Here is a 143,019-nt window from a genome sequence, read left to right on the forward strand (position 1 = left end):
CCTGAGCCTGTTCTAAAAACTTGCTTTCAGCAAGGAAAGCCTGGGGTTAGCTAAGAGATAAGCATGGGCATGTTTGACCTTCCGTGTCCTTCATTTGATATTAATATAGCTAGACAAGGAGGGAGGAGGGGACCTCAAGGAGATGAAGACTGTTTTCCATTGCGCTAGAGGACCCAAGATCTCTCTTTTTATTTTTCTGATTGGAAGACAAGTAGAGCTTGTGCCAGTCCTATAAAAAGTCACCAGATACCTCATTCCTTATAGTATCTGTTGCTGTGAACTTGCTTCAGAGGTTGACATTCTGCTTAATACTGGCCAAAGACACCTGGGTTAGTTATTGCGTGTTTTGTTTCGAGAGAGTGAGTATGACCAGCAGTTTAGGGTGGTTTCCTTGGTGCCAACAACAAATCCTAGCACCTCCTGCTTCCTCCTCAATTGTCCCCAGGCCCCGGGAGTAATCCAGTTGGAACCCAGAGAACAGAGAGGCCTGACTTCCCCCTTCCTGTGGGTGGCTTCCTAGATCAGCCAGCAAGAGCCCAGCATCTGGGACCCTGCCATGGCTCCCCACTCCCGCCCCCGACTCCAATGACTTCACGAAGCAGCAACAATTAGCCTGGGGCGAATGGTGCCCTACAATCTGCGCAGCAGAAACAGTTCATCACAAACTGGTGTGTAATTTTAAATATACCTGGGCCCCACCCAGATTTCAACACCTCAGTAATTATCCTACTCCTCAAACCTGGTGCCTGGGAGGAAGGAGGGAGTAGGGGTGGGGATTCAAAAGAGCAGCTGCAGGGCCTAGCTGGGCTATCAGATGCCTACTAATAATAGCTCCCATTTATCTGGCGCTCACTCTGCCAGGTATGTGCTAAGCTCTGCTCCTTTATCTTGAGTAATCCTCAACAGCGCTGGAGAGGGCAGGTGATTCCCAACTGATGACGAGAAACCAAGGCTCTGAGAGATGGAGTCATTTACCTAAATTCACACAGCCAGTAAGTACCTGTTTGAACTCTCAGCTGATTCTGTGTTTTTAAGCATCACTCCACACTGCCGTTTCTTCAAGCCAATGAATTTAATGAGAGTGGGTGCCAGAAAATGCCAGTTGAGCCAGGAAGGGAGTCGTTGCCAAATGCCAAACCAAAAGGGGTTTGAAACCTGAGAATTGGCAGTTCACCTCCTGGAAACCCCAGTGTTGGGTGTGCGTGGGGGTAGAAGTGTTCCTGGGACACGGAGTGAGGACACAAACGGCAGACTCCGTGTGCCTGTTTAGAATCAAGGGAAGAGTGAAGCTAAGGACTGTGCAGAATGGAGTCGCTTTAACCAAGCTCTAAAATCATTAGCGCTATAAAGGTTGGGCTGAGGAAAGACTATTTTTGTCCTAACTAGACTGGAAACTTAGACTTTTTAACTTTCCAGTCCGGAGTCAATTCCTGGATATATATCTGAACATATACCACACCTCCAGACAATCCCTTGACCCCCCCCCCAGAAGTCACTCAGCTGGACCACCTAACATCCACCTGATACCCATTATCCAGACCTCCTGATCTCTGGCTGTTTACCATCCTGGTCCAATCCTAGGGCTAAGAATGCAGGAATGAGAATTCTCAAGAATGTACTTTTTAGTGTAAGAACTCTTAATTTTTTTCTTTCTTCTTTGGATCAAGCCTAGTTTTTCTGCCTAGTTGTGTTCCCAGTCTGCAAAGGCTAAGACCCATGAATAAATCTTTATCACTTATTTCTAGCTAAAGCCTCCAGACCCTTCCTGAGTTCATTTGGCAGAAGGCATAAAAAGGCAGAACCCTCAGCCAGCCACTGCCTGACGCTAACCCAGTTTAGAAGTTGCAGAGATGTGGAGAACCATGGAAAGGTTTTATAATTTATTCCAGTGTAACCTCCAAGCTGATAGCTGGTGCAACATATTAATAATAATACTAATAATGAAGCTGATGTTGCTTAAGTCGTGAGCAAACATCAACTGGTCTTCTACTAAGATGTTTTGAATGGGACGAGTGCCCCTCCCCAGCGACGGTTCTTTATCTTTCCTCACCTCAGCTTCCTGCCCCCACCCTGCTGCTTGCAGGTGCCTCTGCGTGATAGTGAAGGAACTACCCCAGTTAAGTACCAACACCGAGGCATGGCACCAAGCTAGCTTCTTCCGTGCACAGCTGAGCACGTTGCTTGATGTATCTGGGGTCACTCTCTCCATCTGTTTCTCCTTGATAGTTACATTTCTCTTCTACTGCGGTGTCTTTCGTGGTTGATGAATCCAGAATATTACATATATTAAAAAAACAATTTTATTTTATTTCAGAGAGAGGAAGGGAAAGGGAGAGAGAAACATCTGTGATGAGAGTCATTGATCCCCTACTGGGGACTGAGTCTGCAACCCGGGCATGTGCCCTCACCGGGAATCGAACTGTGACCTCCTGGTTCATGGATCGATGCTCAACCACTGAGCCACACTGGCTGGGCTGTAACTTGTTTCCTGAGGCCATTTTTTCTCAGCTCACTTCTACCTCTGTGGCTTTCTAAATAAACTTTTTCTTATAGTTTGAGTCTTGGCTCTGAATTCTTTCTTAGCCAGAATCAAGTACCGAGGTTGCTGAACTGAGGTCCAGTCTGACCTCACCAGTCTAATACCTGGCGATGTCATCACCTCCAACAACCGGACCTTGGCTGCAACACTGAAATTGTGTCACGTTCCCAGGTGAATGTGATGTTATTTTAGGCAGTCAAGGAAAACATCACGTAGTGTTGTCGATGTTCTCCACAGGGTGGCTCTGAGTGACCTGCCTTCCTCTGGGACACTCTCTTCTCTTGCTTTGTATCTGGGCACCATGACTCAGTTTCTAACGTTATCTGGACACCTTTGGTGGCATCACTGCCTATTCATAGAGCATGCAGTCAGCAACCTGGAAAAGGCACAGAGCAGAAAGTCATAGGAGCATGTCTGGGGCCCCTCACAGGAACCTGCAATTCCAGAACTTCAGAGGAACATGGGAGCAAGTGGCGACCATAATAGCTTAGTGAGCCCTTATAATGCTCTATCCCTGGTCTAAGCACATTCTAGGAACCATCTCATCGAGTCCTTCCCACAGCTCCCTGATTATTTCCCAAGGGCAAATGAAAAAAAATGAGGCTCAGAGAAGTGGTTTCCCAAGATCACAGGGCTCATCAAGACAGGATCCAGGATTCAAACGCAGCTTCGAAGACTGAGCTCAAATATGGCACTGCAGCTGAGGCCTGAGCCCGTGCTCTTGACCACAGCTCTGTTTTGGAGAGACGTGGACCTTCAGCATCTGATTGCCAGCTCCATTGCCAGCCTCAGATGAAGGAGGCCCTAGAAACAAAGTAAAAGGAATGCCTGGCCTGAAATAACTGCTCGACTCCCAGTTGGGGAACAGGATCCGGAGGAGAGGAGTCCGGGCAAGATCTCCCAAGGTGGTGCATTCAGAGAGTGATGTTTTCGAGGTGGGGGAGCCTGGGAGGCGGAATCAGAAGATTCTTTCCCAGTCGGTACCCATGGCTGTGGGGGCCCGAGGAGGGAGAAGCCAGGGTCTTCCCCTTGACCCTCCAAGTTTCTGAAACAAGTCTCCAGCTCTGGTTGTTCTGCCCTCCTGCCCTGACCCTGCTGAGCTCTCATTCTTGCCACCTGTTGCTGTTGGTTACTTGCCCCCATTTCTGAGGTGCTGACAGGAAGGAAGCTTGTCTCCCAGCTGACAACACCTGTTTCATTTTAGCATCCAGAAGGCTGGATATTAGTAAGGATAACATTACTGCTTTCTTTTGGATGAAGTTTAAAAATTATGCAAAAATATATTTGCAAGTCATATATCTGATAAGGAATTAAAATCCAGAATATAAAAAGAGCTCCTACAACTCAACAAGAAAGACATTCGAAAAGAAGAAAAATAAAATAAAAAAGAAATCTGATTAAAAAGCAAACAAAGGATTTGAATAGACATTTCTCCAAAGAAGATATGCAATGGCCAGTAAACACATGAAAAGGTGCTCAATATCACCAGGGAAATGCAAATCAAAACTACCAAAGCCGTTAGGATGGTTATTACCACAAGCTAAACAAAGCAACAACAAGCAAGTGTTAGCAAAGACATAGAGAAAGTGGAACCCTCGTGCGTTGTTGGTGGGCACGTGACCCGGTGCAGATGCTGTGGGAAACAGTTTGGCAAGTCCTCAAAAAGTTAAGCAGAGTTACTGTATGACACAGCAACTCTACTTCTAAGTATATATCCAAAAGAATTAAAAGCCAGGTCTCAGGTTCTTGTAATCATTGTTCATAACAGTATTATTCATGGTAGCCAAAAGGTGGAACAACCCAAGTGTCTATCAAAAAGTGGATGGATGGCCCGGCTGGCGTGGCTCAGCGGTTGAGCATGACCTAGGATCCAGGAGATCGCGGTTCGATTCCCGGTCAGGGCTCAAGCCCAGGTTTCGGTCTTCATCCCCCGTAGGGGCCTGCAGGAGGCAGCTGATCAATGACTCTCTCATCATGGGTGTTTCTCTCTCTCTCTCTCCCCCTCTCCCTTCCTCTCTGAAATCAATAAAGATACATTAAAAAAAAAAAAAAAAGTAGATGGATGAACAAATTGTGTTATATCTATACAATGGAATATTATCAACCATAAAAAGAAATGAAGTCCTGATCCATGCCCTGACGTGGATGAACCTTGAAAACATTATGCTAAGTGAAATGAGCCAAACACAACAGGACAAGCATCATATGATTCCATTTGTATGATGTACCTAGATTACATAAATTCATAGGGACAGAAAGTAGAATGGAGGTTATTAGGAGCTGGAGCGGGGAGGGAAATGCGAAGTTTTAATAGGTACATCATTTCTATTTGGAATGTTGAGCAAGTTGTGGAAATGGATACTGGTTATGCAACATTGTAAATGCACTTAATGCCTTTGAATTACATACTTTAAAAACTCAAAATGGTAAATTTTGTGATGTATATTTTACTACAATAAAAGAAATGCAAAAAAAATTATGCAAGAAGTTTTATGGGCTTTAGTCTTTCGGTGGTTTCTAATTTCATTAGCATTCATCACAACCACCCTACAGAGAGGAGTAGCATGCAAAAGCCACACTTGGCTCTCCAAGCTGGAACTGAGAACACCACTGCTCCACTCCTTGGAGTTACCCTAAGGTGACTGTCCACCCATGGTTGCTATTGGACCCTACCTGTTGCCACAGTATCACTGTGCTATGCCTAAGGAATGTGACATGTCCTAACTTTCAAAGCATTCACATAGCACATAAAGCCACCCCGGGTTCTCTGGTATAAGGCCACATCTCCTCAAGTACTTAAGCACTAAAAAAAAAAAAAAAAAAGTGAGCTAAACATTTAGCTGGCTGGAGTTTAAACTCCAATCATTGTTTAGTCAGGGAGAGAGCCAATTGTAGTGTTTAAACTTCATCATTATTTAGACAGGGACAGAGCCAAGTTTACAGAATTCTGGAAGGCGAGCTTAACCTCAGGGTACCTTAGCTGTTCTTCTGTGTGGCCAAGCCCGAGGGTTTAATTCAGAGCAAACTGCTCTTCCAAGTTTCTTCTGTATGCTGGAGATATAAAGACAAGTAAGTCGTAACTCCTGTTCTAACAAGGCCGAGAGTCCAATAAAAATGTAGAGATGATGTTAATATAGGGTAAAGTGTAATAGGCATGTGTTCAAAGTGTTGTGGGGTGACTGGGGTCAGGGTTGGGGGAGTGCAAAAAGAGGGGTTATCGTGGGTCACAGGGACAAGATGACATTTGAGCCAAATCCTGATGGAAGAATGGAGTTTTCCAGGTGACAGAACAGGAAGGGGGACTTCTGGGGGAAGGGTCAGCATATACAAAGCCACAAAGCATGACAGGCCGGGCTGTTCAGAAAACCACACGCAGCCGTGGGCGGGCAGAGCCAAGGAAAGTGGGGAAAGGCAAGATCCTAGAAGGATGGAGTCGGGACATAGGTGTTATGTTATCTTGTGTCCAATGGGCAACTGCAGGATTTTAAGCCTGGAGGGAGCCTGGAGGGGCGTGACCAGGTTTTCATTTCTGAAAAGAAATTTAAAGTTCAGAGGTTGGATTTGAGGAGTTGGAAGCTTGGCACAAGGAGGCAGGTAGGAAGGTTGTCAGAGTGATCGAGATGAGAGAGAGAGAAAGCCCAGATTCAAGAGGATTTCGGAGACAGCAGAGACAAAATAATAAGTGTAACTATGGTACTAGATTGAGGTCCAAAATGAGGTCACATTCTTTCCGTCTTGGACTTACAGTGAGGTGGAGCGGGCCTGCAGGGCTGAAGGGAGGCTGGTCCCCCCAAGCCCCCTTGTCTTGACAAAGCTGTGGGAGCAGCAGCCTCGAGATGGGAACAGGGCCCGAGGCTTCCTCTCCCTCCTCCCTCTTTTCCAGTGCACCCTTGCTTAGCCTGCCTAAATTATCTGAAAATATGTTTTTTATTTTACTAGTATTTTAATTTATTCTATTTTACTTTTTGGCTCAAATGCTTCAAAAATCTAGAAAGTATTAGAATATAGTGAATGCCCTGGTCGATGTGGCTCGGTTGGGGCATCGTCCGGGTGCACTGAGGGTAGGGGGTGGGGGTGGCAAGCTCGGTTCCAGTTGGGGCGCATGCCCAGGTTGCAGGTTTGGTCCCCAGTCAGGAGGCAATCAACGTTTCTCTCCCCGCCCCCCTTCCTCTCTCTAGATCAGTAAAAAAGGGGGCAAAGAAAAAGGGTTATGAAGACTGTTTCTCTCACCATCCCCCATCCACTGAATTCCCACCCTGACTGGCAAAATGTGACAACTGTTTCTAGTTTCTTATGTATCCTTCCAGAATTTTTTTCTTTTAGTTTTTAAAAAATATATATCTTTATTGATTTCAGAGAGAGGAAGGGAGAGGGGGAGAGAGACAGAAACATCAATGATGAGAGAGTCACTGATCATCTGCCTCCTACATGTACCCCACTGGGGACTGAACCGGCAACCCGGGCATGTGCCCTGACCGGGAATCGAACCGCGATCTCCTGGATCCTAGGTAGATGCTCCACCGCTGAGCCACGCTGGCCAGGCTCCTGGATTTTCTTAAGTAGTGAAAGTCATATTCTGGAACCTGTACAGGATAGCTGTTTAAAAAAACACAGAATGCAATGCTCAGGGGACACAACTTATACCCATCAAAAATAATTATAATAGTTTTTCATAGATGTCCATTGATGGGGAACTACGCAGTGTTTCCTATCATCATTTCTTATAGACTTTCAATTTTTACTTTTCTTTTTTATTTCATTTTATTTCCTCCCCCCCTTCCTTCCTTCCTTCCTTCCTTCCTTCCTTCCTTCCTTCCTTCCTTCCTTCCTCTTTCCTTTGTAAGTTGCCAAATATCTCACACTTTATGATCTTCACGTATCATGCCATCATCAGTTTTAACAATTTTCTCTGCCACCGGACTGTGTGGGCCTGGCAATCGCTCCTCACAAATGACATTGCCCGATCTCTCGTTAGCAAGTGGGGCAGCTAGGGCAATCTTTAAGAGTACTTAGAAAGTATGAGAACTTCCAAGTCAGTACCAAACGAAATGAATTTGCCTCAATATGATCATTTTGATTAAAAGATTAATTTTATCTCACTCATTCCCAAGTGCTCTGTTTTGGCTCCGTAGGCCGCTATCAAAATCAAGAAGCTTCATAATGGCCCACGTAGGTACAACTGCACCCCCGATGCCTCTCTTCATCCGCTACAAAAGCAGTTTTGTCCGAACCTCTGAAGACGCTTGCGATATGTTTTACAAACCTGATTTTAAGTACGTATTAATTCAATTGCGCATTCCTGGTGTGGCTCTCTCAGCTGTGCAGAATGCCACAGCAGTGAGGACATTGTTTGTTTCAGAGCAGGAGATGCCAATGCGATGACAGACTTTTTTTTAAGGCATGTAGCTGGTGGCTGCTAAATCTGCATTTCCTGACATTCACAATGGGCTGTTAGACACTGGATGTGAGCAGCGAGTGAGCGAATAACTCTTACTTTTCATAGTGTGTTTAACAATGGAAAGTGCTTTTAAATAATTACTTCATCGAATCTTAACAATAGCTCTGTAAGATCCGTTGGGACAGACTGGCCACATAAGAACATCCTAAACGTCATCCTCAGAAGACAAAGTCCTAGTCCCCATCCATTAGAGCCTGGGTACTCTCTAGTAAGTAGGGAGCTCACAGTAAGTATACTTAGAGTAAATATAATTTGAGCGTATTTAATTATATTATTTTCAACAAATGTTCATTGGGCCCCTCCTATGGGCCAGGGCCAGGGCCAGGGCACTGCAAGATACTGGGGAGCCACAGATAAACAAGGCCCAGTCCCTTCCCTCAAGGAACTCTGCCTGGGAAAGTGCCACCATCAATGTCTTCTGGCAAAGTGTGAGGGGAAAGCAGGTTTCAGAGAATTGTAGGGGACGTTTGTGCTGAGCCCTGCAGTGTGAGTAGGACTCTGCCTGGCAGGCACACACGTGTAGGGAGGACATTACAGAGAGTGGTCACAGCATATGTGAAGGACGGAGACAGGAACCACACAGTTTCTTCAGAGGATTGAGAGAAGTGTGTGGCTAGAGCATGGGCGGGGGAGGAGGGGTGCCTCCAGCGAGGTGGATGACGGAGGGCCTCGTTTTCGGTGAATCCTTTAATCAACACAGGAGGTGGTAAAGACTAGATCTAGTTGGATGTGAGTCCAGACTCCAAGGGCTTGTTGACTTGGGGAAGTTGCTTCACCACCATCTATAAAATGGGGGTAACGCTCATGCTTAGGAGCTAGTTTTGAATGCTCATGAGCTAGTGTATGTAAAGTGCTTAGCACAGTGCCTGGAACACAGTAGGTATTCAATAGCTGTAACTACAATTTGCTACTATTTCTTTACCTTTTCTGAATCAGACTCCTTTGACAATGGATGAAGCTTCTTCCTGCACATAATATTTTGTGTTATGATTCAATGGGGTTCACAGGCCACCCCAACACTGGATTCCAAGTTAAGGATCCTGCTGTAAGATATAGGGAGTCACCTGAAGTTTTAAAGCAGAAGAGTGTTAAGATTAGATTTGATTTTTTGGAGAAAAATACTGGATGCCAGAGAAGGAAACCATCTGTGGTTCTCAAATGTGACTACGCTTTATGATGATCTGCTCCAGCTTCACTCCCAAGATATTCTGATTTAATTAGCCTGGGGTAGGGCCAGCCATCAGGATTTTTAAAAAAATATGTTTTTATTGATTTTAGAGAGAAAGAGAGAGAGAGAGAAACATCAATGCGAGAGAGAAACATCGATTGGTTGCCTCCCACACATCCCCTGACTGGGATCGAACCCACAACCTGGGTATGTGCCCCGACTGGAAACTGAACCAGTGACCTTTCAGTGCATGAAATAACGCTCAACCAACCGAGTCACACCGGCCAGGGCCAGGCATCAGGATGGTGCAAAAGCAATACACATAATAAATCATATGAGATATTCCACACTTTATTATAAAGTTGGCTTTGTGTTAGATAATGTTGCCCAACCCAATGCTAATGAAAATGCTCTGGGCATGTTTAAGGTAAGCTAAGCTAAGCTATGGTGTTTGGCTGGTTAGGTATAGTAAATGCATTTTCAAGCTTGCAATGTGTTTATTGGTACATAACCCAATCTTAAGTCAAGGAGCATCTGTATACATGTATTATGTGCAAACTGTGGGCCTAAGTTTTGTTTGGGACACTTCGTTTGGGACATTTTTGACATGCCTGCAGAACGTGGGAACGCCACACAGGCAGCTGCAAATACCAGAGCAAGTCGTGGTCAGTCATCAGTTCATAGCCAGGTGGCCGTGGGGGGTATGGACGAGATCACCCAGGAGGCCAGGGAAGGAGGCAAGACCGCCAGATATGGAGCTCAGCACATCACGGGCTCCTGAGGCAAGAGAGGGAGGGGAAAGCATTTGTGAGGGATGGTGAGGGCCATGAGAGAAAGGCAAGAGTTTCCAGAAGGAGTGGGTGGCCATTGTGTAAAATACAACAGAGAGACGGTCTGAGGTGAGGACCTGGAGAAGCAGGCCCCGTGCTTGACAATCAGGAGGTGGCCATGGCTTTGGAGACAGTGGCAGGGACAGAAGCCAAATTCCAGTGGGTGCAGACAAGAAGAAAGTGAGGAAGCCTGAGCATCGGTGTAGGAAGTTTGGGGTAAAAGCAATGAAAGCGGTAGCTGCAGGGGAGGAAGGGTGGAGGACCAGAGCTTTCTTTTGGGTTGGAGTGGCGTTATTGTAGTCTGAGGGGAAGGAGCCAGGCTGGAGGAAGCCATCAAAAATACAGACGAGGGAGGAGACGGCCGGTGGAGCCAGGGCTCGCAGGCACTGGGAAAAGAATTGCTCTTGGATAACAGTGGGATGTTGTTTCTTTGAGGTAAAAGAAAAGAAGTTTCGAGAATGGCTTCTTCTGTCTGAGAAGCCATCCAGGGTCATTCTGTAGCCCAAGACAGCATCCTACCTGTCATCCCCTTCCCAGTCCCAATTGCCAGGACTCAGTCTGTTTCTTTCCCTCCCCAAACGCTGCCACCACTCCCGGTGAGGCCGAGCTGTGGCATCCGAGGTCTCCGCCGTCGTCACAGTTCCAAAGGGAAAGCAGGGCCTTTCTGAGAGTCCACGGCGACGCGCCATGTGGGCAGAACCCAGCTGGGGTTGCCAGAGCCTTGGATTCTCGCGGATCTGCAGTCACTTCCATGGGTGGTTTTTTTCTTTTTCAGGAGACCCTCCTCTGCTCTCTGGGTCTCTCCTGCTTCCAGATGCTTTGCCGGCCATTCCCTCCTTCCCTGAAAGGCTTTCTCCACCTGGCCTTTGTGACATGAAGTCTCCTGGTCGCCCTCCTGCCCATATTCCCTGCTGTTCCTGACCTCTGGATATTGGGGGCCCAGGGCTCTCTCCCAAGCTCTTCTCTTCCACAAATACCTTCTCTCCCTGGGTCATTTCCTCCAGTCCCATCACTTTAACTCCCGTCCCTGCTGACATAAGAAATGTCTAATGTCTAATAGAGAGTTTTCATAAGAGTCTATTTGAGCCAAACTGATGACAACTGCCAGGAAGCAAGATCTCAAATGCTCTAGAGAATGACAATTTTGCAGGGTTTTTTATGCATTTGAGATTAAGGAGGGAGCGTAAGGAATATTACATGAAGTTGGGAGAGAGCAAGACGGGGATTGGGTCACAGCAGGCATTTTCAACCAGTGTGCCGCAAGAATTTTTAAAACATGCAACACCTGACTGTTTAGTCAGGGGCACTGACCTCTTTTCCCTCAGATTGTCAAATTAAAAAATTACAACAGCTACCACAAGGATAGCCATTGGGTGTGAATGAATAGAAATGTTACCTATTTTTTTTTTTTTTTTGGTTAGATTGGCAACAGATATATATTTTTTGGTGTGCCACAGAATTTTAGTAATTGGTTTATGTGTGCCATGAGATGAAAAGGGTTCAAAATGGCTGGATTACAAGGTAGTTAAGATTCTGTGCTCTCTTGAGGGTGGTTATGCCTTTAAGGGGTTATTTCTCCTGGCATTTCAAAGGCCTGTTGACCTCGATGCACAAGAACAATTGGTTGGACTCCCTTAAAGCCTTTCACTAAAGGAGCCATAGGCCTGGGCATGACTACGCACCATGACCTGCCCAGTTAGGAATTTCTGATCAGACCACCCTGTGGGGTTACTTTCTGTAGAACTTCATTTTTTATCTACATCTCTATGCTGAGGTCTCCCCAGTTCTGACCTCTCGCTCCAAACACCAGGACTCCCCGCCTTATAACTGAGATTTTCATGTGGATGTCTCATAGACGTCTCAGTCTTAATGTGCCCAAATTCCCTTCCCCTCCATCTGCCCTCCCTCTATTTCAGCTCAGTATATGCTGGTAACTGTTGCTTGGTTGCTTAACCAAAACCCAAGTCATCCTCGAGTCTTCTCTTTCACGTGTCTCCCAAATGCAATCCATCAGTAAATCCTTTGACTCTACTTTCAAAATACATTGAAATCTGTCCATGTCCTCCATCTCCAGTCTAGACCAGTGCTTCTCAAAAAGTGGTTTGCAGACCAGCAGCAGCACCTGGGAGCTTGGTAGAAATGCCAGAACCTTGGCCCGGCTGGTGTGGCTCAGTTGGTTGGAGCGTAGTCCCGTACACCAAAGGTGGCAGGCTCCGTTCCCCGTCAGGGCACATACACACCCAGGTTGCGGATTCGATCACCAGTCAGGGCACGTGTGGGAGGCAACCGATCAATGTTTCTCACACTGATGTTTCTCTTTCTCTCTCTCCCCCCCTCCCTTCCTCTCCCTAAAATCAATTTTTAAAAAATTAAAATTACTTTAAAAAAGAAAAGAAATGCAAAAATCTTTTGAGAATCAGAAGCTCTGGGGGTGGGGACCCTCAGAGGACGCTGATACGCTCTCTAGAGTGTGAGAAGCGCTGCTCCCTTACAGGCCTTATGACCTCCGTCCAAGCTGCCTCAAGAGCCTCCAGGGGGTCTCCAGACTCACTGCTTTGCCTCACTATAATCCATTCTCCTCCTAGCAGCCAGAGTGGTGGTTTTTTAAAAAAAACGAAAACAATTAAATCAGATTATGCCACATACATACACACCCTCCCCTCCCCTCCCCTCCCCTCCCCTCCCCTCCCCTCCCCTCCCCTCCCCTCCCCTCCCCTCCCCTCCCCTCCCCTCCCCCCACCACGTTGAAAACCTCCCATAGCTTCCCACTGGACATAGTACAATCCAGGTTCTTTTCTGGTCCACGGAGCCCACGGTGAGATCTGCCCCCCCTCCCACCCCAGCTTCTGCCAGCAGCTCCCTTCCCACTTCCTGCAGCCTCCAGGTAAACGGGCCTCTCCCTTCTACAGGTGCACCCAGCTTGTTCCCAACTTGGGACTTTTGTACAGGTTGTTCCTCTGCCTGAAATGTTCTTCCCTTGAACTTTAATAGCTGGTTTCCTCAAGTCATTTACTTCTCACTGTAAGTGGCACCTCCTTCAGAGAGAGGCCTCATCAACTAACCAATCCAAAGTAGCCCCTCTTCCCAAATTACATGGTTTTAACCCTCTGCATAGTATTTCCTACTATCAATTAAAAAAATTTTCTTGTTTGCCTGGCTGGTGTTGGTTAGAACATCAGCCTGTGCACTGAAGGGCCTTGGGTTTGATTCCGGTCAAGGGCATATACCTGGGATGCTGGTTCAAACCCCCACCCTGGTCGGGGTGCGTGCAGGAGGCAACCAATCTCTCTCTCTCCACCCCCCTCTGAAAAGCAATGGGAAAAAAATATGCTCAGGTGAGGAATAAAAAAATAAAGATGGGTGAGAAAAGCAAGGCGCAAGATCAGATGTAGAGCAGGATACAGCAAGAAGCAGGCGTAGGGGAAAGGTAAACGTGTATGCATCCTCTTGCATAACCAGAAGACCTCTGAGAGAGCAGAGTAGGAGAAATATTTTTTATTGTACACTCCTTTGTATCTCTTGAATTTTGAACTGTGTGAATGCATTATCTATTTTTTAAAAAGATGAAGGTCCTGATTTTTAAAAACTTAATTGTTAGTACTGACGCGCTATGCCTCTTGTCTAGGAATGTTATCTCTTTTAATAATAACTAACTTGAGAGTCAAAGGCAATAACAAGGAGCCCTGGCTGGTGTGGCTCAGTTGGTCAGGTGTCATCCCATGCACAAAAAAGGGTGCCAGTTCGATTTCTGGTCAGGGCACGTGCCCAGGTCGTGGGTTCGATCCCAGTCAAGGTGCATACAGGAGCCAATCGATGTTTCTCTCTCTCTCTCTCTCTCTCTCCCTTCCTCTCACTCTAAAAATCAATTTTAAAATCTTTTTTAAAAAGGCAATAACAAAGATACTAAAAATCCAGAAATTCTTGGATGCTGTTCTTGATGGTGTAATAGTTGGCTTACAAAGGAGATGCCCACAAGCAGATAATAAACTGTGCCTGCGGTTATTTCTTCTAAGTTTTTGAAAACAGGTTTTTTTTCTTTCTCATTTTTGGAACATAAAAACAAATAGCATGTAGCTGGAAGTTTTCAAGCAACGTGGTTGTAACTGGGCTCTTTTAGAAAGAAGGAGGAAGCAAAGTGGATAGACTTTTCTTTACATTTCTCCTGCGTCCTTTTAGCTAGTGATTTTGTGAGAGAACCTAAGAAAGAAGAGCTTAGAGGAAGGTGAAGTCGGCCTTCCCAAGGGCACTGGCGGTCCATTTTAAGAGCTTCTTTTCATGACGGCCCCTCTCAGTCCTGCCAAACAAACTCTGCCTACCCCCTCCAACTTCCTCACCACACAGGGTCAACCCTTATGCAATGCTTCCCCTTGCTTCTGATTGCTTTCTAACTCCCTGACTCCCTGGGAGTTTATTTGCCCTGTACCCTGCTACTTAAGACTCAGGGGACAGAGACAGGTGTTGATAATAGTCCATTGGGTATTTAACTTTATAAACATTTATCGAGTTCCCACTGTGTATCTGGCACCACATCAAGGGAGACAGAACAAGAATACGGTGTGAGAAGACGTGAGTGTTACGTAAGCACCAGGAAGGCCGCTTGACCGGGCTTAGGTGGGAGAAGGGTCTTAAGGGGGGATTCCTGGGGAAGTGGGGCCTGAGCAGCGGGATGGCTCACCTGGGGGAGGGGAGGACCTGGAGGGTGACAAGTCTGGGTTGGGCATCGGAGGTGGGAACTCCAGTGAGGAGGGGCCTTCTGGTGACCGTGGTGGTGCAATTTCAGCAAGAGCAAAGGCCTGAAGGTAAGAAACAGCCCCTAGCTGTGTGTGTGAGTGTGTGTGTGTGTGTGTGTGTGGGTGGGTGGGTGTGTGTGCGTGCGTGCATTCATTCATTCATTTTAAGTAGGGCGGGAGGATGGGTGCAGCAGGAAGTGGCAGCAGGTGAGCGAGAGGAGAGTTTCAGGAAGGAGGAAGGAGCCAAGAACGTCAAGCGCAACAGGGGGCCATCGACCAACAAGCAATAGGTCATTGGTGACCTTTACAAAGCAGTATCTCAGGATTCGGTAGGACCTGAGCCAGTGACATGAGTACAAGGTTATTACATTTTTATTTTTTTTCAGGCTACCGGAGATTGGAGCATATTTACAGACGGAAAGAAAGGCACCTGGAGACATGGCGAGAGTAATGATTAATAGAGCAAGGTACAGGAGGATAAAGCTGGACCTGGCTGTGGCAACAAGAGTGTCACGGGTAACCTCCAAGACAGCGGGCTCAGCAGCATGGGGGGCGGGGAGGGGGGAAGCAGAGGGAGGTGGAGCGAGGAGGGCAAGGGCTTAAGAGCTGCCATGAGAGCACCGGAGATGGCCCTGGGTAGGCGGGGAACAGCCAGACCCCAGCGACACAAGAAAGGGACCCAAGGGTATGACTATACGTGAATCTGTGTTTTGGAAAACAGACAGCTCAGGAGCTGGGAGGTCGGGGCTGGGGGCGACTGCCAGTCCCAGGTAACACAGACATTGAACTAGAAACAATCGGCGCTGTGAACCAACCTCAGCTGGACCCTCGGGGCAGCCCCGCCCTTGCCACTCCCAGATGTCTTCAGGAGAATGGATGCTTACTCAGGAGAATGTCATGCTTTTCTAATTAGTAAGTCATTTACGGTCTTTATTATTGGCCAAAAAGGTGCTGGTGTTGGCATTGACTAATTCTGCGTTATAGTCTGGGGATGACAGCCGCTTGCTAACCATAGTCGTTACCTTATAGCCCCCACCTGTGCACGTGTTTTCAGCCCTGGGGAACCCATCTGCCCCTTGACCTTCACACCGGTGAGGGAGCGAGGCAGGGTCGTTCAGTGACCGGGCTGACATTTGCGTCTCAGCCACGAAGCTTCAAGGCCAAGATTTAAACTCACCTCCGTTAGACTGTCAAACCAATAGCCGGGCCCCCTGCAAACACACCTGCAATCCAATGCTTCCCTCAGATTCCTCCTCAAAGGGCCTTAGAGGTGGAATTTCAAATGAAGGACTTAAAAGACTCTGAGAAAACAGAGAGGATAGCATTGTTTTATGTTGTTTTTGCATCAAAATACATAAAGTACCTAATTTTGAAAACTTGAGAATTTTTTTATTAGACAAAATCCGAATGTCTGTTTCACATAAATATAAATAGAGGTTGATGTTACTACACGGAATTAACTGTCATGTTTTGCGGTGTTTCCTCCCAGACTTTCTCTAGGCATCACTGTGTGTGTGTGTGTGTGTGTGTGTGTGTGTGTGTGTGTATTTGTGGGTAGGGATGTAGTTCTTTATAGAAAGAGCACCATGGTGAACATCCACACACATAAAAATATAGTTTCAACACTATTTGTCATGGCTGCCTTGAAATCTTGAAATACTTTTGTAACAGACTTATCTGTGCCACAGTGTGCTCGGGAAGATAAATGATCATGAGTAATATTATCTTGCATTTTACTTAATAGATGCTTCGAGGAAGTCTGTTCACATGTTTATTGTTTATCTTTTGATTGATTTGAGAGAGAGAGAAACATCGACTTGTTGCACTTATTTATGCACTCATTGGTTGATTTTTTTTTTTTTTAGTTCATTAGCACTTTATTTACTTACATGGTAGAAATATCATGCTTTTGAAATTGGAAGAATCACACTGGATAGAGAAAAATTACCTTCTTATTTTAAAAGGGGGAAAGAATTAAAACCTCAAAGAAGCACAAAATATGCTATATAAATGTCAGGATGTCGATTTCCCCAGTTGGTTGATTCTTATATGTGCCCTGACCAGGGTTCAAACCCTCAACCTTGGTGTATCGGGATGACGCTCTAACCAAATGAACTACCCAGCCAGGGTTGTTCACATTTTTAAACAATTTGTTTTGAAGTTCCTAGTTGTTTAATATAGATTGGAGCATGACAGGGGATAGAGATTAGTCTCTCAGAAGCCAGACTGCCTGGGCTTGAATCCCAGCTCCCAATTCTCCCATGTATTAGCTGTGTGACCTTGAATAAGTTGCTTAGCCTCTCTGTGCCTCAGTTTCCTGATCTGTATAAAGGGGAATACTACTACCTAGATGAGTGAGACCATGTAAAGTGCTTAGAGCAGCACCCGACTCCTAGTAACATTCAATCCATGTTTGTGTTTCAAAATGCATTCCTCTGTATTAGGTAGAAATTCAACTTGCTGAGTCATTTAGTCCAGAAAACCCAGAATTAGTTTGACACAGCTGAGGCAGATATAGTTTTTTTGGGTTGATTCCTGGGCTGGGGACTGAGAGTTTGTAGCTTTACGGAACTCTCTAGGTGAGTGAGTCTTAGGATCGGTCAGGTTCATGAGCCACTGGTCTAGAACGCGGGACAGACGTTGGATGGTGGGTGAGACCAGAAAGATTCAGAACAGTGAGTTGGAGAGGCGGACAATGGCCCTTTGTTAGCAGCACAGCGCCGTGATGTGATATTTAAAACTGGAACATTGTCGGAGCAGGCTTCTCTCTGAAGTTATCAGCGTATCTTTGCAGAGATATTTTTTCTTCTTTCTGTTCCACTTGGTTTTGCCTGGCTTATTTCTGAACGTATTCGGAGGTACATTTTTTTTTCTTATGCTGGCAGTGATGTTTGTTTGGTGTGTTGGGCACCATGCTAGCAGTGTTCAGTCTTTCCTTCGCGGACCCTCCCAGGCAGCTTATGCGGTGTGCACTATTGCTCCCATTTTACAAATGTAAAAACTAAAATTTGAACTTAAATAGCTTGCACAAGGAGCAATATCCGTTTTCCCTGTCGTCTTTAGGAACACAATGCCAATTTCATTTTTGCTGGTAGCACACCCAGTGAAAAAACTACATTTCCCAGTACCCCTTGCAGCTAGTTGTGGCCCTGTGTCTCCCTGCTGGTCCATGAGATGCAAATAAAAGTACTACGTGGGCCGTCTGGGTATGTCTTTAAGGGGTATTGATTCTGCCATGAGGTCCTTCTTCATTCCTTCTTTCTGGAGTCTGAAATGCAGGCGTGCTGACCGGAGCTTGAGTAGCCATCTGGGACTTTGAGGATATAAAACCATGTATCAGACAGTGAGGGACAAAGAAGGAATTTTGATCCCAATTATAGGAACAGGTTATGCTTACATTACATTTTATCAAAGCTAACTAAGTGGCATCTGTTTGTTGACTCACTTTGTCCTCACAACAACTCTGATGCAGGCGCTTGAAAATGTGGAAATTAAAGCAAAGAGAGGTTCAGTGACTTGCCCAAGGTCACACAGCGAGAAGTGACAGAGCTAGTAAGAAGCAGAGTGGAGCTCGGGTCTGTCTGACACCCAGATCCATGCTTCTAACAGTTCCGCTCTGCGGCGTCTTTCACACTCAGTATGAGCGTGCTGTGCTTTGTGGCTTTCCTTACCTACCCGTTACCTTCTGCTTTAATTCACAAAGTGGAGGGCTATTGGCTGGTGGTCATTAGGAGGAAGCCCATGGTTTCTCCGGAGGGACGCAGCGGCCTTCTTAGGGCCCACCTTGGAGCCCTAAGTAAAACCTACTTAATAAAGCCTCCAAAAGAAACGTCGTAGGTGGATTCCAGAAAGTTAATGGTTTAAACAGCACTCATGGAGTCCCACTTAGATTATTTATAGGTGACAGTATGCCTTCCTGCCTCTGTGATTTTGTCCTGGAGCCTGGGATGTGCTTGGGACCAACTCCCACACCTCACGGGCCACCCTCAGACTCCCGCTGAGCCTTGAAGGCTTAGCTTGGTGGCCCTCCTCTCGGACTTCTTCCCCTGCAGCACCCTTCCTCATCCTAAAGGACTACTCCTCGCATTGTTTCGGGGTCATTTGTAGCCTGTATGACCCCTTTGGCCAGATTAAAGTACCAACACAACCGAATCTCTTCTGAGTGTTAAATGCATTGCTCATGGGTTCCTTTCAACGCTTAGTGGGGAGGCCAGGAGCCCACATTCGAGAACGAGAACTGGAAAACCTCGCCAGGCCCCTAGCAGGCTCCTGTTTTCTGCTGTGGCTGATTCCTGTTACTGCCCTCGGGGGTTGATATGGAAAGTTGGTTTTGTGTAACAGTATACAGTCATTCTCTACTGAGATGATAGTCTTGCAAATTAATATTCCTCACCAGTCAAGTGATCCTCTGAGGAAAGATGACAATTTCTTCAGAATAATCCTTAGAAATGTTTCTCTTTGGCTCTGTAATTTATAATCTTTCTCTCAAAGCCCATCTCCGTACCAGGCTGGCTGGACTTGAGGGGCTTCCCAGGGACTTCCCCTTTGCTCCTGGTAATTTCCTCTCTGGAGCCTTTCTCCTCGCTCACCAGGAGACCTCAGTTGGAACCATCCCATTTATCAGAGGTTATAATAACACTGACCCTCATAAGAGGGAGGGTCCAAGTCTCTATCCTCCCTTCCCAGGAAGCTCCTGGTCTCCTATGCAAAATATCCCCTTTCTCCCAGAAGATCAGCTCTGCACACTGGGGCAACTGGGAGAGCCAGGCTTCCTCATGCTACAAAGAATATTCTATTACTCTCTTCCTTCAGGGCAAAGGCTACCTTCTTTCCTAGTTTACACTACTCGAAGGGACTTCCAGGTGACTCTCCTCCAAGCCAGGACATGCTCCAAGGTGCCGAGTGTTTTCTTTTTTTCAGAGAGAGTGGAAGGGAGAGAGAGAAAGAGAGAGAGAGAGAGGGAGGGAGGGAGGGAGAGAGGGAGGGAGAGAGAGACACATCAATTCGTTGCCTCTGGCACCCGGGATGGAGCCTGCAACCGAGGTATGTGCCGTTGGCCAGAATCAAACCCAGGACCCTTCAGTCTGCAGGCCGATGCTCCTAACCACTGAGCCAAACCGGCTAGGGCGTGACCAGTGTTTTCTATCTGGAAAGCAGGTTCTGGTAACTTGTGAATATGACAGCTTTTCCTGATAAGAATTTTCTAAATTGCACTTTGTCTTAGGTGGAGTACTCCATAAAATAGACTCTGAAATGGAGATTTGCATGCAGATTTTTTTGGAGAATATTCTCAGGAAGGACACCTGTAGAGGAGTGAGAGAAGCAAGCCTGGGCAAAGGAAGGAGGTGAACTGTGCTGTAATTACAGCAGAGGCCTTAGCTCTGGGGCTGAGATGACCCTTCAGTGTTGTCTCCAGTGGAGGCAAGGAGGCTGGCCTTGTACCCTTTCAACAACCAGTCATTGGCCTGTCTGGGATGCTGACAGCTGAGCCCTAGAGGGAGGCAGCTCCCATCAGCCAAGGGCAATTCCTGAGGATGAACTTATCTTGGAGGTTTAACAATAATACACTCCCTATAGGTGGAGGCAAGGGTCTCAGCCTTGAAAGGGGAACCTGGCAGTGCACCACAGTGTCTACTATATACCTATCCAGGCATAATTTATTTATAGCTGTCTCCCCTCTTTTAGTCCTAACAGAATACCTGAATTATAGTATCTACTCAATATTAGTAACTAACAGATGAATGAATAAATACATGAATGAAAGAGTAAACATCAGCCCAATGACTCTGTAATACATTATTATTGGTTGCATTTATGCAGAATTTTATATATGCAAATTATTCTGCTAAAAATATGTTATAAATATGTAAGTGCTGCAAGCAATAATTTCTAATAAAACCTGTCACCAAAATGAATTAATATTTAGTAGGCACAAACTAGGGGCATGACCCTGCCTTAGTCAACTCTCCCAGAATGCATCTACCTTAATAATAGAACTGTTTAAAGGTTTCGGATCTGGAATCCTAATTCATCTCTTAAATTGCTCTTTAGATCCTCTGCTTTGTTAGATAAATCTCCTCTCATCATGCCCAAATCTTGTTCTCATTATATAGTGTTTCCAAAGTTTATTAAGCATTTCATCCCTGCTATCAAACTGTTTGATCTTGGCTATTTTTGCATCTCTTCTGATGTTTTGTAATTTTCTTGCCAGTAGTCCAAATTCTCATGAACATTTATTGTTTTTACTCTCTAGAACAGCAGCCCTCTTCTTCTGGGACAAGGTCTGTCAAAGCTCCAGGGACCATAGTGGGTGGGGGCTGACAATTCTAGAACCCTGCCCCCAGGGCCATGGTGATTGGCCCTTGGTTGAGCACATGACCCAAGCTGGACCAATCATAGTTCTTCCCTGGGAACTTTTCTTTTACCTTAGGAAAAAAGAGGGAAAGAAGAAGGCTTTTTTCCTCTCTGCTTGTGGAGTTGCTTACTAGACTGGGAACACAGGTCTACCAGAGGCCATTCCCTACCCCATGCAGCAATTGTCCTGCAACAGGAGAAAATGAATTCAGCCCAAGAAGAGAAACAGGGTGAGAGGTGAGAGAGACCTGAGAGATTTAAAATCCCTGATTCTAGGAGCTGAATTCTCAGAAATTCTGTCTCCTGAACTCCCAAGACTTAACTGTCAAATTCATCTTTCATTCTGGTAGCCACCTTAGTTTGTTGCCAAAAACCTTTTTAGCTTAAGCTAGTTTGCTGTTTCTATCACTTCCTATACAAAGTCCTCTCCCCCACATACACATTTGCTAGAATCACTATGTAGAATTCAGTGGATTTAAACATTAGTCTGAATACTACCTTATATACCTTGAGTTGCCAAGGCCAACCATCTGCTTCAGGTGACAGCATAGGGTTTAAGAGCATCAGTTCAAGAGTCTTGGACTCACATCCTACCTTCATCACCAACCAGCTAAGTGACCTCAGGTAAGGGACTTACATTGTCCATGTCTTAGCTTCACATCTATATAGTTTGCAAAATAATAAGAGGGTCATTGTGTCTGTTAAAGCCCTAGGGCAGCACCTGGCACATAGCAAGAACTCAATAAATACAGCTATTGTGAGCTTTCCCTCTCTTGTCATCGATGTCTCCCACGGCATAACCACCATGTGGGATTTGGTACACATTGATTTAACCCAGAACCTCAAATGTCTTTCATTTTTACTTTCGGATTGTTAAATAAATGCTTATCTTTGACATTTCGCGGCCTTTCTCTTGGACCACATTCTATGGTTGTTGTTTTTCCCCCTCAATGGTTCCAGCCCAATTTTTGCTCTTTGGTATTGCTTCTCCATTTTCACAGTACCTCCTATTCCTATCCCTCAACATCAATCTGCTCTTTCCTTGTAAAATGCATTCTATTATACCCGCACCTGGAACATTCCTACCTCAAGGAGCAATTTGCTGTATGTTTATTTTCTCTGGAACCATCTCTCCTTTATGGAAGTAGTGCTATTTACCAGCCTGTGATGGAATGCTCCCTAATTTGCTGAGGGCACCCTGCAAACTGCCCCTGTGCTCGCAAGTCCCTATAATAATGCTTGTGTTGGCCAGGACACAAGCCACAGTCAAAAAGGTCTTCCTGAGTTCTGAAGGTCAAGCAATTAAATGTTCTCAGGCTTTGAGAGGAGAGGAAACAAGGCCTTTCCTTGGGGAGCATCTGTTGATGGTTCTTTAGGTATGTACTGTCCTTACCAGTGGGGGCACCTGGCTTCTAGTGCTGGCTGCTGTTTCCTGTCAGGGCACTTGACCTCTTGGAGCCTCAATTTCTTCATCTATAACATGGATTTACACAGACTCACCCTGATTTTGTGTGAACATTAAAATGAAACAATATGGTAGTTTATGAATTGTAAAGCACCCCATAAGTGGGAGATGCTGTGAATGCAAACTCTAGTAGGAACCCAGCGATAGCTATAAAACAGGGCTAGTTCTCTCTAACTGGCTTTGCACAGTGCCATGTGCTGACAGGATGAGCCCAGGGCCATTCATGAAGAGCCACACTTGGGTTCTTCTTGGGGGAGGCAGACAAACCGAGTCGGGACCTCATGGCCACAGCCCTTCTCAGAAGTTCCAGAGAAAAGACATCAAGGAATACTTTCAACTTGTGAACCTCAGGACGAAAAGGCTTAAGAAGGAAAATTAAATAGCCCATGTCACTGCCTCTCAAATGGGCCTTCCCTACCTTCACTGCCATCGTTCCTGGGTCCCTGTCCTCACCCAGCCAGGCTTGGCAGGCTCATCTGGAAACTCTCTTGCCCCACCTGGCTCACTTGACACAGAATTTTCTAGTGCTTCCTACCAGCCCCATGCCTTTTCCTGCTCAGTGGCTGTGCAGGTTCAGGTTTTCCCCACCTGCCAGTGGGGATGGGTAAGTCCACAGCACACGCCTCAACAGGACACAGGGGTGACTAACACAGCCCGGGGAAGCGGAGGCGACTGCCCAGGGAGGCTAATTTTAGAGCTCAGTCCTGAAGGCGAAGGAGGTGTTGTAACAAGGCAAAGGGTTTGGGAGGAACCTCTCTCCCTGTGTCCCCCCCCCCGGGAACAGCCTGTGTCTCTACAAAGGCGTGAGAGAGCTTGCTGCGTTCGCCAAAGAGCAGGTAGTTGGTCCTGGCTGGACAGAGGGCTGCAGGGGTGGGGAGGAGAGCCGGAGCCCTGGCCACGCCACCCTGCAAACCCCAGCTACCCCATCGTTCCCCACGAAGCTGTAAAGAGGCATCACTTTTCTGTCCCCAGTGGAAGGTGATTTTGTTAGGTGCTCTTCCAGCCAAAGTTTGATAGGAGTTAAAATAATTTTCAAGGTAAGCTCCCTGATGGGTCTCCTGAGGGGTTAGGGCATCTTCACCTCCCCCGTCCCGTTTAACCTCAACGTCTGGTACAAACTCTTCTTCAGTCTCTCTGGGGACAGAGGGCCTTCTATGCAAATAAGACGGGTGGCCTGCTGTGACCACCCAGAGTTGCCAGGGTCAGTATTCTGATCAGGGTTTCAGTTCTGCTCTACTCTGTACTAGCCGTAAGCTGGAGTCAGCTACTTTTCGCCAGTTTCCTCATTGGCTAAAGGGCTTTTGTGAGAATACAATTAGATTATAGGTGGGTGTCTCTATCCCCAAATCCTGATTCTTTCCCAGTGATCCCTCTCTTGGTAAAAGACACCAACATTCACCCGGTTGCTGAAACTAGAAACCTGAGCATCATTCTTAACTAAGCCCTCTTGCTAGTTCCCACAGCAGGTTCTGTCCATTTTACCTCCACAACATACACTTTTGCTCTCCACTTCCATGTCCTTAGTCCCAGCTGACGCCACTCATTGACTACCAGGCTATGCTACAGCCTCCCAACTGCTTTTCTTCCACTTATAATCTCCACAGGGTGGCCAGAGCAAGCGTGTAAAAGTGCTAGTCAGATGCCCTAGTGGGTTTGGCTCAGCGTTTAGAGTGTTGGCCCCCTGATTGAAGGGTCCCGGGTTCGATTCTGGCTGAGAGCACATACCTTGGTTGCAGGCTCCACCCCTGGCATGTGCAGGAGGCAACCAAGTCATGTGTCTCTCTCACATCGATGTTTCTCTCCCTTCCACTCTCTCTGAAAAGCACTGGGAAAAATATCCTCAGGTGAGGGTTTAAAAAAAAAAAAAAATTAAACTGTTAATCAGATGATAATATGCCTCAGCTGAAAATGCTCCAGTGGTACTCCTTATCATTCATAGTGAACTTCAAAGTCCTTATCGTGGCCTACAGGGTGCCATATGACTTGGCCTCTGCCTTCCTGTGTCCCTGTCCCCATCACTACTTGCCATCTGTCCCCACCAGTGTTTGGACAACTCCTAGGACATGCCGAGTGCCAAGCTCTCTCATGCCTTGAGAACTTTGTTCTTCCCATTTCCTTTGCCTGAAATACTCCTCCCCTGGCTTATCACATATGGTTCCTTCTTGGCTGAAATGTTCCCTCTTTGGGTGGCCTTTCCTGTCCTCCTTGTCTAAAGTAGATCTTACCATTGTCCTCTATCACAATACTTGCCTTGTAGACTGACCACAGATTATCATTTCTTATTTACTTACTTGCTGTCTTAGGTCAGGCTCACTAGGAATAGGCCTCAGATAAGAATTCAAGTGCAAGTGATTTATTAAGGAAATGCTCCCAGGGGAGACAGGTAAGGATGCGGGGCAAGCAGGACAGCGGTGGGTAAGGCGGCAGATAAGGGTGAGATTTCAGGTAGAGCTCCAGCCTCAGGTGATCCCCAAGGGGAGCTCTGCAGTGTAAATTCTGCCTCTCAGTTATCCCAACCCAAAGCAAATGAGCTGTGTCCATATTTCTGTACCAGTCAGCCATTGGCTAAGGGCCACTGGGACTGGGGTCAACTTCCAGACACTTCCAACTCCAGGAGCTCAAGGGCAGGCTGCTGGAAAGTGGCAGGTGTGGGCATCACAGCTAACACAGAAATAGTGGGGGACAGACTCTGAGACTGAGATCAGCTCGAAGCACCTGTATCAGGAATGGTCTTGGGATCACCACCTAAGGAAGGGACAAGAAGAGACAGAAGCAGGAGTGGGCAGAGGAAAAAGATGGGCTAAAATGCAGTCTCACTGTAGGCCTCAGCTAACCCCACAGAATGCTCTAGGGTTGGGGTGGCCCTCTGGAGTTACCGTAATTTTAGTGTTGCCAGATTTGGCAAATAAAAATACAGGATGAGCAATTAAACTTGAATTTCAGATAAGCAATGAATAATTTTTAACATAAATATGTCTTATATAACACAACATACTTCTACTCAAAAACTTTTTCATTTCTTGTCTGAAGTTATCTGAACGTTGTGTGTTTTATCTGGCAACCAGGTGGGGTAAGATCTTTCTACCGTCTGCTGACCAGTCTCTGGATTCAGATCTCCCCAGTCAAGGGGGTGTGATCCTGGGTAATGAGACTCTTCAGCTGAGGCGATTCGGAGGAGGGCTGACAGCTGAGGGCTGTCTGCCAGCAGCCCACTCAACAGCTGAGAAAATAAATCCTTCAGACTTGAAATGGAATTTGGAGAGCTCATCACAGCATCTACTACAGAAACAGACTCTCAATAACTTATTTATTGGAATGTACTGGAAGGATATTGTGTTCACAGAATCAGCGGGAAGGCTGGGGAGTCAGGCTCAGAAAAAAGACACAAGAGCAGAGCAGCCGGACAAACATGTCCAGGTCACACCCCCAGAACAATCTGAATTGCTGCAGATACAACCTTTTCAGCGTCCAACGGACTCGCAGGCCTGCTGCTGCCATATTGAATAATGTCCCTGCATACTGTGTCAGTCCGTTGAGATGCCAAGTCACCCTCCGGCCTCCCGTCTAGTCTTTCACAAGTGGGGATCCTTCTAAAAAATAAAAAGGGTATATCAGGACCAACATTAGGAGCTGGTGATGTCTCTAAGAGCGCCTCATGGTTTAAATTAACCCCCTTCTGTGTGCAGGAGGCAGCTGACCGATGTTTCTCTCTTTCCCTTCCTCTCTCTAAATATCAATAATAAATAAATAAAATTTTTTAAAATGGGCAAGGGTACTTCATAGGACAATAATGACCCAGAGTTGCAGCAAAATCAGAGTGATCCATCAGGACCAGCTGCATTGACTAATGACCGCCTGGCACCGACCAAACAGTGGAGACCAGGAGGGGGCACACTCGGGGAACTCTCCCCTGAGGCCTCCAGACAAAAGCCCCTGGTACAGGGACCCAGTGCAGCTCTCCCTGTGGAGCATGCCCGTGTGTTTCCCCACCCCCTTCTTTTCTCAGGGTGCTTCCCCTCATCCTTCCCCTCCCCCAGCACCAAATCTTTCCCCCTCTTCTTCCCTCCAGGTGCATTTCCTTTGTTCATTGACTCTCCTGAGCTCCAAGGGCCCTTTTTTTTGCCTCTGTAACTCCTTTCCTGAGCCCATTCCTTTCTTCTACAGCTCACTTCTGTACCCCTGGGACTTTCTAAATAAACATTCTCTTATAATTTGAGCCTTGGCTCTGAATTCTTTCTTAGCCAGAGCTCAAGTACCGAGGTTGTTGAACCGTTTAACACCTGGTACTGTTTTTCCACCGGTAAACACAAGGACCACACTTTGAGTCACAAGAATTTATTCTAGCCTCTCCCGGGAAAAATGGGGGAAAACCTTTCCATGTGTCTTTTATCTTCTCTTAAAGGCAGGTTAAAAGATGCCACAGAACAAAAATGCAGTTTATATCACAGACTTCTTAAGCAACTTCAGTGGACTGGAAATCCACCCTGTGTGCTGAAAAGGATTTTGATTCTTTCCCAGAAAACAAATGGCTTTGAATATCTGCCGTCGCATCAATTCATTAAGGGCTTTCCATTTTCACCGGAGCAACGAAAGAATTATTACAGTTTCCTCCTTTCACCCTCCCATTCCTCGGAGAAAGTTTTTGAGGCATGTGTATAAAGAAATCCTCTGTTGGTTAACGGCCTTGAAATTGTGTGTAGATTAACAATTAGTCCAGAGTCCAGTGACTGGGGGAACGACTCCCCTGATTGGTTGAACTTCAGGAATTAAGTAGGAGGAATAGAATGTCCTTTGGGGACATGGAATGCTCTGGTATCTAAATCCGCCTGAATCATTTGAAACCAGCCCTTTTGGGTAAAATCGAAAAGGAGACACTACCAAATCCCAGGAAGACATTTTTGTCACCCTTTGTTATGAAGATTAACAACGTGAGATTTCAGAATCTCTTTCCCTTATTGTTAAATTTGTGGACATACCCTTTTAAACAATTTGGCCTGTCGGTGACTTACAGATTGTTGTTGATCACACTCAACCTACTTATTATTGGGGTGCACTTAATCTTCTGAAATACAAATATGCATAAACCTTAAATATGTTAAAATGATAGTGATGAATTATATGGAAAAAAAATCTTATTTCCTATTTCCTTGCTGCTGAAGTGGAAAGCCATCTGAAGGAAATGATCTAATTGTACCCCCAGTTTGCATAGGAGAAATGTCTTCTTTCCCTAAACGTAGGGGTCTGCCTTTGAGATGCTTGTGACCTGACAGTGACCCGAAATGTCACTTGCAGGTGAAAGCCCAACAGAATGGAGCCCCAGGATGCCATAGAACTGGTAGTTAATGGGGTGTGGGGAGGAGGGTGGCTTTTAAGGGGTAAGAAAGCTCAGCTGAAAACACCCCTGGATTAGCCAACATCCAACCAGGTGTCAGTCTCTTTATACACACCCTGTACCCCCCTCCCTTCTTTACCCCATCCACTGCTTTTAGAATTTTTTTAATCAGATGAAGCAAAATGATAGCAAAGTTTAAATATTTTTCTATAGTTTTATTGAGCTATAACTTACATACCATAAAATTTACCCATTTAGAACGTACACCCAGCGGCATTTAGTACGTTTAGAGTGTGCAACTATCACCACTGTCTAATTTTAGAACAATTTCATCACCTCAAAAAGAAACCCTGTGTCCACTAGGGGTCATTCCCCCTTTCCCTCCTCTCTCCAGCCCCTGGCAACCACTGATCTACTTTCTGTGTCTATGTAATCAAGGAGGAAGGCTGTTGTAGCTGGTTTTGAAATGTGGGACCGTCAGCTGGCCCTTTTACTCTTCCACCTCTCTGGGCCTCAGTTTCCTTAGCTGCCAGATGGGTGGTTCTCAGTCTTGGCTGCCCATTAGCTTCAGTCGGGGAACTTTGAGAAAATGTTGATGTTCAGGCCCCACCTCAGGTCTAGTGAAGTAGAATCAGATACTGGAAATTTTTAAAAGTTCCGTAAGGCAGACTTACTCCAAGGCCTTGCTATCAAAATGTGGTCCCGGAACCAGTTGGAAGCTTGTTAGAAACGTGAATTTCCAGGCTCCTCTGCAGTCCCACTGAATCAGCATCTGGGCATTAACAAGACCCCAGGTGATTCGTGTGAGCTTTAAAGTTTGGAAAGCTCTGCTCCAACGTCCCCTCCAGCTCTCACAGTCTGTAGTTTTGTGATTCCTGTTCCTGCCTTTGGGGCCATCAGGTGATTTTAGTAATCAGCTCCCATAAGCCAGAGTTTACCCCACACTGGAAAATTGGCTTTCCGTTTGCTGGCTAAACAGGATATAGGAATATGCCACAGGCAAAGTGTTACATGAAGTTTATTCAATGATAGTTAATTACACAGTAATTTGGAAGAACATCAAGTCATTTTAGACTTGCTTTATCTACTGTCCAGAAGCAGGAAAAAAAAAAAAAGGTATTTAGCTCTCAACCTGTGAAACAGCACACAAATCCCACTGACCAGCTTGAAACTGGTTCTGCTCCCAAAAGCAGATGGGCAGTGAACACAATCCTCGAGTTATTTTCCAGAGCCAGCGCCGTGCATGTGCCACCCTGTACCCCAGCTGCACTGGGAAACAAAGTCTCACCTCTCCCCACAAAGGATCAGGACATGACTGGGGCTGGAACACTGGAACCCTTTCAGAAGAGACGGGGAGGTTGTCCAGGTAGATCTAGTGCTCCAGCCCCTTACCACACACGCATCCCTGTTCCCCCCAATTCCTTAAAACCCCCCCATTGTGAGCTATCAGGGACTCGGGCTCCTGAGCAACAGCTTTCCTGTTTTCCTTACGTGGTGCTAGCGATACGGCAATTCTAATTTTTCCACTGCAGCTCTCGGTGTTCAGGGTTTGGCTCTGCTATGTGCTGAGGGGAAAACGCTCTTTCTGTTTGGTTACACCTGAAGCCAGTTTAAAAGAATTCCGTGCTTTGAAAAAGCACAGGTCAGGCAGGAATTTCCATTTAAAGCAGCGTAAGCAGCGTTCCCCAGCCACAGCTGACCAATAGAATCGCCCGGGGAGCCTTGACTCCTAGAAGACAGGCAGTAAAATCTCTGACATTTCTCTTAGCAATATTTTTTCTAATATATGTCCTTGGGCAAGGGAAACAAAAGAAAAAATAAACAAAGGGGACCACATCAAAGGAAAATGTTTGTGCGCAGCAAAGCAAACCACCAACAAAAAGAAAGGGCAACCTCCTGAATGGGAGACACACTCAACAAGGGGTTAGTGTTCAAAATTTATAAGGAACTCATACTACCCAACAGCAAAAACAACAAGCCAGTTAAAAGCCGGACAGGGTACCTGAATAGATGCTTCTCCAAAGAGGACACACAGATGGCCAAGGGACAGATGAAAAGAAGTGAGGAGGGGGTTCTTATGACTATTTAGGACAGAATACTGTTTGCCACATTCACTTTGAGCCAGGCATCGTGCTAAATGACTTCCATATGTTGTCTTATTTACTCTTCTCAACAACGTAAGGGTAGGCCTGTAACTATCCCGTTTTGTAGATGATGGGACTGAGGCACAGAGAAGTTAAATAACTTGCCAAGGCCACCTTGAACCTGGTCTAACTCACTCCCAGGTCCACGTATTTCACCACGCTCTACTGAATATCCACGTGGCACTTATCAGTGTGTGCCAGCAGACAGGTTCCTAACATTTTCCGTATACTATCTCATTTAATCCTCAAGACGACCCTTTCGGGTAGAGAGCCCCATTATCCTCAAGATCTGGGTAAGGAAACAGACACAGAAATTAAGGAACCTGCCAGATAAAATACAGGACACCCAGTTAAATTTGATAAATAACAAGGAATAGGTTAGTATAAATATTGCATGGGCAAATACTTATACTAGCAATTACTTATCAGTTATCTGATCATTGAAATAGGGGTCCTGTTTGCATTTGTTAGTTTCTGCTAAACCTGGTGATCCTACGGAGGTCCCCGTGCTGGCGGGTGATAAAGCGAGGCCCACACTCTGCACCGCGGCATTCCAGAGTAGCTCGGGACGTGGGCTGGCATCAGTGCCAGCGTGCTTGGGAAGTGAGCAGGCTTGCCTTCTTGGCTCCGAGGTTAGACTGAGGGGGAGCGGGACGGTGCAGTGGACTTTTCCACCCTCACTCAGCTCACCTCCCTGCTCTGCCGCTGCTGCTGCTGCTATCCCCACCTGCTGTTGGGAAAGACAAAAGAGCTGGCAATGCCATCCCAGCGTTTGGGAGCAAACGCTTGGTTCTCATGCCAGATACAGAAGGAAAAGAAAACTGGGGGGAAATAAAGGCGTGCGAGAGAAAGTTGGTGTGGGATTCTGCAGACGTCGTCACACTCGCCCCTCCCTTTATAAAGTGAGGGCCCACCTCCGAGGGTAAATGCGTGCACCTAGAGAGCACCCACAGACCTGTGGCAAAGCCACAGAGGCTGCAGGGAGCTGACCACCTTAGGGACCGCTGTTGACCAGGGTTCTAGAACTGTCTAAGCAGTCAGCTGACTTAGGCCCACAGCCGCCGTTCTCGGGCAGGTGGCCAGAGTGCTGCTCAAGGCAGGCGGCCTGAGAAAGCGTGATGTCTCCAGGGTGGATGTGGAGCTCAGGTCCAGTGCTCAGGGCCAAGGAAACCTGGCTCGGCTGCCTGAGCAGCAGGGGCGCTGCAGCTGCAGAAACAAACTTTCTGGGCGTGAAAGGGGGTGAGCACTTGCATAACTGAGCAGCAAGCAAATATAGAACCAATCTGAGAGCTTAATGGGACCCGTGTGAGACTCGGGAAGAGGCAATAAAAATGAGCAATAAGAAGATTAGCAGAAACAGATAAGCTATTCCCAGCTGTGGAGGAGCAGGGATTCATAAAAGAATTCACTGTATTAAAAATATGCACATTTATGTTCGATAGAGCCAAGCGCTATGCTGTATAGTTTATATTTAGCAGTGCTTTAAAAATTATTTTTATTATTTCCTTTTGTTGTTTTCCAGAGACCTGAGTTAAAGAACCCACTGAGGTAGAAAATATATGAGTAGTATTAAAATGGTGGAGCTGGGGCCCAAAGATGTTAAGCATCGGCAGTTTCGATCTCTTTTCAAGACTATTTTGAAAATTTATTAACCAGTCACCCTACTCCCAGTCTCCCTGCCCTCCAGTTATTCCTCTAAACCTGGATGGTTCAGATCACTATCAGTTGCATAAAAGAGAAAATGGCACGAATTCGATGCCTTTTGCAATCTCTTCCCAAACTGTTTGCCAAATTCTTCTTTCATGATCGGCTTCTCCCAGCACAGGGGACACCTGTCCTCCGTTTGAGGACTAGCTGGTTCAGACCAAGCTTCTCCATTTCCTTCCCTTTTCCAGCCCCAGTCGCACTCTCTGCTGGACAGTGGCCCACCAATCCCCAGACGTTTTCGGACCTCCATGCCTTGGCCTGTGCTGTTCCCTCCATCTGGTCCCTCCACCGGTCGCTGGAGCTGGCTCTTTCCAGCCCATGCACATCTAGTCCTGACTCTGTTCAGTGACATCACGGTGATACCTTGAGAGTTTAGGCCACGGGAATGAACAAATGCTGCACGTCAGGGCTTTTCCCCCTCCTAGGCTGCGGGCTGTTAAACGCTCACCAGCACCTCGCTGTGGCCTCCCACTCCCTGCCTGGAAGATTCCGACGCCCTCCAAGACACAGAGCTTCTCTGTGAAGCTTTCTCTGACTCCCACTGAGGACAGGCAGAAGAAAGCAGCTCCTCTGTGCTGAGCATCTGGGCTGGGTACTTCACATACGTAATTCTCATGCCTGAGTAAAGCAGTTGTATCATATTAAAGTGTTTGCTTGTGATGGGCTCCCTGATAAGTGCTAAGAGCAAAGATTGCAATCTATGGTCATCTTTAGAACTCCAGGGACCTCGAAAATATCTTTTATAAATGATGGGTTCTGAGTGAATGTCAAATATTTCATTAAGTAAACACCAGGAGGAGACCAGGGCATCGCCTTGTTTCATCGCTGTTCTTCCAGAGAGGACCCCCTCTCCCCACAGCAAAGCTGGGTATTTTACCAAGGTCTTCTGTTGGGTACTTTAAAAATCCATAGTAAACAAATTTATACAAAGGTATCACCAGTGTAATACTGGTGGCATGTTTATAGATGTAGGAGGGACTCTAGGAAATGGTCTATAAGGATGGACATTTTAGGTCTATGGGGAGGTAGGTGGGGAAGGCAGTGCTGGTCAGAGGGGCTTTATAGTGGCCCCTCTTGTTAGACCTGTGAGGGCAGAGGAAGTGCTTGGCTTAGTACCTGGCCTGAAGCATGGACTTCTAAGGTGGCTACCACCACCGCCACCTCTATATTCTTCTTTCTCCATCATCATCATCATCATCATCGTCATCATCATCACCATCACCTTTTCCATCCTAGAACACTAGTGATGAACAGGGCTGGGCAAAGCTAAGAAATCAGCTGACTTGAGGCTGTGTTTGGGAGCCTGTTGGCTTCCTTGTCGCACCCCTTCTCTTCCTTAAACTTATGGAAGCACCAAAACCTTGCAAAGAGAGCTGTTCCCTGTGGCTGTTGGGATGCTTTATAAAATACGATCCATCTCCTCTCGCCTCCCAGTCAGAGGGGCAGACAGTAAATATTACTTTAACCTCAATCGCTTAGACGCTGTGAAATGATTGGCTGAAAGGACCTTCCATGTAATTTATTCAAGTCAACTTCACCAAAAGCTAGGATGTAGGTTTAAAATCATGCCACATTCATCCTCAAGGAAACAGCCTACGCAGAAGCAACAGTCAAGTCGGCCTGCTGTGTTCTGATCTTACCGCTGCAGTAAGAAGTATTTTGCAGCAACAGAAAAGTATTTTGATCTTACGGCTCGTTGGCCTTTGGAGAAAGGCCAGAAAGTCACGTTCAATAAAATAAGAATAAAGATGACCGCGGGTTGCAGAGGGGGCTTCATGGGAAGACAGGAGACTTGGAGCACAGGCAGGGATGGATTTTGAAGGATGTCCTGAGGAAGAAGGTAACTGGGGTAAATGTTTAGGGCAGCATCGCCTGTTCTGCGTTTTGCAAAACAGCATTTGGCATAGAGCATTCGAAGAGCAAAGAAATTTGGGAAAGACCGCACATCCCTATCTTGGCTCGGGTCTAAGGTTAAAATAGGATATGCTCTGAGACCACCTGAAGCAAATAAACCTGATTAGCTTTATTTAATTTAAGTTTCCCAAACGTGCTTGATCACAGAGTCTGCTTTTGGGGAACACACATCTTTCGGATGATGTTTCTGAACTATTATTTACATGTGCCTTTTCTGAGGCCTCCAAGGGGTTCATCTTACGCCTCAGTTCTTACGACCATTTGGGCTCACATTTTCAGCAGGCCTTCTCTTGTTCGATATGATTTTTTTTCTCTTTCCTTCCTAACCCCCACTCCTCAACTTAAGTACCCACTTTCATGTGTTTCTCGTACCTCTTTAAATATGCCCTCACCTTATGAGATAAAGCATATTGTTTTGTGAGCATGTGCTATAAATTTTATTTTTTCTTACTATTTTCTCCTTGCCCTGCACTATGTTTCAAAGAGCTAAGAGCGCTGTTGTCCATTCATCTCGCTTGTTTTCACCTGCTGCACAGACTCCGTGGTATTTCCTCCCACTTTCCTCCGCCCTTCCTCCACTAATGGGCACCAAGTTTGGTGGCATCAGGGATCTGGAGATAAGAACATGACATCTACTAGATAAATAGTTTGAACTGTTTTCTTCTATTAAGTAAGTAAATCGCCTGGTTGATTTTGGCAAGCAGACCTGATCAAGTCCTAGTAATGATGAAGAGTGAATTTCAGAAGAAGCCGCCTTCAGACTGTTTGCTAGAATGGATTGAAAGTCAGTTGACTCAGATTGTCCAAATCTGCCATCCAAAATGGGCAGCTTTATGCAATTTTCAAGATTGTGCTCTTGACCTTAAATATGACTGTTGAAAAGAAAACATTCTCTTTTTCTTTTTAAAGATTTTATTATTATTATTGATTTTTAGAAAGAGAGGAAGGGAGAGAGAGAAACATCGATCGGCTGCCTCCTGCAGGCCCCCTACCGGGGATCAAGCCCACCACCTGGGCATGTGCCCTGACAGCAACCGAACCGGCAACCTTTCAATGCCCAGGATGACACCCAACCAACTGAGCCACACCGACCAGGGAAAAAAGTTCTCTTAGAAATACAGAAAGGAAAAGAAATGGTCATTATAGACCTATGGCAAGTGGGCTCGAGCTGGGGTTTGAACAGTCTGCCCAACTGAGCAGGCCAGGGGAGCAGGGGGATCAGCTTCAGGTCCTGAAGAGGTTCATGGGAAGCTCACGATGAGACACACTGACCTTCTCCCAATTATCCACCCCCAGGACCATCCACTTCCTGTTCTGTGCACCAGACAGATTATTTTATATTAGCAATCCCTTAATTCAAGTGGTAGCTACGGAAGAGATCATGGCCATTGGGGGAGTTAAGAGGAAACTTCCAGTGGTGTTGAGCAGGAAGTGTCATAGAGTTCAAGAGCTTCTGAGGAACAGAGGAAACTCTTCCAAGTAATTTAACTACCTGGAATTTGTTCTCAATTTGGGAGCTTTCCACTTCCTTCAACAAGGGAGCGATTGTGAAACCCTTCTCAACACTCTACCAAAGTTCAGATGGACAGTGAGAGCAGAGTTTCCAGGCAAAGGAGCTGACAGGACACTGAAAAAGATAGATTGAAAAGGAAGAAATTTCTTAAATTCCAGCATTATGTGGATTTCTGCCATAACCAATATTCATGAATATTATTGACAAAATGATGGCTGAACTTAGAGAATGAGCTTGTGTATGTCTGAATGAAGAAACAGAATTTCCTGTCATTGGGATTAATTACCACCAACAGCACAAACTCTTGAGTCGAGTGAGGCAGGAAAGGTTTACTGAGCAACAGAAAAAAAGTAGGCGAGCAGAACCACACGGAGAGACTTCTGGATGAAGCTGTCTAAGGGTTTTTACCAATTCACTATAGAGGAAGGATGGGTTTATATATAAAAAACACACACACTGCATATTACTTGTAGTGTTGCTTCCTGCCCTTGGCTCAGTAGCTCAGTGCCTAGAATGTAGGAAGCACTATAAAAATATTTTTAGAACGAATAAATGAATGAATATAATAGTAGCTTAATTGAACTGGTGGCTATTGCAGAGAGCTCACTTGTTTATTTGTTTCTATTATTAAGACTTTACTTCTTTAGAGTGGTTTTAGGTTCACAGAAAAATTGAGGAGAAAATACAGAGATTTTTCATATACCCCGAGCCCCTACACATGCATAACCTCCCCCACTACCAACACCCCCCACCTGAGTGGTGCATTTGTAACAATTAGTGAACACTAGCACATCACAGTCCACAGTTTATTTTAGGCTTCTGTCTTGGTGTTATACATTCCATGGGTTTGGAAGGACATATAATGATGTATATTCATCGTATAGTGTGGTAAGTAGGGTATCCTAAATGATGTCTTTTCAACACCGTGAAAATCCTCCTTGCTCTCCCTACTCATCCCTTCCCACCTGGGAACCACTGACCTTTTTATGGTCTCCATAATTTTGCCTTTTCCAGAATGCCATATAGTTGGAATCTTAGAGTATGGAGCCTTTTCAGGTTGACTTCTTTCACTTGGTAATATGCATTTAAGGCTCCTCCATATCTTTCATGGCTCATAGTTCATTTTTTTTACTGCTGAATAACAATGCATTGTCCAGACCACAGCTTATTTATCTTTTCACCTGTTGAAGGGCATGTTAGGTTGCTTCCAAGTTTTGACAATTATGAATAAAGCTGCTATAAACATCTGTGTGCGGGTTTGTGTGTGGACATAAATTTTCAACTCTTTGGCGTAAGAACCAAGGAGCACAATTGGTGGATCATATGGTTAGAGGATGTTTAATTTGTAAGAAACTGCCAAACGGACTTCCAAAGTGGCTGTACCAAGTTCATTTCATTAGCTACATTTGTAAAGCTGTAAGTCAGAGAACCTCTTAAGTACCCAGCATGTGAACCACACCTAAGAACTGTAGTGAACAGTAGTGGCCACAGTGAAAAGGCCAGGTGAGCAGCCAACTTACGAAAGGGAGTCTCGATAAGGCCTATTTTTGGTGGGATGTCTTGCATGTAGGGGAGGGAAAAGTGCCAAATGTTGGGCCTAGTACCAAAGTTTGATTAGATTTATTTGTGTCTCCAAATCATAGGGAAAAAACACCCCTCTGTTGCAAGTGTGAGATTTCCATGTTCATGTCTTTTGCTCCCTGTATATTAGCGTCAAACAAGCTACAGCTAGATTAGCCTCTGGTGTCGTGCAGCACCTGGCCACGTGTGTGATTCTGTCGCCAAACACAGCTCAAGCTTGCCAGATGTTTCAGAGCACACAACCCATCTGTCCATTTGGCACATTACGGACACTTGTGGGAAGCAAGGCTGCCGTGGGAAGGCCTTGACCTCAGACCTCGGACGATGCTTCTGTATGCTGACCACACTCCCTGGAGCTGCGCAGAACACCTGTCCTTGAACGGGCACCTGGGGGCATATCTCCGTGTCTACCACACCCATGGGTCACTTTCCTCACACCCGACTCTGCTGCAAATAACGGAAGTTCATTCCAGTTGCCAATCAAGCATAGAATACCATAAACTACATTACCGGCCTAATGGAACAAATCTCACCCTGAGACTGGAAAGCAAGTCACTTACTCCACATTCCTGAAAGAAATAACACCCTTTGCTATTTTTTCATCACAATATGGATCCTCACAAAGAGACGAATCACTTATATTTCCCTCTTTTAAACCTCCTAGAAAAAAATCCAGGATGATTTTTCCTTTGCAGTATCTTTGGAAAAGCAAAGTCATCTGGTAACCCCTGACTAACACACAATGAAACTGTGCGAAATGGAACACATCTCACATGACTGTCATGGGTTCCCTCTGAAGAGCTGAATCACCTACACAAAAGCAAACTCCCCTGGGGGAATCACAGACACATGGCAAATGAGAGGAAGTCTTGCTGTTGGAGACCCAGCAGGAAGGCAGCTGGGAGGCCAGACACAACCTGAACTCCTGCGGTGCTAAAATAATAATTGCAGTCCACCACAAAGTGTTTACTTAGCGCCTTCGGTGTTGTCTCTAAGGTGCACGTGGTCCTGAGGGGAAGCTGAGGGCCACAGGGACGAATGACTCCTCCAAGGTCATGATGCTGACAAAACTGGAAACAGAGCCTTGGCCTTCGGATGGGAAGGACGTGCTTGTTACTCACCTCAGGTTGCTTTCTCTCCAGCACTGAATGATACGTTGGTATCCACATGAATATAAATAGTAGCAAAATCAGAGCTGTACTTTGTTTCCTAGCTGCTCCATTTTCGAGATCACCTTAGCAATGCTGTCATTGCTTTCCGCCACCAGCCACACCTTCTCGGTCACGGCCCGCCTCACCTGGGCTCCTAAGGAGCCAGAATCCCTGGTGATGACGCCTCCGCCACGTGGCCCAGGAGCTGCCTCTAATCAATGACTGGCAGAGATGGGGATAGAAAAGTCCCCAAGCCTTTTGTTCAATGGGACAGCCCTGAGATGGACTCTGCCCCATCCCCAATTCTCCTCTGCTTGGTGTCCCCTTACTCGGTCCCCCTTTTTTTTCCTGCCCCACTTCCTTACTCTCCCTGTGATTGTTTCTGGGAACACTCCCTAATACATCATTTTCTTTTTTTAATGTTATTGAGGCTCTCTTATTTAAGTTTCCTCCTGTGTAAAACAGGGGAAATAATCTCTCTTAAGAGTATTAAGTGCCTGTGATGGTGTGGGAACGGGTGCATTGGTAAGCAGTGAGGCTGCCGTCGGATAACTTACGCAAGTGTCTGTCACTGATACCTGTCACCACAGAGTGTAAAAATTTATTTCCAAACCTGGCTGATCAGTGCCGCAATTGGAATGGCATTTTTCTGTCTCTCTCATGGGGCTTGATCGTTGAAGGGTTTTGCAAGCACTTGTTGACAGACTGGTGAACACAGCCAGGTAAGCTCCCAGAGGGGACGATGGGAGCTTTGTAGGGGACGCAGTGGGAAGTAGAAAAAGCTCAAGGGAGCGAATGGAACAGGTACAAGCTGGAGGGTCCAGCCTGAAATGTGGAGGGAAAAGGGGCCTGGTCCAGCTAGGTCCTGGGCAGCAGCTGAAGATTCCAGAGGATGGGGTGGGGGGTGGGGGGAGGCCTGGAAGCTTAGTTGGAGTAGGTGAAATGGGTGGGGACAGAGCACAGGTAAGCACCCCAGGAGGAGAAGCTTCCAAACAGATGTAATTCCTTACTAACTGCTCGGTAACTGCCAGAGACCAATGGCTTAAAGCCCCACTACACACCCTGCTTGTGTAGGAAGAGCCTTCACTGGCCAGCTGCAAAGACTGGGGATTCCCACAGTTAATCCATTTGATTAAGGCAAACTTTCTTATCCTGGTCCCAAGGCCAAGGACCTTGAATTCAAGGGGTTCATGAACTTGAATGAAGAAAAAGTTATATCTTAATTGTCACGCTCATCTAACTGACCTCCTGATTATGAATGTGTGGTTGGTTGACTCAGGCTCCTTCCCGGGATCGAGAGAAAAACATTTCATGGACCCGTGGGCTGGAGATTGTGGTGTGGCAAGATCATTTATTTGAGATGCAAAATCAAAGGAGTTCCCCTCCTGGGTTCCCAATGTCCCATCTCTCTCTGTCCCACCATGGAAAAAGTCCAACCTTGTCTTCATCACCGCCAAGACAAAGGCCAGTGTCCAGAGTTTCTGTTTCATATTAAAGCTTAGTCCTTTGGAGCCCATGCCGTCTGTGGGCCCCAGTTGCCGCTAGACCCACGTGGTTGCATGCTCCTGGGCTAGAGAGCGTATGAACGAACTGGCCAGTGCCTTACCAGGTGGGAGAGAGAGAGGACAGAGAACGAGCTTTTTTTCTTTTTCAAAATAACCAATCAACTTCCCAAGCTTTCTCTGGTTTCTGATGGGTGCACCCCCCAGCCAACCATCCCTTTCTCAGGTTAGACTGACAGTATCTATGGTCAAGCACCTCCCCCTGTACCATTTTGACTTCTATTGCACTTGTGTTTACCTCCCCCTGCTCCCCCCCCCAATTCTGTACGGGAGGGTGGGCTGCTCCCTACCTGGGGGGACCGGAGGGTTAAGCTGTAGCTTCCTGGTGAAGGAAACAGGCTCCGTGTCCCAACCCATTAGGCTCAACGATGTCCAATTCCTTTTGCTTCCTTCTTATTAATATTTAACTAATTATGGTAGCAAATGTAGCCCACAAACCTTGGCACTGAGACTTTGTCACCGGCAGAAATCATAGTTTTGTGTAACATTACAGTTGCTGTGAATATTTCAGAATACCATTTATACTCATCCTGTTGTGAAATTAAGTACTAGGCCTGCCTCCGTTTTAATAAAGAACACGTTTTACTATGTCACACTTTAAAACATATTATGAAAGCAGCATTTTGATGTCATTGGTCTCTTTTTTATTTTATTTTATGTATTTAAAACCAGTATTCCAAAGACGGATCCATGGAAGGAAAAAAAGAATTGAGGCCTTGAAAGCCACAGATTTAAAGAAGCTTCTATAAGATATAGTTGCCGTTTTCCTTCACCACTCGTCAGACGGGCTTCATGGCCAAGGAGAAAGGGGAATGACAAGGGAGAGAGGAGAAAGAGGTGTCAGGAGGACAGAGCTGGGCATGGTCACCACACCTGGGGGCTCTTCAGCACCCTGGAAGGACCTGCTTCAGAAAGAGAAGGCAGAGGATCTGTTACAACAAACAAAAACCAACCTTTTTTTTGAAACATGATTGTGGATTGATGGAGTCAGCCACCACAGGTGTTTGTTGGCCTGGCGTTGGGTGTGGGCATTTGTATTTTTAACAAGCACCCCAGCTGATTTGGGGATAAAACGTTAAGTAGGGGGCCTTGCCTATGTAAGAACGTCGGGATAGAAGAAAATGCTGTAGCTTTCCAAGGAACAACTGGGCTGTTCTTGACATGCTCATTTGTGTCTGAATTCCCAAGAAATGGAGATTGCAATCTTGCAGGTTATAACCCAGCCTCCTAATTGGACTTTCCACCCTCCAGAAATTTTAAATCCTGTGTCATTCACAATGTATGGTGTCCAATTTTTCAAAGCCCCAGGTCTGGGTTTTCCTTGAACTAGATGAATCTTTTAAAGTGGGTGTGTGTTCTAACTATACTTCCTATCTCAGTTTTATAGAGAGTGAAATATTTACTTATTAAAAAACACTTATGTAAATCACAAAATCCTAACCTTAGTGTAACTGAATGAAGTATGTTTTTGGGTTTTTTGAAATTCTGGAGTAAATCCATGGCATGTTTCAGAGAGATTTAAATTGCTAATTTCCAAGCCTTCCATGTGAGGAAGGATTGTCACAGATTTAGCATGAGAGCCACGTATTTTACATTCCTAAGTAGTAACCGTCTCGTAGGTTGCTTTTCCGGTTGAGAAACAGCAAGAACAAATTCAGCATGATGGGGAAACTTTGTTGTTTATTTTAAAAGAGAATGAAATGTATGAAGAGCCTCTGCCCACGAAGAAAGAGCTTTCTCTTTAGCCTCCCACATGATTTTGTGCCGCTGATCACATCGGAAAGAATCTCCTTTTTCCCTAATGCTGTCCGAGTTCTGCATTTTGGTCCTGAACAGGGAAGTGAAGGGACACATATGTAAGACACATGCGTAATAGAAATGCAAAGAACAAGCATATCACCAGTCAATATATGTAATTTGGAACAAAGACATTGTAGATGAAAAAGGGGCCACACGCTAAACATGACAAGCTCAGGGGAGGCCTTCACGGTGGGTCTTACAAACTCGGAGACTGAAAAGTAACCACATAGGATGGTCTGAACATAAAAATTCCAACTAAAGCAAGTCATAGCAGGTAGTCACATCCTATGCCTGTAGCCTCCTTGACAAAGGTCAATCTTTACCTTAACTTAGCCGGTCTATTTTTTTTTTTTTCATCTAGGATAACATACCTTTGGAATGATGGAGTGATCCCCTTTTTTTCCAGACCCCTCAGGGCACAATCTGCCACCTGAGCAAAGGCTACAGAACCCCTTGTTTTCTTGTTGCCCAAAATACCATCTCTATGTGATATAAACATTCATTGTTAACTATCCTATACCCACCCTTGTAAAAGAAGCATTTGTCTCTGTTTTACTTTTTATCTACTCGCAGAGATTTCCCTGCTTTGCTTTCTCCTGCCTCCCCAATCTATCACCAATGAATTTCATGTCTAATACAAAGCCAAGGCTGAAGGAAGGGAACTACAAGGAGCATGTGGGTGATGCAGAGTAACCTGCTTGTTGAACTGAAGAGTTTGTATAGAGGGATATTTGGAGTCATTCCTGAAAAGATAACTGTGGGTCTAATGTTGGAGCCCTTCTAGGTCAGGGAATTTGACATGAACTTAAAGGCAGTAGGAACTCACTGGAGGTTTCTGATTGTTCTGGACTTGGTAGTGAAGGCAAGGGCATGGAGAGGAATTCATTTTAGAGATATTGCAGTAGTCCAGGTTTAAAGTGATAAAAGGCAGAGCCCGAACCAGGGTAGTGCCTTGTAGGAACAGAAAGAAAGGGATGTGTGTAAAAGAAAATATGAGAAAGGTCTTATTAGGAACTGGACCCAATTTCTTTATAATTTACCGTACCCAGCAAACTTATAGGTGTAGGGACTTTTATTTCTTCCTTGATTGCAAAATTTATGTTTCTTGAGAGGAAACCTTAGTTTGCTACAGCTCTTATTGAACTGTTTAAAGTGAAGAAATACTGTCTAAATTCCAACTGGCAGGCTCATTCAGGCTTGCTTTTATGTTGTCAATACCATTTTCATTTATATCCCATTAGTATTTCTCTCTCTTTCATAATTCACCCTTTATTTCTGGGTTGTAGTCACTCTCTTTGCTTGGTGTGTGCATGCATGTATTTTATTTTCTCAATAAATACACCGAAATTTATATACCATTTTGGAATGGATATTTATAAAGCCTAGCTGGAGAATTATATAATAGTCATAAATATAATAAAAATTATATAGTGAGTATGATTTTAAAGAACTCCCACTCCCATTATCTCAAATCTCAAAATTTACGAGGTGCTAATATTAATCTTATAAGATAGGTTAGGAACTTGATATTTTCCCAGGATCATAAAGCCAGAAACTTTTTTTTTTATTTTCCATGGTGGATTTGGTAGTGTCATATACACTGGGTTTAATGTTAGGTTTATTTTTTAAAGTTCAAGGATCATTGCCTGGCCAGGCGCGGCGCATCCACCTAGGATCCAGGAGATCATGGTTCCATTCCCGGTGGAGGCACAAGCCTGGGTTGTGGGCTTGACCCCCAATAGGGGGCGCGCAGGAGGCAGCCGATCAATGACTCTCATCATCGATGTTTCTCTCTCCCTTCCTCTCTCTGAAATCAATATATATTTAAAATGTATGCCCGGCAGGGCGTGGCTCAGTGGTTGAGCCTCGACTTAGGATCCAGGCCATCGGGGTTCAATTCCCGGTCAGGGCACATGCCCGGGTTGGGGGCTCGATCAATGACTCTCTCATCATTGACATTTCTCTCTCTCTCTCCCTCTCATTTCCTCTCTCTGAAATCAATAAAGATATATTTAAAATATATATATATTTAAAGTTAAAAGATCGTCTCACATGCTAATAATACATTATTAGCTATGGACGCTTTCTAAGTCAGTCACTACTTCAGGGCCTGTATTAGTGGCGGGGCTGTTTCAGCGCAATGAGCGCTCGGATGCCGCCGCTCCCCTCACCCCCAATTCCCCGGTAGGCGCCGCCTGCGCCCCACTCCCCGGCGGAAACCTCGGGTTTAGGGGCCTAAGCACCCAGCGGCCCAGCCGGGTTTAAAGCCACGTGCGTCCGTTCATTCCCTCCGTTTAAGGGCTGCGGCCTTCGGTTCTTCCCTCTTCCCCTCTGCGACTCTAAAAGGGCTAAATCACATCACGAAGCTCTCCGCCATTTCCAAAGCTATTTTCTAAATGAGAGCACCAGCACCCGTCCTCCCGAGCCGGCGGCCCGGGCAAGGTTCCGGCGGCGGCCGGCTGCCCTCGCCGCCCGCCCCCGAGGGGCGCCCCCCCCGTCCCGCCTCCGTCCCGCAACCGCCCCGGGCCCCGCGCCGACGCGGCTCCCGCCAGCTGCGTTCTCCGCGCACCCCTCACCCCCGCGCTAGGCGACGCCCCGCTCCAGGAGCCGCCGCCCCGGCCGTCACCCTAAGGGAAGGAACCGCGCTCCCGGCGCACAGGCAGCGCCCGGGGAGGCACCAAGTTCAAGCGGCCGGGGCGGGAAGCGGGCGAGGAGGGACGTTACTGAGGAACCGGCGCCGTCTGGACAAAACCGCGAGCCCGGAAGCCCGTGCGGAGGCTGGAGGCGGGCGCCGACCCGCAGGCTCCTGAGGGCGCGGGGAACCTGAGGCGCGGCGATGGCCGCGACCTTCACAGGGGGCGCACGGGACCCCGCCCGCCGCCGGCCCCGCGGGAAGCCCCGCCCCCGCGTTGCCCGCCGCCCCGCCCCCGGCTTCCCCAGGCCCCGGATCCTCCCAGCCCCGCCCTCCGCGGAGGAGCCGCGGCTGCGCAGTAGCGCGCCCTGGGCGGGGCGGGGCGCGCGCCGCGGTCAGCTGACTGCTCCCGCTGGCACGTGACTCGCTCCTTGGGCGCTGGGCTGGAGGAAGCCGTGAGGCCGGAGCTTGAGTCTGGGAGGGATGGAGCGCTGAACCCGTAACGTCTGCCAGGCTGCCCGCCGCCGTACCAGTTGCTGCTGCCGTTTCCTCGTTCGGCACCTGCCCGGGTCGGTGAGCGAGGGCCCCCGGGCTGGGAGCGCCGGCCAGGCCGACGCTGGCGCTGCGGCCACCGGCCGGGATGGATGGGGGCGGGCGCGGGGCCCGAGGCTGTGGCGTTGGAGCTGGCTGGGTGGCTGTGACCGGTTTCTCGCCACTGGTTCTTCGTAACCTTGGGCCCAGGTTCCCTTTCTTTAAGAGGAGGAAGGAGGGAGAAAGAGAAAGGAGGCGAGAGGGGGGTGGGGGTTCTCAATGGCAGAGGCAAAAAGGAGAAACGCTGCGGGTCTGGGACGTTTCTTCTTGCCGGAGGGAGGGGGTGGCACAGCCTATCCAGGCGCCCTTGATTGAGGGGAATGAAGGTGAGAGGGTGGCCCAGAAGAGGACCTGGGGTGGTGTGTGTGAGGTCACAGCGAGCGAAAGAGCCTTCACTGGGTGTAGGGGCCTGATGGGTGCCTGGGGGAGCCCCTCCCTGTAGGCAGGGGCCTCACGGAGGAAGCAAGGCCCTTGTAGGCAGGGAGAGAACAAGAATTCAAAGGATTCAAACCATTTATTAGGTGGGGGGAGGGTAGGCAAGAAACCCTGGAAAGGAACTTGGGAGAGTCATCCCTAAGGCCAGTTGAATAACCTGAGAAACAGGAGTTAGGGGAAGCTCAGAGTCGCAGAGGAAAAACGTGGTATGTCAGGGATAAACATTTGAGGGAGCGCTCAGTGCTCAGCAATGCTCGGGCTGCAGGAGTGGGATGTCGGCGTGTCAGCCTGAGGAGTCTGCACCAGTGTTGGGGAGACAGTCACACGCATGACACATTGAAGTGCTATGAGGTTATGTGTAATTATCAGAAAGAATGCTAAGTGCTTTGGAATTGTGGAGCAGGCACAGATGTATGAACTGGCATAATCACGAAATGCCCTGGAGGAGAGAGAACTGGAGTTAGGTCTCTTGGCCAGCCGGTGGGATTCAAACAGAAACAGGGAGAACTCTCTAGGCAGGGAAAGCCGCAGGAGGTGAAGGCCTGAAGATGAGGGGAAAAGTGCTGCTTAGGGGAGTGAAAAATCCAGTTTGATGGATTTGAATTGCAGAGAAGTGGGAAATAAAGTTGGGATCAGGGAATGAAGACTTTTGAGTCATTTATTTACTTACTCATTCAACTAACACATATTCAGCTATATACCAGCTACTGTGCTGGTACTAGGATTTAGAGAACAGACAGGGTCTCTCATAGAGAGATGGATTTTAATAATCATTTAAGTCTGAAATTTGCTTTGAAGGAATACCAGAGCGATGTGTAAGAGTTTATAAAGGACATGGGGCCTTTATAAAAGGTTCAAGGAAGGCTTTTTGGAGGCTATGACTTTTGAATGATGTGTGAAAACATTCCAGGCTGAGGGAACAGCATATGCTAATGCCCTGAGATGTAAGGAGGAATCAAGCTTTGGAAAAATTGGAGGAGGGCTAGCATGGCTGAAGCTGGAGGGAGCCACTTAGGCAGGCAGGTGGGGAAAGCCTGGGGTCAGGCCCAGCAGGGCTTTTTTTCCTAAAAGCAGAGGGAAACCAGTAAAGATTATAGGCAGCAAAATGAGTCAGATGTGGATTTGAAAAGAAATTTTTCTTGAGAATAGAGGATGCAAAAGTGAAGGAAGAGAGATCACTTCAGGGAGACATTGTTGTAATTTCACCAAGAGATGGCAAAGCAGTTTAAACTTTTCTGCAGGAAGTGAAGGGCCTCTGAAAGACTGGAAGGCAAGATACCTTATCTCTTTCCAAACGTAATTAAGGAGGATGTTTAACTTTACTCACTGTAAAGGCGCTAAGGATTTGGGGAAGGGAGAATGAATCTATTTGCACCCTTAACTGAGGGTTGTTACAACTAGCAGTCCTGAAGTACATGGGGGGGCTGGGTCGTTTTGGGGTTGATGGAAGACTTCTTTGCAAAAATCCGTTTTGGCTTTCCAAATATATCCTTTGGTAATGTCATCTACTCCAGAATATGTTTTATTGAACAGTAGTTAGTCACAGGGAGGACTCAATTACCTTTCATGTTTATTCTCACAGGTCTTTGTGGGAAATAGGTAAAAATGCTATTCATTGTATAAATAAGAACCCAGCTAGGACTTTGGAACTAAGAAACAGATAAAGTGATTTGTCCAAGTCTGGCAAAACTTTTACAGCAGCTGGTGTATTGTTCCTGCTAGTTACCTACACAGTACTTACCACAATAATGTCTAGAGAGAAGGGTGAGTTTCTTGAAGTGCACTGTAATCTTTGGTTCAGAACTTTGGGTGAACTTTCTAGTAGGACAGCTTCAAGGGATTGGCAGCTGGTTAAAACTATTTTCTGTAAGCTTGGGCAAAGGTCTTCAGTTTACAGTTCAGCTGGAGGTGATAATGAACAGCAAAGGGAGCGGAGAGTGCTCAGGTTGTCAGTCAGGGTTCTTTTGTCAACAGGCAGGTCTCACATGGTGCTGAAGACTGAGCCTCAGTGTTGTGTCTCAGGATTCCCAGATCTTTTTCTCTTTTGGTACGTCTTGTAGGGACTAGACTAGATACAATCTGAAGAAACAGCACTTGGGGTCTGACTAAAGTAAATGCTGAGAGTTAGGTGATTAGAGTAACTCTGCTTTTAAAACTGTGCAGGAAATTCCACTTGGAGATGTTTATCCGAAAGAAATGAAAAAATATTTTTACAAAAAACTTTGTAGAGGAATGTTCATAGCACCTTTGTTATTAATGACCCCAAACCAGTAACAATCCAAACTTCCATCAACAGATGAATAGATAAGCAAACTAGTACATTCATGTAATGGAATACTAAGCAATAAACAGAATGAAGTACTGCTGATACACTCAGCATGGACAAATGTCAAAGACATGCTGAGCAAAAGAGGCCAGGTACAAAAGAGTACGTAATGTATGCTCCCATGAATTTGCAGTGAAATCCTAGATCAGGCAGAAGTAATCTATAGTGTGACAGAAAGCAGGTTAGCATCTGCCCAGGGCTGGCGATAGGGTAGGGATTGACTGGGACTGAGTATGAGGGAAGGCTTTGGGATGACAGGAATGTTCTTAAACTTGATTTTGGTTATACAGATGTATATGTTTGTCATTAACTCATGAAACTACTCTTATAATGAGTATATTTTATTGTATATAAATTGTTTCATTAAGTTAATTTTTGAAAAATATAGGGGAAGTGAAAGGAGCTAATCTTTTATAAGCTAGGTGCTTTATATTATCTCATTTAATCCTCAGAGTTATTTATTAATTCAAGAATAGTCAACAAATACTTTTTGAGGTTCTGTATACCAGCCTCTGTGCCAGGTACTGAGGATACAGTTGGGAGCAAAAACTATCAGTGTTTCCACTTACCATAATGGGAAGTTTATTTGGAAGAGAGACAGTAATAAAAAGTGTCCCTCAGGAAGGTGCTCTGAGATCATATAATACATTTATCTTTAGCATATAATATATTCTTTCGTGATACATGACATGAATACATATTATGTGGTATCTCTCATAATGAGGCACTTTCTTGGTTTCTTCATTTGTAACTACTACCCATCTGATAGGGTTGTTTTAAAAGTACTAAGTGACTTAATACATGTAAAGTGTTTCGACTGATGCTAGACAGGAAGTGCCCAATATGTATGGGCTGCTGTCTTGATGACATTTGACAATTCTAGTTGACACTTGTACTAACTCAGGAATCACTGGAGTGCAACCAGGTCTGGGGGAAGAGATTATGAGTTTGACAAGAACTGTTGGGTTTTAGGTGCTTTGGAGACACCCAAGTGGAGATGTCCTTTAGTCAGTTGTGGAGACTTGTTGGGTACAGCTCTAGAAGCAGCGGAGGGGCCTGGGCTGGAGATACAAATTTGGGAGAGTGTTCAGCATCTAGACTGAAATCTCCTTGAGCTTAGATAAGATCATCAAGAGAGAAACTATGTACACACATTCATACGCACATATAACAGAGTGACTTAGACCTAGATCTGAGTCTTGAGGAACTCCAACATTTAATTGGTATACCTTTTTAATAATTTTCTCTTTTGTTTAACATATGATTTACTTTCCTTTTTTCCTGGCTTCCAAAATATGAGCTGAAACAAAAGGAAATAGGAATAAAAACAGAAGTTATATGAAGCAGGCAGAAGAGGTGGAGGTGTCTAGGTTCTTGGTGACATGATAACCAGCGGACATCAGTTTTGACTCTTTGTTTCCATGCAACTGAGAGAAGAAGGGAATTGTGTTTAACAACATGGATTTCATTTTCTTTCCAAAAACATATATTCATCTGAAGTGTCTGTTTCTAAAGTATTTGAATCACAGGATAAGTGATAAGTATAACCTATTTCAAAACTAATCTATCACTGGCATATGATCCCAAAGTCAGAATTACTTACCTGGAAGTAAATTCATATAAATGGTAAAAGGTAATTTATTTAATATAAAAGAGGAAATAAAGACCTAATACATGAAGTATCTAACACTTAAAAAATTACAAAATATCCTAAAATGGGAATTATTCAAGAAGACTGATTACCCAAAATACCAACCACCAATAATTTCATTCCACAGAAGTCAGAGAGTCATAACCTTTTGGTGCACAGGATGACACTCAACCCACTGAGCCACACCGGCCAGGGTGTGAAAATACTTGCTAAAAAAGTCCTGAAACATCAAAAAGGTTTGTGTTCAATATATTAAACTTGGTTATAAGAGGGTATAAACAGATTAAACAGCATATCCATAGGGTTAAAACAGAAAAGTTGTAAAAAAACAAAACACCAAAAAAACTGAAAAGTTGTACTTAGTGGATTAATTTGGTAACTAGACTATTCTCTGTCTATTCTATATGAAATTTCACTAAACTTGTACTTATTATAAGTTTGCTAAGTATTGCCTATTTAATTTATCATAAATTAATTCTTATAACAGGTTTTAAAATACTTAATTTTGAAATATTTCCAGTGTACAGAGAAAGTTGAAATATTTTAGATTTAACAGACATCCATGTACCCACTACCCCAATTTAACAGGTGTTAACATTTTGCCATATTTGCCTCAGATATTTTGTTTAAGAGATACTGTCTTATATAAACAGCTAAAGAAGCCTCTTTTATGTGTGCTTTTGTAATCTGTAAGCATATAGTTATGAACAGTGTATACCATTGTGTGGGAACTTATGTTGGTAACTGCTTTGGAGACCAATTTGGCAATACCCAATAGAGTTGATGTTGGTCGTTGTCAATTATCTCATGATACATAAAAAACCACCTCAAAATTTAGTGTCTAACACAGTGATTTCTTATTTCTCTGGTTCTCCGGGTTGTCTTGGTGGTTCTTCTGCTTTTTTCACCTGTGCTCATCGATGGGACTGCATTCAGCAGGGATATTGGCTGGGCTGGAAACTTCAAGATAGCCTCACTCACATTTGCTAGTTTATGCTGGTTGTCAGCTATAGTGTGTTGTTTCTCTGCCATGTAGCCTCTTACCTTACAACAGTCTAGACTGGCTTCCTTCTGTGGTGGTCTGAGGGCAGCCATCCAATAAACATAAGTTGAAGTTTCAAGGTCTCTTGAGGCTGGGCTCTGTGTGGTTTCCATGTGTTTTGTTGGTCAAAGCAAGTCACAGGCTAGCCCAGATTCAAGGTGAGGGAAAATAGACTCCACCTTTTGATGGCAGGAGTGGCAGTCACATTGCATAGGAGCATGGAAAGACTTGTTGCCTTCATCTTTGAGATAATTCTACCACATTGTCATACTCTTCAAATCAGCAGTTGTACTCCTGTGTGTCCTGGAGAAACTCACAAAAACAGAGATACACAGTACAAAGTTTTTCACTGCAGACTTGTTTATAATAGCCAGAAAGTAAGACAATACAACTATCTTCCAGAGGAAAGTGGATAATAAATTTTAGTTTGTTCAAAGAATACCATATAGCATTTAAAATGAACTACAGCCTGGCCAGGAGTGGCTCAGCGGTTGAGCGTCGGCCTAGGATCCAGGCGATCGGGGTTCGATTCCCAGTCTGGGCACATGCCCGGGTTGTGGGCTTGATCCCCAGTCGGGGGCGTGCAGGAGGCAGCTGATCAATGACTCATCATTGATGTTTCTATCTCTCTCTCTCTCCCTCTCCCTTTCCTTTCCTTTCTCTGAAATCAATAAAGATATATTTAAAAATAAATAAAATGAACTACATTTATATGAGTCACCATAAATAATTCTAAAAATAGATTGAGTGACAAAATCAGGTTGAAAAAAAATATGGGTAGAATTATATTTACATAATAACTTTGAAGCTGACATTTGAAGTTTCTCATGCAGGCTAGTGAGGGTTTTGTGTTTGCTTTTGTTTTCAATCACAGTTATCTTTGGATGCCTCCTGAGAACTTGGTGCCTTGAGCGGCTTCCATCCTTAGCCAGCCAGTTAGGGTGTGTTGTCCTCTGGCAGGCTGAGCGCTTGTCTGGTCTAGCCATCATTAACAAGTCGGTGTTCAGTTTGTCAGCCATTCGATTGTAGCTCTTGGTGCAGCTCTATCAGTGTTGCTGGAAAAATCATCTTAGAGCACAATTCTTGACCGTGCAGACTTATATCAGTTTAACTCTGAGTTTCTTTTCTGTGAGCGGAGGGGGGAGGATATGTATTCCATAGAGGTGCTGGGATGACTGGGATGATAATGCATAAAACATTTAGAGCAGGACCTGGTATAATGTAGATGCTCTGTAAACTGAAGTTTAAAAACACGCAAGCATATGGAATGGCATCTATGTTAAGTTCACTTTCAATTGTGTAGACTAGGTAGAATTACTTTAATTGGAGTGGGCTTCTGAAATTATGAAAGTCTGTTATAATTAACTATAACTTACATTTTAAAGGGAATTTAAATCTATCAAGTTCTTTATAAAGTTCACTATCTGATTTTGTTATCAAGACAGCTTTGTAAGATAGTTATCTTCTGTCTAAGATAGCCTCCAAGTTTCAGGACAGGTTAAACAAGCAGCGGTAGTAGAAGGCTAATGGTTCTAATGAAAGCATATTAAAGTGGAAATAATGATACTATTATATTTTCATTTTTATGAGTTCTTTTTGGTTTCTGTGCTTTACCACTTAGATTCTGAATACATTTGGTTCTGTACTTTTTTTCATGTGTGTGAGGGAGAGGGAGAGAGGAAAAGGGGGAGGGAGGAAGACTGTAGAAGAGGGTTGGTTGTTTCTTAATGGACCTAGAACTCTTGAAAAAGGAGATCCAGAGTCTCTCTCTCACTCAGATCCAATAGTGTTGTTTGTATCCCCCACCCCTACCCCTAGGTCATATTTTTAAATACAGGGCTGATCGGCAAGATATATATATACATGTATATATATATTTTACAAATGTATAAATGTTTTGTGGCAGCTAAATATATGCCAGGGAGAAGCGGGGAAAGGGAGAGCAAAATATCGATCAGTTGCCTCCAGTATGTCCGCCAGCCAGGGATGGAACCCGCAAACTGGGTATGTGTCCTGACTGGGAATCAACCCCCTACCTCCAACCAACTTAGCCACACTGACCAGGGCTGCATGTTTTTTAATTTTATTTCCTATTTTAGTTTATGTTTTAAAGGTTTAAGAAACATAAATCTGTGACTCTGCAACTTCTGTGGAATGAAATTATTGGTGGTTGGTATTTCAGGTAGTCCATCGTCTTGAATAATTCCCACTTTAGGATATTTTGTAATTTTAAAAAAAATAGATACTTCATGTATTAGGTCTTTATCATCTCTTTTATATTGTAAGTAAATCACCTCTTACCATTTATATGGTAAGTAATTTTGACTTTGGGATCACATGTCAGTGGTAGATTACTTTTGAAATGGGTTATACTTATCACTTATCCTGTGACTCTGAAATACTTTAGAAACAAACGATACTAAATTTATTTTTCATTTTATTTTGTGTTTCAGAGTCTCTCTTGATTTTGGAAGAAATACCTGGTAACAAACATGACTGAGTTCTGGCTTATATCAGCTCCTGGGGAGAAAACATGTCAACAAACGTGGGAGAAATTGCATGCGGCAACTACAAAGAACAATAATCTTGCTGTTAGTTCAAAGTTCAACATTCCTGACTTAAAGGTAAGACCGCACTGTGCAGAATAGCGGTGAGTGCATCGTGAAAGGGAGGACAGTGTCTCTGCTTTCCCTTTGGTAGAAATGGGATATCCAGGTTCCTCCACTAGCCATTGGCATAATTTAAAACCTGTCTTGCTCTTTCCAATCTTCAGATTTTAGATAAGAAGTAAATTGAGATTTTAGAAGTGAGCTACCAAAGCAAAGTAACATTTTTTCCTAAAAACTTGTGCTTTTCTAAATTGTAATCTAATTTGTAATGAGAAATCTTATGAAAAGATTTGATATATTACATTTACAAATATGACTTTGAAGAGGGAAAAATCGTAGTCATGTATATTCTTAAATGTCACAGTGAATCCATTTTTCTATAATTAAATTTATATAATGCTTACTAATGTAAATGTTTTACCATTGCACCTCTTTAATTATACTTGGAAAATTTAACCTAATTGTTTAATCTAATTTAATCTGATTAACATTTATTAAATATTAGTCAGTAACCTAGCAGCCTCAAAGTGAAGCAGGCTGCCAGTGTAAACTTGACTAAACTTTTGTAAAGAATGGAAAGACCATGATAATTTATATTCTGCTGGGTAGCTAAGAAGTGAGGCAGTTAGTTATGCACAGCACTCATTTATTTAAGAAATACTTAAAATGACTGGTTTTTAATATCTTGGGAGTTACGAATTCCTTCAAGACACTGATATAGACTATGGACATTTCTTCCAAAACATGCTCATTTACATACATACATACAGTTTTGCATATAAATTCAGTTACAGACCCGCTCACGCACAGTCATGGCCCTGTGCTTAAGGGCTGCTGTTGTAAACCACGGCTTCAAGTGACCCACCGTCACTGGGCATACAGGCAGAAGCACAGGCCTGCCACTGCAGAATCATCATGTCTTAAACAGTGGTTGTACCCTGCATTAGAGGATTACCTGGCACATATAATAGCTTTGAGATGTCTGACAAACATTTTTTAACCACACTCATACATTATGAAATAAAGAAAAGGAGAACTTAAGTTTTGTGGGCCCTTCAAATTAAGATGTTGCATCATCTTGTGTAAAAAAAAAAAAAAAAAAAAAGTGAAACCTAAGTAATAAAATGCTATATTGCCCCTCTAGGTTGGCACACTGGATGTCTTGGTTGGTTTGTCGGATGAACTGGCTAAACTGGATGCATTTGTAGAAGGGTAATGTACTTATATGCACAGACTAGAGCAAAATAGAGTCACTGTTATCAGGCTACCTGGATATTGGGTTCATTGTCACATGGACACTGTGCTTACTGGAATGGTTTTAGAAATAATGACTCTTTGTAATCAACTTTATGATGATATAATTTACATACAGTAAAATATACCTGTTCGAAGTGTGATATTATCATTGTCATGGAGACACATTTTACATATCATGCGATTCACCTATTTAAAATGTACTCTGCATTGATTCTTAGTGTGTTCACAGAGTGCAGTCATTACCACAGTCAGTCTTAGTATATTTTTACTGACTGCACATCCTGTTCACATTGGCACTCGCTGCCTGCCTCCCACTGCATACTAATCTCTCTGACAGTCTGGATTTGCTTGATTTGGACATTTCGTTGGAGTCATACAATATGTGGTCTCTTGTGACTGGCTTCTTTTCCTTAACAATGCTTTCTTTTTAAAAAAAAATTTATTAAACCTAACAATGAATGTTGTGGCGTATCATTTTCCATTGTGACAATTTATTGGCTGGCACCTGAATACAGTACTTCTTTTGAAAAATACACAATTGGAACTGACAAAAGAGAGAGAAACTAGTTGTTTAGTGATATATAAGGACAAAAAAAAAGATGATCATTAATTAATTTTAGTTTTCTTCGTATCTAACTATAAAATGGTTAAAGTTCCAAGCAATAATGCTGTTACAGTGCACGAGAATATGACTATTATGTCATTCAGTCCCCACAATTCTGAGAAAATTATAAGGATTATTATACCTATAAAATTCAACCTAATAACAATGTTTTCAAGGTTCATCCATGTTGTAGCATGTATCAATATTTAATTTCCTTGTATTACCAAATAATATTCCATTGTATAGATATACACCACATTTTATGAATTCATTCATTAGTTGATGGGCATTTAGGTTATTTCCACTTTTTGGCTAATATGAATAAAGCTGCTATGAATATTTGTGTATCGTTTTGTTTTTATTTTTTTAAATATATCTTTATTGATTTCAGAGAGAGGAAAGGAGAGGGGGAGAGAGAGAGAAACATCAGTGATGAGAGAGTCATTGATTGGCTGCCTCCTGCACGCCCCCGCCTGGGGATCGAGCCCGAAACCCGGGGGTATACCCTGACCAGGAATCAAACCCCCGATTGCTTGGATCCTAGGTCGACACTCAACTGCTGAGCCACGCCCAGCCGGGCTGTGTATTGTTTTTGTATGCTCATGTTTTCATTTCTCTTGGGTATGTACCTAGCAGCAGAATTGCTGTGTCATAAGGTAACTCTGTTTTTAACATTTTGAAGAACTGCCAGACTTTTACAAAGTGGCCACACCATTTTACAGTCCCTCCAGCAGTTTATGAAAGTTCGGATTTCTCCACGTTCTAGACAGCACCTGTTAACTGTCCATCTTTTTTATTATAGCCATCATAGTGGATATGAAGTAGTATTTTATTGTGTTTTTTAATTTGTATTTTTCTGATGGCTAATGATGTGCTGAGCATCTTGTCTTGTGTTTATTGGCCATTTGTGTTTCTTCTTTGGAGAAATGTCTAGCTTGGATCCTTTGCCAATTTTTTAAAATTGCCTTATTTGTCTTTTTATTATTGAGTTGTAATAATTCTTTATATATTCTAGACACTTATCAGATGACTGGCAAATATTTTCTCCCATTCTGTGGGTTGTCTTCATTTTCTTGATAGTATCCTCTGAAGCACAATTTTTTTTTTAATCCTGAGGATATGTTTATTGATTTTAGAAAGAGAGGAAAGGAGAGAGAGAGAGAGAGACAGAGAGAGAGAGAACAGAATGAGAGGAGAAACATCGATGTGAAAGAGAGACGTCAATTGGTTGCCTCCCGTGTGCACCCTGACCGGGGACCAAACCTGCAGCCTAGGTGTGTGGCCTGACCGGGAATTGAACCTGCCACGTTTTGATGTACAGGACAGTGCTCCAACCAATTGAGCCACCTGGCCAGGGCAGCACAAATTTTTAATTTTGGTGTCCCATTTATCTATTTTTGTTGCTTACTCTGTTTTCTTCAGATGAGAATATTTGTTAGCCGCAGTTTCTCAAGACTCCTCTGGGTTCAGGACAAAAAGTGGGGCCATGTAGTTTGTTTAGTCTGTAGAATTGAAAGTTACCTGTATAGTTTGTCAGCTTTTCTCTGCACTGTTACGCAGTCTTGTCTTCATCAGTCTTCCTGAAAGATGGGAGGAATTTAAAATCATGTGGTTGGTGAACCTTGGTAGAATTGACGGATGATTTCTCACTGACTTCAGTGTACCAGTTTTTAAAGTCTAAACATTGTGCTGTATGGAATAAATTATAGTTTATTCTGTTTTAGTAATTAATCATGATAGCAGATTTTTTAAAAGGTGGCCATGCATATTTCGACGTAGGCTTGTAGAGATGGATAGGGAGATTGTGAAGTTCTGAGTCAGTGTTAAAATTTATAGATTTGACAGCAGAAAGTTCTCTATTTCTAAGGTAAATGTGCACATTTTTTAATGTTCATAGCAAATGATTCTGTTTATAGATACTTCTTAATTGGTATGGGAATAATAGTTTGTCTCCTTTGGAGGAAGAGGTGAGTTTTGGAGGCACAGCCAAGTGTACGTACAAATCCCACATTTAAACATGTTGAAGATTTATGGCTTTCCTTTTTTATCTGAAATTTTTCCACTTAGGTTGAGGCCATTCAAGTTTCGCCTTTCTGTCAAATTTTCTGGTCTTTATTATTGGTTCTTGTGCAGGAGTTTCTTAATTTGTCTTCCAGTGTGTCCTCTGCCATTGACATACAGTCAGCAGGTTGGCTGGCACCCTGTTTTGACCATGTTCTCTCTCTCTCTCTCTCTCTCTCTCTCTCTCTCTCTCTCTCTCTCTCTCTCTCTAAGTCTGCAGTCTGGCCCCAGCCCACCTTCCTGGCGGAACTTCCCCTTTTCAGCCTGACATTTCCAGGCAGCCTGGGCTCCTTCTCTGAATGCCTGTGACTTTGCTCCCTCTCCTGGCCTGGGCTCGCATGCTACCCTGTGGCTAGAGTGCACTTGCTCCCTGGCGAGTCACCCTTTCATACCCGCTCCTTTCCTTTGGTACCCATTCAGGAGCAGGAGTCAGTCACAGTAGCTGGGAGTCACCCTTTTTCCTTCATGCTCCCTTCTCCGTAACCTGGGAATCTCACCTGGCTCTTACCCCAGGTCGCCTCATATTTAGTCATTTCTATGTCTTGGTAGCTCTCCAATGAGAAGTTAGTGGTTTTGTCTTGTATACTTTGAATTTCACTCAGGGCCTTGAGGCACACATGAATGGGGGAAAGGACACCAGACTCCGGAGTCAGGACACCACGTTCCTAGTCACAGGTCTGCCACTAACTGGTTTTGTGATTCTGTGACTTCTGCGACTAAGTCACTCTCTTTATAACTTGGTGTCTTATAAAATGAAGGGATCTACAGGGTGATGTCTAGTGCCTCAGAAGCTTGGCACTAAGTTTTTTGTATAGGATTGCTCCTTGCAAGTGTTGACGCGTCATTACTGTTGTACTCCGTGGCCTGCGGACCCCTTCCATCCTCAGTGAAAGCACATGATGGGTGAACGCTAGCTAGCTCTGCCTCCTCCTCTGTTCTTGGTCCTTGCAGCTCCCTTGCCCAGTTTTTCAGTTTATAATATGTGGCTGTTTGTAGACTGTTTCTCACTACTTTTTTTCCAGACTAATAAACATGTCATGTAGTCCCTTTAAAACTCTATAGTTATTCAGTTGAGTTTTGCATAAAACAAAATTTTGGTCTATTTTATCCTTAAAACATTATAGGAGTTAGGACCCATTTATTTTATATTGTATAGATATGTGTAATGGGAACATAAATAGTCAAATTCATGTCTTTATGTAATGTGTCCATTGTATAGCATGGAATTTAGGTCTTTTTCCTGAAAATGATTGTTGATTTTTTTTCTGTCCCAAGGGTGGTTAAGAAAGTGGCTCAATATATGGCTGACGTATTGGAGGACAGTAAAGATAAAGTTCAGGAGAATCTGTTGGCAAATGGAGGTAAGCTAATGTCTCAGGATTTGATGTTGACTTGTACAGAGTGAATGACTAAGCTACAAAAACAAAAAAGGAATTTAAAAAGAAATTTATAGATAGGATATTAAATATAATAGGTGATTAAAATATAATAACTGAATAATTACTGATACTACTAGTTAATTCATGTTACTTAATATAGTCCCAGATTTATTTAATCAGAATGTTTTAGAAATGATGACATGTCTTGACTGATTTTCTCAATGCCAATTTCAACATTAAAATCTGAATGTTTACTGTGTAGAAAACTACAAAAAATTCTGTTGCTTCTCCTCGGTAATTAACTTATTTCCTTATTTCAGTCGACTTGGTTACTTATATAACAAGGTTTCAGTGGGACATGGCTAAATATCCAATCAAGCAGTCTCTGAAAAATATTTCTGAAATCATTGCCAAGGTAAGATAAGAAATGATACAGGTAGGACATATTGATTTATAGTGGCTTCATTTATTTTATAAGTATTTAGCTATGGAAATACTCTAGGTTTTGACAAGGCAACTTAATTATATGTGATTGATAGAAACAGGAGGCACCCTTACTACTTTATTAAAAAAGAAAAAAAAAGATGTTAAAAAGTATAACACTTTCATATGCAGATTATCCAAATTGTGTAGTTTACTTATTTACTTAGTTAAATACTGCATCAACAATGCTTAAATAAGAAAAGAAACTTTAAAATTCTGTAACTATTATTTATACAAGTTTTAAGGGTAACTGAGGCCATGTAGAACAGGAAATTGGAATCTTTTAAGGATTTATGAGTCATGTAGATGGCAGTGGTCACTTAAGTAGGTTTATGTGCAGTACTGATTTAGACATTAAACTTTATGTGTTCTCTAACGCCTTCTGACATTCAGTATTGCTTCTCTACCCAGAAAGATGCTGTGTTCATATACCACATGATTTTACGTACAGTTTCAGGAAGTACATAGACCCTGAAGCCCAGCCATGAACTCACTGAGTTAAAGGCTCCTTTTATGTTGCAAAGTCCTGGAGCTTGAGAGAAAATGTAAAAGTCTTACCTGAAATTATCAGGAGGCAAATAGACAAAGACCTATTGTTTGCCAACGTTTTTATGACCTGGAAAGAGTGAAAAGTATGGTTTAAACTACTTGGACAGACTTTCCTTGACTCGCAGTGACTTTATTTTTATTCATGTGCTCTATAGCGAAATGTAACTGAATAGATTATCAAGAATTTTAACTAAAGTCATCATATAATTTAATGAAAATGAGGTTTGATAATATAAACTGGTTCTTACTGTGACTGAGCCTTATTTTCTTTTGAGCCTTATCAAAGGTACAGTGTTCTTCTTAATACTATTGTAGATGAGGAAACAGGCTCAGAGAAAGCGAAGGGACTCACCCGGTACCTCACAGCTGATAATGGGAGATCTGAGTTGAAGCCAATTTTTCAAATATCCAATCAGGGTGTCAGGATGGCTGAGTGGTCTAAGGCGCCAGGCTCAAGGTGCTCAAATGTGAAATCTACTGCTTTGCGTTTTCTTCTAAAGTATTAGTAGTTTTAGTCATCTCTCTGAAAAATCAGCTATTGTAACATTTATAAATAAATTTAACTACAATTCAGATTACATTGAGAAAACATTTTGTGTAATAATAGTGGAGTTTTGGACAACAAAACTCTAATTTAGTTCCTTTGGGGAGTTAATCCTTCAGCCGTATGAATTAAAGCCTTTTAATTAGTAATCTCTAACCTGGTGGCCTAGATTCCATTTAGGTTTAAGGAGTAATACAGTAAATAATTAAAATACATGTGGACTAAAACATTATCTTTAGTAGAAAAAATTCATATGGAAATTACCATGGTTATTACAAATAAAGTAGGCTATTTTAAAAAATGGCCTCTTAAAGCTATGCTTTTAAAATAGAATATTTTTACACCAGGAACTAGTAGTTGTGTTTGTTTTTTTTAAAGTTAGTGTTTCAGTACAGCTACTTTAATTGTATTAGTAGAGGTGGGTTTAGGAAAATCTTGCCCTTTTTTTTTTTTTTTTAAAGGGAGTGACTCAGATCGACAATGACCTGAAATCTCGAGCATCCGCATATAATAACCTGAAAGGGAATCTTCAGAATTTGGAACGAAAGAATGCGTAAGCATACCAAGTATTTGTGTATATTAAGAATTAGAGAAGCACTCTAGCATAACTGAAATGAGATATTGTTGGGGTTTAGTAAGTTCCAGCTGTTTCTATAATCAAAATGGTATTTTTTCACTTCAGGGAGAAAAGTTTCTTAATTGAGTGTAGTCAAAACAGATGTGAGACTGATTTATTATACTTGTTTCATAAATAATACTTGTGAGTGATCCTTATGAGCTCAGCCCTGGTTTATCCTTTTATGCACTTGACGGAAAAATGTCTAAAAATTAATTGTTTTTTAAAAAAATCATAGTTTGATGGCATAATCTGCTTAAAATAATTCTATTGAGGAATTCTTTTATAATGTAATACGTGTTCTTCATTTATTTTCCAAGTTGAGGTTTTTTACACATTAGGTTTTCTTAAAATCGAACACACTTCTTTTAATCTTGTAGCATGACTACTACAAGTGTAGCTTTAAGCACTTAACTGTTGAAGTTAAGCATTTATGTCCCAGAGGAAAAGTTGGTTGATATGTATGCTACCAGTGGTGCAAGCAGGCAAGACATTTTCATTATGTAAGGATCAGTACTGGGAGACTAAATGAATACTGACTGAAAGAGTTGGTCATTGGGTTAACTAACCCAAATTACCTGGTATCAGATGATAGCCAGGGAGAGGGAGTAAAACCAAAGGTTGTGCTTAAATGATATAATTTCATAAGTGTAATGAAGTAGACTTTAATTGATATCTAATGAATAACACTTTTCTAGTCAAGATATTATATATGTAATCAAGAGAAGACCCAGTTACATTAATTAAAGCAAACACAAAGGGAGACACTAGAGGCAGATTTTGATAAATGTTGACATTTCTTTGGTTGCAGGGGTGAGAAATAGCTACATTTTGACGATTACAAAGTGAAAAATGTTCACTAGACTAATGCCTCTTTGAGATGTCTCTATAGTCCGTGAATATAATGAGCTTGTGTTTCCTTATGTGTGTCACTGAAGCACGTAATTATTGTCTGCTGCTTCTCTCTCCTTCCTCAGTGGAAGTCTGCTGACTCGGAGTCTAGCAGAAGTTGTGAAGAAAGATGACTTCGTTCTCGACTCAGAGTATCTCGTCACATTGCTGGTTGTCGTTCCCAAGTATGTTTTTTACTGCAAAGATATTTACCTGCTAAAATACAAGAAAAACATTCGTATCTGATATTCTAATTTGAAGTTTTCCATAACAGCCAAGTGTAGAGGGACTATTACCTGTCATTCATTCTGTCAACCAGCATGTGGCACGGACAGTAGAATTTATAACTTGAGGCATCAATTATAAATTGAGACTCCAAATCAAATTTAGCAGCTTAATAGAGTTGACTCATTAGAAAGTTAAGTAATGTTAAATTATTTGATTTAGAAAATAGATTTCAATTTTTCAAAATACAAAGCTCTTTGTTGTTTTAAAATATGTCTTTATTGATCTCAGAAGAGGAAGGGAGAGGGAGAGAGAGATAGAAACATCAATAATGAGAGAGTCACTGCCTCCTGCATGGACCCCAGTGGGGATCCAGCCCACAACTCAGGCATGTGCCCTGACCAGGAATCAAACCGTTATCTCCTGGATCCTATGGGTCTGTGCTCAACCACTGAGCCACGCCAGCCAGGCTGTGTTTGTTTTTTTGAAAAGTCTTTATGATTGGTTAGGATGAATTAAACTAACTAAGAAGCAAAGGATGGCCTTGGCTAGTGTGGCTTGGTTGGAGTGTCCCATGCACCAGAAGGTCATGGGTTTGATTCCTGGTCAGGGCACATACCTAGATTTCAGGTTCAATCCCCTAGATTTCAGGGGTGCATACAGGTGGCAACCGATTGATGTGTCTCTCTCTCATCAGTGTTGTTCTCCCCTGCCCCCACCCCTTTCTTCTTCCCTCTCTTAAAAAAAAAATAAATAAAAAGCAAAGACTGTAATAGATCAGGGCTTAGAAATTTTTTTATGTAAAGGGCCAGAGAGTATTTTAGGTTTTGCAAGTTGTGCAGTCTCTGTTATAACTACTCATCTCTGCCATGTCAGCTTTGTGGTTTTAACAGAAAGCAGCCATATACACAATACGTACACAAGTGGATATGGCTGTGTTTTAATAAAACTTTATTTATAAAATGGGCACAGGCTGTGGGCATAGTTTGCTGGGTTAGATAACCCTTGAAATCTCTTTTAGATTACACCTTCTGTGTTAACATTTGATCATAGTTAATCTTGGTAAAATGAAACCTTTGGACACCTGGAAGATTAGAACTCTGTGTGTGTGTGTGTGTGTGTGTGTGTGTGTGTGTGTGTGTGTGTGTATGTATAAGAGTGTGTGAGAGAGAGAAACACAATGTTTTCACTTCTGACTTAAACTGGATCCAACTGAGATGGGAAATTTGGGTGCTCTTCAGAGCAGCATAATTACTTGGCTCCTTTGCTGTGCTCTCCATTTTTATTTGGTTGGGAAACTGAGAATATTGGAAAATGATGCCTGCTAGAAAGGGAGGGAAAGCACCTCCATCGAATTTACAGTGGCTAAAATATAATGTGACTTCTGTTTGCCCCCTCTCCCCTTTTCTTTCCTTAATCCTCACTTGATATTTTTTTCATTGATTTTTAGAGAGAGTGGAAGGAAAGGAGGGAGGGAGAGAGAGGGAGAGAGAGAGAAACTTCGATGTGAGAGAGACACATTGACTGGTTGCCTCCTGCACACACCCCAACCAGGGCCAGGGACTGAACCTGCAACCCAGGCCTGTGCTCTTGACTGGGAATCAAACCTGTGACCCTTCGGTCTGCAGGCTGAGGCTCTAACCACTGAGCAACACCAGCCAGGACTGCATTTTTTCCCCTTACTGAAAAATACAGTATTCTTTGTGTATGGAGAAGGGCTTAAAGCTAAAGGTTTGGCTGTTTTGTGTTTTAGTTATGTAACTTACCCCTGATATACTAGAACACTGATTATTTATAATAAATTTCTGTGTATCTGTGTTTTTATAATACATAGGGAAATAACCTTTGCCCAGATAAAAGATTTGTCCCATTCAACCGTTATTTAAAATGTGTGTTTAAAACCAGAAGTTTTCATAATTTTCTGTACACCATAATTGAAACATAGGACCGAGGCACCTTAAACAATGGATTATTCTCTCTCCTGGCCTACAGGTGCTGCAGTTCTTTATTTTAAATTACGAACATAACTGTCACTTCCCACACCCCCGAAGCCAGTGTTCTGTAGGGAAGGGTGTTGCGCAACGCTCCGGGGCAGCGTGGTTTACCGGCTCTTTATTTACTCAGCACTTCCTGGTGCTGTGCTTACAGTGAAATACAGCTTCACCCAGCCTTTTTAACAGCGGCTGGCGAGAAATGGTAATGGTTGGGTGTGACTTTTTCTTTGTTTTTTTTAAATATATTTTTTATTGATTTCAGAGAGAGAGGGAGGAAGGGAGAGGGAGAGAGAGATAGAGATAGAAACATCAATGATGAGACAGTCACTGATCGGCTGCCTCCTGCAGGCCCCGTGCTGGGGATCAAGCCCACAACCCGGGCAGGTGCCCTGACTGGGAATCGAACTGGGATCTCCTGGATCATATAGGTTGACGCTCAACTGCTGAGCCATGCCAGCTGGGCTTCTTTCTTTTTTTTAAATGAGGTAATATGCTTCAACCCTAAAGTTTGAAAGTAATTTAGAATCTGTACTTTGCCTTACTTACTTCCTTTCCAAACTTAGTTCTAGGATGTGCCTGCTCTGCAATAGTTACTGGGTGTGCTGTAGTTCCCACTTCACTCAGAAAATGCATTTGAAATACATTCTCAGTAGGAAACTTTAATATTTTTCTTAAATAGATCTGCTGTATATGTACTGTAGCCAGACTTCCTGTTTGTCCCATCATTTTTCTCTTTCTGGGTATGGCGGGAGGCAGGACTGGTTTTCTTTTCCAGTGCTTATGTACCTTTCCTGCAGGTTGAACCACAATGACTGGATGAAGCAGTACGAAACGCTGGCTGAGATGGTGGTCCCACGGTCTAGCAAGTAAGTCGTGGTCTTTGTAAAACCCGCTTCTTTCCTAGAATTCCTTTTACAGTTTGGGTGTTGGGTTAGGAAATATGTTTCCTTTTTCCTGTGTGGTAAATTGGTAGTTTTAGAAGCATCTTTTTCACCTTATAAATGAGTTATAGTAACTATCATACATGTATACCCGGAAAGGATTGCACAGTCTAAACTGACCCACTCATGTTTATGGATGTAGAAGTTTGAGGCCACAGAAGGAGGTGGTTTGCCCAGAGTCACACATCTGTTAATGCAGGGCTGGCACTAGAACCCGGGTCTCTGGTGTGGCACCTTTTCTGCTGCACAGTGCTACCTTCTGAAAATTCTTCATTTAATATGATTGTATCTCTGTGATGTGTCTGTAATACCTCATTTACCTTGTGAAGGAAGTGTACCAGAATGGCTGCTAAAGTATAGGAGATAGTAAGGAAGTGGCATTAGTAAGGCCAGGCCCATGAAATATTTTCTTTTCCAGTTTCATTGTGTCATATGGGAGGTAGCTTAGTATAATGGAAAGAGTCCTGGACCCAGGGATCTGAGTTCTATTGCTCGTTCTGCTACCAACTTGCTGTGTGACCTGGGGTAAGTCTTTTAACTTCTCTGGGCCCACAAAATCATTTGGTTTGGCCCTGCCAAGGCAACTGTAGGCGGGACTCAAAATTCAATAAATTTAGGCTTTTTTCATACCTGATTTTTAAGTTGATAATTTTGTATGGCCCGCGAATGATATTAAAAATATCCAAATGTCCCTTGGCAGAAAAAAGGTTCCCCACCCCTGTTCTAAAGCTTACCATGGAGATCTGGGATGCGTGAAAGTGTGTTTTTTCAGAAGTTATTTAGACAGTTGTGTTAGTCAATTTTTGATCTAGGGTGTAATGGGAGAGTGTAGAGGGTGGGCCAGGCCCCAGGGGGTTGGGCTGGGCTGGGGTGGAGAGAGAACGAGGTTTCCAGAGAGAAGGGGTGCTTAGCAGGGAAGCAAGGAGACTCTGGGAACAAACCAGCTGCTGGTCAGTTGCCAGCCTGGTGCTGATGTAGGTTGAAGAGCATGGTTCTTAGAGTTTGGGTCTGTACCTGAGTTAATGTTTAGTGTCATTGGTTCGGACGCAGGAGATGAAATACAGGGCTGTGATGGTGAACAGAGAGCAGAGGCACGCGTGTCTTCAGTGTCCGAGGCGAGAGAGGCGAGAGAGACGAGCAGCGCGGGGACGGCTTGGGAAGGGCTGCCACCCGGTTCTCCCTCCCCCGTCTCTGCGTTCTCTCCGGTGTGAGCGCGCAGGTTAACAGGGTTTTAAGTGGCCTTTGTCTTTTTTCCCTAGTGTTCTCTCCGAAGACCAGGATAGTTACCTCTGTAATGTCACCTTGTTTAGGAAGGCAGTTGATGACTTCAGACACAAAGCCAGGGAAAACAAGTAAGATCATTATTTTTTTCTGTTTGTTTTTTTTAACTTGTTCAGTCACCTATACACGGTGTGGACAGTTTTGTTTTCCCCCCACATTTAGGTTCATTGTTCGGGACTTCCAGTATAATGAAGAGGAGATGAAAGCAGATAAAGAGGAAATGAACAGGCTTTCTACTGACAAGAAAAAGCAGTTTGTATGTGTTCTTAATATTTAGTATTATCAATGTTACGTACAAGAAAAACTGATGCTGCTTTTATTTGATTTAAAAGAAAGCAAAACTTAGATTTTGCCTTAAGACATTTGATTTTAATTATTTTTTCTATTAAATAATCAGAATGAATTTTCTCTAAACAAACTTAGATTTGCGAGTAGTTATCTTAAAGTACATAACCTAAAATTACTCCCCATCTAAATCCATGTCAGAGGTTAATTTTAAGTGCACTGTTTGGTTAAAGCCTCTGGAGTGGAAGGGGTTATTTAAGTGGTCACTTTCTCTTTCCAGTAAGAATTTTCCTTTTCTTGAGGCAAATTTTTTTTAATGCCGCAATGTTTTCCTGAGCAATTTGTATTTAAACCGTTGGAGAATTATTATGTTCTAGGCAGGATGGGGAACAGGAATGGATTTGGTGTCCCCTTTCTTGCCATCTTCAAATGCAGGATTATTGTGAAGACTAAAAGATTGTAGGGAAGAGGAGATGTGACCTGTGAAAAGGTGATTCTCTTGTAGTGAAAAAGAAGATAAAGGCAAATTTTATTTAAAATTATTTCTAAGTACTTTATGAACCATATTATCTTAGTTGGGAGAAAACTAACCCTAACCAAGTAATGTCTCATAAAGCCAGTTGGTTCATCTAATTCCTGATTGCCATTTTCAAAACCAAATTTGTAGTAATTTTCCCCCCTCTTTTATAGGGACCACTTGTGCGGTGGCTGAAAGTGAATTTCAGTGAAGCATTTATTGCGTGGATTCATGTGAAAGCGTTGAGGGTTTTTGTTGAGTCTGTTTTAAGGTAAAGAAAGTTAATTGAGAAACTTGGATGTGAAGAGCTCATACTTGCCTTTATTTTGGACCTCTCTATTATAATGCAGTAACAGGGAACTGACTTACAGAATCCAAAGGGCCAGTCATGAGGAGGGACTGTCAGTATCACACAGCTTGTGACATGCACATTAGCGTGTGTCTTAGCCCTAGGTTTAGGAAAAGAGGTCCATGCTGCTCTACTCTCTGATGCTTTTCTTATGTATTTAAGTTAAAAGTAGATCATATAATATAATCCAGTGTTTGTTTAGAAGAGGATCTTTTAGATATTTACATGTAGTACACAGTATACTAATGAGTTTTTTGAAATTACTGTTTCATTTAACCTAAAATATTTACTATTTTGACATAAAATTGAAATCGTCTTGTGATCCTCTCTGTACATGTTACTCATATTAGTTGTTACAGACTGATCTGCAGCTATGCTGTTTTAAAAGTAGTTTGAATTTTCGGAGTAGATGTGGGTAATCTCATGTTGTTTATTGTGAAAGTATTTACTAAGTTTACATATTATCACTATTTTATTCATAGATTCCCTTAAAAATTGAAGAGTAATTAAAGTAATCCCTAGTAGACAATTGGCTCTCATTTTAGAGAAAATATCTAGTAGACAGGGAGGACCAAAGAAGTTTTGAGTTTCTGTGTATAATAGTTGAACTCGTAAAGGTGGTCATTAAAATGAGGTGCCATCTCCCCATTAGCTATGATTAAAGAAGAGTAAGGATATTTTTTTTAAAAATGAAGTCTGTGTGTTTACTTGTGTTACATACTGTGTTTGTGCTTCCTTATAAGGTATGGCTTGCCAGTGAACTTCCAAGCAATGCTACTTCAGCCCAATAAGAAAACAATGAAGAAACTAAGAGAAGTATTATATGAATTGTATAAACACCTAGATAGCAGTGCAGCTGCTATTATTGATGTAAGTACTTATTAGATAGCCTTGTAGAGTAGGAACTGGAAGAATTTCAGAAAAAAAAATACTGGAAAAGATAGAAAAGGGATAGTGACTATTGTGATACCCATTTTTTAAAATTATTATTTTGAGATTCCCAGTTAGCTTGTTAGATAAACATAGCAAGTCGTTTACCTTGTTTACCCTGTTTATGCTAGTTGGAGCTGGGATTTCTAAAAGCCAGTCATTATCTTGCTGTAAGTCAGATGTTCATAGTGGCAGAAATACATGAACCAACCAGTGATACTAGTTGTTTACAAAAATTATAAATTGCTGAGAATATAGTAGTTATTTTAACTTTATTTGGTAGAGGTGATGAGTTAATAGATGAGCATCGTAAAGCAAATTGTTTTTTCTAAAATGGTATGTGTTTATGTCATCTTTTAAACAGAAAATACAAGCAAAGTATGTTTTTTTGTCATTGCTGTTGTGTAAAATTGTAGTGGGCTTTTATTTTATATTTTTTATTTCAAATATCTTGATTTTTTTTTTCCTCTTTAGGATGATATATCTCACCTGTGCGTTAGTTAGAACCCATGAAAAATCAGGTTTTTTTTGATAAAGAAAATGCAAGAAATGACCTTCCTCATTTTCATGGAATTGTCGATAAAATATAAGTTTGAAATATTTGCTACATAATTTCCTACCAGTAAATTCTTACAACATGCATATATAATATATGGTATCTTTAAAACAGTACTTGGTTCATTTTGATCTAATATTTTATAAGCCTTGTATCACATAAACTCAATACCCCAAGCCTGAGATTAAAAAATTCTTTATAGTGTACATAAACAGGGAGAGTAGGATCATGGTAAACACACACAGGCTTTGGAGTCAGACATGCTTGAAGTTGGCCTTACTGCTCCCTGTGTGTGCTTCCTAGGGCAAGTCAACCCGTCTGAGATTGTTTCCTCATTTGCAAAGTGGAGATACTAATGCCTACCTCAGATTAAATTAGCATAAGTGCATAAACTTAGTCCAGAGTAGGTGTTTAATAGAGGGTAAATGGCAATACTTTATTTCTTTGTTTGCTTTCTGTGAGTACATAATGGAATAATGTGTCTGATTTTCATAGGCACCTATGGACATTCCAGGCTTAAACCTGAGTCAGCAGGAATACTACCCCTATGTGTACTACAAGATTGATTGCAACTTGCTGGAATTCAAGTAAAAATGAGCCCCTCTCAGACAGTCCTGTCCTTGTGTTGGTGTATGCTAACAGAAATAGGCTGAAGTATGACAGTGCTTTTAACTCTATTACCCTTTGCTTGCTTCTGACCCCCTTTCCTAGGTAAGTTCTCCCGTCGTGGTCCATTTCTGAACATTTTCTTTTAAAAGAAAAATGTATGTCTTGTTTCTTTTTATTGATCAGGTCTGTAAATGTGTACTAAAAAAATCAGAGTCTATTTATAAACAGAGTAGTTTATTTAAAGAGGTCTTTCCTCATCTATGTTGTGATATGCATAATTCCATTTGTTACTGTTGTGCACAAAAGCCTTGTTTACAAGGGAATGGTGTAAATGTTTATGCCATTTTGTTCACTGTATTTAGTAGACATAATTGTTTAATAGTTACTGAATCGTGATGTAAAGAAATGTGACAATATTCAGATATGTGCTTTCTGAATGTTCCAAATTGTAATCTCTGCGCTTCGTTGACACCCACAGGAGAGAATAAAATTACCTGTGCAAAGGTATAGTGTGTGTGTAACTTCAGAGGGTCGCAGTCCAGCTCGAGAGTTTAATGAATGGTGTCACAGCTCACTTGCTCTGCCACTGTCTGGATGAGTGTTTACTTTTGAACACTAGACTCAGTTTTCAAATAATTAGGAAGTAGGGCCAGTTTTGAATAAAGTATAACAAAACTATGCAGCTTGGGTCATTTGTTTTGTCTTAGCATTTTACACATCTTAAAGATCTGTAATTATAAAAGCCTTTATTTTGACATTTACGACAGCCCGAAAATAGAAGCATTGCAGCCTTAAGTGCATGACTTAGTTTCTCGTCATTAGAGCTTTTAAAGGAGGGTTTGTGGCCACACTGCCCTTCCTGTGCCCTCACTGCCTGTTAAGGGGGAGAAAGAACTTTACATTTTATTTTATGGGCATTTATAGACTATTCTATTTTCTCTAGAAAATCAGTCTACAGAATCCTTTGTATTTCAAAAGTAATTATTAGCTTCAAACAATACAGACTTAAAAGTAAAACCTGAGAGATGTAGCCTGCTCCCCCCTTCCCGCCCCCAGCCTAATTGCTTCTCCCAAGGACACGAATTCCAATGTATTCTTCCAGGCCTTTCTGTTTCCCCACAGTGCATGTATGTCTCACACACACACGCATGAGAGTTTATTTTTAAATAAAAATAAGCATACTGCACATATTCTGTCACCTCTTTGCTTACTCGTGTACGGAAGAGATCTTACATGTCAGTGTGTCTAGAGCTACCTCATTCTTTTAACCAGCTGCGTGGTTTTCTGTCATGTGTTTGTGCCATAATACAGCCGATGGGATGGATATTTAGGTGGTTTTCATTTTTGCTCTTATAAACTGTGCTTTAGTAAACATCCTTACACAGATATCTTTGTTTCCTCATATTAGTATTTCTGTAAGAGAGATCCTGGAAGTGGGATTGGAAGGTCAGAGGGTGTGTGTGTAAATTTTGACACATACTGCCAAGTTATCTATTAATGTTAATTCAAGACATCTTTGGAATGCAGGTGTTTTTTTTGTTTTTATTTTTGTTTACTTTTTAAAAAAATATTACAGATGTCCCTTTTTTCCCCCAATGACCCGTTCCACCCTGTCCCACCCCCCTCCCAGTCCCTCTCCCCACCGTTGTCCATGTCCTTGGGCTGTGCATATATGCATATAAATTCTTTGGTTAATCTCTCCCCCTCCACCCAACCCACCCTCCTCTATCCCTCTGACATTCGTCAGTCTGATCCATGCTTCCATGTCATCAAATCGATTCTGTTCATTAGTTTATTAAGTTCTTTAGATTCCACATATAAGTGAGATCATGTGATGTTTGTCTTTCTCTGCCTGGCTTATCTCACTTAGCATAATATTCTCCAGGTCCATCCATGCTGTCCCAAAGGGTATGAGATCCTTCTTCTTTACGGCTGCATAATATGGAATGCAGGTTTTATTTTCATTTTTCCTTCGGATAAGAGGAAGCTGAAAAGTTTTGGTTTTGATATCAGAAAATTCTGGCTCTCTATCTTTGGCAAGTGTTCTTTGAGCCTTAGTATCTGTAAAAGGGGTATAATCTCTCTCATGGGTAATGTGTTTTGCTGACTGAAGTAAAAGATTTGTAGGCCTACACAATGATTTGAGGTTTGGTTTAGACTTTAATACTGTTCTGATACGAGTGGGTAGGAATTGGGTCAAGTTTAAAATCCCAGCGCGTGTTTGGAGCTATGGCACTTCCACTATAACTCTTCTCAGGGTCGCAGTACAGCGGAGGGCTGAGTGCGGCTCTGACGCCAGACCCCAGCTCTGCTAGGGAGCAGCTGTGATCTCCACCTCAGCCGCTCCGTCATGGACTAGGGGTTCCCAGCTCATAGGGCTGTTGTGCTGAGTAAACAAGTTCCCACATGCACATAAGGAGCTTAGGAAGTTGCCTGGTAAGTGCTTGAAACATGCACTTATGCTGCTGCTTCACTTGTGTGTAGTCTGGAATTTCACCGTCCATGCCATTGTGGAGTCTGAGGGCTAGAAAGAAGTAATTGTGGGGAGCGGGCAGGATGAAGACTCGTAGTTTGCGTCTGTAATGTAACATTAAAGCAGTTGGAGTGTCTCGGAGCTTCAGTCGCGTTGGAGCCCTTATATTGTCAGTGGCGGCTGCCGCTCTGGAAAGGGCCTGCTCCCCTTGCTTGCTCGCTTTGTGACGAATCTGCTGGTTCTCTGGGACAGAGCTGAGACCATTCAGCTGGCGCGCCCACCCTTGCCTCGTCCCTTCCCCTGTTCACGCTGGAAGGGCTGGTGTTCCCCACTCTATACCTGCACAGGCTTAGGGTCAAAAAAGTTAAGTGGTTTCTTTGTTAAAACTCCCAAATTTTGAGTCACAATCAGAATTTGAATCTATGAGTTCTGACAGCCGAGATCTTTCCCTTATACCATGTCTCCTGCCCTCTACTAGGTACTTACTGTGTAAGTGAGCCAAGCGCATTCCTTAACCAGAGCCCAAGTTAGCGCTATAGAAAAGACATTGGGGCCCTGGCTGGTTTGGCTCAGTGGTTAGAGCGTTGGCCGGCGGACTGAAGGGTCCCAGGTTTGATTCTGGCCAAGGGCACGCACCTCGGTTGCAGTATCGATCCCCGGCCCCGGTCAGGGCGTGTGTGGGAGGCACCCAATCCATGTGTCTCTCTCACGTCGGTGTTTCTCTTTCCGTTCCACTGTCTCTGAAAAGCAGTGGAAAAAATATCCTCAGGTGAGGATTGAGAAGAAAAAGACATTGGGTGTGGATCATGAGATACTAATTGTGTGGGTGTTTGGCAGGAACTCAGGAGCCCAGAACATTTCGTCGCTGATGGGCGCTGATGTGTCTAGGTGTTGGGTGCTAATTCAGTAACCTAACTTACTCAACCTGGGAGATTTCTCTGCCTCTGATTGCACCTGCTAGAGTTGCCCTGAAGCAGACACTGTGGGCTGGGTGGAACATAACCCACATGGCTTTATTGAATGATCACAAATCAAGAATTACCTTTAATACTTTGTACATAACAAATGCTTAGCAAATGTGAACTTGTCTTTGCTCTTCCCAGATGTTGGAAATAAAATATAAGAAATTGATCTAAGTATGGGGTTATTTTTCTTCATTCTCAGCTGCCTTTAAAAAAATAAAAATAACACAAGGTTAAAAACCATATACCCAGATATTATAAGATAGCTTATAATGAGTGAAACCTTGCTGGTGTTTAGAAAAATGTGGTTTTTGTTTCTATTAGCATTAGTAAAAGATGACTTGTCCTAGATTGTTTATAACAGTGGTAGTATGTATTGAAATCTTACTGAAAACTTTCCTAATTTCATATCTGTCTCTGTATTGAAGTTTACCCATTTCAATAATGTAAACATAGACAGCTTTAGGTTAGTATATGAATGTAATTCTGGCTTAAAAAAAAGAAAACATGACATCAGAACCATTTTCTTCACCAGTGGATTTATCCTTGGAGTATTTTTAGTGCTGGGCTCCATGACGTCGGAGAGAAAAGGGGCAGTAACACCATGGAAGTGATTTAGCAGCTGTAAGAATACCACCCGGGCTTGGTGAGCTGGAGAAGATGGAGCTGAGGAGCAACTGGACGGCATTGTTCATACCAGGAATGGTCAAATGGGGCAAGAAGAAAAAAGTTTAAACGAAGCAGAAGGCAGGCAGCAAACCACAAACAGTTGCTCAATATTGAAACTACTTATGTCCACAGTGGTTCTTTCTTGGGGAATTCAATAAAAATGCAGATTCATTGCCAAACTCCCTCAGAAATGCGGTCTTGAGTAGTTCTGAGAAATAATCTACATTTTTAACAGACACCCAGGAGACTCGGATGCTCACGGTCAACCAAACTGCAGTCTGAGACGGCCTTTTAAAGATTCTTCCTCTGGAGCCCCAGATAGGGTCATTGACATGATCTGTGAGCCTTTTGAGGTCCCTCTCACATTGTGACTCTTCTCTACTTCACACAGATCATACTCAATACGATCATTATGGGTCAGTTTTCCCTACCCCGTCACCTGAAGCAGCATTATGCATCATTAATCAATAGAACCAGAAAGTTCTTCCTCGATGTAGGCGTCCTGTACCCTTTCAAGGCCCATAGTATATCAAACTGAAATTCGCAAATACTGTCTGAAATGATTGAGGTCACATATTTATCTTTTAATTCAAAACTCACTTTGGGTGTGATTTATCACTTCTTGTAAAGTTTAAAAGAGCACCCAAAACAGACCTTCGAAGGGCAGCAGGTGGTGTGCATGGGGAAGCCAAGCGAAGATCCTGAGATAGAGAAAAGGCACTGGAGAAAGCCAGGGGTATTGTTGGTTTAGACCAAAAAAAAAAGGAATAAACTGTATGCACAACACTACTTGAACTTGAAAGTAGTGCTTGTTTTTTATAAACAGAAATGATCCAGAATATTAAATCCAAGAGCAGCTTTCACTTATTTCTCCATTTCCTGGTATGGGGATGACTCGGTTGGCAAGTTCTGACAAATGGTCCTTCATTTATCTTTTTCACCAACACAGCTCACCAGATTTTATATTAAACTATTTAGGTACATATTTGGGCTGATTCTCGGAGTGATTACACGTCAGTACGGGTTTTTAATGTTACTAGAAGCATAAAGTAACTTGTTTTTTAAAATAAAAATTGATTTGCATCCACAGGTACTGATTTTACCACGAGATGGCACTCTGGTGCCGCTGAAAAGCCAACAGTTTCTAGCAGAGCTATTTCATGGTTATGAAACACAGCCAATTTAGAGAAGCCCATTCTGATTTGAAATATTTTGTTAGAAGTGTTTATTAACATAAAGTTCTCAGAAAATGTCAGACGACTCATTCATTCTGTGACTTAATTCAGCCTGTGTGTGTGTGTGTGTGTGTGTAAACACCTTTCAGGTGATTGGTGCCAACCAGTGACAAAATTTTCACTTGTCAAAGATAAAATGAAAAATACTAAAGATATATGTATTTATTTCTGTCTGTGTGTTTTCATATATATATGAGCATATATTCAGCAAATAGTGAGCACGTACTATGAACAGGCATTGTTTTAGGTACTGGGATATGATGCTGAGCAGTAAGAAGGCACAGTGCCTGCCTTGGCGGGCCTCAGAACCTAGTGATCTGGTGGCAGCTTTACTTGACAAAATATAAACCTGGCAACCCCAAAATTAGAAAAAGTATTTTATTGATCTGTGAAATCCAAAGTCTAAGAACATACTTAAGGATATATGTCTAGAAAAGTCCTATAACATCAGTCAGTGGGTACAGAATTAGACCCATGCTTTTTTTCAGCTGACTACACAGTTGGTCTGGTTCAGCACTGTCCAAAAGGTTTGGACATTGATGATTTGTATGTTGATTTGTACATATGATGTACATTCTATATCTGTCACCCTGTGTGGTAGCTTCTGCCACCTATGGCTGTAGACCCCTTGAAATGTGGCTGGTTAAGGAACTTCATTTTAAGTCTTATTCAGCTTGAATTAATGTACGTAGCTCCATGTTGCTAGTGGCCACTGCGTTGGACAGTGCAGGTGCAGTTGGTCACATTTGAGTAATGAGCCATTTGCCCTTGAGTTTCCAATATGCCCATAGCCTTTGGCTTTTTCTGTTCCTGTGACTGGAAGAGCCAGCCTGGCTTCTATTCACTTTGATCGTCAGATGTCATTTCCCTACGAGTCTGAGAAACGAGGCGGGGAAAAGACTGCTCTCTCAATCATTGCTGATGGGCCTCAGATTGCTGCCCAACAGCTTTCTTTCTCTTTGATCACAGAAGATGACTACACCTACTTTGTGCCTCTGTGTGCAAGAGGGTAAACTGGTTGCAATACTGAAAGACCAAAAGCTATTTCTGATGGGAAATACTGAATGAGTGGGGTTGAAAACACAGTTGTGTGGTTCTGCTAGGAGCATCATTTCTTCTGTCAGCCAGTGCCCACTTAGCTCCCTGTGAGCAGGACATGCGCTGCGCCAGGCTCTGCAGGGAGACGGCGAGGAGGCCTCAGCACGGGTCCTTGAACACGTTATTTGTCTCTATTGGCTCTTAGGAACTTAAAAGTTTCATAAAATACTGAACAGTTCAGGCCTCTAACAAGGCTAGCAACATATAGGGATCCCTTGGACAGCGGCAAGTTGTGTGCAGAACTGGCACCTTGTCTGCGGGCGGTTTTCATCAGCGATACGTTGCGTGGATCTTGCCTTTCTTGAGTCCAGGGGCGCCACTCTGCGGGACACCGGGGAGCAAGCAGCGCAGTCAGTGCGCACGCTCCTCCCCGCTAGCTGCTGCTTCCACCTCTGCTCCCTGCACCTTGTTTGTGTCTCACCCTTCGCATCAGGCCCTCAAGCATTCAGGGGCCCTCCCTCCCTCCACTCCCAGCCCGCTTTTCCCAGTCTATTGACAGCCTCCCACTGGCCGCCTTGTCCCCCTCCCTGCTCACCTTTCGTTCACCCTGTTGCTGGTGGAAACAGGATTCTTTCAGGGTATCGCAGGAAACGCATTTCAAGGGTACGTGCGTAGGAGGAGGGGCTGTATTGTGGCAAGATCTACTGGAGGGAAAACAGAGACTGTCCCCAGGTGCCCGATGTCCCATCCACTACCAGATGGCCTAGCTCCATCTCACTACAAAAGAAGCCCAGCCTCTGGAGCCGAAGGCCCACACTGTCCTCGCCAACCTCAGGAGGAGGGCCAGGGCCCAGAGATGCTGGGGATGCTGGGCCATCAGCCCGGCACGGGCTCCAGGCTTCTGTAGTCCAGCTTTGTCTCCTTTCCCCATTTGCACCCCTGCACCCAGGCTCACCCGAGGGCGAGGGCGAGCGAGCCAGGGAATAAAGCCCCGGCCTTTGTTAGCTTTGATTACACCTCCTTGGGTTTGGGAAGGGGTGAGCTTTCTTTCAAACTATCCAATCTCTTTCCTGGCTCTTTGCGGGCTTGTGCCGGGCCCATCCCCTCACAGCCTTAGCTTCTGCGCATGCCTCAGCAGAGGAATTTCCCTTGACTGTCCTCCCCCAAAGTAACCCCTGGGGGTGGGAAAGCCGGTCCTGCCTCCCTCCTCAGGGCGGGAAGGGGGGTGTTAATCCCCTTGGCAGGCAGGGCAGCTGTCCCCCAAGCATCTGGAAGCCGTAGTTTCCTAGTCCATGAGGCTTAGGTTCCTTCTCGATCGTTAATAACTAACCAGCCGCCTGCGCTAACCAGCCCCACAGGAATGTCAAGTCGCTGCCCACAACCCTGAAGAGCGCCTCTTTTATGCCCAGAAGGAAGTCCCCGTGCTCAAATTGGAATTTTTCCTTTTTCAAATTTTAATTTGCCTCTTTATGTCTTTTCTAAAAGCAGAATGTTGTTTAATGTTTGTTTTTTAATTTGACCAGGGTCTCTGACGGGGGAGTTAGGCCGTGGGGGTGCGGGCTGTGAGCGCCCCCCTGGTGGTCTGCTGTTCTCTCCTGCCCCTTGGAGCTGCCCCACCTGCCAGGTTCAGAGCTGTGCTTTCTGAGCGTGACCTTGGGCAGCTGGACGTCCTGGGTCCTGAACCAGCTGCTTCATCTGTAGGAGAGTTAAGGTAACACAATAGGGTTATTGTGAGGATCAAACCTCACCGTACCCAGGAACTTCTAGCAAGGTACCCGGCACAGAGGAGGGGTCCAGCCTGCAGGGTGGGGCAAAAGCAGGTTTACAGTTGTGCGTCTGTGAAACAGTTTATTCTTGTATTATTTCCCACACGAACAACTGTAAACCTACCTTTGCCCTCCCCTGTATTAACTGCTATTTTTGTTAGTACTATCATTTTTAAAATAGGACTTGATTTTTGTTTGTTCTTTGCTTCTTGCCTTCTATATCTTATGTGAATTGAAATTAGTTTTCCTTTAACTAACTCTGTTTGGAAGGAAATTCCCCCACAAAAAACCCACCGAGATCATAGGACTGGCGATCTCACTCTAATCCCCAAGAGAACTGAAAACTCATCCCAACGAAAACTTGTACACAAAAGTTTGTAGCAGCATTATCATAATAGCCAAAGAGTGGAAACAACCCAAGTGCCCATCGGCTTATGCTAAACCAACAGATACACAGATGTGGTACATTCACATTTCTTAGAGGGGAAAGTTGTCTGTTTGCTCCAAACTGCTGCAGGCTTTTCCTGGGAGGAAGGGGCTCTGATCTCCACTCATTAATGTAAGAAGTGAGAGTCCCATCGTCTGAATTGCTGCTGCTCTAACTGCTCTGTTTCCTCTGCCTCTAGAGTCGCTTAGGTATTTGTTCATCTCAGCTCTAAGGGATCCCTGACCTTCTTCCAGAGATACGTTGGGGTACATGAATTGATTGCTTGAGAAGTGTTCCTGTGCAGCTTGGGCTGGGGCTGGTGTAACTAAGTACTGCTGTGGAAAGGAAGTGTCACATTTTCCATACTCACAGCTTCCCAGATTTTAATTGGCTGCCTGCCCTTGCGTCAGAATTTCTTTTCTAAAATAAATGATGTGGCAGGCTCTTATCTTTACACCCAGGCAGCCAGCTTCAGTTCCTCCTGCCTGGGAAAGTGAGCGCTCCAGCTCTAAGGTGGCGCACAGTGCTGTGCTGGTTCAGCCAGCCTCCGAGAACTCACCAGATCCCGCAACAGTCACACTTACTAGACTCCTCTCTTTTCCTCCTTCGTTAATGCCATTGTTTATTAACTTATTTTTCTTGCCTTTTTGGGTTTTCTAGTTTCCCCTATTTGCTGCTTAATTTGGTATGATCAAAAAAAAATTTTTTTAAAAACACTCTGGTGCCCTTCTGACTTCTTCACCGGGGTGATTTCTTCTGTTTGCCCCCACTTTTATTTCAGAACCCCTTTCCAACAAACCTGCCTTCTCTCCTGTGAGGGTTGCAGTCTGGAAGGAAGCCTGCGCTTCTGAAACTTGGTGTTGCTAAGCAACCGTTTCAAATATTTGCTGAAGTCGAGAGGAAGGCTGATAGACCCTGCAGCTAGGCAGTGTGTTGGTTAGGGTTTCCCAGAGGAGGGGAACCAATAGGAGATATATAATATGTCGGCTTTTGTAATGAATTGGTTCACAAGATCATGGAGGCAGGAAAGTCCAAAACTTCTGGAGCCAGCATCCTGCTTCGAGTCCAAAGTCCAGAAGCTGCTATGAAACCAGCAAGAGCTGCTGTCCCAGATCAGAGGCCATCAGGCAGGAGGAGGTCAGCTTTGTGTCTCCTCAAGCCTTCAGCTGATGGGATGAGGCCCACCCTCATTAGGGAGAGCAATCTGCTTCCTCAAGTCCACCAATTTAAATGTTAATCTCTCCCCAAAATACTCTCACAGAAACACCCAGAATAATGTTTGACCACCTCTCTGGGTACCCCAGTCAAGTTGGCACGTCAGATTAACCCATCACAGCCAGCTCTTGCTTTCTCAGTAACCACACAATCCTGGGTTGGGGGTTATTGGGTTATATGTTGTTTGATACATACAGAAGCTGAACCAAAAGAGAAAAAATTAAAATCTCAGTTCAGAGCTGTGACATTGTTTTGTTTTCCATCGCTCTGGTTTTGCATTCTGGTCGTGAACCTTTTTACCATCTTTGCACATTCCCTTCTTACTGGTCTCTGATCCACTGTTTCCCAGTCCCCACAGGAATTGTTCCAAACTTCCCCGTTTTCCAAGGCCCGGTCCCAGCTCTGCCCCTTTGCTCTTCGCCTGAGGTCGGCCCTCTCCTCTCACAGGTGGGAGAGCCTGAGCTTCAGAGAGGTTAATTACTTTGCCGAAGGTCCCACAACTAGTGAATGGTCAAGCTGGGGTTTAACTGGAAACAGCTGGGCTTGTTACTCCTCGGACCCTACTGTGCTCGTGCCAAGTGCTAAACGCCCTGGTTTCCCAGCACCCCCAGGCTGCTCCGTGCCCCTGTGCTCCCGCTTCTGGAAAGGTGTGTCCTGCTCCCCGCGGCACCCCCGGCCCCTTCCACATGCCGCACTCGGCTCCCATCTCCCGTCCAGCACCCACCTCTGGGTGCACGGTCTCTGGCACTGTGTTTACTCCTATAATTTTCTCTTCCCAGTGTTTTTTCTCTTTCTGTTTGTGTTATATGAGCACACGTCTGTTCTTTTATCCTAAGAACTCTCCCTGGGTCCGATGTCCCTCTAGCCCCTACTGAATCCGCCTGTTGCTTTTACACCCCGTTCTTTGCTCTGTTTGCCTGCGAGTAAGCCCTCGGCCTGCTGAAAGTCACTGTCGCCCATCCACTGAAGCTAATCTTGGTGAAGTCGTCAAAGGCGTCCTGTTTGATCAAATGCAGCGGCTGCTCTGCGCGACTCAGTAGCATGTGTCGCTGTGTATCGCTCCTGTTTTCAGAGACTCTCATTTCTTCTGTGCACCGCTTTCCTCCCGTGCGGCCCTTCCGCCGGGCTCTCGCCTGCCTGCTCCTCAGTCGCCCGAGGGCTCGTTCCCCCGCAGGCAGGCGCGGCTGGAGCTCCGGATCCAGCAGGCCTAGGGAGGGCCACGGTTTTGCGTCCAGCGGGTCCCAGGTGATGGCCACGGACCCACCTGCTGCCGCCACCGCCGCTGCGCCAGGGACCGCGCTCTGACGTCGCCATTGCTGGGTTTTCAGAACGTCCTTATTGTGGGCCCTCCTTTGTGCCGTCCTGCCCATCTCATGGATTCCGGTCTCATCTCTGAATTTGGTCGCTCCTTCCCACACCTCTCTAGTCTGGCAGGCGGGGTCCTTCGAGATGGTCTTCGTGTCTCGGGAGGGGACCGTTGCCGTTTGGTGTTTGACTGTTCCTGTGCCTTGGAGGGTGCTTGGTCCTGCCCGCTCACTGGAACGGCCCCTACCCCCCTTTCTAAATGCCCCCAGGGGCATGGTACCACCCCGGGTTGAGAAGCACTGGGTCCCCCATCCTGTTCCCCTTGTACTGTAGGAGCTGCAACCCCAGGAGCGCCACCCTGGGGACCAGAGGGGACAGACGTAGCCTTCGTTCCTTACATCTGTGGAAGACCCGAAAGCGGCCAGTGGAGCGAGTTTCCGTGCGTGGCCAGGGCAGGGGCCAGGGTAGGCCAGGGGCTGGTCCAGCAGAGGGGAGAGGGCGCGGGAGGGAGCTGTGCTGGGAAAGGCCTGCGTCCCCGTGAAAGAGAAACACCAGGCTGCCTTCCGTGCCCACCCTGACCCGCATCAAACTGGCCACCCTTCGGTGCACAGGACGGTGCTCAACCGACGCAGTCACTCCAGCTGGGCCAGGGCTCTCTGCTTTTAGGCCCAAAGGTCCTTTTTCCTGTCTTGTTGGTCCAGAATTAGGCTAGGAGGCAGGAGACCTGGATTCTGGTCCAGACTGCTCTCCGGCTGCCTTGGGTCCAGTCCCTCAGCCTCCTAGAACCTTCGTTTAGGCTCAGGTTGGCAACGTCAAGTGCTGCACAAGCATGGGCGTCGCTGTTGTCAGGAAGATGCAGGGGCACTATGTAGGCGCCTGAGAGAAGCAGCTGTGCGGACGATCCCCGCAGCCCTCCTTCAAGGGGGCCCAGAGAGGCAAGGGCGCAGACGGAGTGGAAAGCTCCACAGGGGCATATTTTTGAGGCTGATGCAAAACCCCAGGCAGTGACGTTCCAGTGACTCAGCCCAGTGGGTGGAAGTGATTTTAAATAATAACAGTATCAACCGTCTTCCCCTTCCTGCAGTGTCACACATCACTGAACACAATCTCTCCGCGGCACCCACGGAGTCAGCTGCTCTGGGGCCGAAATGAAGGGAATGACACGTGTATGTCGCCGCACATCCCTCTGAGCCAAAGGGAGAAAATAACCCATCTGTCCAGCAATGTCCATTCTCTTCCGCGGAAACCAAGCCCAGATAAACAAGGGGTGACAGCAAGGTCACCTTGTACATTCACCCATTTTAAACAGCCCTCTCTGAGTTAAGGGGGGCGTAATTATAGCTGCCACCAGCAGGGAAGAGGCCACTTGAGTTAATTAGAAAGGGAAGCCACCCAATTCCAGTTAAAACCGTTTAGAAATGGGTAGCATTTTAGAGAGAAACTGCAGCAATTGGATCAGGCAGCTTACAGATGTCTCTCTTCAGACAGAACAATGGGGGAATCAGCTCAGGAAAGAGAGTGCAGGTCATGGCCGGGTTTGGATCTAAAGGGTTTCCTGTGACTGGCTCCGAGGTCCAGTCAAGGAACCAAAAAGCGCCCGGCCACCCTGAGAGTCTTGTTCCTTCTTGACCCCAGGTGCCTCCAGAGGGGAGGACCTTGCTGGGGCTCCTGAAGGATTGCAGGGACTCGAGCAAAACTCAAAGCCTGTGTGCTAGCAACGGAAGGAGAGAGGAGGGTGGTTTCTTAGGAGCAGCCGCCTCATGAATAAAAGCAAGTTGGAGGTGGAAGGTGTTGGATTGAAAGACGGATGCTGGGCACAGGGTCTGGTGCATGAGCCAGAGGTTGCAGGGGGTTGGAGCTCATTCCCATCCCTCAGCTTCGCTCGTCCCAAAGCCTGAGGCTCCAGGTTGGGATCTGGGAGCAAAAATGAGCTATTTTGTGTGCATAGTTTTAGGGAACATTCACTGTGAACTGTCAGGACAAATGCAGATTAGGGAGAAGACGTTTACTTCCCCTGTTGAAAATAAAAGAAGCAATTTCCCTCTCCTTTTTCTTTAAGCATTAACTTTAATTTTTAAATTTTTTTTATTTATCTTTATTGATTTCAGAGAGAGGAAGAGAGAGGGGGAGAGAGAGAAACATCAATGATGAGAAAGTCATTGATCAGCTGCCTCCTGCACACCCCCCACTGGGGATCGAGCCCGAAACGCGGGCATGTGCACTGACTGGGAATTGAACTGCCATCTCCTGGATCCTAGGTCGATGCTCAACCGCTGAGCCACACCTGCCGGGCGAGCATTGACTTTAGAAAACGTGTCATTGTAAGTTCCTTCTCCCCTCTTTGAAAAATATATAAATCCTTTCGGGACAAGATTGGCATTTTGTCAGCTTTATGACCCAGGAACTCTTCCGCAGGAACCTGGGAGCCATCTCTTTGAAATGTAAACATCAAGGGAGACAGCACCCCTGTCTCCCAGCTCAGGTGGGAGGGTAGGTTCCCGACTTCGGTTCTTGTCTTCTTGAAAGATTTCAATCACAAAGCAAAGTGTAGAAAAGAAAGCAAAAATTTATTGACCTCAGTAAAAATATACTTAGGGCAGTGAAACAAGGAAGGGGCCTAGAAGCAGCAACAGGAGAGCCTAGGCTGGGCTGCTTGGGCTCACTGGGAAGTCAGAGAAAAAGGGGGGCCTTGGAGATAGGTTCAGGAGGTTAGCCCAGGACGAGCTGCCCTGATGATTCCCCGAGGCCCTGCCCCAGCCAGCTTGCAGGCCCACCCAAATTGTTTCCAGTGGCTTTTCCATACAAATGGCCTGACTTGGCTCATGCTTCAGACTTTCCTAAAATCTCTCAAACAAGCAGCATCTGGCCTCAGGGTGCCCTGAACCTCTCACTAAGTGGCCCCAGGCCTGGTACTAGCAGCAGCTGGCCTTGGTTTGCAGCTTGGCCTCACCCGGGCACCTCCAAGCCCAGCACAAAGTAGCAGCCATCTACAGATCACTTTGTAGCTCCTGCCAGATTGCCCCAGGCAGGGCACAGGCCAGGGCTGACCTTGGCCTGCACCTCCTGGGAGGCCCCAGAGCCAGCATACTGGGTGGGCAGCTTCTGACCACATCAAAGCACCACCCAACCACCTCCACAGGCAACACACTCAAGGGGCGACTCAGTGGGCACCAGAGCCCTGCTGAAGGAAGCCCTGCTCTGTGGGGTGGGCCCCTGCACAGCTGGTTTTCCACAGTGATGGATGGTCGGTGGTCAGTGGTTGCAGCCAGTCCTTGCAGCTGATCGGCCTGGGGGGTAAATCCCTCCGGCTGATGCGCCAACAGCGATCAAGGCTCAACTACAGAGGAAACCCCCATGGGGGTGCACCTCGAGTGTCCAGCTGGGGTGATCAGGGAGGCTGTGCCCCTGGGCCCTACAGGACACCTGCTACATAAGGCCACTCTGCTAAGACTGGGAGACACAGCAGCTCTACCTAGTACATAGAAACAAACACAGGGAAGTTGCCAAGATGAGGAGACAAAGAAATATGTCCCAAATGAAAGACCAGACTAAAACTCCAGAAAAAGAATGGAACAAAATGGAGACAAGCAACCTGCTATTGCAGGGTTGAAAACACTAGTCGTATTGCTCGGCCAGCGTGGCTCAGTGGTTGACCATTGACCTGGGGATCCAGGAGATCGAGGCTTGATTCCCCATCAGGACGTAGGCCTGGGTTGTGGGCTTGATCCCCAGCAGGGGCTGTGCAGGAGGCAGCCGATCAATGACTCTCTCATCATTGATGTTTCTCTCTCTCTCTCCCTCTCACTTCCTCTCTGAGGTCAATAAAGATATATTTAAACAAACAAACAAACAAACAAACAAACAAATAAATAAATATATAGTTGGCTGTTACAGGATAGTCATAGGGATGTAAGGTACAGGATGGGAATATAGTCAATAATATTCTAATAACTTTGTATGGTGTCAGATGGGTTTGAGATTTATCGGGTGATCACTTAGTAAGTTAATGTAATGGTTAGTCACTGGGGTGTACACCTGAAACTAATATAATACTGTATGTCAACTGTAATTGAAAAATAAAATGACTAAAAAAACAAAACAAACCAATTTTATTGTAGGCTAATGAGTCCCTGTGGTATCTCATTAACATATCGAAATGACATTGAATGAAAGGATGTTATTTGAGAACCTGCTGTACTTTCATTTTATGGTGGTTCCAGAAGGTAATGGGCTTGTCCAAGCTCATGCAGACTGGAGAAAAGCAAGGAAATGTTAAATCCAGAGTGTGCTCCAGGACACCCTGTCCTGCTGCCATCCCACCCATCCCACAGGAGTCCACACCATTCGGATCCTCACTGTATTATAATAGTATAATTTTCTTTTCTAATAACTTGCCATGTGATTAGAAACCGCATTTCCCCCACATTCCTGGTCGTTTGATGAATTCTTAAAAAATGCAGTTTGTTCCACTTCTAGGTATGTGTGCAAGGGAAATAAGTGAGTGCATATTTCCACAGGAAGACGTGTGCCTTAATGCTCATAGCAGTTTTATTCAAGATAGTCCAAACTGGAGACAACCGCCTGTCAACAGGTGAACGGATAAATCAGTTGTCACATTTTCACACAATGGAATACTATCCAGCCACTAAAATAATTACACATGGATACATGCAATAACATTAGTGAATCTCAGAAACATTACACTGAGCTAAAGAAGCCAGACACAAAAGAACACACACTGAATGATTTCACTTACATGAAATCCTGTAATAAGACAAAGGGATCTATAGTGACACCTGGGGTGGGGGTGGGAGAGCGTGACTGCAAATGGGCATGAAGGAACTTTGGGGGAAGGTGGAAATGTCCTATGTTTTGATTAGGATAATGGTGACACAGGTGTACCCATTTATCAAAACTGAAACTATACATAAAATGGGTGTAGCTGATTGTGTGAAAATTATACTTCAGTAAAGCTTATTCAAAAACTAATAATTTTTTTTCTTTATGCACAAAATTTGAACTAGAGACCAAAATGCAGTTTGCTTTCTTAGACAAGGTGACCTGGTTCGTGCGATGAGGGGAGAGGGCCCCTTCTGCAGAGCCCCCTGAATATGTCACGAGCTCAAAGTGGCCATAAGGTCATCCCAGTCCATCCCCAGTCTCTGGGAAGGAAACCAAAGGCCGGCTCGTGCTGACAGGCAGCTGGGAGTGGAGCTTTCCCGGTTCCCTGGGGGGCCTGCACTGCCAGAGAGGAATGTGCAGCCCACGGCCAGCGGGGCTCGTGATGAATCGGTGTTTTTATGGCAACCAGAGGGCTGTGATTCACGCGCGTCGAAGTTGATGGGAATATTAAGGGCTCCCTTCTCCAAGGGGGTGAAATAGGAAACTCCCTCTTTAAATATTACATTTCTTTTAAAAAGAATGTCACTTCGGCTCCTCCCCACTGATGCTTTGGGAAAGATAACTGTCAGGTTTTGTATGTGGTTAAGACAAAGCCTTCCTCAGAACAAGACAGTGTAGGGAGCAGGAAAATCCCCAACTCTGTGTTTCATGGAGCCCTTGCTCCTGCCAGGTGAAGGAAGGTGGTGACACCGCCCTCCTCTGACCGGTTTTCCCACCCTCAATACAGGGTCAGGCGGGGAAGATGGGCCTGAACTGTAAGTCGGTGTGTGAAAATGGACGTCAGGAAGCCAGCAGATATCAGAACGGGGTCCTAGAGAGATTTCCAAAGAGGCCTTGGTACATCCATCAAGTTTCCATCCACCTTAAGTGTGGGCTTTCTCGAAGGTTTGGGGAAGAAAGTGACAGAGGAGGCACTGGAGCGATGCATCTGTAAGCCAAGGGGTCACCCTTGGAGAGGACCTCATGGGCTCTCCCCCTGGGTCAGTGACATGCACAGTGACTTAGATGTTTGCAGCCCCACGGGAACAGCTCTCAACTGGGAGATTGGCATTGTGATCAGTGCATGGACTTTGGTGTCATATAGACCAGGGTTTAAACCCTGTCTTTGGTGATGTGGTTGACATTGGACAAATCACAAGTCATCTAACCTCCCTAAGTCTCAGTGTTCTCATCATGAAAATGGGGCTTTTCATAGTATCTTCCTCCTAGTGTTGCTGCGAAGATTAAATGAGATAATCTGCGTTCAAAGTACTTATTAAACAGAGACTGCGACATATAAGTGCTCCGTAAATGTTAGCTATTAGTCATCAGAGCTGGGTGGAGAACCGTGCCTCCATCTGACGCACCCGCTCCAGCCTGAGAAGACTGTCCCCTCGCACCAAAGGCCCAGCTGATTCACTGTTTATCAGAAGGGGTGTCCTTGCAGGGAGGTGCACCCGCCAGTGTCTCCAGCTGCTTTCCAAGGTTGACTCGGTGCAAAACGCAGCTGCGTCTCTGCAGAAACCTGGTCCTGTCTGTCACCTCTGCTTCCCTGGCTAGAGGTGGGGACACAAAGGAAGGGAGAGCTGCCTCCACACTCTCTGTCTGCTCTGAGGATGCCAGGACTTTAAGGACATTGTGAGAGAGCAGGTAAAGGCAGTCCTGCAATGTCAAAAGCAGGATAGAAATTAGACCCAGCCATGTCAGCCGGTCAAGGAACAACAATGACAAGACTAAAACATTTTTAAAGATTAAAATAATAGCATGGCCCTGGCCCATTTGGCTTAGAGCATCAGCCCGTGGACCAAGGGGTCGAGGGTTCAATTCCCAGTCAAGGGCACATACCTGGGGAGCTTCACGCATATGGACAACTTCTGCCGTTAGAATGCCCTGTGGGCCCCTCGGCTTCTTTCCCATCAGCTCCTGAGCTGCCAGCTCCCTCCGAGGCAGCATTTTCACCGGTGATTACAAATGAAAGACCCGGTTGTCTGCTCTGCTCATTCCCCCCTTTCCCCTATTTACTATAATCAGGAAGTCAGTTTTTCATTGAGGGTGAGGCAATTACTTTTCTGTCGAGTGAAGACTAGCAGAAGGCAGACTGAGCCTCATTTCCACAATAATTTAGGGAGACAGGATTGAGAAATAGCCTGACTTCCCAGTGTCTCTACTTCTCTCGTCATATCTCTGCCTCAATCAACAGCAACGGCCAAAGTGACATTGACGGTGTAAATGACTGGTCTGTTCCCCCTTATCTGGGAAATGAATGAAAGTCATCACCTGTTCCCCTGAGCTGGGCTGCGCTGTGGTCTAACTTTATATGTAAGTACAGTTAACAGCCTGCCCCACCCTAGGAGCAGTATCATGAACAGGAATTTGTGATTTTTTTCCACTTTCCCGGGACTCATTTTTATTTGCAAAGCGACTCTTTGAAAAAGGAAATGAGTAGGATGCACCACGTATCTTTAATAATTGGAGGTCCAGGTTAGCTGTCTTTTACTTAAGCAAACAGCGGATAAAAATTGTCTGAAAGTGCTCTCTTTTCTCTCTGAGGAAGAATCTCAATGCTCTGGCCTACTCTGTGCTACGTGGACATTTCTGAGAACCTTCCAAAGCTCCAAGAAACTAGTTCGTCTCCTTGCTTCTGGCCACGGTCAGAAGTGAGAACATTCTATTCCACACCTTGAGCTTTGCCTTAGAGACCCAAGCCCTGTGTGCCTGGGCTCCTGGCATTGCAAGCCAGCAGTCTTCTGCCAACAGCGCCAGCCAAAATCTATTCCATCTCTTCAGTTCTTCTCTTTTCATCAGATTATATTCTCAGAGGTGCCTGCCGATTCTCAGACTACTCTTCAGCTTCACATGTTGTCAAAATCTTCCTGGGTTCACGGCAAAGGTACAGTCAGAGAAAGCTGATGCGTGGACATGGGACCGCTGGTCTTAATTAACATTGCAGAAGGCATTATCCATCCGTAGAAAACCCTTCCCTTTTTCCAAAGAGAAGTTAGACTCCTTGTGTGTGGATTAAGAGATCTAGGCTCGAAGCGTTCTCTCCCTCACATTTAGAGGAATGTTTGGCAAATTACTCAACCTTCCCTTGTGCCAGGTGAAGAGAAGGGCAGAGCACACTATTGTTACTTCACCCAGCACAGTGTTAGGAGATACAGATAATGATCGCTCCTAAGGGCCTTAAGAATCTGCAGTGCTGTGTGGATGTTTTGTGAAGGTTCCTCTGGGTTTTCAGAATTCTCTTTGGAGTTAGTCCTTTGGGAATATGGCTTCCTAATTTCACCTCTAATTTAGTCCCCCTTTCTTCTGTTATAATCCACAACTTGAAGTTGTTCTATCATGTTAAAAAATTACCCATCCAGCCCTAGCCGGTTTGGCTCAATGGTTAGAGCGTCGGCCCTTGGACTGAAGGGTCCCGGGTTCAATTCCGGGCACCTACCATGGTTGCAGGCTCTATCCCCGGCCCGGGTCGGCGTGTGCGAGGGGCAACCAATCGATGTGTCTCTCTCACATCGATGTTTCTCTCTCTCTCTTTCCCCCTTCCACTCTCTGAAAAGCAATTGGAAAAAATACCCTCAGGTGAGGATTTAAAAATAAAAAATCACCCATCCACCTCATCATTCCAGATTTCCCCCTCCAGGCCCTTTCCAGTAGAACGGGGTTCACATTCCCTTGCGAGAGAACAAATCAGTTATTCATTACATCTTCTCGATGAAAGGAAGTTATAATGGCATCAGAAACTTGGAAACAGCAGCCGCAGCTTTGTCCTGGGTTTCCATTTGGGGTATGACAAAGAACCGCAGGACGTTAATTTTCAGGCACTGAGACAGATTCTGAAGACCTTGAAAGAACTTGCTGAATCTCTTTAGAATTAACCCAAAGGAGCTGACCTCCCTTCCCACGAGAATTATTTCGTTTAAAGATTAGCGGAGGGAGAATTTACTCTATAGTGTTTAGTTTCACATTTAAATTTCATTTCCTATATAAATGTTTTGTGCTAACATATCCAACTACTTTCTTTTTTTTTGTTTTTGCCTTTTACTATTTCGGTTTCCCTTGTTTATCCTGTTTGTCTGCAACGCCAGGTGTTCGGTGCGTTTCCCCAGGGGGTGGAGTCATTCTTCAAAGGGGGGACGCATGGATGGGCCTATGTCACACGACACTGACTTTCTTACCCAGGTGTGGGGAGTGGAATCAGGTTTTGTGCTTTGGGGTGCTAACTTCAAGCTCTCTTCCTTTACCACAAAATTACAATTTCTAGATCAGTGAGGATGTGTCAGCTAGCCAGGGCTGGGGACTGGGGGGAGAGGAGGGGGTGCTCGGTGGAAACTGCTTTCAAACCCTCCAGAGAGCGGGCATGGAGCGTGGTGGGTGCTTGTGGAGGTTCGGCATTCAGGACTAGAGACTTCTCTGGAGTCTGCAACCCATCGGCCAGGATTACTGCTGCTACTGGTCCTCATTTTCACTTGGGAAAATGGAAACTTATAAGGCAGTGAATCTCTCTTTACTCTTTTTCAGATGAGCGATCCTGACAGCAGGTTTACAGTCTTGTGGAACCTGCTTTGTCCTGTCCTTCCTCGCCTCACCATAGTTGGACAGAGCCCAGAGATGCTGGGCCACAGAAATAAGCCCTGGAGGTGGAATGGCTTCGGGGCCCTAGCCCACGGCTTCTGTTTCCATGGAAATGAGCCAGGGGCAGTACTCACCACAAAGGGTCTGAAAGCCACAGTTAATTATTTTGAGAATCCCACCAGGTAACAAATACCATGTGGAAAGAGCTTTTAAAGGCATAATGTATTGTATTGCTCTGGATGGCTTTGGCTAAGGTTTTTCAGTTCCCTGTTACAGCCTCCCCCCATTTAGAATAATTTATTTTTTGTTGTTGCTTTTAAAATTGACGGGAAAAATGACCATGCTTTTCATAGGAAAGGCAGCAAGTCTGAGAATAGGAGAGATTCAGCCTGAAGAGATGGTTTAAGATAATGTATTACACTTTACATATTTATATTTATTATATTTATCCCTGAAGTGTTGGGAGAAAATTCAACACGAGCTAAGGAGCTGTAATTAAAAGAACACTGAGCCATTAGTTAGAAGCCCCAAGCTCCTATTGAAACTTCAGCTCTACCGGAGACAACATCTTACTTTGGGTGATTCCACAAACCTCTCTGAGCTATGATTTCCTAGCTGGTAAAATCAAAGGACTGGATCAACTGATCTCTAAGTTTTCCTGGGTTTAAAATTTCTCTGAATTTATGGTTTTATGTAATAGCAAGAAGAGATTCCATGAAAAAAACACACAAACCCAGATGCTTATTCCATCAATAATGATTATATAGCAAATTTTATTTGCAGAAAGGCTGTCAGTAGTACCATCATGGAGGGAAAAGAAGTCTTCTGCTGTGTGCGAAGCAAATTCACAGGCTTGATCTCATGTGAAAACACTAATTTCAGATATTTCTTCTGCTGCTCCTTGCTCCAGAAGTGCAGCAAGTTAACAAGGATTGAGGCTTTCTATGTGCCAGGCACTCTTTCAAGCACGTTACACATCCTCACACAATTAATTACCCCCATTCACAGGCGAGAAAACTGAGGCACAGGGACCTGGCTGGCCTTTCGAAGCTGAGTGTGGACAACACCTTCATCCACCAAGTCTTTGATATACCTGAAGGAAGTGTTAAGCATGACTGGAATATCAAACTTGGAGTCAGATGCTGGGACAGTGATAAGTTGCCTTTCATTAAAAAGGGAGCAAGACTGGGGACAGGAGAGATTGAGCAGGGAGTGGGGCGCCAGGAGTTGGGAAGTTTGAGCGCTAGAAAACCAAAAGGGCAAAGGCCAAGATATTTGGGAAAAGAGACATTTCTTCAGGTATCTTTCATAGGCTGATGCATCCTAAATTCATTTTTCTAGCTGAGACCTCTCTCGAGTTCCAGATTTAGAGCCATGTGATCATGAAAACTAGCACTTATAAAGCTACTTTTGCTACATTTGGGGGTCTAAGTTAATTGCTTTACATATTCGAGCTAAAACCTCATGGGTGTCTCAGATTCAATCAGAACAGCGTTCCTCACTGACCTGCCATTTCCAGACCTCTCCAGGCTGAGACGATACTGGCTTGCCTCTAGTGTTCCTGTCCCCAGTAACTGACAGGCCTATCCACCCGGCTCCTCAGCTCCCCCCCATCATTGCCTCCCTCTGGGAGTCTCCTAATGCTCCCCCAGAACCCACTCTGGCCTCTCTGCCCACCCATCCTCCACCTGCCCCCACCGTGACAGTTTGCTAAACCAGATCTGATGCTGGCCGCGTGGCTTAAAGCCCTCCCATGCTTCCCACTGCTCTTAGGATAAAGGCCAGATCCCTCTCTGCGGTTGTTTCCATGCATGGGATGGCCCCGCCGCCTCCTCTCACGCGCTTCGTTTCCTCTGCTCTCCATGCTCCAGCTTCAGGGGCCGCCTTTTATTTTCTAGAATTGCCCGGCACCTCCCCAACTCAGGCACTCTTTCTGTTTGGACCACTCTGCAGGTGGTGACATCACAAAGTAGCTGGTTATGAAAGGTGCACTGCACCCTAAAACCCGGGGAAGCAGAGGCTCCTTCAGAGATCTTGAGAATGCTCTGTCCCAGAGAGCTGGTCCTTAAACCAAAATATTCAGGGGGAAGAAAAAAGGGCACAGGGCATCTGAATTCCAACGGGCTGGGGCAACTAGAATCCCGGATGACTGCACCACCACGTTCCCACGAGGCTGAACCCAGGCTACCTGCTGGGGCATCATCAAAGGAGAAGCAAAGCCTGCAGGGGAAAGGCAGCCTGGGCCCTGGGGGGCGCAGGCTCAGCATGGGGAAGAGGGGGCCCTGGTCTGATTTGTGCCTGCCGGAGGAATGTGTAACTTCTCTCCCCTAACCGGGGTCTTCCTTAGCCTAAACTGTAATGATTGAAGTGAACTGAATTACTACAAAAAGATGATTTATTCAGTGGACATTTGTTGAGGGCCTACTGTGTGCCAGGCAATGAATGCCCTGGACTTGGCCTGTTTACTGGATGCTACAAACTAAATGTTATAGACAAGGTACTCTCGTCTACAATCTATAATTTTATAGGCTATAATGAATACTATACCTATATTCTGTATATTTTATAAGACGTATTAAACAGTACACACTACAGTGTATTGACAACCGGTAATATACACAAATATTGCATACGGGTGATATATCTACTAGCAGTGTTTTGCCATAGTAGGTATTTAGTAAATACGTGTTGAGTGAGTGGAAACGTTCAACGCCCTGTATTCTGGCAGTGCCTGGTCATCGAGGACTTATCTTTTGTAGCCCTCTTTTTAAGGGCATTTCCTCCTTCCACCACCTGCCCTGGCTTCTTTGGGGCAGGTGAACTTGTTTTCCCACCCAAGTCTGAGCTGAGTGTGTGCCAGGGAACAAAAGGCTGAGAGCTGGGCCCTGGAATGTCAAGGCTGTGGTGGGTTTGGAGGGAGGCCAGCCATGCCTCCAGTGCCATTCAGAGGCTGTCCAGGTGCCACACGGTTGGTTCCTGGTCGTCTTTTGCTTTCTTGAGAGCAAAGCTCGGATCAGGAAGGGGTGGACCTGGAAAGGGTGTTAGTGACAGAGTCTAGGCCAGCTCTTTGGGAAACCGCAGGTCCCACTCCCTACTCCCAAACCAGCTAGGGCAGGGGCAGACTGTGGCTGCTCTGCAGTTCTTAGTGGCAACATCCCCCCTTCTCCCCCCCCCCAGTTTCCCAGGGTTGAAACCAGCTCCAGGGGCCTTCTTGCAGTTTGAAGAGCTGCCCGGCACCTCCCCAGCTCAGGCGTTCTTTCTGTTTGAGCCTGGAAATGAGGGGAACAGTAGCCGCTGCCATTGAGACAAGTGGCCAGAAAGCTTGGGGTCCCTGCTAAGTGCTTCAGCTCTCCCCAGGGTGGATGAGGGGGGACCGGAGGAGAGAGGGAGAGAGGGTGGGTGTTTGGATGGGTGGATGGGTGGGTGGGTGGATGGGTGGGTGGATGGGTGGGTGGGTGGATGGGTGGGTGGGTGGATGCACAAGAGCCCAACTCTGCCCCTCCGCCCCCCCAGTCCCATCCCGGGCCTCTGCTCCTGCCCCCCCCCCATTCCCGGCCAGCTGCGGGGCGCCGAGGGCGGGTGCGGGGAGGGGACTCGGGATGGGGGAGAGGTTGAGGGGCGGCGCGGGTCGGGGAAGGGGAGGGCCTGGGCGGCGGAGGGGAGGGGCGCGGGGCGCGGGGCGCGGGCGCCTGGCTCGCGCGGGCGGGCGGGCGGGCGCGGGGACGCGATGCCGCCGCCCGGGTGTCGCGGGCCCGGGCTCGGCCGGGGCTGAGCGGCCGCGGGGAGGATGGGCTGCGGCGGGAGCCGGGCCGACGCCATCGAGCCCCGTTACTACGAGAGCTGGACGCGCGAGACCGAGTCCACCTGGCTCACCTGCACCGACTCGGACGCGCCGCCCAGCAGCGCCGAGGGTGAGCGCGGCCCCGACCCGGGGGTCCCCCGAGGACGCGGGGCCAGGGAAGGAGGGGGCGGGCGGACAGACGGACAGTCCCCGCCAGGCGGCCAGACCTAGGCCCAGGCGGCGGGGTCCGAGTCGGGCCCCTGCGGAGGCCGAGCGGTCCCCTCGCGCCTCGGGGAGCCCGGGGCGGGCTGGGGGGGGCAGCCCACCCTGCGCCCCCCGCCCCCACTGAGTCCGCGCGGGCCCCCCCCCCCCCCCCCCGTCCCTGGGCCCCGCCGGCGCCCCCCCCCACCGCCTTCCCCTTCCTCCCCCTGGGAGGGCGCCCCCAGCGCTTCCAAACCGAACCCGGCTCAGGGCGCAGCCGACGCCGCGGGCGGCCCGGGAGCTCTGCGAGGCTCCCCCCGCGGGCGGCTGCTCCCCGCGAGGGACCTGCCCCCCCCCCCCCCGGGCCTTAGGCGAGGCCGGGCGGGCGGCACCCAGGGGCGCCCAGGACCTCCCGCCCGGGCCCGGGTCAGGCTCATTGCTGACACTGTAGCCGGCACAGAACAGTCGCAGGGTAGAGAGGCAGACAGACGGACAGACTGGGCTGCAGGCGGGCCTGTGTCATCAACCCGGTGCTGATGCGAAAAGGCAAGGAAGTCTCAGTACCTGTTACCAGGCTGTTGTCAAAAACCAGATCAGCATCTGGGTTAAGATGTTTTAACCTTTTCTTGACTCTTTCATGCTTTGGGCGTTTTTGAGTAATGGCATCTAAAGTAGACAGTGAGGTTAATTTGAAGTATAATGTGTATTAATAAGGAGGAAAGAAAGGTGACGGACGCTCAAAAGGCTGGTGATCCCGAGCCGTGCTTTCTAAAGAAGAGCCGTCGCTTGCATCTTGAGAATCGGTCTCTCCATCTGTAGGACCAGCGCTGGCTCCCTTTGCATGTGAACTCTGTGATTCCCTTTTTTTTTATTAAAAAAAAGTGAGAACTGTCGGTGAAAACGCTGCCAGGCATGACGCTCGATTGGCCTTCAGTTATTCTGACTCGCGGTAGCAGCGGAACGGTGATTTTGTGTTGCTGATGCTCTTAGCAACTCTCCAAGTGATGTGTTGGCTGCATGCAGGGTCCACATGAGGACAGGACATAGTAAGCCTTTGCAGTGGACCTGGTAACATATGTCACGGCCTTTCCCGAGGAGGGATGGCTCTCCTCAGCAGAGTCGAAGGCCGGAGCCGCACTCCAAGGAAACCCTAAAAAGATCCAGTGTGAGAAAGAACAGAGTCAGGGAATGGTTGCCTTGGTGACTGGGAGTGGAGGGTGCGTGTGTGTGTGTGTGTCCTGTGTGTGCTCATATTTATGGGTATGAGAGAGCTATTATGTGCTGGCGAAATGTGTACATATTTATTCATTTCCAAAGCTTATGCATTTATCACTCTGCCATCCTGAATCAGACCCCATCGTGCATCATGAGGTCTGGTCCCTGCAACAGGTGGGGCCTGGGACAAGCATGCTCATTTGTGCACCCAGCCAGACACAGGACAGCCCTGCCAGGCAGGGGCTCCTGAAGACCTGCGTCGTTCAGAGCAAGAGCTCAGCTCCAGTCCCAGGACAGCAAGCAGCCTAAACTTGGCGAGACTCTTAGATGGGCAGGATCATTTCAATTCCCTAGAAATTTCTGTCAGCCCCAGGGAAGAGGGACATTTCTGAAGATCAAGATGGAAACAAGCCTTCCCTGGAGGCCCACTGGCAGTCTCGCGGGGCCTTGAGAAAAGTGGCTTGATCCCTGTGGACTTTTCAGGCTGGGAACTGGACATCCTTAGTTAGAGTGGTCATTTGAGAAAACTACGCATCTCCTGGGCTCCAGCCACCCTGGGAGATTAGCCAGGGCTCTTTACTCTTCCTCCCTCCTGCTCCTGTCTCACCCACTCCCACCGGTGTTCCACCCATGAACTCAGACCCAGGCTTCTGGGGGGCACCTACGGCCCACGGTGAGTGTGTTGTGATAGGAAATTTCTCCCCATTTCCATCAACCTTTTTCCAACAGGGGGCAAAAGGAAAGGCTGGATTCAGGACAGTCCAGATCATAAAATCACAAAAGTGGCTTCATTACTGGAATCCTAGAGCTGGAGGTCTCTGGAGGTCACCTATTCAAGGCAGGGGGGACTCAGTTAAATTGCCCGGTCAAGACATTCTCTCAACTACTTCATAGCTCTCACCCCCAGTTCCCTCTGTCTCCAAAGTTCCCTCCTTTCAGAGCCCCTGGTCACTCTCCTATAGTGTCAAATCGAAGCCCCTTTGCGCTGGCCACCCAGCCTCAGGAGCTGTGAGGACAGGGAGTGGACTCCTCACTCTGTGTCCTCTGTGCTAGCACCGTGGGGAGCTTGCCTTCGTAAATACTGGTGGAAGGGGCTCATGGTTTTCTGCCAGTCCCACCACTGCTTCCTCCTTACTCCAGTAGTGATCCTGAGCCTCTGGTTCCCATGTCTGGGGATCATTTCCAGCAGCCGGCAGAATTCGGTTACGTGTTGAGACTCAGCTATTACGTGGGCTGGAGTTGAAGACTTAGCTGAGGCCACCGGATCTGACACCCGTTGCTTCGCTGTGTGCCCAAAGCCCGTCCTCCTGCCCCAGAAGGAAGTTAAATTGGTCTGGCGTGGTTTAGGCCTCATAAAATCGGTTTGCTGGATTGATTCTTTACTTCTGTTGTCTGAGGGGGTCTCCCGAGGAGAAGGGGAGACTGAGGTTGCCATGCCCCAGCCCAGCGCAGCCTTTCTGTAGGTTAATAGCTTCTTAGCCTCGCTTCGATTTAATCACAAGTCCCTTTAATTACATCCTTAAACATCCCCTTTTGTACTGTTGTTTTTTCTAGGTTCTCCAGAGAATAAAACATTTCAATTTTCTCTAAGGCGCCTCCACTTTTAAATTGCTATAATAATTGATTTAGTAAATGTGACATGAAAGATTGCGGAATTAGAGACTTGCAGCAAAACGACTGACCTAAATAAATGGAAACGGCAAATAAAATGAACGGCACTTAATATCACCGTTAGCTAACCTGTGCTGATGACTGACCCAGGGCCAGGTACGGTCTCAGCAACACTTACGTAAATCACCTGGGTTCATCCTCACGGCTGGGATAGGTGGGAACTATTACTGTCCCCCTTTTACAAGTGAGGGGATGAGATTTAGACTGTGCAGTAACTTGTCCCAGTCCAGGGCCAGAATCCAGAGCCCACACTCCTGAACACTGCCTTTCTAATTAATGGGGGGTTAACTATAGAATTCTTGATTTTACAGTGGATGGGACTCAGAGAATAGTCTGATCGCTCGATAGTCTAGTCTGGTTTCAGCACAGTTTTCTCCTGCATCACTGAGGATGGGATACAACTCCCTAGGGAACAAGGCCTCCCCACACCTTCGTGGGGCAGTTACCCTTGTGAGAAACCTTGTGATTTCTAGCGGGCCCCTGGGACCGAGCCTGCGCAGACAGCTCTCTCAATATTGGAAGACGGCTCTCGCATCTTCTCTCACCATGGGCCCTCCTGTCATTTCTCAGACCTCTGTGGGCTTAATATTCTAACACTTTTGGGTTTGTCAAAGCCCCTCTCGATACAAGGGAACCTATGGCTAGAAAACTAATATAAACATGTTTTTGAGCACAAACACTGTGAACATTCAAAATAATAAGAGGATTTCTGTTGTCACTACTTCACACTTTTTTTCTGAGATTGGATCTATTATTTAAATTCAGATAGCATTTGTGGCGCATCTGCTATATGTGAGAATTTTTCTTTTGGACATTTGCTTACATAACTCTCTAACCTTAAAATCCATTATTACCACCATTTGCTAGGTGAGGAAACAGGTTCAGTGAGAGGAAGAGATTGAGCAAGGTCACCCAGCTAAGACGTGAAGAGCCCGGATCAGAATTCAGGCCTCTTGTTTCTAAATCCGGCCGGTGTCCGTTTTACTGTAACTGCGAAGCACGAATTTACTTCCCTCCCCCACGGCCATCTGCCTTTGGCTTTCTTGAAAATATGTACCACTTGGCATGAGGGCCTCCTGCCAGCATCCTCAAGGCTGAGGACTCTAGTCCTTGGAGGGCCACCTGCATCCCCTCCCTGCGCCGAGTCCCTGAGCAGGGCTGCGGGGGGCGCTCAGAACATCACCTGCATCCTGGTTACCTGATGGGCTCATTAAAGGTGAACAGTCTTTGAGCAGAATAACATTTTTTTCTGGTTTCAAATGTAATGCATGCCGCTTATAGAAAATGTAGAAAGCATAGAGGAGCGGACAGAAGGAAACAATCTCTGTCAGCGTTTAAGCCCTTCCTTGGGGTCCCGTGTCCAGGGTGCATTGTTGCTTCTTTGCTGGGGGTCATGTTTAGAGTCAGAAGGTCTGGGAGAATCCTTTTAATTGCTTGGAAGCTCAAAGCTGACGGAATGAACTGTTTTGTAAACTTTGTGTTTAGGAAAATATCTGGAGTTTGTGAAAGCTAAACTAGCTTGAAGGGCGGAAGAGCTGGGGGAAAGGCCATGGAGAAGTGAACGGGGGTTTCTCCCTTTTCTGTTTCAATACCGAATGACTGTCAGTTGGATTCAGGTAAATTACATACCAGGTAAATGCAAGTTGTGACTCCACAGTGTATAATTTCCCTGGGTCCCCCACTTCCCACGTCCACCCTCCACAATTGGGTCAGCTGAGTATGCTGTTTATATTCTTCCCAGCTGTTTTCTGGAATTTATAGTCGCTTTATGGATGTAGAAACATGGCCTGTGTGTGTGTGTGTGATGTGTGGTGATATGAGTGTGGTCTGTGTGAGTGCGTGTGGTGTGTGGTGTGTGATGGTGTTGGTGCTGTGTGAGTGTGTGTAGGAACCAGCTCTCTGTCTGAGTCTGAGATGCCCCTAAGGTCATGCCGGCTGGCTGCCCAGTGTTCTGGTTAGAACAGCCCCAGATGCTTCCAGCTGTGCGTCTCGGTGTCAGATGGGGTCAGCACAGAGTATCTGCCTACATCTCGCCACGTGGCTTCTGTGGAACGAAGCAAAGAAACCTGAGTAGATTTTTCTTAATCTAGATCCATCTGCTTTATAAATGGTGCCAGAGCCTGGGATTAGGTTGTCTGTCGGTCTTTGTTTTGGGTGATGTTGTGGGCCTTGGTCTTCTGACTTCATGGGCATTTGAGCAGGCGGCTGGGCAAGGCCGAGTCGGGGGCTGCTGGCCAGATGCCGTCAGCCCGGAAGTCCAGCCCAGAGCCACTCGACCTTCCCCCAGCCAGGGCACCACCCTGTGGCACAGCCACAGCCAGGCAACCACCCAGCCAGGTCTGGGCCTCTGTTCACAGCGTCATGCGCTTCCCTCCAGTGAGCTTGATGTGTAACCATAGAACCAGCTGAAACTGGCCCTGTCCTGTTTCTATCAGTATCCAGAACCAAAGTTTATGAGTAACACTTGTGAACAAGAGTAATACTTGTGAAACTTTAACTGCTCCCACACGGAAAGGGACCGGGACATGACCGGCACCTGGACGCCTGGACATGTTCAGAAGCCGAGGGTCCGTTGTCCTGGAGGATCTGGTGCTGAAACCCCTAAATCTCACCTGGGGCAGATTGGAGCCTTGATTTCTGTCTCCTTGCTGGTCGACCTCGCAGTAAAAGCATTTTTTTTCTTTTTTCCCTTCAAAAGCCAGCGCCCTAGCCTTGGCTTCTTTGTGCGTCGCACAGGAGACCTTCCTCAGCAAGAGGTTCTCGCACACGCCATGCCCTCCGGTGCCCGGACCTTTCCCTGCTTGGAAGACAGCATCTTCGTGTTTTTCTGCTTGGAGACAGTATATTCGGTGGCTAAGGAATTAGACTTGAACAAAAGACCTTACCAGCTGTGTGACAGTGAGCGGGTTGCTCGGCTTCTCCGGGTTTCAGCTCTGGAATGCCGGCTGGGGATCACTGAAGAGTCAGGGTGCGCGCAGTGCGAAGGGCGCAGTGCTTCAGTGCTGCCCACCCAGGCACCGGGCCCTCGCTCCTCCGTCCAGCGCCGGGCTCGGCCTGAGCACAAACCCGGGCCGCCCTTCCCCTCGGCTCCTTCCAGGCCCGTTTCTCAGCAGCCCGCACTGCTGGAGGAAGTCATGACGTCGGCCAGCGAGGACCTCAGTGTCCTTACCACCTCTTGGAAATTCTGTTAATTCCTTATTTATATGCTGGGACAGTCCCCATGTAATAGCTCCCGCCACTCTCCTATTCTTTCCCTCTGAATACTAAAAATATCAAAACATTGGCTGTGCATTCACCCATCTTTTTCTCCAATTACCTTTTAATTGTATTTCCTTCTTGCCGCCTCAGCATTTTAAAAACATTTTTCTCCAGCCCCTCTCCGAATCTGCCTGTTTGGGTTCGAAGGGCACTGGCAAGGCTGTGAGGACATCACAGGCAGTTCCATCAGGGCGACAGTCCACTCTGTATCCCCGCTGGCCCTGCCTCAGCCCAAGCCACCGTTACCTTTCACTGGACCTCTGCAGCAGCTGCTTTCGTTCTTGCCCTGACAAGTCACTCACCATGTCACAGGCAGAACGTTTTTAAAACATATATGAGGTCCTGCCACTGTCTTGTCTAACACCCTGGTAGCTTTATTCTGTTATGCATAGAATACAACTCCAACCCTGGGCCTGCGCGGCCCAGGCCCTCTCTCTCCCTCTCACCGCCACCCCCACTCTCTCCCCCCTCCCTGGGTTCCAGCCACACTGGCTTCCTCTCTGTCCTTTGAACAGCCCCCCCACTTTCCTGTCACCAGGATTTTGCATATGCCGGAATGTGCTCTCCCTCCTCCCACTCATCACATGGTTGAGTCTACCTCACCCTTCAGCTCTCGGTTCAGACGTCCCCTCCTTAGAGAGACCAGCCTTCCCCGGTTACTCTCTGGCCTTTTCCTTCCTAATACCCCAGCCTGTCATTGTCCTGTTCATTTATTGTCCATCTCTTTACTCAGCACGGGGCCCCGCACAGAGTAAGCGCTCAGTGAATATTTGTTGAGTGAAGGGAACCCTCCTCACTTTTGTATCGGGTAGAAATTGTGTTTGGTGGCACGAACAGAAACCAGACAGATGTGGCTTAGCAAGTAGAGGGTTTACTTTTGCACGTGACAGAAACTCTGGAGGTAGGGAGCTGCCCTGCTCAAGGATGCTCTCCAGGACCTGGGCCCTTTGAGTTTATTCTTTCCAGCCTGGTGTGTGGGTTTCATTTAGCTGCAAGATGCTGCAGCATCTTTGAGCTAGGAAGAGGGAGGAATGCAGAGAAGAGCAATCCACCTGTCTTTTTTTTTTTTTTAAATCTGTAAAACAGCTTTCCCAAAACCCTGTAAGCTTTGCTTGAGTCCCCTTGGCCAGGACTATGTTATGTGCAGGAGTGAAGGAAATCACATTAGCTGGACACATACCACCCTTAAAGTATTGGGTCCTTTTGGCGGGGGAAAAAAGGGGACAGATACCGGGTAGGCTGCGAGCAGGGTGACTGCACCTTTCATCCCGAGGGATGTCAGAGAGGAAAGAAGGTGAACAGGAGCAAGGGAGAGAGAGGAAAGGAAGTGGGTAAGTGAGGAGGGGGAGGTGCTCTGCCAGAAACCATGGGGACACATGACTGGTATTAAGATTAGCCGCATTAATAACTGTGTTTTTAACATTCCCATGTGTCAAGTGAGTTCAGTATTTGCTGAAAACACACACTCATGTGTTAATATTGAATTAGTTTTAGAAATAATGCAACAATACCCCAAACTTGAATTTTTTAGAATGATCTGTTGACATCAGACTCTGATGTGTGCGTGAGATTCGTGGTGGACGTTCCTCTGACTTCTGCTTCATTTTCCTGCAAAGTCAATGCCAGCAGGAAACTGCTATGCCAGCTGATCTTCTGTGGCGCAGTTTCTAGCTCGTAGGAACATTTACGGAGGTTCACTGTCAGGGTCACTCTGATGCTGACGCAAAAAGCCCCAGATAGCCAATTGGCTGATTTAAAGACTTGACAGTATTTCCTGTGGAAGCTCAAAAAAATCACCCTGCTCTTGTCTCTAGGGCTCATGGGCTTTCGGGCATGAGGAAGCCGAGAGGATGTGTAGAAAATAGGGGGGCTGTTTGGGGAACCAGTCGTCATAACAACAGGGCAGGCAGCAGTTACAATGGAAGTGGGGTCACCTGTGCACCGTAAGAGGGACGATTCAGGTTTAAGCACCTCAGTAAACAATGAAATTGTTGCCTCATTAAGTGATTATGTCCAAGAATAATCACTTTACAAGGACAGTCTTCAAAGCACAGGCTCCGGTTTGCTTGCTGGGTGACAGGTGATGTGTGTGCAAACCCAAATGAACACAGCCACTGCCTCAGGAGCATGGCTCGGTGAATCGCACGCCCGGCAGGTGCAGGCTTTACGTATTTAGAGTCTGTTACCCCCATTTTACAGATGGGGGAAGTCAGAAAGGGGAGGCACTTGCCCAAGTGCATGCAGGGTGTAAGTGGGTGGGGGGGTTTGGAAGGCAGGTCTGGATTATTCTGAGCCCCTGGACTGATCGCTAGCTCCTGTTCTCATTGCCTCTCACCTAGATGTCATTTGCAACGGCTTTCTGACCGGGCCCCCCCTCCAGTCGTGGCCATTCCAGTCCCTTTCAAACCATGGCCAGGTGACGATTCCTGAAGCACAGCTGGGATCAGTATCGCGTTATTCTCCTGCTCAGAGCTTTTCATGGTTTCCCTTTGCCCACTGAATGCAAACGTCTGAGCCTGGCTTTGAACGCTTTCTCTCCAGCCTCACCTTCCACTGGCTGCCTGCAAGTCCGCTCCACTCAGCCTGACTCAGGGGCTACCTTTGTCTGAAGCCCCTGACCCCACGGCCCCCCACACTTCTTCAGCTATGGTAGTGAGAGGCGGTTTCCCCTATTTCAACCTGGTATGAGAGGCAGGCTGCCTCCAGCAAGAGGAAGTGCCCTTGGGTGGGGCCACTTCTTCCAGGCCTGCAGGGCGCGCCCCAGGGGCACCACGGCGACCTCTGCAGGCAGGGACCATACATCTCACCTCTCAGATGCACTTGGGGAACCTAAGTAAAGGCCCCACGCTGGCAGCTTCTGATGGTAGCTTGTGGTGGGGCCAAAAACCCCGCATGTTTAACAGGTTCTCTGGGTCGGTGCAGAGTGGGTTCCATAGGTCTAGGAGGGGACCCAAGATCCTGCTTTTCTAACAAGCTCCTAAGTGATGCTGATGCTGCTGGCGCCTTGACCTCTCCTAGGTCAGAGGCTGGCAAACCTGTTCTGTAAAGGGCCAGATGGTAAACATTCGAGGCTCTGGGGGCCACGTGCTCTTTGTTGCTATGACTCAACTTTGCTGTTTTAGCACCTAAGTAACCATAGTCAGTACAGCTACGAGTGAGCATGGCTGTGTGCCAGTGCTTGCTCCTGTCTTTGGTGATTCTGAGGGACAGCCAGGTTTAAGAGCCACTATCTACTCGGGAAGAAAGTGTGGAAGAGAGGAAAGAACAGGACTAGTTACTAGTCCCAGCCCTCAAACGCGCCTGTCAATAGCTCTGCACATAGAGCCCTCAGACAATGTGTGTGGAATGAGCAAACAAATGGGACGAAGCACATTTCTCATTTTGAAGGCAGTTTTCAAGGTTATTAAAGTATTACTGATAACATTAGGTCATGAAGGCATTAGATAATTTATTATGCAAGCCATGTTCTTGTCTTGCACGGGATTTGGGAAGAAAACAGTATCGTGGCACCACCCAGGAGCTCTACCAACTTTGGGCTCCCAGGAATGTTGAGATCCTCCTGACCCTTCGTCGCAGGTCACTTTTGGTTCAGGGGATCGAGGGCAGCTGCTGTGGCACTTGCCGAGGGCACTTGCAAGAATGTGGAGCTGCTGCAGGAGGCGTGGGGCGTGGGGAATCCTCATCTCTTTGTGCCTCTCTGAGCTGTGCTAACTGCCACAGGCTGTAAGGCCCGAGCTGGAGTGTTTAAAAAGCCACCACTTTGGTTGGTTGGTTGTGGGGCTGGCAGTGGATGAATAGGTTGCTGTTATGATGTTTACTTTCCTGAATCAGGTATCCCTTTGTAGAGACAGAGGCTTCTAGCCATTACGTAAGGCTTCAGAAAACATCCCGTGAACGTAGAGAAAAGGCATCATTTAAAGAGAGCTGCCAAAAATGCTAACAAAGGGCCCCAGGGAGCATGCCCATGCCTGTAAGACTTATTTTTGTCTTTTGCACATAAATTCCAAATGCAAACACTGACTACAGTATTCTTAGAATCCCCAAATCCCATAGCCATAAGCTAAAAATCAGTGGGAAATATAACAAAAACTTATGTAAGAAGGTGAGTTAACACACCCCCCCCCCTCGCCCTACATACACCAGAGGCTATGTCTTCACCTGAGCAGTGTCTCCTCCCAGCAGACACCGTGGGGTTGCAATTGCTCTAAACATTCCTGGAATCCCTTAATTGTAGCCATAGGTATTTTTTAAATATAACATTTCAAACATATATGTATAAAAGTTTTAAAACTACACAAACACGTTTTTCAAACATATATATAAATTGGGAGAATAGTAAAATAAACCTCATCCAGCTTCGACAATTATTAGCACATGCAAATCTTGTCTCATCTCTACCTCCACCAATTAAATTATTGAAGCAAATTCCGGAAGTCCTGTAGCTTCATCTGAAAATACCTCAGTGTGGATCTCTAAAAAATAAGGACTCTTAAAAAATATGTAAGATTGAACCATATGAAATTGTTATTTTTGTAGGTTGAAATGGCAATTCTATGTCTTTCAATGAACTATAATCACAATACTATTATCACACCTAAAAATTAATGAAAATTCCTCTAATACTTATGTCACCAAAATTCAGTCATTGTCCAAATTTCACCAATGGTCTCATGAATGTCTTTTCTATAATTGATTCATTCGGATTGGGATGCAGACAGTGCCCACACATTGTATTTGGCTGGTATTTATCCGGTTCTCTCTCTTTCTGTGACGTTAACATTGGCTGAGACAGCCCAGTCCATCCATTATAAAGTTCCTCATCAGCTTTCAGTCGGAGATCATCGCCGTCTACATGAATTATTTCATTGGGAATTGCAAAATGGTGATATTCTAACATTTCTTCAACATCTATTGGCTGGAATTCTTTTATAAAGAATAACTTTTCCTGACTGCCCATTTGCTTTCCCTGAAAAGGTGATGAAGGTGCCTACTTTCCCCCCTGTAATGATCCGTTCTCAGTTTGTTCTTCTAGTTGTACAAGTTCAACTCCTTTCAGAGTTCCTGGTGGACTCTCCAATGTTCCCTCTTCCCTGAAATGACCACACGCTGTGGGTACAAGACGCAGATCTGTCTTGGCCAGAGGAGGTCATCTTTGCCTAAGACATGATCCAGGAAGTTTCTTATTGGGCCTCCATTTAAATCCATATTTCTAAGGAGGGACCATGAGTCAATACTTGGCTCTTTGAGGGCAGAGGCCCTGGGGGCCCCGTCCTGCCCCTCTGCGGTGCTGCCCCCCGTGCCAGATGAGCCGGAGCTGGGGAGTACTGGTGTCTTTTCCCCATGTGTTCCCAGCTTTGCGTGGGAAGAAAATTTAGACAAAATGTCCTTTCACTCATTTTTACAAAGGTTTTCTTTTGAATTTTTGTTGTTGAAGTTGCTGTTCAGAGGGATACTTCTCAAACTCTAAAAATAAGATGGGGGGGTGGTATTTGGATCTCAGAGGTGGTTTCTCCGCGAGCCACCGATTTCGTGCACAATCCCCTGCCTTTCTCAGCAGCCTGGGCTCCTCTGGAGCCCGAGTTTCTGGCCTTTATTGAGTACAGCTGCCCAGTGTTCTAGGGCAAAGGCGGTGCTTTCTAACAATTTAGGAGGGCTGAGCATTGTTTCCTTCACTCTAATGACTGGGTTTACAAGGGCTGCGTTGCTCTCCTTTCCTGCTCTCACTAGGTGTGATACCTGCAGGGTGAAGACCGTAATGTACCCCTCTGTGAGCCCCAGAGCGTGGTGAAATGTCTGGCTTGTGCTGGGGTTCAGCAGATGCTGGTTGAGATGAACTGATAGGAGCAGAGAGCTGGGTATCAGATGTGAGCTAGATTGGCGAAGTTGGCCGTGCTCTCTGAGAGAGACGATGTTAGATCAAAGAGTGGGGACCAGGATTTTTAGAGTGGCCGTCTTCTCGGTGATGTCTGAGCCCCATGTACCGATTTTTCTGGATAGGCGCTGCAAAGCCCTGGGTCAGTGGTGCGGGGCCTGAGTGAGCCTGTCCCTGGAATGCATCCTCTAAGTCCCTGCATGACCTTGAGTTCATGAAGTTTTCCCTAGGGCTGCCTGCCTTCTTATAAATCCCTGCGGTCCGATCTAGATATTTAGAATGGGAAACTTGAAGAAAATAACTTTTGCTCTTATTTTACACCGAAGAAAAGCTGCGTTAGAGGAAAATACCCAGAAAGGATATTGATTTTTCTCAGGCCTCACGTCCTCTGGGTCTGTTATACCAAGCCCAGCAGGGCTGGGATCTGTGCATTTGGGGTGGGATCAGGCCACACAAGCAGGCTGTTGACCTGACGGATCATGTTGTCCAAATTCTTCCATTGGAAAAGCCACCTCCTTGCGTACATATCAAGAACGGTAATTGATGTAGATCAAAGCCAACTGTACCTACTCCCAGAACCTTGCAGGAACTTGTCAAAAGGGGGAGCTTGAACTTGACTTCTGAGAAACAAATAAAGGAAGCTTAAACCTGCTTTTAAAGGTATCCAGGAAAAGCTGCAGAGACAGGAACTGGGGATTTGAGAGCTAATCATTGCATTAAAGAAACACAAAATCAAATCAGGCCAATTGAAGTTTTATTTATGCTTCTGGTAGAAAACTCACAGCACCTCTGCCCTATGCAGCTGCTACAGAAGAGATTCTGGATGTCACCAGCTACTTAAACGCTAACAGTGAGCTACACGGCGAGGTGGTTGTCAAGCTTAATGCCGTTCATTCTGGCTGTGTCCCTCTGAAACTGGCACTGAAACCTCTTCATCTGGATTGTGGTTGTAGATGATCATCCTAATTAATTTACTGTTGCCCCCCACTTCTTTCTAAATACTCAATTGCACTTACTAGGTGTGTATTTTGGCCAAAGCCATCTCTTTGAAGTGGCATAACCTCCAGGGGCAGCCTTCTGAGAGCGGTTTCTTTTCCAATTTGGCGAGTCCAGCTGGGAAGACCGCAGAGGGAACCTCTAGGAGAGCAGGAGCCCTAAGGGCAAGGCTGTCTCCTCGCTGGCCTCCCTGCCTCCGGGCTGGAGCCCTTGAGAGGGATCCCCCACACTGCCCCAAGGCTGCACTTGCCCACCCGTCGCTGTCCAAACTCCTTAACCAAGTCCATGCGGCCGCCCATGATTTGGCCTCTGCCTCTCTTTGGCCTGTTTTGTTCTTTGCCATGAGCAACACCTCTTGGACAACTCTCCTCCCTGTGTCCCAGCCATCACAGCCAGATGGCAGGGACGGAGTCTCTGTCTCTCACTTCTGCCTCCGGGCCTGGCACGGAGCCTGGTGCCGCAGAGGGATGCAGTAAATACTCAGGATGCATGAACTGTTCCCGTGGTCTGTTTTTCTGTTTCTGTCCATTTCTCTTCAGCTCAACAGAGGCCCAGTTGCTGGCCAAGCTCCAGATTATCTGTCCTTCTAAAGAAGGTGAGACACAGTGAAGGCTTGTCCTTGTCAGATGTGTCATGTGCCAGCCCTTGGATAACATGCAGTGAACAGACCCTAAGTAACAGTGATCTGCCCCGGGCTCCCCCTTCAGCTCAACCTTCTGGCCTCCTGGGGCCCCTTAGGCTCTGAGCCTGAGACCCTTCAGGAGTTGCTGCACCCTGACCAGATCTGGGACAGGGTTGTGGACTTGGCAAAGCTGGTCTTTGCTGAGACTCTCTTGTTCGTATGTCTTTTCTCCATTTTCTTTCACCCACCTAGTGCCCTCCCCTCGCTGTCAAGGAAGGATCTAAAGTCAGCCTTGGGCACATTGTAGTGCCTGGCACTCAGGAAGCTGTGAAATGAACCCCACTGTGTGCCAGGCTCAGAGCCAGGCTTACCTTCTCTTTCTCTTTGACCCCCAGTCTTTGATGCAGATATCCTAATTCTAATTTTATACCCCAGGAAATTGAGGCTTAGTGATACTAAGTAGCGGGGCAATGACAGAGACAGTAGATGGGAACAGATATCTTTGGAGTCACACAGATCTGGGTTTTTTGATTTTTTTAATTGGTTTTTAGAGAGAGAGGAAGGGAGAGAGAGAAATATCGATGAGGGAGAAACATCAACATCGATCGGCTGCCTCCTGCAAGCCCCCTTCCAGGGACTGAGCCTGAAACCTGGGCATGTGCCCTGACCTGGAATTGAACCGGCGACCTCTTGGTGCATGGTCGACACTCATCCACTGAGCCGCACCGGCCAGGCCAGATCTGGGTTTTGAAGTCCTGGATCCACTACTGGCTGGTTGATTGTTTGGAGCAAGTTTTTGGCCTTTCTGAGGCACTTCCTCTAATCCCCACAGGGGCCTGGCCATGGGCATGGGAGGACTGGGGTCAGGTGCGAGTCTTGAAGTGTCTCAGAGTGAAAAGGTGGAAGCCATTAAAAAAAAAGTAAAGCTTTAACTACAAATAACTTCATCACAATAACATTTATTTTGAAAAACTGAAAACATATTCTACTAGAAGGGATTAGTAAAGTAAATGGTGACATATTCACATAAGAGCAGACTGTGTAAAAAATAATATGACAATATTCAATGGCATGGGAAAATGCCATTGATGTGTTAAATAAGATTTTCAGGTTACAAAATTATTTTTTAAAATCTCACTTTTGTAAAACAACAACACACATGTTCTTATAGAAAAGGGTAACTCGGCCCGGTGGGATTTCTAGGGACTCTCCTTTCTTCTTGGCGATTGTAGCAACTGCCACGTGCCAGACTCTAGCACCCTTCTCTGTTCCCCTCCCCCAGGTGTGCTGGAAGATGGACTGTCTGCCAATGGTGTGCCCCGATCTGCAGCCCCAGATGGAATATCCAACCCCGAGAAGAAGATGAGCTGTGGCACCCAGTGTCCCCATCCTCAGGGCCTCGGCTCGGGCACTCTGACCCAGAAACACAACGGCCTCCGGACCACGGAGGTAGGTCACAGCCACGAACCTGGGACTGGAGAAAGGGAGAGAGGCTTGCTTCAGGGCAGGGCCAAGCCGTGACTGTCCCCAGAGGAGGACAGTGAAGGTTCACCTTGCCACTGGACATTCTCTGCCTCACCCATGTGAAAATTGTTAGGAGCAAAATAGCAGGACCCCCTCCTCCCCCAAGCCCCGCCCTGAGGGCTGCTAGGTGTTGAATGGGCCGAGATGGGGCCTTGGGGCCTGCCCCCCAAGGGAAGCGTGTCTGCTTGACCACAGCTTTGTGAGGCTCTCCTTTCCTGTGTCGCCTTACCATCTTGATAACGAGGACTCTTCTGGCTGTAGCCCCCAGACAGGCGGCAGTCTGGGGGTTGGCAGCGTGAGGAGCAGGCAGGGAAGGAGATGCCAGTGCAGTAGGAGACAAGCCCGGCGTGTTACCTCGGACCCTCCAACCAGGCGGGCAGGCCAACGCCCCTAGGCCGGGGGACTCCTGCTGCAGAAGGTCGCTGTCAGAAAGGAAGCAGCACTGTGGCGGCCCTGGCCCAGCTGGCATCCTTTCTGATCCTTTCGTCCCTCTCAGAGCTCTTGCTGGCAAGGGCTCCTCCCGTGGGAACGGATGCCCTTAGGAGGCCCAGGCTCTGCAGGCTGGGCTCCCACCCAGCCTCTCCCTCCCACTTCCTCAGCTTCCCCGCCCCACCCCCACTCAAAGGCCACTGCTTATCGGGTGCTCCAAACCCATTTCCCCCCTCGGCCCTGTCAAAACTTACCAGGCCTGTCCCCTCAGGCCAATGCCACCTGTTTCCTCAGGGCACAGCTGCGCCTCTAATGATGGAATTCCTGCTCTTATCAGCGAGTTACCTCTCTAAGCTTTGGTCAAAAACCTGTAGCAACTTCAGCTCTAATACATTAAAGTAAGAAGCCTTGAAGGAATCACTTAATCTCTGAGTCTCGGGTGCCTTATCCACACAGTGGGAATAATACCGAAATGGAAGAGCAGCATGTGAGTTCTGGTTATGGAACATAAGAATTTAAAGCCCGGCCAGCGTGGCTCAGCGGTTGAGCATCGACCTAGGATCCAGGAGATCTCGGTTTGATTCCTGGTCAGGGCACATGCCCGGGGTTTTTGGGCTTGATCCCCAGCAGGGAGTATATATGGTGGGGGGGCAGCTGATTAATGACTCTCTCATCATTGATGTTTCTCTCTCTCTCCTCCTCCCTTCCTCTCTCTGAAATCAATAAAGACATTTAAAAAAAATAATTTAAAGCCAGTTAGTTGTGCTCAGCCCTTCTAGACATAGCACAGGCTGCAAAGACATCGTTATATTATCTCACTTAATCCTCAACAATGACTCTAAAATGTTGCTAATGTTGTCTCCAGTCCACAAATGGCAACGGAGCGGCAGACATAGCTAAGGAAAGCACCCCCTCAGTCCACACCCACATGCACTCTGGGCTCTTGTGTGGTAATTAAAGTGGGGCCACAAGGAGCCAGACCCTGGAACCCCAGCAGCAGTGGAAATGTCGCAGGGAGCGAGGACCACACTCACAAAGCACCACGAGGCAGATGTCTCATACCGATAAGTCATCCAGGCTGCTTTTGTTTTCACAATTCAGTGAACAATGGCTACATTGGAACTATTCAAAACGAAGATCAGGGAGCAGATAACTTTAGCTATAAGCGGTCAGACTGTCGCTGAAGTGCATCAGTGGTCTATGCTGAGACCCCGCCAGCCACCAGATGTCCTGAGGGCCCTGGAAGGCCCTGGCAAAGGTTTTCCACCTAAGATGTCCGTTTACAAGACAAGTTTATCCCCGATTTCAGATTTTTTTCAGTAGAGCCATCTCATACCAACACAGCTCTCGCTACTAGAATCTGCCCAAGGAAATTAATATTCTTCCATTCCCGCCAGGGCCTTTGACAGTCTCTTCCTAGCTTGTCTCCTGTACTCGGGGCTACAGCTTCCTGCGTTTTCAGCGTCCGGCTCGGGCAGTGCCCACTGTCTTCCTTCGCTCCGGGAAGCTGACCTATTAGCATTTCACACACACACCCGTAGGTCATCGGGCCACCTGGCTGATGGCTCTGCGGCACCTTGTCACAGCTTCCCTTCTCCAGAGGAACCCGTTCGTGGAGCACGCGTCCTCAAGCTCGTGCCCACTGCAACATCCCCATGCAGATTTCAGACACATTTGTGCAGTCAGGACGATCCTTGCTAGGCCTGGAAATTTCCTCACCGGTTCCCAGAAGCACTCTCTGGGCTCATTCATCTGACGTTCGTTTACTGAGCACCGTCTGGGCACCAGGCACCGTCCAGGTTCCAGTGCCAGCCACCCAGGAGTGGAAAAGGCATACATGTCCTTTGCTCTGAAGGAGCTGCCAAGTACTAATGGGGGTGAGGGTGGGGACCCAGATAATATAAAATAAATGGCTCTCTGAAGGAAATAAAAGGCCACTGGTGGGTAATAGCAACCACTCTACTTAACATAGATAGGATCGCCCCACGGTTCAAATTGCTTTCTGAAGGGTGAGGGGGCGCAGCCAACGTGGCTGGGGGTGTTGACTTTAAGCCCCAAGAGAAACAAGTCCGTCTGGGTTTGAGGCTGCCAGGAAGTTATCAGTCAATCTGGTTACCCTTGAGAAACAGCAGCCGATAAATTACTTTTAATTAAAGAGGCGGTATTAAGAGGGCTAAAATCAATGATTCACAGAGTACTAACGCTGCAGAAATTAAAATGAGGCAAGGGAAGAATTGAAAAGCTGTAAAACCGGGTGAGAAACAAGAGGTGGCCCATTAACAAGAGTCAGTGGTGCTAAAACTCACAGAACGAGAATTTTAGAAGTGGAAGCAGGATTGAATTAGCAGACAGCCAAAAAAGCTCAAGGTGCAAATGGGCTCCTGTCATCATTGAGTTGGGAACCATCAGATTTTTTTTTTTAAAGCCAGTAATTGCAATAAGGACACGTTTTATTTTCCTGTCATTAATTAAAGAGGGTAGGATGTTAAATAAAAAGGTTTGGCTGGTTGAAAACCACATCAGAGGGAAAACATCTATAGTATAGAAAGTGTCATAGACCCCGGAGGAACAAAACGGTATAATTGTTTCCTGTATCTATATTGCTCTTTGCTCATAGGCGGGCAAAGCAACTTTTCCAAACTCCTAGAGAAAATAACCTGAGGTTTCCAAGTTGTAACTGAATTACATTGATGACTAAGCCCTGAATACCCGAGCTGCTCTGAAAGGGATGGGCACCTTCCCCTTGGTGCCTCAGACTTGAAAGCTTCTCTTTTATAAAATGCTTCGTTGTTTACACTGTATCACGTTTAGAAAATGAATCATTTGAAAATGGATTTGTGTGGGGCACGAATCCTTCAGTGCCCATCATTGGAAGGCAGAACTCCAGTTCGTCCTTTATCCAAGTGCATGTCTTATACAATTCCTATTATTGATGTTATTTAAAAGTAGCAGTAGCAATAGTCATAGTTTCAGAAGACTTAAGCTTTCTGTGTCCATTTGGTATGTTTGGCTGACATCGTTTTGTGGGTAGAATTAATGTTGATGGCTATCATTGGGGTGATTCTCTGTCCTGGGGAGGCTCCCAGAAGGTGGGACTTTCCGTTTTTTGGTTTTTTTAATTCTTACCTGAGGATATGTTTTTATTGATTTTCAGAAAGAGAGGAAGGGAGAGAGGGAGAAACATTGATGTGAGAGAGAAACATGAGTTTGCTGCGTCCCATACACGCCCCGACTGGGGATCAAACATGTACACCTAGGTATGTGCCCTGACCAGGACTCAAACCCCAGCCTTTTGGTGTGCGGGACGACTCTCCAACCAACTGGGCCACCCGGCCAGGGCCTGGGACTTTCCGTTTTAAACAGGTCAGTCTTGGGCCAGCTGGAGAAGTTGGTCACCCTATTAATGCTAAGTGACATGCTTCATTCTCTCAGAAAAAAACCCTAAGAAGCAGGCATTATTTCCCCAATTTCAGGGAAGGGGACTGACTGAGATTCGGACGTTAAAGCAACAGGTCTGTGACAACAAAGGGGTGGGTGGCAGAGCCTTGTGCTAAATCTAGGTCTGTCTGGCCCCCAGACTTGTCCTTTGAACTGCTTGCTGGTGCTGGCTTTCGATGCACAGATTTAAGGAACGGCCCCTTGTACTTGAGAATCACTCCATACATAGCCTCTGGCTGTTCCGGGAATGACTATTTTGTAGCCTTTGACTCTTTACTTAAACAGGTTGGGAAGTTAAGAATCAACCAACTACTGAATATTTGCTTAGATTTTTAAGCTTAGAAAAACAGACCGAAATATAGAGCGGAACATTTTCTGTGTATAATCTTTAATAACCGTTTTTGAAATCTTGCCAATAACTCTAAGGAAAGCAGTTGGGCAGCTCGGGAAATTTACATTTCCATTCTGGAAAGCTCTCCCACTGCCCACCGGCTTGAGGGGAGCGCTGCTGTGAGCTTGGCTCCTTTCAATCAGGCCTCTGTGTCTCTCCTCCATCCCCGGTCCTCAGAGATTTTATGCAAGAACACCTGAAATCAGATGGAATTAGCCTCGTAATTGCCACAATTTTCTTTAGGAAACAAACTTGGTTGTGGGACTTTATGAGTTCTCTGCTTTTCGGGAAAATAAACCCATAGGCGTCACTGCTGCTCCTGGTGCCAGTTCAGGCTTGAAAGAGCCGAGTGTGGGCTGAATCCTCAGTGGGCACTGGCTGCGGGCTGTTAGAGCAAGGGGAGCGGGTCAGTGAGGTGTGCCATGCGCCCCTTCATCTGTTTATCCAGCCACAGCTGAACTGAGAGCCTCCTATGTCTCGGACCGTGCTAGGCGCCGGGACCCTGAAGAGAACAGTGAAATCCTATCCCATGCAATCAATGACTATAGTCAAAATGACAGGATCCTTAAACACCCCTCAGATCGCCAGGTTGCTTAGAGGCAGAGCCTGCGATCAGGATTCTCATGTGAGCGAGCGATTGAAATCAGAGTCTCAGGTGAAACCCGTGGGAGTGGGGGAAGCAGGGTGGGCCCGAGCACCAAGTTCAGCAGACACATCAGCCCAGCCGCACCACCGCAGTGTAGCCTCAGCGCGATCCCATGGGAGCTCCGGAGCACGAGTGACGTCAGAGATGTACATACCCTGTACATAGGCTACCATGAGGCACTGGCTTTGGGCTGCCTTCAGGAGTTAGGGTGTAACCTCTTGGGCACCAATCAGCGAAGTGGCTCCCATCAGATGAAGGCAGTTCTCCAAAGAAGGGTGCTGCCCTGAGCCGTTAGCAGCCGAAACTCAGAGCAGCTGGGGGACGGAGGCACCAGCCAAGTCAAGGAAATCGGAGAGGGTCATCACCAGCAGCTATGACGCAGGGTTTGTGTGACATAGGAGCCTACATGTCATCTGTTCATAAGGACAACAGAGCAATTTCTTTTTCCCCAGCGATGCACAGTCCACCGTTTCTTTGGATGCACTACAGATGAAGTAGTTGCCTTGAATTCAGGGGCTGTATCTTATAAAAAATACGCATCTGTCATCGGTAGACTCACACCCAGCATGGGGAGATGCTCATGCCTTGGGAGATCTCCTGCAGATCAGAGACAGACTGGGTTTCCCAGGAAGCAGATGCTGAGATGTAATTAAGTAGGATGTCCTTTGGGAAGTGCTCTGGCAACACCCGTGGGAGGGAGGGCTGGAAGCAGGAGCAGACAGAGGGAGAAGAAGAGCCACAGTGCAGGCCCCGCAACAGCCTCGGCCGACCCCACCCCATGCAGAGCTCTGAGGACAAATGGCCTGTCAGAGCTTTGGGACAAATAGCCAGGCTTTTGTACCCCTGCACTCACCCCCCTTCCGGGGGGCCCCTGCGGCAAGGGCAGGGCCCTGGGGGAGGTGGCTCCCTGCAGCTGGGGCAACTGGAGGCTCTTTGCTGATGGCACCCCTGCAGCTGGGCAGCAGGTCCCTCCTGGGGAGGGTTAGGTGGCACGTCTCTGCCCCCCCCCCCCCGATGGAGATGACTCACAGGGTGCATGTCATTCTCTCTCCAAGCATGTGGTCAGTGAGTGGGATGGGCAGAGAAGTGCCCCTCACTTGTTAAAGCTGTTTTCTCTTGGGGGCTCAGGGGGCACAGATGGGTGAAGAGCTTGCAGCTTAGTCAGTGCTTTAGTACTTAATCAACATGAAGACGAATTTCATCCTTGGTCTTTCTTCACTTAGAAGTGGGCACGCTGGCCTGTTTTTCACTTGTTATTTTACCAAGTCTTTCCATTGCACGAAGTACCTTACATGCTTTACCTTATATAATCCTTATAATAACCTTATTCCGAAGGTACTATTATTATTATTCCCATTTTATAGATGAGGAAACTAAAGGTTAGAGAGGTTAGAAAAAAGTTGCCCATAGTGAAATTATATAGTGAGTATTTAAGCCAAAATTCCTGACTCCAGAGCTCAAACCCTTAACTGTTCTACTGAAACCAGCTGTGAAACCTTTCACGTTCCTCTTTGATGGGCCGTCGCTCATTCACTCACTCACTCGACCACATTTTACTGAGCACGCCTCCTGCCCGGCTCTGTGCCAGGCTGTGTGGTGGTAGAGATTCCACGGAGAGGCCTATGACAAGGAGCTCGTGTGCGTGTGCTCTTGTGGGTCATTCTTCCTGCCTGCGTGTGTAACCATCTCGGGAAACTAATGCAAAGGTGAGGGCCTTGGGATACCTCCCAGTAACTCAGTTCACTGTGTTAAACTTTTTAACAGGCTAAAAGAGATGCTAAGCGAATGCCTGCAAAAGAAGTCACCATTAACGTGACAGAGAGCATCCGACAGGTGGACAGAAGTCGAAGAATCGCAAAGAACTGCGTCAACTAGAAGGGCAGCTGGACTTGCTGGCGCCCTTGCATGCTGGATCCCCCAAGGAGCCCTGACGACGTGGGCGCCCTGTGCTGACCGTGAGCGCCGCTGAGGGCCTCGAGGGACCGTCTCACCCGGCAGCTGCCAGCTGCCTGAGCTGCTGGGACGCTCCCAGCCTCCTGTTTTTGACGTAAATGCGTTGGCATAGTACTCACACGTGGTAATAAACTGCACATGAGCCGTTCGGCTTGCTGTTGGCAATGTCTGCACTTAGGCCTGGCTTAGAAGGCCGGAGCGAAGGCCACGGGCCGGTTCATGAAGCAGGGAAAGCCGAAGGGTGGGCCGGGAGCGAGAGAGTCACTGTCAGCTCGATGCCGTCCTGGCCGCGGTCATGGGCGCCGTTTCAGGCAGGCTTGCTCTTTGAGTCTTTCTTTTTGGATGCCACCATCACAGAGCTTACCGTGTTCCATTAAAAGTTGGCTCGCACCCAGCTTGAAGCCCAGATATACGAGAAGTCAAGAAACAGGACGACAACTTGTTCTCTTGTTTCCTGAGCTCAGACCAACCCCACCGAAACCCGTGGCGTGTCTTAGGGAGGCCTCTAGGATGCAGTCACATTTGTCGTCTGCCTTCAGTGTCATCCCCCCCCACGCCTTTGACCCACAATATCACAGTCACGGTTGGTACATCCAGCCGAGGACTCCCTGAGGGCTCAGCCAGACGCTGCATTTTTCATAGCTTCCCAGTTCCCTTCGCTTGTGTTCTCGAGTGTGTTCTCTCTCACTCAGATAATTTGCAATTGGCGTTCAAAGAGCGGGAGGTGATCCAGACACGTTGCTGCCCACGCGGCTCCCCTGCCCGCTCTGCGCGCAGCCCCGGGACTGTGCCCCGTCTGCAAAGGAACCGCTTTAGAGAGTCAGTACCTGGCGGACGTGCGTTCGCATTGACGTTGGATTGACATACACACGTTAGAAATCAGGTAGCTGATGCAGCAAAAAAAAAGTTTTTATAGGAATGACGTTTTCTAGCATTTCTTTAAACGTGGTAAGGTGGAAATATTTTCCTCCAAAGTCTTGTAGCAGGGGCTTGGGAAAGATAGGACTATAGTTGTACCAAATGATACCAATAAACGCCACGTGTAGCAGAAGCAGGGAGCCTGATGGTGTGTGCTTAGGTAACAGCCCGGAGAATTGACATCGGCTGGTTAACAATCCGATTTTCAGTCTCCTTTCCTGCCAACTGTTATTCCTCAAATACAAGTGGGCAGCCTCCCTCTCTCCCTCCCTTCAGTAGACTGTATATTTATTCATTAAACATTAAATGCCAATCCTGTGTCAGGCACCATGCAAATGCCGAGAGAGCTGGAGTCTGGCCAGTCACCACTGTGTCCTGAATCGGACAGTGGACTTAACAGCCAGGAGACTGACTGAGACCCTGAGGTCCAGTGTGCTGTGAATTGCCCTGCGGTGGAATCTCACTTTTATATTCAGAACAGGTTTCTGTCTTAAACTCTGGGTGTCCTCCCGATCCCTCTACAAGACTTTGACCACACACGAAACTACAGTTTCCCCAAACCTCTATCATTTTCTGATTCTTCGAGAAAGGGCTTTTCGGCAACTTCATGTTTTGAAATTTTAATAGTAATAATAATAAAAGCAAGACCTGTGACTCCTGCGTCCCCACTGGCATTACTCAGCAGGAGCCCCCAACTGCCACCGGTTGGCGCTGCTCCTGCAGGTTTAAGGGCTCACTCTCCCAGGGCACGCACACCGTGTTTTTGTGTAGGGGGTTCCTTCGCTAGTCACTGCTGTGGGCCACAGGCTAAGCCTAGTTTCTCTTTACAAGCTTGTTTTTCGTCACTTGGCTGCTACATGTTGTTTGGGATTTATCAACTTGAGAGGGTGTCTCTGTTTTATATAGAAACAGTTTCTCACTTCTCGGGGAGAAGGGAGTAAAGGGTATACATGATCTTGCCCCCCTGCAGAACAGTCTGGATTTCACCAAGACAGTGATCAGAAGTTAAACAATATTACTGGAAGTTTATCTGACTTTTTTTTTTTAATGTGTATGTGATATAGGAACTGATTCTTACTATCCTATTAGTATAACACTTTCTATTGCAAAGTTTGTGTCAATAAAGTCATCAATTTCAAACCAATGGTCAGGTACAAGGAATCTTTACTGGGACCTTAAATTTGTATGTAGAGCTGTTTAAACTTTTTCCACTTTTAAGCAAAGACCTTTCACATAAGTGATCCCTGAGAATCCTCCAAAAAGCCCTGTGAAGTAGGTAAAGAGACCACTGTTAGCGCCAAGTTAGTTATAAGAGTATTTACGGTCTACTCAACCAGTAAGAGATGGAGCAGCGATTCAAATAAGGGGAGCTGGTCTGCAAACCCACTACTTTTTCCACCACTTAGCATGGTGCCTTTCCTGGCAAGAAGGGCGAGCCTGGCTGGGAGACTCAACACTGAGCCCAAGTCTAAGAGGGTGGTGGCAGTAACTACAGAGGGCTAGTGAGCTCTTGGGGGGTTTGTGTCTGGCTCAGGCTCCCTTACCCGCCCCCCGGGGGATGCCTCTAACCTATTGTAACTGGGCACCTTTGGTGAAGGTCAGGAAGAAGAGAATTGTGCACCAAAGGAGACTGAACTTGCACCCCTCAGAATCGCTGCTAAGACCCAAAGGTGGAAGCCACGGCAGCCAGGGACCTCCCCATTCTGCCAATGCCCCAGGCACTCCTTGGGTGCGCAGGTGAAGGACTATGTTCTCTCCCTTTTCCTGCTGCCCACCCCCACAGTCCTCCCCCTGACCCCCTAGGCTCCCCGACACGCTTGTTTGCCCATCTGTCTAAGCCCTGCACCTGTTTCTGACCTTCACTAGCTGCACTCACTGGCTGCCTGCGTGCTGCAGAAATGAATTCCATCTGAATTTGCTCCTGCAAGCAGGGTTCATAAAACTGTCAGCTCTGCTACACCAGATGGCAGACATGCTTTATTTGGCTGTCATGGTGTTAAACTGGAGAAATTTACAGAAAAAGCCTGCTCTGGCGGAGACTCCTGGGCTAGAACTGCAATACCCATTCGCCCTGTCTTCCCCGGCAGGGCACATGCCCACTTAAAATAAAGATCACACTTCTCAGCTTCCTGTGCAGCTGGGAGTAGCTGCATGATTGAGTTCTGGCCCATGAAATGAAATGAGTGAGGCCTGAAAGCTTCCAGAAGGGCTTCTTATAAAAGCATGGCCAAGGCCCTGGCCAGTTTGCCTCAGTGGTTGAAGCATTGAGGGCATATGTCTCGGTTGAGGGTTTGCTCCCCGGATTTTTTTAACCCAGCAAAAAGCTAAGTCTGGGCATTTGCTGCACAGCGAGCTTTGCAGTTTTAGCTCCTTTGCCAGGCCTTCTCCAGGGGGAGCTCCTCTTGAAAAGGAAAAGGGTGAGCTTTGCCCTTTCTGATCCAAATAGCCCTCTTCATGACATCGCCACGTGCCAGGGGATAGCCGAAAAGTTTTGTTTGCCTGTTTAATTGTACTTCATTATCCAGAGGGTATGTCTTTCTGTTCTATAGATGAATCAACCATAGGGTGGCCTGTGGAACAGGAGGTGGCAGCCAGTCAGCCAGGAAAAGAGACCGGGCTTTGGGTGGAGGAGACTAATCCTAACCTGGCATCTGACAGCTGTGTGCCCTGGGGCAAGCAGAGGAGCCTCTCTGAGGCTCACTTCCTGTCTGTGGAAATAACAGCATCTTTTTGAGTGTATTGTGAGGATTAAGCGAGAGAACAATGTAGATGACATGGTGTCTGCCACATAATAATCATGGCCCTGAGCCAGGTACAGAGCTAGGCGCTTCACACATACTCCCTCTAATCAATTAAATCCGCCAGGTGAGCCTTTTCAGGCCCAGTTTGCAGATGAGAAAACTGAGAATTACAGGCCCAAGACCATGCTGCTACTAAATGGCAGAGTGGGGATTTGGACCCATGTCTGCCTGTTTATAGCAACCCATGCTCTGTCCACTGCACCAGGAGTAAGTGCTCAATAAATGTTGATTTCTTTCCTGTCACAACGGATTTCACGGCCCTTTTTGTAGCATCAGTGTCTCAGCACCTCCAAGTTGTCAGTGCTAATGCTAGGATCAATGATAGCATCCTGGATACAAATCTGCGAAAGTTCGCCTTTTTTCTTTTAACTTGATTTTCTTAACAGCAACAAAGGCAGTGGCTGTCTTTTGATTTGTGCCACCATATTAAAATTCTTTTGAAGGTAATACTGATTAACTTTTGAGTCTAACATGTATTACAAACCTAAGTATTATATATCTTAGCAATAGTAATCTAAGTGATTAAATAGTGATGACCGTGGTAACCACTCCTCCCTCCGTTCCAGAACAGGAGAATGAAGGCCCGGGCTAGCTGGGTCCCCGAGGAGAAAGGACAGTGCAGGAGCAGCACACGTTGTGCACGGTGACCCCTTACCCACTGCTGTGGGAAGCAACAGCCTGGAAAAGAATTGTTTTCTAGTTAAAAAACAGGGAGCAGCTGGAAATAATTATGATTGCTTAGCGCCGTGGTTTGCAATATGCCGGCACATGGGAATCACCTGGGGAGCTTTCACAGCTATTCATGCTCGGGTCCCAGCCCAGAGGTTCTGGCTCAGTTGGTCTGGGCTGCAATCTGGACATCAAGATGTGTCAGACTCCTCAGGGGGCCTAATGTGCAGCCGGGCTGAGCACCACTGGCTCAGCCGACCACACAGTATCTCTAGGATGGGATCTTAAATCAGATCCCCTGGGTTCGAATCTGCTTCACCGCTTATTAGCTTTGTGACCTTGGCCAGTTCATTTAACCTTGTCATGCTCCTCTTTGCTAATGGTATCTCCTAGGAGCCGGGGCATTTAGTAAGGATATCTATGCAAAGCACTTAGCACAGTGCCCAGCATCTGAAGATACACACGAGGTTGTTTATTATTGTTGAACTGTGACCCAGCCCTGAAACGTTCAGGACACAGGCAAGGCCTGGCATATAAGATTCAGCTCTTCAGGGTAAATGTACCAGAGAGCTGGCATCCTATTTAAGTAGCGTTTCTTCTCACGCACCCCAAATGTACCTTTTTCAAGGTTAGCACTTCTTACCTGCCTGTGGGATCTGATCCTGTGGTATCAGACCCTGGCCAGTGTGGCTCAGTGGTAAGAGCATTGGCCAGCACACCAAAGGGTCATGGGTTCGATTCCCTGTCAAGGGTGTGTCTCTGAGTTGCAGGTTTGATCCCTGGGCCAAAGTTGGGGCATGTGTGAGAGGCAACGAATTGATGTCTCTCCCATCGATGTTTCTCTCTCTCTCTGACTCCTCTCTCCCTTCCACTCTATCTAAAATCAATGGAAAAATATCCTCGGGTAAGGGTTAACGACAAGAACAAAAAAAGAGTTGTTGCCTACCCTGGGTAAGGTCATACAATGAGAAGTTCTTAACCAGTTTTAAACCCAGGATTCTGTGATATCAACTGGCCTGTGATCTCAACCTTCCAGGCAAGAATTGGCGACCTGAGGGCCCGCGATCACCTGCACTTTGCACAGGTTTCCAGGAACTTGAACTGTTGATGTGGAACTGTGGGAACCTGCTTCTTGGCCGGAAGACCTAGACACCAAGGGAAGCAGAGATACTTGGCCTGGAGACGTAAGACCTAGAGAAATCATTCAACCAGGAAGGAGAAGATATTCCAGCTGACCGCTCAGGAAAGAAGGACCATGTTGAAGCCTGAATGCAGTGTCCTCCCTGACGTCCTGCCTCTTTGGAAGCACCTGGGCTCCCACAAAAGAGTTGGGGCCTGTTCCTGGTCTACGTTTTTATTCACTAACCTCAGCTTCCACCCAGCTCTTGGAACAAGAAAATGCAAGGACACTGTAAGCCCAGGATGACGCAATTCGGAGTCTCATTAAGAGCATCACGCTGTGATTTGAAAGAACTTAGAGGGAAAAAAAGCAAAACATTCTCGAGACTTTATGGAAAGATTATGAAGATAGATTTCTGGAAATAAAATGTAAGAATTCCTAAAACAGATGTTTTCGCCATAAAATAGAAACAAATTATACGATGTGAAAATGTTTTCTCATTCGTGTATAAAAATGTGAGGGGGTAAAGAGCAGACTGTATTGTTCTGTCTTTCCCCAAAGACCTCTAAATTCCACTAAAGGCATGTTTTCCATGCCAGGGAGGGGGGACAAGTGGCTGGACTAGCTGGGTATCATGATAACTATGTCCAGTGACAGATTCTGAGCTCACATGGAAAATAGTGAGGACCCTGCCTAACACTGCAGCTGGTACGAAGATCAGTCTGCAGACTTAGGCATTCAAGAAATGTAACAGGTTTTTTCAAGTTCTGGTTTTGATTTCAGTCGCGTCTTCATTGGCCCAGGTGAAAGAAATGTAATCTCAGTCTATTTAGGGCTCCCACCTTTCCGGAGCTGTAGCTGCGTACCGGGAGCGCCAAAATGCTGGGCGGGGAGTGGGAGAGGGAGTGTGGGGGCTTCGGGCTGCACGATTTTTCATTCCAGCCTCCAAGGTCTCCTCTTACCCTGTGGCTCTCTTACGTTCTCTTGGGTGCCCAGGAGACATTCTGTGGCACCTAAGCCCTGCTGGGCGCAGGAAAGCACCTCTGGGCTGCTGAGACCCTCTGTGCCTCGGGGCAGCTTGGGGCCCGTGAGCTGCTCCCTTTGCTCCGGGCTGGGCTCGCATCGGTGGGCTGCCCTGGCCCCCAGCCCACACAGGCCATGATGCCCTTTCTCCACTGTCTGCCCTCCCTCGGGGGGCTCGCCTGGGAAAGAACCTCTCCTCTCCTCACTGTCTCACTTCAATCCCACAGATGTCTTGGGGTTCTCTTGACTCCCTCTCTCTCAAGACCACACCTTTAAAATTCCAAAGCCTGGCGGAAGGGGGGGGCATCGGAAACTACTGGGGGAAAGACTAGGTAGATCTGTCCCCCAAAAGGACTCAGTCTTCTGTTTCGGGCCTAAATGACCCCTCTTCTCCAGGGGGGAAAAAGGGGGGACATCTATAACAATTCCAACAATGAGGATAAGTTTAAGACGACCTCTTCTAAACACAAAAGCTTTTTTTTCAATTTCAAAGATGTATTTCAAAGTATATGTTAATAGCCCAACTTATTTAGCTTTCGTAGCCTATCATATTCCTGACAGTTACAAATGCCAATTTCCTCTCGGGGAAATCAAGATGCTTTGAGTCCTGGGATGTCTTATGTTGAGACATTGGGAAGGCGGACAACTTGCCATGTGGGGACAGTTAGGGGGGGCGCACTTCTCTTGCCCACTAAGGCGGGGCGAATGGCTATCGCTCGCTTGCACACCGGGATGCTAGTTCTCTCCAGCCCTGGGCTCTGGCATGGAGCCCCCTGAGAGAAGGGAAGGCCTTCTGATGGTGCACCTGGCTCTACAAGAAGCAAAGCCGGCGACCCCGCTCAGATGACCTGAGGGCAACTAGGAGACCGTCCCTGCTCCAGGCTGCTTCCTCTCGTCAGCTGCCTCTGGCTCTCCCCTTCCTCAGTCACTTTGGTCTAGAAGACGTAAGCTGAAGGAGCTTGCCTTTTCTCCATGTGACGGCAAAGCTCTTCCAAGTGTTGTCTCCTCTTGGCACCTGCAGAGGGAAGGGCAGTCACAGGAACGGGGAGGCTGGCAGAGGGTTCTGTCCCTTCCCTTTCCCTGAAATAGTGCCTCCTCCGAGCTCTTATTGCCTGATCTCCCCCTGCTGCAGAGCTGTCCCACCACAGGGATCTTTGAATTCTATATCCGGACACTTTCAGAAGGTCCTGAGAAAGAAAGGTCACATGAGAGAAACCTCACTACCTTCCTGCCCCTGGGGATTCACACCGGGCGTAATGGGTTTTTCTACAACCAGCCTCCAAGTCCATGCGTCCAAAGTTGGTAGAGCTTGCAAGCTCTCTCTTCCTTCTCGGTAAATTGTTACAAGCTGGGGCATACTTTCCTTAGCTTTTATTAAGTCTTCCAGAAACGGGGTGCTGAAGATATTTTCTACTTGTCATTGGGAAGCGATTTCTGACTTGCCCCAGTTTTAAGATGCATTGTCCCTGGTGCTTGGGAATCAAGCAGCTGAGCCACACTGGGCAGCGGTCAGTAGGAGCAGTGGGGCTCCGGGGAGTCCACAAAAGGCCGAAAGTTCTTATTCTCTTGCCAAGTTCTCTTCTTACTGCTGAGGCAACCTGGGGAAACAGCTCGACTCTTTGTGCTCAGTTCCTACTCCGAATTCAAGCTGGAGAAAACAATGCTGGTTGCATTTCTAGCAGCAGCAAATGAAATCGGAAGTCAAGCTCTTTGGGTATGAATGTCAAAATAATTCATAATCCATAGGTTGTCCCACACTAGGCATGTGTACTTTTGGCTCTGGAACAGTTTGTTCACTCTCCAACCTTGACATTTAACATTAAGTTTAGCACAGAGCACAGATTTTTCAACCTTTACTGCACATTAGAATCACCTGGGAGCTTTAGAAAGGACCAACCAGGCCCAATCCCAGACTCTGTAGGTGGACTAGAGTGGGGCTGGGGTGTATGTTGTTAGAAGCTCCCCAGGGGTGGGGTGGGAAGGGCACCCATCACCGGAGATTTATTTCCCCCTTTCGGGGCACAGAGGAGAGTCGGCTCCTTTCATTCCTGCTCCTTCTCAGATTTTAGTTTGAAGTAATTAAATGCTGTGTGGCAGATCCTGGGGCAGCCTGCCGTGGGCCCCTGGCGGTCGGAGGTATGTGGCTTTAAAGGACAAAACAATATCTGAAAATGCTGAGTAGAACAAGATAATGTTCATTCTGTTATTTTGGCGGAAGGTAACTTACTGCAGCTACTCGCCTGTCCCTCGGGGCTCCTGCTCCGTCCCCCTAAGTGGAGTGGCCCTGAGGTTGCTCTGACGTCCTGAACTGAGAGCAGGGAAGGGAGGGGGTGCCGCCCAGGGCGTAGGAAACGGCCAAAGCCCTGCTCGCAAGGACGTGACTCACGCTCCAGACTGAGCCTCTGAGGGCTCAAGGTGACCTTCTCTGGCAATGAACTTGAGGTGCCAGAGAAACCCCTGGACAGGCCGAGGGAGGGAGAAACACGAATTCAAAGGGGAGCTTGGAGTTTGTGTGAGAAATCGGGTGGCGCAGGGCGCGGCCCAGCCGCTTGCTCCGCTGGAAGGCAGTGGAGTGGAGCCACACGGTTCGGTGGCTCTGGGTCAGGCCCTTTTCCTCTGGGCACCACAGGAGGAGCTGGCCTGGCTCCGGGAATGACTCATTGTTGCCCTGCCTCCCCCCACCCCGAGTTAGAGGAAACAGGTATTAGATACTGTAGTGAAGAAAAAAATTGTGTAGCTGGAACACAGCCTGGGTCATCTAGTCCAGATTCATCTCTCAGTGGGGCAATGCTCAACTCCCAACAAATCTCAAATTCATCTTTTTTAAGAGAAGTGGTTAAAAATGCCCTATAAAAGCTGTGCACACACAAGTCTACATCTTACATCGTAAGGGCTCGGGCCCAGGAGGATGATGGCTGTTCAAACCCCGGCCCCTCAGGTGCTGGCTAGATGCTGTGGGGCTCTCCTAGGAAATGAGAATGACGGAAGCGCAAACTCACATCACAGATCTGATGTCGGACCCAGGGCTGGTGTGGACACAGAGCAGTCACGCCCAGGGGAGATCACCTATTTAGATTCCATGGCTTGTGGTCTGCAAAGCGCTTACAACAGGCCTGGCACATAGCAGGTGTCGACTGAGCCTCAGCCGTTAGTCAATGTCATTGCCCTCCTTGTCACCCTAGTAGCCTGGCTTTCATTCCCTATGATAATGTTTCATCCCAAGTTAATTTTTTGTCAAGCTCTTTTTCTTTTCCTTGTAATTGCCAATGAATTTTTCCCTAATATATTACATTTTTTCCAATATTTCCCCAAAAGTCTCAAATGTTAATCGGCTCCGCACAGCCACAAGACAATATTGAATTTATCGTAAATATTCAACATATAGGTTTGTTAGTTAATATTTAAAAATGTTACCTCTAAATACAGTTACTCATTATATCCATGGCCTAACAACAGGATAGAACATTTAGAATCGAGACTTTCCAAAACCATCTTGTCTATATTCTGTGATACAGAAATTTATTGGATTTGACCAAGGTTTGTCATCAAAACTGTCCTCTAATCCAGTTCTAGCCTAGGAACCCTATACCAGGCCTTCATTTAGAGGTGGAATGAGCCTCTCCCCGGGGAGAGGCCTGCTAGGTGTCTCACTGGTGCAATCGGATGCCACTTCCCTCCTGCTTGTCTGCTTTCCAGAGCACCTGCTCTCAGGTAGCGCCTCTCCCTACCGGTATTCCAGAGTCTTATAAGAACACGTGGAGTAAGTCTGATCTTTTGTCTCTGTTAAGCCCCAGTGAGGAAAGGAAGACTCACTGGTCACTGGCTGAAGAATGATCTGTCCCTCTTCCAAGTGCTCCAATGACTACAGTTGCATCACAGTGAGCCCAGGCTACCTATGAACATTAATAACTGATACTGATCACTAGTACCAGGCACTATGTAAATATTCCACATTCATTATCTCATTTAATTCTCAAAATATTTGAGGGAGGGTCTCTTATCATCCCCCTCTGGCTGAGACTGTGGATTGGCTATTCGAAAGTAACTGACATCTCTTCTGCTTTTTCATGACTGAAGTGCTGGTGTGAGGGTGAGGGTGCAGCAGCCACTTTGCAACCACGAGGCAACAAGCATGAAGACAGAGGACTCTGTGTTAAGGATGCCAAAGTGGAAAGACAGAGCCCGGGCCCAGACAACATTCATGAAGAGATACATTGGCCCTGGAGAGCTCAATCCTAGAGTTATTATATTGGAAAAATAAACCTCATTTTATGAGTAAGGAAATGAAAGCTCAGTAGTTAGTGCAACGTAACTGGTAAGTGTTGGAGACAGGATTTGTACCCAAATCTGCCCAACGCCAATGCATATGCTTTTAACCACAAAAGCATCTGTTCTGCCCTCTCATCACTATTTCCACCAGTTTACCATGGCTCATCCTTTCCAAACTCTGTGCCAGAGAATTGGGAGATTGCTCATAGGTGAACCTCAGAAGAAAAACTTCTGTGGTAAAATAAGCATCACATAATCCTCCCCTCCCCCTACAAGCACAGCGATATATCAAAGTTTCCAAGAAATCCTGCAACAAAAAAACCTGCTGGACTTTAATTAACTCGGTGTTTCCCAAACCTGTTTGAACGTGATTCTTTTTTTAAAAGTGACGTTCCTAGTCGCTTCCTTCAGAGCATTGCTCCTCAGGACACCACTTTGGGAGGTCATTCTTTGAGTTCTGAGGGAGTTATTTCCTCGGCTTGGGTTTAAGGTAAAAGAAAGTGAGTCACAACAATTTGCTACTTTGTGAATTACGTTGAGGATTTTTTCCACTGTGCAGCTCAGGGACCCTGTAAAGTCCCAAATGATAAATTTCTTTGAGACTTTGGTGCCAGGACAAAACATGCACCTCCTGAGGAAGCTGTCTGCTTCCTTTTTTAAATAATGAGAGTTATGTGACACTGTGCTTTCTCTTTTGCTTTGGCTTTCCAGAAGCTCAGAGACAAATGGGAAACAACAATTGCTGGCTCAGGTTCCTGGGGTTTCTGTCCTTATATTTTATTTGATCTTGATTTTCTTCTTCATTTTTTTATCCTGATCCTGTATTTAATTTTACTGGTATTATTGTGTATGTCCTTGTGAGTGAAATTATATTTTTTGTGGAACAGGTGGAGTATAAACATACTAATTTAACAAAAAAATCAAGACTATCCTGAAAAAACATGTTCCATGGCCTTCTGGTCGACATGGTTGTGCCTGTGGTGTCTGATCGAAGAACCAGTTAATTTATGTACTGCAAAACTTGAGATCATGTCTTCTGAATGTTTAATAAAAAAAGTAAACCTTCAAAGGGAGGATAGTCTTGATGAAACATAAATACCTTGACTTCTATTTGAATGTATTCTAATATAAACTGAACATTTATTGGAATTAATTCTATTTCTCCAGATTACCCAGCTAAATCAATGTCTAAACCACCAAATTAGGTCATGAAATGAATCACAACCTTGCAGGAAAGATAAAACAAAGACATGTCCTGTGCTATGTACCCATTTCAGAAACTTAATTCCGTTAACCATGGTTGAATAGCCATTAGTTCCTTAAGGTGGAAGAATTTGTTATAATTGTTAACACAGAGGAGCAGTAAGTTATTCATGAGGTTGATGACTTGTGCATTCATTAACGGGGCAACCAGACAAGCTCCAGATCAGTAAGCAAATGTTAACTGAGGGCGTACTGTGAAATTCAGTAGCAGAGACAAAGAAACACGATACAGATGTTGAGGGGAGAACACTCAGGTGTTGAGTAGCAGCTGCCAGAGGCAGTTCAGAATGTGATTCTCAGCCACTGTTTTCAAACAAACTCCTGAAGAGCTGTTTTCAGATATCGTCAAATTTATTGATAACTTTTCATTTTTCTGTAGGTCTTCTCTTAGCTCTTTAAACTCTAAATTCCAAGCTTTTATCCAAGGCATGGTGACTGCTTGGATAAATTTCATGTATAAAGATATAACATTTGAAATACTAACATTGGCTTTTTTCTCTCTATTCAGGCAGCAAGAAGATGTCCTTCTGATGGTTCTTAGCAAAGGGTGGTTACAATATAATTGCAAAGAAACAAAAGGCTTCATAAAACAGAAAAAAAGGCTTACATGTAGAAACTTCTTTTGTAAGAAAGAAATGAGTCTGGTAGGGTAGAGCTGGTATTGTCATCAGATACTGAGACTCTATCTGCATTTCAGTTCCCTCCTAGGACTAGCTTGCAGCTGCAAGATTACCTCCTGGCACAAGATGGTTGCTGGAGCTGGAGCCGTCATATCTGCATCCGAGGCAATAGGAACTGGGAAAAGCCAGAGTATCCCTTCCCGCTGAGTCAGGTCACGCAGCCGTCACAGAAGGCCCACAAAACATGCATTCTTACATTTGCCAGAATTTAGTCACATGGACATGCTTAGCTGCAAGGGAGCCCAGAAAATATAATCTTTTGTAGGACACACTCTGTTATTAAAGTGGAAAGAGAGCCCGGCCAGGCGTGGCTCAGCGGTTGAGCGTCGACCTAGGATCCAGGCGATCGGGGTTCGATTCCTGGTCAGGGCACATGCCCGGGTTGTGGGCTGCAGCCGATCAATGACTCTCTCATCATTGATGTTTCTAGCTCTCTCTCTCCCTCTCCTTTCCTCTCTCTGAAATCAATAAAGATATATTTAAAAAAAAAAAGTAGAAGGAGAGAATGGATATAGAGTTGTAAACAGCAGTCTCTGCCACCATCCCTGAAGAACTCTGGGTATAAAGCTGGTATCATAAATATAATTGAGAATAGTCCTTGATAATGGCTCTTGCAGCATAATTTTTTTTAAATTTTCAAATAAGATAAACATCCTTTGGCCTGGTGACGAGGGCAGGAAGATAAAGGAAGTGAGGGGCAAATGGATATTGTAGGTCCCCGAGCAAGTTCCTGTTCCCGAAGATTCATCGCCGGATCCTCCAGAGAAATCTGATTGTGGGATCCAAAAGCAGAGGTTCTATGCTTTGCTCCTTGGTGAAGACCTGGGAGGTGACAGCTTCACGGAATTTTCCCTGACATGTGTGGTGGGAGATCGTAATCCTGGTGGCAGCCTGACACAACTGTGAGGTGGCCTATGACCCTAGAGTAGTGCGGAAGAGCATCCAAAATGTTTGTCCCCGAGCCCTTCCCACTCCATTACGAAAGGCTCGAAAGTAACAGAGGCCAGCAGGCCTGAAGGTGCTTTGAGATTGAGAGGGGTATGGGGTGACCTTCCTAGACCAATAACCAGAAGCCAGATGGAAAACCCAGATGCCCATCTCCACAGGCTGCCCCCTCCTCCAGCCCTGCGGCTCTCTGAGAGCTCCCTGGAATTCAGGCACAATCCCGGGAATGGGAGGAGGGGTGAAAATCCTGAATTGACTGAAAAAATGTTCCCGATTTGAATGAGAAAACTTATTTGACTGAGTTTTCTCTAAAATGGCCATGATTAAGCTATGCTATCGGGCGGATTGGGGGCTTGAAATTAAAATAAAATTTATACCAAAGATAAATGATTTTGGGGGGCATAACTGAATGGATGACTTGCGAAAATTCACCTGCAGCCCATGTTTCCTCTGTCATATCTCATTCTCGAAAGCCATTCGGCTCACAATTTTGGCATCTCCTTTCTTCACTGGTGCCTGAAAAGTAGTGACAAATGAGCATTTTGCTGTTTCAACGAAAGCTATTTTGAGTGAGCAGCATTTCGCTGTCACATTGCCTTAATGACCCTATACCTTGAATCTAGGACTCGAACTCCCTGCCAGCAAGCGCCTCCTCAGATGGCCTAGGATGGGCTTCCCAAGCCTTCAGCTGCATCTAAGGAAGACGGTGTGTTTTGTCTTGCCCAGGGGGCTTTTCAACATAAATTCTTTCAACAGTCCTGGGCAAACCAGGACAGTTGGTTGGTCAACCTCTCGAATCAGAATCTCCCAGGGGACTTCTAAAGCACAGATTCCTGGGCTCCACCCCAGAGCTAACTCAGTAGGGGAGTCCGAGAATGTGCATTTGTAACAAGCTCCCAGAGAATCCAACGCTGCCAGTCTAGAACCATGTTGTCCTGGCCTAATGTCAGTTTTCCCCCCAACAGTAACATAATAAAGCAACAACATCAATCCATATACTTAATCAATAGCAAAAGCTTTGACCAAGATCTTAAGTCTCTTTTTTTTTTAAACAGCAATTTTCTAGCCTGTTCAGCTGTGGGGCTGAACTGGAGCTCATTCCTGGGGGCGTAGCCTAGCACCTGTCCCTCTAGCTCTTCCAGAAGTTCTACAAGCACTCAGAGTTTTATATTAAGTCCCTTTCTGCTAAAATCAGTGAAAAGGTGGTGTGATCTGTAACTGAATCCTGACTGCTAAATCATGGAATAATTGAGAAACAGTAAAAGAAAGGGAAAGGAGTTTGGTACATACCCCTGCACACCTCAGCCATTTACGAGCAAAGCACTTATAAACCCAGCTACAGAAAACCGTATCAATACATTCCTGAACAATTACTAGTCAGCAGAGATGACATCATCCCTCGGCTCCATCAGAACAATAAGCCTGTCTCTAGCTCTGTGCACAAGAAAAGCGTTTCTCTAACAGGTGGAAACAAACAGGTTTGACCTCATGGTGATCTGTTGTCTGACTAGCCTCCCCCAGTACAGCATGTTACCTTAGAAGATTATAAATCTGAACACTAGACACAGTCACCTGAGCCCAGTGAAGATTCTAGGACCAGGGACATGGGTCTACCATACTGAGGGGCTTAAACACAATCAGGAGAAAAGAGTCTCCCCAGTTCTCACATATCTCCCAAGAAATCAACTTGAAAGCCATTCCTTTTGAATTTTTATTGAAGCCTTAAAAAAGCAATTCCTTTCCTAGCCAGAGTGGCTCAGTTGGTTGAGTGTCATCCTGTGCATTGAAAGGTTGCCAGTTGGATTCCTGGTCAGGGCACATGCCTGGGTTGCAGGTTCAATCCCAAGTCGGCAACTGATCAATGTTTCTCTCTCTCTCTCTCTCTCTCAGCATGTCTTCTGGTGAGGATTTTAAAAAAAAAGTTCATCATGTAAGGTAGGCAGGAAAAAGAGATGGCAGCCATACATTCAACTACAAGGTCACTAATTTGCTAAACCAAGCATGGAAGGGGAAAAAGAAAACCATGGAATCTCAGTGCAGACAGCCCTTGGTATTAACTCCAACATGCCAGTTAAGTTCTTGAGACTGGATTATGTACATGCAGAGACCCAGTGTTAGGTAGTAAAGCTACCATTTCTCCCAATGAAGTGGCCCGTCTGCTAGGCCTTGGCGAGCTGGTAGGCGGTGGCAGTGATACTCTCAGGCAGTACTGCACATTTCTATTTACTTAATTTATTTAACTTTATGTATTTTAACTTTCCAGCTTTACTGATATATAATTGAAAAACACTGTGCAAGTTTAAGGGGTACAATGCGATGATCTGATACACATATATGTATTTTGAAATGATTACCACAACCATGTTAACACCTCCATTACCTTACATAATTACCATTTGTTTTTGTATGTGTTGTGAGAACATTTAAGATTTCCTCTCAGCAACTTTCAAGTGTATAGTACAGTATTGTTAACTGTGGGCACCATGCTGTGTATTAGATCCCAGGAGTACTGGGCATTGCATGAGGCTGATTCTCTTAGGCCATTGCAGGCCGTTACACTGCCATATTTGACTCATTGAAACCATCCTTTCCTGACTTGCAAAACAATTCAGCTGGCCCTTTTTATGCAAACCTGATCACTATTCTCTAAGATCCCTTTCTTATAAGACCAAAGAATCAGTATAATCCTCCCTCTCAAAGCTTGACTTATCCCAATAGGAACTTCTCACCCATAGAGCTATGTACAAGGTATGAATTCATCCTATGTTGCAGTTTTTACAAACATCTAAAGTACATTAAAAAAACCTTTTTCAATACACTGACAGTGTTTGAGACACCTAGGCCTTGGTTAGGATCTCTTAAAAGCATAATGTTTTGTTTTGCTCCAAAAGGCAGTTCATGTTGAAAAATATCAACCAATTCCCAATTCAGTCCCGTGATGACAGTATTTATTGGTGCCATCTGCTGGAAGTTCCTGAAAAATTGATGAGGTTAAGAAGAAAAAAATAAGTGGCACACCACTCTGTATTTTAAGTACATGTATTTCTTACGTATGGAAATTAATGTAGGTGAAGTTTCGGGGATGCATTTCTTGTATTAAAATTTGCCATGTAAAACATTTTGATGCTGAATAAATAAATGTGTTTCATGAATAACATTCATTCGTTCCTTCATTCATTCAACTGGTGTGTTCTGAGCTCTTGCTGTCGGCCAGGCCTCATGATAACTCGGGATGGAAAGGGGTCTAAGCAACTGTCCCTGCTCACAAGAGGCTGGGGTCCTCCATTTAGTAGGGGGTTCCCTGGGGAAAACTAAAACGGACCTCCCCAACCCAGGAGGTAGTGTTTTACCCACAAAATATTGAAATCCAGCAACTTCACAAAAGTGGAGACAAGTAAGAATTACAGATGAAAAATTGAACTCGATGTGAAGCCATCAGGCAAGTCACACAGTTGACAGGTGGTGGAAACGAAACTTAGAGTTAAATCTAAGCGACTTGAAACACCGTGTTCTTACTCGTCTTAGACGAGTGCTTGGCCCGTGGAATCTACTTAATAGATACAGAATGCAGGAATAAATGAATGAAAAAAATGAATAAATGGGGGCTAGAATGGAATATGTATCTATTATGTAATACCCACCTAGGCCTTGGTTAGAATCTCTTAAAAGCATAATGTTTTGTTTTGCTCCAAAAGGTAGAACTGGGACAAATCGGTGGAAATTGCAGACTTCCTGTGGCTTCCTGTACAGGAATCTGGCTTCATTGCCTGGATGGCCTTCAATCCTACGATTCAAAGATTCTATGAGAGTCGATGTCGTTTAGAGGCACAATAAAGGAGACTCCAACGGCGAGAGCTGTCTTATAAATCAGTGACCTGCCCCTCTTTGAAGGTGTTCCAGCGACAGGACCACCTGCCAGAAATGCTGTAAAAGAAACTATCAAATTGGGTAGCGTAGATGATTGTTCCCCTTCCTTTATTTCCCTTTGTAAGATGACCTTGGAGTGCCTCCCCTTGAGAGCTGACATTTTCCCACTCCTTGAATCTGGGTTAGCCTTGTGACTCACTTTATCCAAAATAATGCAACAGAAGCAATATTATGCCAGTTCTGAGTCTAGGTCTCAAAAGGCCTTGCTTGCATAGTTTCACTCTTCTAGAAACCCTGAGACCCTTGGGAAAAAATCCTCACTAGGCTCGCCTGCTGGAAAACGCCAGACAATGCAGAGAAGAGAAGCACCGCAGTCTGTAGCCAGCCACGCTCTGGAAGCACGCGGCCAACCAGCTGACCTGTAGCTGACCACGGATGCAGGACAGAGCATAGCTGAGACCAGAGAAACCACCCAGTTAACCTGTAACCTCAGGGGCAACAGTAAATGGTTGCCGTGTGATTCTCAAAAACACCTCCTGAGATGAAGGGAAGATGTAGGGAATGCCTGATGTCCGGTCAGAATGGGTCATGCCACCAACCCCCGCCTGTGTTCCAGGAGACCTCCAGGGACTTTCTCAGAGGACTTAGTATCCAACATGAGTCTGGCATCTTACTACTTGCCAGGCAACAGTTTTAATGCCTTATGTAAATTAATTCTTAGCCTTACAACAACCAGTGAGAAATGTATTATTATTGAACTGATTTGACAGACATAGAAACCATGTGGGGAACTGAAGGAACTTACCCAAGGTACAGCGTGCAGTAAATGTCCGGCCCAGGTTTTGAGCCCAGGAAGTCTAAAGCTACAGCCCTTGTTTGCCACACTGCACTGCCTCTTGCTGTCTGACCTAACGGGGGAGACTGTCTGCAGAGGCTGGACTTATCTTCAGAAAACCTGGTAGTTTTAAGATTCCCACAATCCCTTTCACCAGGCTCTCTTTACAAAGCCTGGATGTCACCAAACATCGAGTGCATTGTCCAGGCTTCTCCCACTTCAGAGTAGGCTTCCTACGTCCTGTTTCTAAGGAATTTCACTATTATACTTGAAGCCATGATCAAGACAAATGTTTTAAAAGACTCGTTACCAAAAAGCACGAAAGCAATTTTCCAAGAGAGAATCAATTTTCAAGTATGAGAGTTTCCATCTTTTCTAGAAAAAGAAATGTACATAAGTCAGGTTAAGGAAATATATGAGATGGGCTTATGCAAAAGGGTTGAGCAGGGAGTCAAATGCTAAATAAATTATAAGAGTAGATGTGATAATCATGCCTTGTGTCTAAGATGTGTTGGTTTCTTTCCTGTCTGATATAGTTTCCCTATTTTCTTTGAGCTCAATGAAGTGCCAGCACTTCAACCATAGTTAAACCAGTCCAACAGGAAAAAAGCCAAGAGATGCATCCATCCCAACATTTTCTGCAGTCTGGTAGTATACTGAGTGGGCCAAAGTAGGTTTACAGTTGTAAGTATGAGAAACAGAGTTTATTCTTGCATTTTTGCTAGTTATTGTATTATTTTCCTTACGAACAACTGTGAAAGGCCAGAAGGAGCAATGTCAGAGACTTTCTTCATGCCACGAACTCTCCCTTTGGCAGCAAGATTAGAGGGACAAAGACTGGCAGGGCTTCCCCTGGTTTGAAGATCTCTGCAGAAAAGAACTGGCAGGTACATGTTCTGACCAGCACTCCATTTACCTTCAAATAAATAAATGAATAAATGTTTAAAGTTTTGTCAAAGCTATACAGACAAAATTTAACCTGTCCTGCTACACTTATTATTAATAAAAACATAGGGCCCGGCCAGGCGTGGCTCAGCGGTTGAGCATCGATCTAGGATCCAGGTGATTGGGGTTCAATTCCCGGTCAGGGCACATGTGGGCTCCATCCCCAGTCAGGGGTGAGCAGGAGGCAGCCGATCATTGATGTTTCTACCTCTCTCTCTCCCTCTCCCGTCCTCTCTGTAATCAAAAAAAAAAAAAAAAAAAAAAATAGGTCGGCAGCCTTCCTTTCCACCATTCACCCTTTTCTAGGGAAAATCAATTCAATTCTTTTAATAGTTTTTGACTGCCTCAAAATCCACCTGAGCTCCTCCATTTCCCTGGTCTCTATTATACCACTTTCCCCCTCTCAAGAGAAGTGAATTCTGACTGTGAGGTTCCCAAAGCTTACATAATTGTAGACATTCTTTTTAAGAAAAAGAGTGTGAGATTTCAAAAATAAAATTAGATTGAGCTTTAGAAAGGTCCCTGAAGCTCAAGCTTCATTAGTTTCATGGTAAATCCACCTCTGTCTTCAAGTGAAAACACGTAACATCTGTTGTACTAAATTACCCCTCTAAACAGCCTCCTGATCCACATACCATGTCTGGGACACCAAATCTCTCAATAACTTTACATTTAAGTTGCTCCCAAAAGCCCACCCCCTCTATAAAATCTTTTTTATTGAACTGCAAAAATAGTAATATTTCTTTAATTCCACTTTCTCTAAAATTCCCTGTTTTCCTTCACTTTCACCCTATAACACCTATTTATCCCATTTGTTTTTAAGGCAATTTTAAAAAATCACATAGTCATTAGCAGCCTATGATGCACAACTAGGTGTCAAGTTGGTTTTGCATATGAAAAACTAAGTTATTATTTAAACCACTACATTTGAGGCAGAAGCCTTTTTCTAGTTGCTAAAAGCTTTTGGGAAAATACCATTTCTAATATTTGACTTAATATGGCTGTTCTGCTGGAAAAAAAGGTTGATATTAAATATTAAAGATGGCCAGATGGTAGACATTGAAGCCACTAAAAACAAAACTGAGAAGGGTAAACTCACAGACACAAAATGTAACTCAAAACACTAATAAAATGAACCTGTTTTTTTGTGTATGTGCTTTTTTTAGCATTATGAATCTATTTGCAAATGACAATACCAGAGCTCCAAAGAGGCACTCTTATACATCAAACTGTCATTAAAATATGTGGCTCTTTCCTGCAGTGTCATGTTACTAATGAAATATTTATTTTCCAGTAATACTGGAGGTAGTAATTAGAAGGTGTATTCTTTTTGGCCAACTATAATGGATACAACTACAGTCAAAGGTTAATTGCTATACTACAAACAAGGCAGCAATTAGATTTCAGAGCAGGCTCTGGAGCAACAGGTAAATGTACTTCAAGTGAAAGTTTTTAAATAAAGGATATCCTCTATGTTGTGTTCATAGACTCCCCTAAATTAAGTAAATAAGCCATAAAATTTACACACGTCACTTGGAGGGACTGGAGTCATGGGTAGAGCTTTCAAGGGCAAGGCAAAGAAGAGTTTGGGAGAGAACGTCGGGGGGAAAAAGCCCATGCAGCCCAAGTTCCTCTCTCTTCCTCTGTTCTTTTCTATGCCTCTGCTCAGCTCAGCTTCCTCCAGCTGTGCGCTCCCCAAGCCACTAATGCCTGGCCATCAGGTCAGTGCTCACAATCAGGTCTACTACCCACATATGTCTGCAGACTCCAGGCAAGTGCATGAAGGAGGACATCATACCATTTGTCTACATAGTTAAAAGTCATAAACCAAGCCAATAAACTGTTAAATAAAATGTTCTGTCCTCCTGCCTTTATCCTAAGATAAATTTTTTAACTGTATATTTTAGTGAGTATGGACAAACTATCAAAGATGAATGAACTTAATTATTATTATGTGGTCACATAGCCTGCTGATAAGCTGGAGATGTTTGGATAAGCAATAAAATAAAAACTTACACAATTTAAAAATTATGTATTTATCCCATAAGATGTTTTCTTTTTGTTTCAGCAAAATCACTTAATAATGTTGCTATAATCAAGATTTTAATATAATAATGCCAAATTATATAATCCTGAGTTATTGTAACTTTAAATTTTTAAACTTAATTTTAACTTGGAGAAACTTTGTTAAGACAGCAGCAACTGGAATTGTCAATTGCATTCTTTTTTTAAAATATATCTTTATTGATTTCAGAGAAAGGAAAGGAGAGGGAGAGAGAGAGACAGAAACATCAATGATGAGAGAGTCATTGATCAAGCCCACAACCGGGCATGTGCCCTGACCGGGAATCCAACCCCAATCGCCTGGATCCTAGGTTGACGCTCAAGCGCTGAGCCATGCCGGGCCGGGCTCAATTGCATTCTTAAAGTAACATTTGTTTTAGAAAATGAAGAATTGGGGTTTCTTGTCTGACACGTAGAGTGTAGAAGCCATCATTCCGTCCTAACAAGCAAAATGCTAAAAAAACTGAAAAACAAAAATTTTTAGATCTGTCAGAGATTTAAGCAGCAAATCACTGCTTCCAAAACTGGAGGTACAGACAAGAAGATACAAAGAATCACAACTTGCTGTAAAAAAAACACATGAGTAGAAACCTCCAGAGGAACCAATAGGGGATATGAAAATTTGAACTGTAACTGAATTGCTGGGGGTGTTTGGACAAGTCTTGAGAGTTACAAACTCCATGGGAACTCAGTTTTCAGGGACCCCAACACTTTTGTGAGTTTACCTTCCTGAAAGACCAGGAAGGAAGTCCTAGCTAATGCAATAAGACAAGAAAAGGAAATTAAAGGTATACAGTTTGGAACGGAAGTAATAAAATTGTTTTTCTTTGCAGAAGACATGATTGTCTATGTAGGAAAATCTAAAAGAATCAACTAAAAACTCCTGAAACTAATGTGACTATAGCAAGGTTACAGAATTAACAAGGTTACAAGGTTAACATAAAAGTCAATCACTTTCCTATGTACCAGTAATGAACAAGTGGAATTTGAAATTAAAAACAGAATACCAATTTGGAAAAAGCCAACAAAACACTGAAAACACCCCCACAGTACTATTTATATTAACACCCTCCAAAATGAAACACTTAGGTATAAATCTAACAAAATATATATAAGATCTACATGAAGAAAACTATGAAACTCTGTTGAAAGAAATCAACGAGGAACTAAATAAATGGTGAGATATTCAATTTTTGTGGACAGGAAGACTCAATATTGTCAAGATGTCAGTGCTTCTCAACTTGGACTCAATGCAATCCCAATCAAAATCCCAGCAAGTTATTTTGTGGATATACGGAAACTGAATCTGAAGTTCGTATAGGGAAGAAAAAGGCACAAAATAGCCAAGACAATATTCACAGAGACCGATACTACCTGATTTCAAAACTCACTATAAAATAACAGTAATTAAGTCACTGTGTTATTGGCAAAAGAACGGATAAAGATCAATGGAACAGAATAGAGAACTCAGAAATAGATCAATATAAATAAAGTCAACTCATCTTTGATGAACGAGCAAAGGCAGTATTGTCTTTTCAACAAACAGTGCTGGAACAATGGGGCATCCACATGCAAAAAAATGGATCTGGTTACAAACCTTATACTCTTCATAAAAATTAATTCAAAATAGATCATAGACATGAATGTAAAACATAAAACTATAAAACTCCTGGAAGGTAAAATAGGAGAAAATCTAGAGGTCCTTGGGTTTGGTGATGACTTTTTAGATACAGTACCCTAAGGCACAGTCAATGAAAGAAATAATTGACAAGTTGGACTTCATTAAAATTTTAAAACTTCTGCTCTGCAAAAGATAATGTCAAGAAAATTAGGAGATAAACCAGACTGGTAGAAAATATTTGCAAAAGATATATCTGATAAAAGATTGCTATCTGAAATATACAAAGGACTCTTAAAACTCAAACATAATAAAAACCTGATTAACAAATAGTCCAAAGACCTTAACAGATACCTCATCAAAGAAGACATACAGATGGTAAATAGGCACATGAAAGGATGCACACATATGTCATCAGGGAACTGCAAATGTAGACAGCAATGAGCTACTACTACACACCTATTAGAATGGCCAAAATCTGGAACACTAACACCACTAAATGCTAGCAAGGATATGAAGCAACCAGAACTCTCAAACAGTGCTGGTAGGATGCAAAATGGTATAGCCACTTTGGAAGACAGTTTGGCAGTTTCTTATAGAACTAAACAAACTGTTCCAACAATTGTGCTCCATGGTATTTACCCAAAAAAGTTGAAAGTTTATGTCCACATGAAACCTGCACACAGATGTTTATAGCAGCTTTATTCATAATTGCCCAAACTTGGAATCAACCAAGATGTCCTTCAGTGGGTGAATGGATAAACAGTGGTACATCCAGGCAATGGAATAGTTTTCAGCACTTATAAAGAAATGAACTATCAAGCCATAAGAAGACATGGAAGAATATTACTAAGTGAAGGAGGCCAGTGGTGTGATTGGCTACATCTGTATGATTCCAACTATATGACATTCTGGTAAAGGCAAAACTATGGAAATAGTTAAAAACAACAACAACTGGTTGTCAGGGAAGGAGGGGAGGAATGACTAGGTTGAACACATGGGATTGCGTGTGTCATAGTTGGTACTAAAAACTAGGTTAACTTCTAAAGCAGTTCAGTTTTCTATTATGATTTTGAATAGATAAAACTGTAGGACCTGCCAGGGCTGGAATCCCATTGCTACCTGTGCCTCAAGTTGATGACCAGGCTGCCTGAATTAAAGCTTCTTTTAGGACAGTTATCCAGGAAGTTACTTAGTTTTCAACTAAGGTCACTTGGGCAATTGACTTTACAGAGCAAACTGGCCCTGCTTAAAAGTCTTGGCTCCTGAGACACAGAAGCAATCGAGGGCCCATCAATAGAAGAGGGGATAAAAAGCTGTGGTACATATAGAGAATGGAATATTACTCAGCCATATAAAGGAATGAAATCTTACCATTTGAGACAGCACGGGTGGACCTAAAGGATATTGTGATAAGTGAAATAAACCAGTCAGAGAAAGTCAGATACCATATGACTTCACTTATATGCGGAATATAAAGAACAAAACTAACAAAACAGAAACATAGACACAGAGAACAGAGGGATGGTTTGCCAGAGGGGAGGGAGGTTGGGGGGCTGGGTGAAAAGGGTGAAGGGATTAAGATGTACAAACTGGTAGTTACGAAATAGGGGGGTGTAAAGTGCAGCATAGGGAAGACAGCCAATAATATTGTGATAACTATAAGGCCAGGTGGGTACTGGAAATAACAGAGGGGGACCGCTTTGTAAACTGTACGATTGTCTACCCACTATGCTGTCAACCTGAAATTAATGTAAAATAATATTGAATGTCAACTGTAATTGAAAAAAAAAAAAAAAGTCCTGGCTCCTGAACTCCAAAACGAGGCGGGTTCTTTAAAAGGAAGCGTTATTTGGGGGCTCACCGAGTTTGAACAGATCCTTCTAGGCCGCACCCCTCGGGACACGACCGCGAACAGGCACAGCCCTGCGCTTCAGGTACCATCACGGGCGGCCAGGTGGACCGGCGCCCGACAGCGCGGGGACAGCGCGGGGACCCCGCCGCGCCCCCCCCCGCGCCCCCCCCTCCGCCGCCCGCCCCCGCCGGGCCCCGCGGCGCCTCCTGGGCGGAGCGCGGGCGGAGGGCCAGGCCCGGCACCGCCGCCCGCCGCGAGCCCCGACCTGCCCGCCGACCTGGCGGCGCAGTCTCGCGGGATCGCCCAGCTCTCGCTCCCCGGCGGCTCGGGGGCGGCCGAGTCCCGGACCCTCCCCCGTGGCGGCTCAGCTCGCGGGTGCCGGCGGGCTGCGCGGGGCCGGGGCCGGGGCGGGGGGGCTGCCTTCGACCGCCGCCGAGGTGAGGCTCCTCGGGCCCGGTGGGCGGGCGGCCGCGGCCGGGAGGGTCCCGGGTGAGCGGGGCGGCCTCGAGCGGGGCGGGGCGCGCTCGGAGCCGCAGGTGCGGGGAAGGCGGCGGCGAGACGGGCCGCTCCGGTGGAAGTTTCCTCGAGGCCGCATCCCCGCGGGCCCGGGACGCTGCTGCCCCGCTCCAGGCCTGGGGCAGGTGCCGGGTGTGGGGTGTGGGGTGCGGGGCTGGGAGCCTGGGCACCGGCGCGTGTTGGGGGGGGGAGCGCCCAGAGCCTCGCGCCCTCGGAGCCCCCGCCCTCAGAGCCCCCGCCCTCAGAGCCCCCGCCGCTCCTCCCGCCCGCTCGGGAAAACCGGCTTCACTCCTCCGCAGGTGGGAGCCCTGCGAGTCGCCCTTTTAAAAAGCGAAGTTAGAGCCCCGGAGGGCTGCCGCAGAAACGGCTCTGCAGTCTCCCAGGAGCCGAGCGCTCGAGGTCCCCAGGGTTTTCCCGGACCAGCTTTCCTGTGGGGAGCACGGCGTCCCGTGGACTTTCTCATCCTGTTCACGCCCGTCAGCTTTTCCCCGGCGCCCGCCCCTCGCTCACCCAGCGCCCCCTTGCCCCCGGGCTCCTGCGGCACAGACCCCCCCTCCCCCCGCCGTCGGTGCGGGGGAGAGGAGATGCCCTCGGGGGTCGGGGGGCGGGGGGGGCGGCCGGCCGGCCGGGATTTTCCGCCGTCCTCCGGGGCTGGCTGCCTGCGGGGGAAAATCTTAGCTCCGCGCTCGCGCGGCCGCGGTTATGTTTATGTTCCTGATGCGCCCTCTTGGTTGTTTTTACAGGGACTGACCCGGGGCCCATTTTCAGGAAAAGAGCTGCTTTCAAAATGGTAAAATTAACGAAACGAGAAGTCTGAACGTTTTCTCTTTGGACGGAAAGCGGAGAATGAAAAGAGCGATTGAGCCAAACCATGTGGTAGAAGCAGGCATGTGAGGAAGATGGGGATGCTGGCGCTTCTGTGGACGTGTGTTTTTCTGCCCCTCGCGACAGGGCACAGCCTTTTCACGTGTGAACCGGTCACCGTTCCCAGGTGCATGAACATGGCCTACAACATGACCTATTTCCCCAACCTCATGGGCCACTACGATCAGAGCACGGCCGCTGTGAAGATGGAGGCAAGTAGCTTTCTGCCTTTATAGAAACGTTTGTGCGCTGTTCTGGAATGAACTATACGTGTGTTTTTTTGTTTTTTGTTTTTTTTTTAAGACGGTAAGGGATTCTTTCAGTTGCATACAAGTCACATTTGGAATACATCCTTTTGAGAATTAAATTCCCCTACAAATTTATGTTTTGTGTGTGTTTGGGGCCCTGTTTTGTGGATTTGCTTAATTTGGGGTTCGTTTTATAGAAAGTGTGGTTCAGAATGATTTAGAAATATCTTACACCTGGCAAATACTTCGCTTTTCTGAATCAATTTATGGTAGTTCCTCTAATGTGAATTCTGAAATTTTCAATGAATTCTAAATTCATTGAACGCACAAACCTATATTGTCTGGACTCCATATATTTTCATAAGTAGTTGTAATGTTCACTCGGCACAGTTTTCTGGAGCAGATCAGGTTTTGGAAGATTTGGGGGCTTGTAGGTAGTGTTTTGCTAAAAAGTGACCTTTTTTAAGGCACTTAAATATTCTTTGTAAGATGCTTTTTTAAAGAAAACTCATGTCGGGGAGGAGCAAAGTGATCCTAAAGATTGCCTGAGGTGCCTCAGTTGCCTGCCGTTGGTTTAGAGAGATGCAGATTGCTAGGGAGGTGTGGGAAGAGAGTTACCTATAGAGATAGTGACCAGCCCTGCTCTACAGGTCTGTTGGGTTGATACGTCTCAGGAAGGAAAGAAGACAAATGTCCGTGCAGTGTTTCTCCAGGAAAACTGTCCAGGGATGGTAAAGGCTTCTTTTCCCCTACAATTGTTGCTAAGAGACAAAACCCCTATAATTTTAATATAGACACTACTTTAAAAACTGACTAAACTTGATTTTGCAGCTTCAAAAGTCTTCCATTGTTGTTGAGTTGAATAGTTGTTGGACTACCTCATGGTAGACTCATGTCTAAAATAGGAAGGCTTTTAAATACTAAGTCAATGTACTTGAAATGGGCAGTACAAGTTACATTATTGTAATCTTTCAGTGGTCTTTCAAACCAGTGCAGGATATGATTTTTAACACTGAGCAAATAATGCAGTGAGACTTTCATTGATTAATAAGAACTATTTTGAGACCCACTACTTCAGAGCAGGGAATGTAAACTTTTTCCATAAAGACTCAAATTATAAATATTTTGGCCTTGCAAACCGTGTAGTCTCTGTCACAGCTATTCAGCTCTGTAATCGCAGTAGAAAGCAGCCTTAGACAATATGTAAACAAATGAGTGTAGATGTGTTCCAATAAAACTTTATTTACAAAAACAGGCAGTGGTTTAAAGTACTTGAAAATGTTCTTAAGGATTTTACATATATAGCATGTGTAAATAAACATTATTGTGCATTCTTACTAACATGTTACCTGAGTTATGTGTTATTTACAC

At 45.8% G+C, this 143,019-nt stretch overlaps 3 protein-coding genes and 2 long non-coding RNA genes across 6 annotated transcripts in view; all 5 read left to right on the forward strand.

The window, feature by feature from the left end:
* The first annotated feature begins 44,364 nt into the window (after nucleotides 1–44,364).
* Nucleotides 44,365–69,283, forward strand: ATP6V1C1 (ATPase H+ transporting V1 subunit C1). 2 transcript variants are annotated; one of them, XM_087825321.1, is made up of 13 exons: nucleotides 44,365–44,449; nucleotides 52,379–52,549; nucleotides 53,679–53,746; nucleotides 57,732–57,817; nucleotides 58,156–58,250; nucleotides 59,873–59,964; nucleotides 61,005–61,103; nucleotides 63,935–64,003; nucleotides 65,338–65,430; nucleotides 65,522–65,615; nucleotides 66,335–66,432; nucleotides 67,254–67,380; nucleotides 68,492–69,283. In XM_087825321.1, exons 2-13 carry the CDS (start codon nucleotides 52,418–52,420, stop codon nucleotides 68,585–68,587), a joined length of 1,149 nt encoding a protein of 382 aa, XP_087681447.1. In that variant the 5' UTR covers nucleotides 44,365–44,449; nucleotides 52,379–52,417; the 3' UTR covers nucleotides 68,588–69,283. The 2 variants fall into 2 exon arrangements, with proteins under 2 accessions (XP_087681447.1, XP_087681448.1); XM_087825322.1 differs by having other exon boundaries at nucleotides 44,377–44,453.
* A 6,288-nt stretch (nucleotides 69,284–75,571) lies between these two features.
* On the forward strand, nucleotides 75,572–77,993 carry LOC107546019 (uncharacterized). Its single transcript, XR_001604083.2, has 3 exons — nucleotides 75,572–75,645; nucleotides 76,506–76,693; nucleotides 77,957–77,993. It is a non-coding gene; the product is annotated as an uncharacterized LOC107546019 (long non-coding RNA).
* Nucleotides 77,994–92,920: 14,927 nt separating this feature from the next.
* On the forward strand, nucleotides 92,921–117,210 carry BAALC (BAALC binder of MAP3K1 and KLF4). The gene is made up of 3 exons (XM_087825323.1): nucleotides 92,921–93,062; nucleotides 108,050–108,216; nucleotides 114,960–117,210. Exons 1-3 carry the CDS (start codon nucleotides 92,939–92,941, stop codon nucleotides 115,068–115,070), a joined length of 402 nt encoding a protein of 133 aa, XP_087681449.1. The 5' UTR covers nucleotides 92,921–92,938; the 3' UTR covers nucleotides 115,071–117,210.
* LOC107546042 (uncharacterized) lies at nucleotides 95,190–98,809 on the forward strand. The gene is made up of 3 exons (XR_001604091.2): nucleotides 95,190–96,115; nucleotides 97,505–97,635; nucleotides 98,718–98,809. It is a non-coding gene; the product is annotated as an uncharacterized LOC107546042 (long non-coding RNA).
* Nucleotides 117,211–141,216: 24,006 nt separating the features above from the next.
* FZD6 (frizzled class receptor 6) overlaps nucleotides 141,217–143,019 on the forward strand; it is a 17,150-nt gene continuing 15,347 nt past the window's right edge. Inside the window, exon 1 of the mRNA XM_016224284.2 lies at nucleotides 141,217–141,612. Within this exon, the coding sequence (XP_016079770.2) occupies nucleotides 141,436–141,612 (177 nt within the window). The 5' untranslated portion in view covers nucleotides 141,217–141,435. The remainder of the gene's footprint in view (nucleotides 141,613–143,019) is intronic.

The sequence above is a fragment of the Miniopterus natalensis genome, chromosome 16 (assembly GCF_054644295.1).
Source record: "Miniopterus natalensis isolate mMinNat1 chromosome 16, mMinNat1.hap1, whole genome shotgun sequence".
Lineage (NCBI taxonomy): Eukaryota > Metazoa > Chordata > Mammalia > Chiroptera > Miniopteridae > Miniopterus > Miniopterus natalensis.

Bases quoted from the DNA above. Each gene is read 5' to 3' on its own strand.
- ATP6V1C1 (XM_087825321.1), top strand. From the start codon at position 52,418: ATGACTGAGTTCTGGCTTATATCAGCTCCTGGGGAGAAAACATGTCAA. The intron at 53,747-57,731 runs GTAATGTACTTA...TTCTGTCCCAAG, and splicing joins CTGGATGCATTTGTAGAAGG to GGTGGTTAAGAAAGTGGCTC. The intron at 64,004-65,337 runs GTAAGTCGTGGT...TTTTTTCCCTAG, and splicing joins GTGGTCCCACGGTCTAGCAA to TGTTCTCTCCGAAGACCAGG.
- BAALC (XM_087825323.1), top strand. From the start codon at position 92,939: ATGGGCTGCGGCGGGAGCCGGGCCGACGCCATCGAGCCCCGTTACTAC. The intron at 93,063-108,049 runs GTGAGCGCGGCC...CCCCTCCCCCAG, and splicing joins GCCGCCCAGCAGCGCCGAGG to GTGTGCTGGAAGATGGACTG. The intron at 108,217-114,959 runs GTAGGTCACAGC...ACTTTTTAACAG, and splicing joins ACGGCCTCCGGACCACGGAG to GCTAAAAGAGATGCTAAGCG.